The sequence below is a fragment of the Nelumbo nucifera genome, chromosome 3, assembly GCF_055504915.1.
Source record: "Nelumbo nucifera cultivar China Antique chromosome 3, China Antique-T2T, whole genome shotgun sequence".
Lineage (NCBI taxonomy): Eukaryota > Viridiplantae > Streptophyta > Magnoliopsida > Proteales > Nelumbonaceae > Nelumbo > Nelumbo nucifera.
The window spans coordinates 36193765-36322729 of record NC_142651.1 but is presented as its reverse complement, the minus strand read 5'-3'; the positions used below and the strand labels follow the sequence as shown (position 1 = coordinate 36322729).

Sequence of the window (128965 nt, the reverse complement as noted above, 5' to 3'; positions counted from 1 at the left end):
AGCCGATGTCTCCCTCAATGGTTAAGGTATCGTCTAGCTCGAGCTCAATTCGAATTAAAGATTTGAGCTTGAGCTCAAAAATTCGAGCTCGACTCGGCTTGAACTTGACTACCTTTGATTGTAGGTTCCCTAGCAACCGAGATGATGAGCTGATGTCTCCCTCGGTTGGAGACAGAGTGGCATTCTTGTAATTTATAAGGAGAGAGAGATGTCATTCTTGTAATTTGTAAGAGAGAGAGAGAGAGTTGGTAGGATAGAGTGGCATTCTTATAATTTGAAAGAAAAACAAAAGCAAAAGAGAGAGTTGGTAGAGAGTGGCATTCTTGTAATTTCTATGAAAAAAGGCAAAAAATACTGTTAGATTCCATTCCCCTCGTCCTTAGGCCTTCTTAAGTACACATTTCAGCTTAATATATTTAAATAGATATAGATAACTTATAAAATGACCCCAGGCCATCCATTAACAAAATGTCTAGGAACTTATTATTAGTGGTATTGTTTGATTGATCCGTGTTGTATTACTTACTTTATAGGGAAAATTCCCAATTATTACCCTGTGCCTAGTACCAGTTTGGTTTTCGAACTTTAAAATGTGATAATTAAGTATCTTGAACTTTCAAAACTTATTAAATCAGTATATTTGTTTACTAGTTGTTAATTAACTGTTAAGTGGCATTTGAAAAGACACAAATGCCTTTTATTAAACATCCAAACGTTGATAAAAAATGAATAGTCCTAAATCCTTTTATTTTCTATTTAAAGAAAGTTGGGGTCATGCCTCAGTGGGCATTCTGGAGATCCCAACTTTCTTGAATAGAAGAGGTAAGGATTTGGGACTATTCATTTTTTGTCAATGTTTGGATGGTTGATAAAGAAAATTAGATGACACTTGGAGGACAATTATGTTTTTTTGAATGCCACTTAATGGCTAGTTAACGGTAGGTACTAAATTGGCACTGATGAGGGGCATTTTGGTCATCCCACACAACTAGTGACATGTGGACGCTATCGGCAACACAACGCCAAGTCAGCAGACTAGCTCGACGGGTTAGCCTAGAGCATCTCGCACAGACCAACCAGGAAGACAACTGAGTTGGGATAAGCTTGGGCAGCTAGTGAAGCGAGCTCGCCTAAGCCATTTCGCACACCCCACCCTTGAAGGCGCCAATATCGCAGTGGTGAGAACAGCTCTCCGAACCGTGCGCTACAATTTAAGCAAGTGACCTGTAACCGCCGCGCGAATCTAGCAACCAACACATTAACACACCTTATATTGCGGAAACAGCTCTGTCAAAGACTCAAAGACGTTGCCCAATGCCCCTGAACCCCTGATAATTATAAAAGGACTCTGAATCCACCCAAAAAGGTATGTGCAGTATACACCCAAACTTTATCACACTCTCAAGAGATTTCTATACCATCTTTCTGACTTAAGCAGAGTGTTCTCCCTGGGTAAAACTTGCCCGGACACTCTCACCCTTCTTTCTCTGCAACTCACTTCAGCTTGGACATCCAAATATTAGCTCAGCCTTACAGCTTGGCCCTGCTATATTTGAACCTTGTTCGATCCAAGTCACAGTACACGAGGGAGCGACCAGATTGCGCATCATCAGGCACGTTTTGAAGGTTCAGGTACTGAATTGTCACATTCCTAGTGTTCGTCAACATTCCTATGTTGGCCTGAGGTGGAATGGCCAGTGCGGTACCTAGTGTGAGTATGGGTATGGTGTTGACTTGTCAAACGACAGCTGCTTTTAGTTTCAGAGAAATCCTCCTTGGTTTGTCCTTCGAGTCATTAATTTAACAATGCATAGCTAACCTCCTACCTTACGTCCTTGAGCATAAGTGGGTCGGCCGTGTTGGGGTTGGCCTCTTGCTGGTTGCTTTAGGTTGTTCAGTTGGTTAGCAAGGAGAGCTACATGCTGAATTAGTTGTTGGAACTACTCTTGCATGACATGATTTTGGAGAGAGGAAGGAGTGTTGTTTCCTGCCCTCGAGTTATCCTGATTGTCAACCATATTGATTGGGATTGAAAGTTTAGTTAATAATCGTTCGCATAGACAATGCCAATTGATGCTACTGAAGATTGAAGCGAGGTCAAAACTGGAACTTCTAAGGTAATGAGGCTGAGAGTTCCACTTGTTAAAACAAAATGATGTTAGAGGCCCTGAGGTGTGTTTCCAAGGGCGAGGACTACGAATATTAAGTTAGCCAAGGTGTTGAAGTGAGAGGAATGTGATGATGCACGATTTGGCAACTCCCTTGCTAGATGATGACTCAGAAGCTGATTTGGATGGTTCCCTTGTCTGGGCTGAGTTGTGCTAGGCCGAGCTATATAACGGAGAGCTATGTAATTTTTTGAAAGAGTTGCAGGGAAACAATATTAGTTGAGATGGATATGGCCGAGCTATATAACGGAGAGCTGTGTAATTTTCTAAGAGACCTGCAGGGAAACAATATTAGCCGAGCTGTGCTAGGCCAAGCTAGAGATGGCTGAGCTGTTTTATTTTGCAAGAGAGACAAGGTTAGAGTGACCGGGTGTCTTTACCCAGGGAGGGCACTCCGATGCTTAAGTCAGAGAGTGTTTTGAAAGTATTTTAGAAAGTGAGAGAGCTTGTAATCGCGCATACCTTCTCTCAGGAAAATGGTGCCTTTATATAGGTGTGAGGGATTAGAGACCTCCTGTAACAGGTCCCATATACTCGCGACGCCATTTTCGCATAGTTAGCTGAGTTATTACGTTAGTTACATGATATGTGCATGCATATAGCTCACTCGAATAACTCTGGCACGGGTAGGTCGGTCTAACGGTCGAGCGTTATTACTCTAGAGAACTTGATCTTGATAATGGATCTATGTAAAAGGTCGGCGAGCACGCCTTGTAGGTCGTCACTTATACCCTACTTAGCTTAGCCAATCTCCAAAGGAGGTCGCTCCTTAAGCGAAGGTCCTTTAGGTCAGCCAGGCCGAGGTACTTTAGGTTGGCCATAGGCGAGGTACTACTAGCCGACCTTCTGGGGTGATTTGCTTACTCAATGTTGAGGTGTTACTTGAATGCCATGTGTCTCTGGAGGTAGGTCTTCAGGTCTCTGAAGGTAGGTCGCTATGTTGGCGAAGGTAGGTCTCCAGTAGGTATCTAGAGGTAGGTCGCCAGGTCTCTAGTATATCTTTGGAGGTAGGTCTCCAGGTCTCCAATAGGTCTCTGGAGGTAGGTCTCTAGGTCGGCGAAGGTAGGTCTCTGGAGGTAGGTCGCCAGGTCTCTAGTAGGTCTCTAGAGGTAGGTCTCCAGGTCTCCAATAGGTATTTGGAGGTAGGTCTCCATCATTTTGGATAAGGCAAGTCATCGCCTACGTGGTGCCGGGTGTCATCCAGCTATTTTGAGATGCCACGTGACATGATGTCAGTGGAGGGCCAAATTTTTCCTCATCAAAATGCAAGAACAATTAAGTGTATTGGAATGTGTAAGAAAGTTACCTGAGGTATAAAGTTTGTACTTATAGTCGAAGTCTCTCTTAGACTGGTGCAATGAGCTTTTTGTAACAGTTCCACACATTAGGTGCCACTAAGAGCAGGGGTGGAGCCAAGTATATTGGTGGGGGGTCCTTCCCCCCCCCACCCCAAACTTTTCATGCAAATGCCGATGTACTTATACATAATTACATACACAATTATATATGGTTAGTTCGGGTCTGAATAACAAAATCCAATACCAATCCAATTATAAATAAGACACAAAATGCAAACCTAGACCTTATATAATTGAGTCAGTTATTTGGGTATGTCGGGTCAGCCCAACCCATTGAGAGACCTGGATGTCTTATATGACAATTTTGTTTTTTTAATGGTTAAAACAAAATAAGAAGGCCAAATATGTGCCTCTCTCCTTATATGTGCTTTCTAAACAAAAAAACAATGGTGAAACTATTTCTCACATCTTTTTATCCTGTCATTTTATACTTTGTATTTAAGAACATATTTGTTCTATCTTTGGGTTTAATTGGACTTCTCTTCAGGATGTGATGGGTCTCTTTGATTCAAACTTCTTGAGACAAGTAAAGAAAAGAGGAAGGTTGACGTGGAATGCAATTAACAAATTTGTCCTTCATCCAGTTATGCCCAAGGTTCAAAGTATCAGAAACATCAAGTGTATCGGAAAGACAATTTTAAGAGACGTATCGGGATACGCCTTGGATATGCATGTGTATTGGAGAAAAACTAAGATATGCATAGATACGCTTGGAAACACTATAAATACTATAATAAATCATAAAAATACATCAATAACACTAAATATAAGACCTCAATGAGGTGTATATTGTAGTTAACTATAATTTATAAATTATATTTCTTTAGTTTTAATGTTTTATAGGATGGGAAAAACCCAACTCTCCTATCCAACCATAAAACATGTTTTGGCACAACTTCTAAGTAAAAGTATAATCAATAATTATTTATTTTCAAAAAGGGTAAATCTCTTAAACTACCCCTATTGTTCACGAAATTGACAAGCTATACCTTTACTGTTTAGATATTGTCTTGTGGTATCCTTAAGTTTTATGACAATTGACTAGCTTTACCTCTACCGTTAATATCTGTTAATGTTCCATCAAAATTTATACACATGTAACATCATGTGATGTATAAATTTTTTTCAAAACCCAATTTTGCCCTTCCTCCCTCTCCCTTCTTCTTCACCAGTCCTGTTTGCTGGGCTCAAAGCTTCAAGAATAAGTAATCGTCGTACTTCAAGTAACACCCGTCGTAGAAAATTTTGCCACCTCAAGTTCCTTTTTGAAACGGAAGGCACCTGAGGACTTGGGTCTTGCACTGAGCAAAGCAGAGATTACAATCGCTCTGTGAGAGATCTTTCATGCTTTCACAGAATGCATACATCGTATTGTTTCCAGTCCCCTCAATAGTTCTCGCACATCTTTGCGAGGCAATTTGTGGGGTAACGACATCCATGGCTGCTAAGAATTCCTTTTTTAAAACTAAACAACATTTCTTGAATCTTCATTTTTAAGAACCCAAAATTCCTCCAACAGAGTCCTATGTCTTTCTATTCCTCTTGGATGCACTCCAGGTTAAGGACCTAAAACTTTCTTTTTCACAAGCCCTTTTTCCTGTTTTTCTTTGTACATCTTGGGATCTCTTTCAGGCACAAGATCCCAGAAGCCTGCGATTCTCCTCTCAAAAAAGATTGAGATATTCATCTCTTTGGTGTGAATGAAAATCTAAGATTTTTATTTATCGTTAGGAGTGGCATGAGGATATGGTACAACAGAACCGAACTTATTACCTGACCAATCTCGTTGTTGCTCCCTGAACATGTTATAGGGATGCGACTCAAAAAACGTGATAAGTTGTAGCACCCGGATTTCCGACTGGAACCCCCATATTGTCACGGGGGTAGATCTGCAGCGGAAGGAAGCCGTGCGGCGTCCAGGCCTAGGGAGGCCAGGACAAGCCTTGTGTGTGATGTGAGGCTAGGAGTTTCCCGATGAGATGGCTCCACCAAGGTCAGTAGAATTGGATCATGACCTCAAGTCGCATGGCCGGGGCTCTTTGCTAGCTCTAGCCGGTGCATGGGAGGCGCTGCTTACGTGCTAAAGGGGGAAGGCCATGATGTGAGGCGACATGGCGCTGATGTGAAGGGTCTTCTGTATGCCGAGATGATGGGCACATGTTGTGCCTTGATGATAGGTAACCGTTGGGCCGGAACACACCCGTGCACTATGGGCAACTGGATAACTCATTCATCTTAGACAAGGGGCTGGCGTGATGAAGGGTCATGCTTAGGCCAGGTCCGCATGCTAAGCCTCCCTTGAGTGTCGGTGGCGTAGTGCCGGTCCATGCACTGTTCCCATGAGCATGTGTGCGCCCATGAGGAACCCTAGTAGCCATGCTAGCCATTAATTAGGGCCGCCCCGCAAGGGATGTTGGTCTAGGAGTGCCAAGGTCAGGCACCCAAGGAGGCCGACCACCCCTCAAAGAGTACGTTAAGCTTTTGGTAGTCTGCCTGAAGATGACATCAATTCTCCCAAAAATCTTATAGGCAAAAATGATGGTGATGTCCCTTAACGTAAGCCCGCCAAGCGTAGGCAAGGCTAAGCCTGTTTCAGACCGTAACATACTCCCCCACTCAATCCATTGTCGTCCTTGACAATGGCTCCTTCTGTGAATGGGCGTCTATGTCCCACGCCATCCACTTGTGTGCCAGCTCCTGGGCTTGCCTGGCCAACCCGGGTCTCGCCTATGTTGGTGTCCATTTATGGGGACGAAACCATTTCACCATGCCAGCCATGGCATCACAGGTACTGTCCTCGACGAAAGAAGTCAACGACTTGAGGTGGTAGGAAGAGAAAGACAGGGACGACTGCCGATAAAGGATAGATATCATGTTTTGCGACGCATGATTCACATCGAGCATGCTTGGACAAGGCATAGGGTGCTATACTGAAGGCGGAAGCAAGCTTCGGTGGGATCAAAGGCTGAGACAAGGGCGTAAGATCATCTGCACTGGGCAAGCCATCTTCCCATTCAAGCACTCGTTCCCCGTCCCCACTGTCAATACCGTTTTCGTATTCGTTCGTATGAACTTCGTCTCCCATTCCTTTGGTTGATTTTTTGTAGGAATCATAAAGCAGAATTGGGACTTGGAAACAAATAAAGAAATGAAATGGACGAACTTTGGATCAACCAAAACTATAGAGATGGGAAGGAGAGAAGAAATTAGGGTTTCTAGAAACCAGCAGGATTCATGGGAGAAGGACAAACTTTACATTTTAATCTAAAAAACTTTACATGTGGTGAATGCATGAAGGATCTCTCACAGAATGACTGTAATCTCTGCTTTGCTCAGCACAAGACCCAGGTCCTTAGGTGCCTTCCGTTTTAAAAAAGGAACTCGAGGTGGCAAAATTTTCTACAACGGGTGTTACCTGAGGTTCGACGATTACGAATTCTTTCGTGAAGCTTTGAGCCCAGTAGGGACATTGCCTGTGCTGAGCAAAACAACAGTCTCTGGGCAAAACAGCAATGGCCGCCATCATTTTCGGCTACGATGACGCTGATGGTAGTTCTCCATTCACCGTCAAGAAGACGATGAACAGAGATGAAGATGGAGGAAGGAGAAGCAGAGGAAGAAGGAGAAAGATAAGAAGAAGAGAGGATAAAATTTGAGGACTAGTGGATGGCAAATTTGACATTCTGTTTCCTTCCGTTAGCATTTAATGGCAATGTCAATTGTCAGAAAACTTAAGGGTACCACAAGCCAATATCTAAACAGTAAGGGTACAGCTTGTCAATTTCGTGCAATAGGGGTAGTTTAAGAGATTTATCCTTTCAAAAATTATAAAAAATAAATAAACATTATATAATATATTCAAAAATAGTTATTAAAGAATAAGTTTCAAATGCTTTGTGGATATGATAGATCATCCATAGAATTGTAATATATTCAATCATTGTGATCAAATGATAAAATATAATTAATTATTTTTTAATTCTAAAAATATAAAAATAAAAAAATAATTATTAAAGTAGAAATTTCAATTGGTCTATGGATATGATAAATCATCCATAGAATTATAATATATTCAATTGTTGTGACCAAATGATAAAATATAATTAATTATTATTTATTTTTTAATTCTAAAAATATAAAAAATAAAAAAAATACTAAAGAAGAAATTTCAATTGCTCTATATAGATATGATAGATAAATCCATAGATTTAAAATATAATAGGCAAAGAAAAATTACATTTTCAATTTTTTTTATTAATTTATATTCTCCCCAAATATCCTCATGAAATTTCCATAAATCTATTAATAACACAAAAAAATTGTGATTTTGAATGTAAGAAATGTAGATCAACATAACTTTAAACATTCAAGAAAAAAAGAAATCACATGATATTATAAAAAATTGAAAAAACTTACCTATTTTTGCCATATCTTTTCAAAACTTGAAAAAAATTTAAAAAAGTTAACGATTTACACTTGTTTCTTGCAATTTTTTTTTGCAAATATAATACTCTAGGAATGAGGTTTGGAGTTTTAGAGTCATTTGGGGGTGAAAGAAGGCTTATTTTAGGGAAAAAAAAACTTGCTTTCCCCTTTATTTTTTTTTCAGTTTTTGGCTGTATCTTTTTCGTCGATACGCTACCGATACACCCCCGATACGCCTCGATACTACACCCCGATAGGGGTCTGATATGCATGAAAAAAAGATGAGACGCCCGATTTCCATGCGTATCCCGCATCTGTTTTTCAAAGATACGATACTGTATGCCCCAGATCGGGCGTATCGTATCGAAATTTTAAACCTTGGTTATGCCTACTTACTATCACTAAAAGAGACCATAGATTTCTAATTAAAATGTAGACCATTAAACACATGTCTAAGATTAAGAACACTCAGCAAATTATTGTTGAGATAATTGTCCTTCAATTCGAAAATTGTTCTCTAATCTTTATACAATACGGAATAATGTAGTACAAATGCAAATATGTACACTACAAATACATACAGAATAATACAGAATACAAGGTTTTGTACTCTATATTCCATCCAAACTGAGCCTTAGACTGTGTTTGATTACAGTGCAATTTTATTTGCGCTAGTACAAATGCTTAGGAGTGCACATGAAAATAATGCAAATTCTGGTTTAATTTTTTTTGGATTTTACTTTATTCTGCTTCAAGACTAACTTTCAATACAAAGTAAGTTAAATTTTAAAATAAAAATAAATCATAGTTTACTTTGAAATCATTTTCACTTCCATGGTTTTGCATCAGTGCAAATAATTTTGCATTGCAACTAAACACAGCCTTAGGTTAGGTCTGGGAAGAGTACAAATACAAATACATACAAAATAATATAAAATACAAGATTTTGCACTCTATATATTTGAATTTGTACTCTTTCCAAACTAAGCCTTAGGCTCATTTTGAAAGGAAAAGAAATATGCAAAGTGTGAAACCTTATATTTTATATTATTTTGTATGTATTTGCACTGTACATAATTGTATTTATACACTTTGCAAACTGAGGTTGAGCTTAGGCATGCTCACTCAATGAATCAGAAATTGTACATCCTCAAACTAGAATATATATTCTCAATAGCGAGAGGATGTAAAGAATTGCAGGATTCTTTAAAGGCTCACTGCTAATTGAGCTAGCTCGTGGGGAGCCCAGATTTCCTGCCCATGTTTATTGCAGCCATATATGGCGAACATCTCATCCTCTACATAGCAGAGTATTATGCAGGGGGAGATGTTCCCAATTCACGGGGGGTGATGTATCGTGAATAAGCGTGGGCAGGAGATTGGGAGTCGCTCGTGGGCAGCTGTGTTACAATTTCTACGAACAAATTAGACAATGAAACCTGAATTATTTTAGGAGGAGTTGCCTGCAGCATTCTCGCATGACAAGGAGGAGTGGACTCTCGGTCCAACATGCATATAACTACAACCTCAGCATCGCTTTCCACTTCAACTCCATGTGATCCTTAGTCCTGACTTACCGACAAAGCTTCTTTCTTCACTGAAAATTCATTTTCGACTCATTCAATTATAAATTCTGGTGGTACCATCTTCTGATCTTCAATCTCGCAACTAGCTCTTTCAAGATTCATGAATGAATGAAATCTAAGGGAGATAAAAAGAAAAAAAAAAAAGAGATTCTTGAGTGAGATCGAAAATTCAGCATACATGTAGGTGACTGTTACTACACTCTTTCTTAATTTTGGGTCACTGGCCAAGTGGCTATTTCCAAATTTTCTTGGGTAACTGAAAAGCTCAATTCCTATCCGACTTAGATACTGTCCCATTAGCCAAGTTTGCCCTCTATTTAGTTCAATTTTGGCCCAACCCTAGCTAAGAATTGGACTTAAGGCCTGAGTCTGGCCCGAGTCTGGCCCGAACCCAGGGTCAAGTTTGAAGTTTGAACTATCCAACCCAAGACCAGTCTGCACTAAAATTTAAGCTCAGGTTGGGATAAGATGAGATCGAATTTGGGTTACCTCAGGGCTATGCCCGAACCCAGGGTCAAGTTTGAAGTTTGAACTATCCAACCCAAGACCAGTCTACACTAAAATTTAAGCTCAGGTTGGGATAAGATGAGATCGAATTTGGGTTACCTCGGGGCTATGCCCGAACCCAGCCAAAAAATTAAAAATCTCACACTTTTGAGCCCATAATTTATCACAAACATGTAAACTGGCCTGGCACCATTAATTTTACCAATAGCCAAAGCCTAGTGAGTAGTGACTACTCTATCTAGTCTAGAATAATCATTCTAATCTTGTTGGATTCAATTGAAGTACTCTAAAAGGTGTGTATTAACTACCAACAATCCATTTGTTAATTTCTTAATTTTCTCAATCAGGTTGTATATAACATAACCTTGCTCTAGATTACAGGTGGGCTTTAGGTTCTAGCTAGTAACTTTGCCATACTCGTTCTCGTATCTGGTATGGTCTGATCAGGTGCATACTATTTCAGGTACTCTATACCTATATTTCAGCTAGTATGGTCTGAAGACTAATCGGAGCTAGCGCATCTTATTGTGGGTAACAAAGGTAAAACCAGAAGGAGAAGGGAAACTTTTAAGGACCGTGTGAGTTGTGACATAGCTAAGGTAATCAATTTCTCGAGTGACAAAGGCAGAAAATCTGGAGTTGCAAATTACAAGTGAATCATTTAAGAGGAATTTTTAGAATATGACGTAGGTTTGTTCAGATAAGATCACAAACAAAAACTCTAAAGGAAAAGTTCAGAGGTCATTCAAGCTCTACTGAAACCAGAAATAATGAGCAAATGCTCTACTGAAACCAATTAAGGCGATGCCACTTTTTCTATAACATAATAATTGGGTGGATAATTTATTTGAATTAAACCATATCTATATGTAGCACTAACTCCAGCACAAAAACTGCAACTTGAAGGAAAAGATTTCACTCAAATACGTCAAACTGTTCTTCTTCACTCAACACAACCTCATCAGTCGATGATGAGACTATGCAGTGCATCGTCGGGATCCTCCCCAATTCAGATACACTAAAATTAACATTGATGGCGCTTCTTCTCTTAATTAATAGGGGGTAGGAGCTAGTATGGTGGAGCAATCACATTGCCAGCCATCTCTGCTCAAGAGTCTGAAGCCTTGGCACTATATTAATTAATTATACACCCTTTCTTTTTGCTTAATCAGGAGCTCGGGCTTTCTAAGATTCATTTTGAAAGTGATCGATTCTCACTTATTAAATTTCTGTCGGTTAACTCTACACCACCTTGGCGCGTGGCCCCAATAGTTGATGATTATAGACGTTTATTACTTCAATTCCCTACTTTGCTAGTTGAACTACATATCTTGTGCATGTCTTGCCGATAGAAATGCAAATGAAGTAGCACATATCGAGAGGTTTGTTTGTTCAATTCGAAGCATCTTCACTTGGCCCTCTGAACCGGCCGGATTTCGTTCTATCTTATTGTAAATGAATAACAAAGGTTTTGATGCAATGGATGCTTAATTAATTTGATTCCAAAAGAAAAAGAAATCCAGCACAAAAACTTTACTTTATGATAGATTGATAATCCAATAATAAAACTGGAGTAAATTAGGGACTGCCACTCTGTACTTTACTTTGGGGGTAGTGAGACTTAACACCGGCCCCCAGAATTTCATTTGTGACAAAGTCCACCTTGAACCTTTAGATTCCAGCACACTGCCCACATTGTTGGCATTCTAGCAGTTAATGTAACAATTACTCTTATGTGCTTGTTTAAACATTTTTAAAATCCCAAACTACCCTTATGCCAGTTTAAGAGTTCATTTTATTAAAAAAAAAAAAAACTGACAAAATAAAAAGTAGGAAATTGTAGAAATTACAGGAAATATATTAAAACTGACGAAAAAGAGGAAAACAAAACAAAATACAAAAATTCTGAAAAACAGAAAATGTAACAATTACAAAGAGGGGAAATACAGAAACACTGAAAATTATATATATACAAAGAGTTGATCATAAAATACAAGATAAGGCAAATTACAGGCAAAAAAGATGAACGTTAAAAAAGACAGAAAAATATACAAAAGAATACAAAACTTCAAATGAATATTTTTGTAATTTTATCTTTACTTCGAACCCATTAATGGATTAATGGGGAAGGAACAAAGTGATTGAATCTCAAAGTTCATCAGGGAGCTAAGTGTCACTACCCCAAAGGCCCAAAGTACAATATAAAGCGGATACCTCGCTTGGTTATTTAACACAGACCGAAATTATATGTAAATACCATGTGTAATACACGTGATTTCTTAATTACTTGCACTAATGAATATTGGTTGCTAAAACCACCAAGAACAAGAATGCCTCCGCGAAAGTAACCAGGCTGTTGGATCAAACGCCATCACCAAAAAAGAAAACCCACCATAATCAATGTTGGTTATTCAGCACATAACCATTGATCCTTCTTTTATTTATTTAATTTTAGTGTTTGTTGTGATGTTGGGGTGGGGGTTTGAAAAAAAAAGAAGAAGCAAATCTTATCAAATTAATGCAAGTAGAAATGGTTACAGGATAAAGTAGGTTGAAGTCTTCATGTATTGGCCAATGAGACGAAATCCTTTATTCAAATGAGAGTTGTTAATGACAAGAGGACATGCGACTCTAGCTAGCTCCTCTCTCTCTCTCGTCTACTTCTTCTCACCTTCCTCCTAAATGAAAAACAAAAACTAGCATTATGAAGTTGACATTACTAAATGCACAAAGTCTTCAAGGATACCGTTTTGACCAAGGTTTCTTAATTATTATCAGTATAATATATACCCACCATGTATCTGCATATATTGCAGAAATAAACTCAGTAGATACCTTCTTTTTATCGGCCCATTTTCTCCCACAATGCTTTGTTACTAGATCCGGTGTGGTCTGTATATTGCTTCTATAATGAGGCTGGAACGTGTCATATCTCATATGTAAGCGGTTATATATAGCTTTCTACATCCACTCCCTATGTTGCTTTCTATTATATGTATTTTTAACAAGTGAAAATTATATATATAAAGAATCTGCTCAAGCACACCCATGTCCTAAGCATAAAAGTAGAAAGTAAAAACAGAATTTTCAAATCATGCATTCTGACAAGCTTTACATTTTATTATTATAAGCAAAAAAAATATATGTGTATATACGTACTCAGAGAAACGTCTCAACCTTGGTTATATATATAGCTAGCCTAGAAAGCTGTCTGGGAGGGTAGAACTTGAATGGTTCCAACCGAAGGTTCACCTGGTGAGTGGTGAAACGGCCAAAATGTCCAAATCCTGGGACCAAGTCAGCTCTTTCGTTTGCTTACCAGGTTACCCAGTTCGGTCATCAGGGTCAGCGATGGTTTCAAAATGTAAGCATGATGCATGATATGGCCAGGACCATCAAGTTTAATAGTTTATGGAGGTGAATATATATGTCAAGAAATGGTTAATTAGAAAATTCTCATAAGCAGAGTCGGATTGGCGTATCAGACTGTAGTAGTTTCAGTCTGCCACATCCAAATTAACTAGACCTCTCTCTCTCTCTCTCTCTCTTTGTGCGTGATTTTTGAAAAACAAAAAGTTGAAACATTGGCAGCTAACATATCACTTGGAGGAAATTAAACAGCAATACATTTGGAGCGGGGATTGAAACACTTAGGCTAGGTTTGGTTTGACAGAAATAAGATGAGAGAAACTGAGGGAAAGAATTTTGTGATGACACAGACTTTGTAAATCCGGAGGGTCCTTTATCTAATGGATGGTTCAGGGCATTCAAATAATCTGTTAAGAGGGTTTGTGTTTGAAAACAAAAAGCAACTGCTACGTACATGACATGAGCAGAAACAAACAACCCCGGCCATTAATGCCATAGAAATATATATACATATAGGTTAGGTTGTCTACAGAGCAACTCTAATGGCGGAATTCTTTAGGAAACCTGTTTTTGGGTGGTGGCAGCCGCAGGCAGATACAGTATACAGTGAGGGATGAGTCTTCATCTGTTCACAGCTTTAGTACTAATTAATTTGCTTTGCTCACCTATTGATGCATAAACTATCCAATAAGTTATGCATCATTGTCAGAAGTGCATATTTCAATAACCAGTGATGTACTGAAACATCTTAATGTGATTTTCAGTCCAGTACATTTTTTTAGGTCTATTAGCGATGGAATCAAGTTGGTCCCTACTAATTAATTAGTATGTATAGTTGAGACCTGAGAGTTGACTCTCTCTCTCTCTCTCTCTCTCTCTCTCTATATATATATATATAACATGCTACTACCAAAAGAGAAGGAAAAGAAAAAAAAAAAAGACTATATCAACTGGATGTTTAATTAAGATCAAACAGCAGCTTTAATTAATTTGTTAGAAAAATTGTGTTGTCTTAAGTTGGTTATCTAATATAAATATATATCAAGATATACAAAAACAATATTTAGTTGTATGAGTGTGATATTTAACATTGGATTTTATGCATAAAATGATGCACGTGCCAGAGTCCTATATATTTTCAAGATACCTTCTTGAGCCAACTTGGATCTTTAGACTAATTTAACACACACATACGTATGTATGCAATATTGTAGGAATACTCGGCATGATAGCAGTGCAAACCTAAACTTACTTATACCCTTTTACATTAACAAATCCCATAGAGTTCCCATGATCAGATGGGGTATTAATTTATTAGGTGAACCTAAAGGGTGATATAAGCATTTTACAAAAACCCCAGCCGGTATCCCCCCCGGGTTTTAATACCCCTCATTCACCACAAAACAGGAAGGAGTTTATTAGTGGAAGAGATTGGCTGAAATAAGTATCTTATCAAAATATCCTTAATAATAATTTCACTTTTGCCTCATTGATGAAAATAATGTCATTATGTAAACACTTTATGGATGAGTTTAAAAAATATATCAAAATTTTATTTTCTCCTATTTTCATCTTTTTATTCCCGCCTAGTTAACATTATTTTGTCCCTTCAAGAAATAAGAATGATGCTATTTTTATTCATAAGATATATAAACCTAATGTTGTTAGAAAGGAATAATACAATAAGAGCTTTGACCAATCAGACACCCGTATAAATTTTGACGAATAGCATTTGATTGATTGGCACTTTGATGATACTGGTTGATTGGTTATAAGGATTTCTGATATCATTAAATATAAAATAGACATTTGAAAAAGTTTTAGAGTCCAAATTGTTAGAGTTGGAGGGGATGAAATAATCACGTAAACCCCAAATTATTAGAGTCAGGATGTCCTCCCAACAACAAAAAAAAAAAAAAAAAAACACCATTCCAACATGTTCAAAATCTGCACATCTCACCATATAAGACCGTAGGGACTCGCAGACGAAGATAAAGTTGGAACGTTCTGGAATGGTTTTTTGTTGGGAGGAAATCCAACTCAAATCATCAGACAAGGTGCATTTATTTATTTTTGTTTTTGATGGTCAAACTGTGAGATAAGGGATGAAAACCCAGGGGAAGTCTTATAAGTTGACCAAAAGGCAAGGGAAGTATAAGTAACAACTTTATATAACTTACCCAAAAAAGAGTGATAAGGGTGACACGAATGAATTATTATAACAGTAAATAACGGTAAAATTCCCCCATAGGCGTTCACCACCACCAATTTAGTTGGTTGATTTGAGCCCGGGAAAATTTATTATTTCATCCTCTCTTGGTATATCGTGTCTTTGTACTTGAAAAGCAAAGGCAAAAACTCTCGTTTGACGTCCTTCTACTTCAGGATCCAGACTTGAGACTTGCTGAGATCCAGCAAGAGGAATAGACGTGTTATTGTATTCTGGAGATTCATCAATTGGAATCCAAACCTTTTCTCTCTCTCTCTCTCGCACACACAGACACAATTGGATGGTGTGGTCGTGGTTGGTGGAAGTAAAAGAGAAAAGAGCACTCCTGTGACGTACGCTATCTCCTTATTCCTCGTTCCTTGTCAATCTTCAACATGCACAACAAAGGCAATGGCATCACTCACCCAGACTGGCCCGGCCACCCCTCCGACACGGGCTTGGCTTTCGGGTTTCTCTTCCCGAACTCTTCAGTCCCTCACCAATCACATGCACTAAAAGGTGGGGGGTGGGACCGTGGGAGGGACTGAGGGAGGGGCCTAAAAGCAAAATAAAATGCAATAGAGACGTCAGACGAGACGATTGACGAGGTGGGTGAGGTTAAGAGAGAGAGAGAGAGAGAGAGAGGGGAAAGGTTCTGCACGCTCACGCTACGCATCTAGCTAGCGAATAGCCGAATAGCGATGGAATGGGATTAGGCTAGCACCGATGGGCGTGGGCCGTGGGCCCCGTTGGCTTATATATAAATACAACAAGTATACAACGCGGACAACATGCTTGCTGGGCTATTATTCCACGGATTTGAATCCTCGTCTACCACGCACGCACATAGATTATAAAGAAAACAACCGAACCAAACTAAAATTAAGATAATGATATTATCTTCTATTTGGTATTAAGATATGATGGATGTAGGTAGTAGGATATCATGCATCTCCCCATTCTCGCCAATCAGTACGCATCCACCATTAATCAGTCATCTCCATAAAGGCATGAATACTAACTGTCCCTTCGTCCCCTACCTTTGGTTGGTACGTAGATAGGGGTGTGTGTGAGAAAGAGAGAGAGAGAGAGGTCACTAGCTTGATATAAAGAAGAAAGGCAGTCGCTTCAGTAACAAACTAACCATTAATATAGACGAAATTAAAGAAATACAGCTCATATTTTCTTAACTATTTTCATTAACGGCCATTTAAGGAAGAAAACAAAGTAACCTATTGAATTGCAGCTCAGTCATGCAGCTAGCAATAAATAAGTCTGATTATTTAAGAATTAAGATATATATGTATGTATATATTTACATGATACAGAAAAAAGTGAACTGTGTATTATTACTTTATCAATCAATTTAATTTAATTTAATTAATTGTTTCCCCAAACATGAATGAATGAATAAATGGAGAGGAGGTAAGTTAAGAACGTTGGTCGTGGTCTAACTCTTACCTCTTACGAGGACAGAAAGCGACTCAACAGCCAAGCCTCAACGGTTTCTCAGGCGGCAGGGCGCGTCGTACAATTTGTATTGGGAATGCGGGAGGTAGAGACTAGAGAGTGAGAAGAGAGAGAAAAACGGAGGCTACTAGCTGACGAGTGACGAGAGCCAGAGAGCGAGAGTCGAGTCGAGGGAGACTAGACTCCCCGCTCCGCTCTGCCCGCCTTTCAAACGGGCAGGAATTATTTGGGGTTTGCCGTCCACCATATCACTCACCTACTCAGTAACAGCTTTTTACCAGCTAACCCGGTTGCTGCTTTCTTTGCTCTCTCTCTCTCTCTCACTCACTCACTTTGGCTGCCTTTTTGTTTTGGTCTTCCGGGTCCCAACCGTGCCGCCATTTCCCCGTCCTAGTAGAATTGAATTGAAAAAAGATGTTTATAGAGTTGGGAGGGGTAAAAGAAAAATTCATTGGGTTTGGGGATACGTATTTGCCAGCTGTCAATTATACTGTAGGACACGTTCCTAGGGCGTACTTGGGCCTATGGCCATCTGACGATGCCTAGGGAGGACGATCATCATCAATGTGATCAGATGATATCATCATAACAAAGCATTTCAGAATGCTGAATGCTGATCTGGTTAGAAAACAATGTCACAGATTAACCTATAAATTCCAGTTGTGACTTAAAATATAATATACATAAAACCACAAATGGCAAGGACATAGAATATTAACAATATTGATGATTGATATCATCATCATTATTATTATTATTATTATTATTATTATTATTATTATTATTATTATTATTATTATTATTATTCCAACATCCTACATGGCTACATCCAACGACTACATATATCTTACAGGGGACAGTGACAACTGTTCAGCTGGTGAGATCTGTGTTTGGTTGTGGCCGAGACTTGGGATCATGTCCCGCTGTCACCAGAGTTAAGGAGTTATAGTAGGGAGATGAGATAACTCAAGCAAATTAAAAAAAAAAAAAAGAGGTTGTACATTGGTATTTAAATTTACAAGTGGATATACAAGCCCACCTGGTCTCTTAACTCTCAAGTAATACGAAAATAAAATAAACAACTAATAAATCTATTAATTTTCTATGATTAGAGTCGTATGATTAGGATGGAGGTTGGACGTGGGAGACCTCTTGGGTGGGGAATATATATAATTGGTCTGGTGGGTCTAGCCCCCAAAATGCTGGCATACACAGCATCATCCATACGTAACCCTCGAATTATTTATAAAACACATAGGTCTGAATTTAGAACATGCCCATTGTAAATATGGTTAATTTCTACAAGCCTATAAGTGTAGTTAGGATGATCAGGACAACTTAGTTGTCTTGACATCCATTCACAGTGATTGATGAGTATGTATAGCCAATTTCAATTCCAAATTTGGAAAAGAGAAATAAAGGAAGACATGGAGATGGTGGTGGTGGTGTTAGCAGGGTAGGGTGGTATTAGCATTTTGGAGTGGTGAAGGGGAGGGTGGTTAATTATTGCCCATATATAGTCAGAGAGAGAGAGAGAGAAAGAGAGAGAAGGAAAATCCAGCACAAGAATTATGCAACAAGGTAGCCGCCAACTGGATGGTATTGTGTAATTGTTTCACTAGAGGCAGTGTGGTCCTCTATCTATATCTATATGCACATAATAACAAAATTGATTTAATTTGTTCTTGTAAATGTTATTAGGTTTGGTTAATTCTTACTGGGAGGAGCGTAGGATTAGGAAGAGGAGGAGGAGGGTCTCTCATCTGAATAAATGGAGTGGGAGCTGGGAGAGGGAGAGGTCCCCCATCAATTGATAGATAGTCATAGATAGCCTTTATCTTTAATGGACTTTGATGTGTAAACTTGTGATATTTTTGTTTATCTCGAGATTTGTTCATCTTCTTCTTTGGATGTCTGTATCATGTTTACAGATATACCAAAACTGTAGAGCAGAATGTTGATTAGGTCAAGCAGGGATAGCTAGTTAGAGGTGGGGAACTGGCCGGGGATGCCATAATCATAATCATTATAATCATCATCATCATCATCATCATCTTTTATATCTATATATATTATGCAAATGGGTGGATGGAGCATAAGGTCCAATTCATACCATAAGAGGTACAGATGTGGAGTATCAATTCATGCAGCCAATTCTAGGGATAGGATGGTCCCCCTTCCCCATCCCTTCAACCTTAGCCCTTAGATTGAGCATTTATTCAAACATGCATTACATCAGTTCAAATCAACGATCCATCCATCCATCCATCCATCCAGAATCAAACAATCCCTTGTTTGAAATTTCAAATGGGAGATCAAATTGTTAAGGGATAAGATACATCATTGTGCATGTACCTACAATTAAACTCACCCCCTCGACCCTCGTCAAGTGGCAACTCCAATTCAATATCCAGATACATAAACAACACTCAATAGAACGAAAACAGTAGAGTGAGAAGACCGCTCGCCCCCTCCGATATCGTCTGTATTGTAAATATAAAGCTCTCCGCGCCTCTCCCCTTTATTACAGTTAAGGGCAGCCTCATTATTAATTGCATTTGCCCATCCTTCACCTTCCCACTTACTATTTTATCTCTCTCCCTTTCGTCAAATTGTTTGTTTTTGCAACTTTTTGTGTGAAAGGAGGGGTGGTGACTGGGTGAGAGGGACAGCGACAGAGACGCAAGTGTGGGGCGGGATTCTGACTATACCGATTTGAGTTCGGCCCCTCCCATCCCAATTGCAAGATTAGGTAGAATCTCATATTATTTGTTAACGATTGAAGGTGGGGTGCAGGTTTGGAAGATCAAGGTGCCACGTGTTATAGTTCCTCGTATGGGTGACAAGCACGATGTTAGTTTTCATGATGGACTCTCATGATAAATACCCTCCCCTCTCATTATTGAAAGATAAGACAGGAGATGTGCATCTATAAACCATTTGTACGGCCCCCCTGGGTCCCACTCCCTCCCCCCGCCCCCCGCACCCCGCCCAACTAATATTCTCTTTTCTTTATTCCCTACACTACATAGTACATACTCCCAACCGTGGGGGCTGGCCGGTGTCATTTTATGATTCATCACATCCATCCAATTTTCATCGCGATATGAATTACGTACTGAATTGTGATCATCTAGTCTAGTCACTACCCCTCCCCTAGTGGCCTTTATTTGCAGTGGTCCTCAGTCCCCACCACCCCACCCTTGACTTGGTTTCACTCGTTCAAACAACTTGAATGCCTTTGTATTGTTCTTTATTAAAAAATAAGAAACATGGAGAAAAGGAGCAATTAGTAAATTAGTAAGGGGTTGGGGGAGCGCCAATATAATCATAATTCTTATGTAGTAAGTATGATTAAGAAGGATGCCTGAACTGAATAATTTTGTTTATTTATGTACTCCAAAATCAAATCACAAGTCATTACTGGATCGGATGGTTCAATCTTCAAGCGGCAAGTGGGCTAGCTGTCGCGGTTTTGGGATGCGCATTGCAACTTGGGTTACAAATTTTGGACACCTGGCCAAGTTCGTAGTCAAGACGTACCCCTGTATATACAATACACATAATTAATAAATAATAAAGAACGCTATAATTTAATTAATTAAAGTAATTAGCATCGACAATTTTTATTTGTTCCATAAACATGCGTCACCCTACTTTTGGTAGATGACGAATGGTTCCATCTCCATCACGCTACTACCACCACATCCCCTTATCTACTCTACCCTCCAAGCTTAAGCACCCTAAACTTGAAATTTGAAATTAAATAAAAATAAAAGAAAAAAAAGAGATGTTGCAAGTTGTTTGGTCGTATCAAATTAAATGCCATGTCTTAAGTTGCATGTTAATGGATTAATTAAAATGTGAACAAGAGACCCTTGAGACAACTGGATTGAACCAGATGATGAAATGGCCGGTTTTGTCTTGGAACCTCGGAAGCAGCCCATGAACTTTGAACCAGTTGGAAATTATTTTTCTTTTTGGCATAATAACCGAGACTAAAGGCATTATTGGCTCACAAATAGACAACCCACTTGAGTGGTCTAGTTTAGTGCAGAAAACTATACCTACAACTCCAAAAGTACATCTCTCTTTAAGAGCAGTTAAACTTGAAGAAATGGGGTCAAATTAAAAACGTGAAAATAATCTGAAAGAAAATGGTCTGCATCTTTAGTATAACTATTTATTTATTTATTTTTACTTGGGCATTGAAATAATGCAGATGACATGAAAATGGCAAGAATGTTGATATAGCAAATGTAGAATGGGAACCGTACGTGAGGTCGAATTTTGCCTTTCTAGTCCCAAAGTTAACTGTTTTTGGAATTTTACCATCTTTAGTAAGTCTTCAGAATTTGTCATTTTTGAGTCCATTTGAATCTAGGGGCTGAATTAAAACTAGGATTCTGAATCTATTGCTAATTTTTTTTTTCTCTACTTCTGACAAGCTTACTATCTCAGAAAAGTTGCAGCATGAGTAGAATTTAAGAGCATCTTGAGTGTATAAATAAGCATATATAATAACCCATATTACATCATATTAATAATTAAGAAGTTTGGTTTTTTACATTGGATTAATTCTCTTTTTTTTTTTCATATCTTGTTTATTAATTCGAGAGATCTTTTGATCGTGCTTGAGCAAGACAGTGATGATCTCTCCTCCCCAACATTAACTGAGATGAGAAAATCCAATCATAGATGTTGTTGTTGTTGTTGTTCGTTAGTACTGTAATTACTGGTATTAATTAGTTTCGTAGATGGGTCAGCCATCTGGTTCAATGGGTACAGAGCTATTGAAGAGTGGAGATGCGGCTGATTATTATTTTAACCTAGTTAGATTAATTAGAATTAGATTAGATAGATTGCATCAGGACAATCAAGCAATGGATTAATGGACGGATAGGATGATAAACACATGTTGCATGGTATTTGGAGTGCTGGTTTCCGATTCAACAAGGCTGGAGGAAAGATCAACTGGACCACATGAATCAATAGGCACATGCATCCATACAAGACCAGTACACTGCTCTTAATATTGTATTCTGTTAAATGAAAAAAAAACATAAAAAAAGAAAGAAAGGAAGGAAGAAGAATCCAATTTCAATGTACAATGTTGCACAGACCATCAGTTGTATAACAAACAAAAATGCTTAGAAACTATACAAAACCAATCTGATCACCTAACTGATGAACCAATCAATATATACCCAAGATATATGTAATTAATTAATTAATTAACTTAGAACTAATAAATAATTAATCAAGTGGCACGTTTCCTTTGCATTACAACTACATCTAAATTGAGGGTTACTAGTTGTTAATTTAATTCTTCTTCTTCTTCTTCTTCTTCATCATCACTGTCATCACTCTAAAGAATCTTAAGATTCTTTCCCCTATGAGGAGGGGATTGGGGAGGGGCCAGATGAGAGTGGGTGAGCGTGTGCGTGTGATTTTAATTTGTTCTACTTCATCCCCAGCTAGCCCAGCTCTCCTTATCTCATGCCCATGGCCAGAACAAAATCAATGCCACCAAAGTCAAAATTCTAACACCTAGCTAAATTGACATCTTATTTTTCTTTTTGTTAAATGTGAAATTAGAAATAATTCATTTACTTGAGCAAATTCACCACTAGTTCATTGTCTCAACAACTGGCCCTTTTTTTTTGTGTGTTTTTGTGTGGGAAGGGAGTTATGGCCAAGAAAATACACATACCCGAAAATGATGAAAGGGACAACCTCACATGAGCCCAACCAGATAATTCATGGGCCCCCTACGTATAAAGCCTCTCTCTCTCTCCCTCTCTCTCTCTCTCTCTCTCTCTTTCTCTGAGAACCAAGAAAGAGAAAATTGCCTAACTCTATATTGAGATATCAGATAACTCTCTGAGAAGCTTCGAGGGGGTAACCAGTTAGGAAATCCCCAAATATATATATCATCACTTCCCAGCTCCCTTTCCCCTCCTCTCTCTCTCTGTCTGTCTGTCTCGCTGTGTGAAATCAACAAAAAAAGTAGAACAATTCGCACTCGATGGAATCGCCCATGGCTTGTCTTGTTTCAAGCACGGGTCATATTGGTCAAAGAAGAGAACACCGACCGTCATTGTAGTGAAAGCTTCTCCCTTTTAGGCATTGCAGATTTGAAGTAATCTTTACACCAAGAAACAAATTGCACAGGTGAAGTGCTGTACTTTGTCATTGCTTTTCTTTCTTTTTTTTTTTTTCCGTTTTAATCTTCTCTTCTTGTATTAAGTTTTAACCCAAAAGGAAAGAAAAGAAGAACAAGATCGTCCTTTTATTGATTTTTCTTGTTATTTCCCTTCACAACTCAGATCGACTGAAAGAATTCGAGGTTGGTCATGGAGTTTGAGCAAGGAGGAGAAGGGTATTGTGAGGAAGAAGAAGGAGAAGAAGAAGGAGAAGAAGAAGAGATGACTGTAGATAGGGGTATGACTAAGATCCCTTTCTCGTCTGCATCTTCATCTTCTTCACCTTATTCTCAATACAAAGGTGTGGTCCCTCAGCCAGACAGGAGATGGGGAGGACAGATGTACGAGAGGCACCAGCAGGAAGAAGAGGCCGGAAGGTCTTACGATCGACCAGCAGCAGCTCCGCTAGAGTTCCATGGCCAGGAGGCTGTTACCAATTTCAACCGGAAGCTCGAGCTCATTGATTTGTCTACAAGAAGAAGCGATGATATCAGCCGGGGGGAATCTGATGGTGGTGGTAGTAGCAGTGGCGGTGGTGGATGCGTTGAGAGGGAACACATGTTTGATAAGGTTGTCACACCAAGCGATGTGGGCAAGCTCAACCGCCTCGTTATTCCAAAGCAACACGCTGAGAAGTACTTCCCACTTGACTCTGCAGCAAACGAGAAGGGTCTCCTGTTAAGTTTTGAAGATCGGAGCGGGAAACCATGGCGATTTCGATATTCTTACTGGAATAGCAGCCAAAGCTACGTGATGACCAAAGGGTGGAGCCGATTCGTGAAGGAGAAAAAGCTTGACGCGGGAGATATCGTGTCATTTGAGCGTGGAGTCGGGGAGTCTGGTAGGAATCGTCTGTATATCGACTGGAGGCGCCGTCCCGATGCTCCAGATCCTGCTATTTTACCGCCTCTACCATTTTCGCACCCTCTCTCTCTGCCCCGGTCCGTCCCATGGGGCCACGGCCGATTATTCTTGCCGACGACGCCGACAGTGTCCATGTCGGTTTCCATGCCATCACGGAACCATGTGAATTTCCAGCAGCCGAATTATGACGGTCATCACCACCACCACCATCATCATCATCATCCTCATCCTCACCGGACTAGTTACAACAGTAATACATATGGTTACAATGTGGTGAACTCAGGTGCTGGTTCCGTTGTTTACCTAAGATCCTCAGCCCCATTACCAGCAGGTGGAGTAGTGCAACAGGGTGTGGATGAGCCGATGGTGTTCGACTCGGTCCCGGTGGTCCATGGTAAGGCTGCCGCCAAGCGTGTTAGGCTGTTTGGAGTGAACCTAGATTGCCCCATATCAGAGGACCCCGAATTCCACGCTTTGTCCTCCTCCCCTACGATCCAACATACAACCACAACCATGGATTCTCTCTCCCCTCAGCATCCAACTCCTCCTCTTCAATTAAGGCTCTATAGTGGCGCCCCACTACCAACAGTGCCACCTGAATTGCCAAAGAATGGGAAGCAGTCTTTGACCTTCAATTTGGACATCTGAGAGGGGCAGTGAGGAGTCTGCGAGCATGTTAAGAAACAAATACCAGTCTGGTTCGGACTGTTTATTTCCTCAGATCTTCATGACATCTCTCCTTATTGCTTACAGTCACCCGTCCCCTGAGAGCCACTTAATTGCTTTGTGGTTGCGCTTAGCATGGCTAATGAATGAATAGAAAGAAAGGTTGAGTTATATTGAAGACCTGTCCTTACTTATCTTTATTTATTTATTTTTCTTACTGCACTACTTCATCTGTTGATTAAGGTCTGGGATTCGTCAAGGACTAGCTCAAGAGAGAAACTAGCTACCATATCGAGGAATTATCTTTTAATTGTGTATAATTCACTTATAGATAGATAATACCAATATAGATTCATCATGGCTATCGTTTCACATTTTCATTATGTAGAGCCTCGGTTCCTCAAATGGATCCATGCCATAATCTCTCCATTGAGTTTAGTTCAGAAGCTAGCTTTTTCTTTCTTTCCTTTGCTCTCTCTCTCTCTCTCTTTCAAATACACACACACAAACAAATGCGCATGGAGTTGGCCAATAGAATTGCACATTTTCCTTCTTTCTCCCCACTTTGCTTTTATTACCTTGATAGGTTGTTATTGATGCTGCTGCGTCTGATGCGTTGGGCACGCTGGCTCCTAGGTGGTGCACAGAAAGTTGCAGAACTTTAAAAGGTAGGATCTATATATTCTTTCCTGGTTCTTGATGGTTCGTTTTAACTTTTAAGTTTTGTTTTCTTGATTGATTCTTCTTGTCTCCCCTTACCAACCACCTTCACCATCAGCACTTAATACACAAAGAAAAAGTTGTTTTTGGAAAACATCTTTCCTAAAACAGGAAACTTTCGTATACTGAGATTGTTCATCCTTGAAGAAGTCAATTCTTTTCTTAATATCTTTTGAAAAAAAAAACGGTATGGGTTTCTTAAATCAAAGCCTTGAACAACATAGGGATGAAGATTACTTTTTCACGCATTTCGAAAGTCATACAGTGGTTTTGTTTCACATTGTTCTTGCGTACCAAATTATGCCATTTGATCTTATAACCCGGTGGTTTTAACTCTTCCCCGAACTCTAGGCCCTTTAAAGAAGCAACCACAGTAATAAAACAATCAGAAACTTAAACAGAGGAAGAAAGAAAATGCACTCAATAATATTACAGAACCTCCTTTACTTTTTTGAAAACTCTCAACACCGATATATATTCTACAGAATATGCCTCTCATTTGGTTTGTAAGATTCTTAGCAATTAATCACATAATTGGGGAAATATTTGTAGTCCTCATTTTTGTTTGGGCGATTTACAATTGTCAGGTTTCATATCCCTTCTTAGCTTATTAGATCCTAATTAATTAGCTGCCTGCCTGTCAATAAATTCGTGATCACCAAAGCTGAAAATTTAGTATATATTAACGAATAATCAAGGAACAAACTCACCACTCAGGAAAACCAGGATATTTGACGATATGGGCCGGATGATCATCTCACCTACAACTTGTTGAAGCTCTAGCTGTGATCAACCTATTTATAGCAATCATCATGAAGCTCTATTAACATACGTCCCAACGGCCTAATTTTTATTTAGCCTACTTGGTAAGTTGCTCACAAGTTCTGAAATCAAATCCCTTAATTATGAACTTTTGAGTTGTCACCTATTCTAAATAGTGTGCTTCATTGTTATGGATCCATCATGTTGCAGTAAGATGCAAATTGCAATTCACTGTACTTTTGTTGGTCTATTTTCCCAGTAAGTTAATTAGGGGTCTGTTCAATTATATTCGATCCCTTATAAAAATCAGTACTATATTTATTCTTTCTTAATGCCTTTGAAGTAATATTGTACCACGAAAGTATGTGCTTGAAAGTATCCAAACACGTTAGTGAAAAAAAAAATGAAAATGTGTTGATTTGAGCTCAATTTTACAGTTAATAAGTATAGAAGCCTTATGAATTCTAGTTTGCAGTCCTAGTTGTTTGGATGCTAATTAGGCTGCATTTGGCATTCCTTATTTCAAGGGCTTATCTCATTTTTGCAGTTAAAAACTCAGTTTTCATAGGAGCATTTTAACAGTAAAAAAAGGAGATAAGTCCTTAAAATAAGGAATGCCATTTTCGTTTACCTAATTGAAGCTTGTTATTAATAAACTGTTTTTGGCATGTATGGTTGGTCGATCAACATTGTGTTGTATTTCTTTTGTTTGCATAACAGTCTTTTTTTTTTTAAACACTAAATCAATTATTTCTGGTGAGTATTATAGAACAATTAGATATTGTTTCTTTTTGTTTGCACACTACTTGTGTTCATCATTGTCCTCTTTACTTTCCGTAATACTGGCTTATTCCTTTTTAACTTTCCTGAAAAACCATGCCTGAACTTGAATTTCATTCACTCGGCTAGAAATACCAAATTAGAGAACTTCATGTTTTTATGAATTTAGATGTGAAACTTATTTTAACTTATAAACGATGGAGTATTAGTATTACTAGGCATTTTATATTAATTAAAAAAAATCTAAATAGGAAATCGTTTGATATAGTTATTGCAATTCAAGTTAATTGACTTGGGTAGGGGAGGTATCTGGTTTTCAACAAGATAGTCTACATAGAATGATAAGTCTAAAATATGCATAGAAAAGAATGGGTGCATCGATCATGATGATCTAAAACTTTCTTTTACGCTTTCATAAAAAAATAAAACATATTTCATTTCAACAATCCTTGAGCCTGGTTAGCATTCAGCATTTATAAATTCAATATCTCATAGCATTATTCTCATTATGTTATTGAAGAGTTGAAGCTTTATATCATTTAATTAGATATAACTGAGTATTTTTCAATTTGAGGGTCCGTTTGGTTGCGATTGCAATTCAATTATTCAAGCCATTTGGTTGGGTGGAATGGGATTCTGATTTCGATTTTTGGCAGAATGGCATTCTCCGATTTGAGAGAATGGCTATTTATCTTTAAACCAACCCTCCTTAGGAGTCATGCGTATCTTATAGAATTGATTCCAATTTCCATTTAAACCAGACAACTGGTGGGGGAGTAGGCGATTTGGATTCCGATTCTAGGGGATTTCGCAAACCCAATGGACCCTGAGCTATGCCCAAACAAAATAAAAGTAGGGGTATTTTAAGCATGTATTGATTGATAAAACTTCAGAATTGTCCGTTGTTCGTCTTTCTGCAATTGAATTGTGATCAATTAAACTTCAGACCAATATATGCCAATATCCAACTGGTTCTATCCCAAGAATGTGACAAGGATCTGGGATAATCTTGGGCTTGAATTGTATCTAGTCATTAGAAATTTTTGCCTTATAATTGACGAAACAAAGTGTATGTTGTCACCAGTGACACGAAGAAAAGAATGCATTTTATAGGGTTAATTAACACACTCTTTTTCTCCCCTCCCGAGCCTATGCTTCATTTTTATTGGGTTCATGAAATTACTGGGCCGGCGCCGGAGATTCCTTACTAGTTACTACAGATCGAACAATATCATCCTGCCCCATTCTCAAAACATCATAGTTATCACAATTCCAAACTAAAAAGCTAACAAGAGAAGGAAAGGAAGCAAAACAAGGCGTAGTGATGCTCCAATATTTCCGTTCTTGTTTGAAACCTCAATGCTTAATGGGTTTTGATTGTTGTCCTATGTCATTTTCGTTTGTTGAAACGGAAAGATATTTCTTAATTTTCCGGATTTTTGTAAACTTTTCTTATGTTTTGTCTTCTGGATTTATTTGTTAGTTTTACATTTGCAATGCTCTCTCTCTCTCTCTCTCTCTCTCTCTCTCTCTCTTTCACAAAAATGAGCAAAAGCCTTGGAGTTAAACTTCATATGAATATCACTCTCTCTGGGAATTGCTGGGGCGGGTGTGTATGTTTACCACCATATATAGAGAAAAAAAGCCTTGAAGCTGATTTCTGCCCTAGTAGGATACCTGGGTTCATTCTTGTTTTAAGCTTTTGCCTACCTGGCTACCCACCATGGCCATGTTTCAATAATTTTCCTAGTCGCTCGAACCAGCCAAAAAGTATCTAGCATGGTCCCTTACCAGTTACCATTCCAACTGTAAATCATAACTTTTGCATTTTCCTGCTTTCTACTAGTGCTCACTTCCAATCCATTAAAGGAGGGACCAAAATAAAGCTATTGACTATTACTAAAGCTGTTTTCTTTCTTTACCAACAGAAGAAGGGATGGATTTATGTTAGTAAGTCGTCTATGAATCAATCAATCCAAAAACCCAAAGCTGTAACCTCCATCAACTATCGCCAAAAATCTGTAATTAACTTGTTTCAGTTACCGTGTGATGTGAACAATCCTGGATGACCTGAGGTTGCACGAAAAGCGCCATTTGTTGACGCTTCTGTACCATGTAAATTCTTGTTTGCCAATTGTACTGTAGGCTTATGAATCAGCACATGATCATAGGAAAACTGAACAAATTCTTTAAAGTCCGAGAGAGGCTGTTTGTGTTTCAGTTTCACCAACCAATCTGTGTAATGGGTTTTCATCATCATCATCATCATCATCATCCTCATCCCTGAGAATACGAATTACCAACAAAAATAACCATTGGATCGGTCCATCGTAATTTCCATCCTGCAGGTCTCCGGCGGTTTGTTGATTTTGTTTATGCCAAGGAAAGAAGGTGTCAGCGTGGGGCTACTCTTTAAAATATGGGTGGCCATAAATCGAGCAACCAACCAACTGAGTATAATTAAGAAGAAATTATATATGTTATTTATGTCCATCCGCACACGTGTCGCAAAACCCAACATAAAGATACATATTTAGTCATATGCAGATGGGACTTGGATTGTATACTTAAGGTTGAGGCGAACTGTTGTCTGTTGACGAAGGGATCGATGAGAGAATATGACCCTAAAATTAATTAAAGGTGGTTGATGGATGGAGTGAGAGGGTTGAGTTGAATGCTTTTACCCGGATAATTCAAGCTGCAAAAGCAGTCAACCAGCAGGCATATATATATATATACATCATCATCATCCATGTCATTACACTATATATTTTTTATTTGATTCTTTCTCGAGAGTTGCTAGCTTACTTGCCAACGTCGTAGTAATAAAAGCTTAAGTGATGATGGAAGGAATTGAAGGAGTGGCCGTGCGTTCATGGAGACTGGAAAGAGGGGGACAGGGCGCGCAGCAGAGTCCAATAAAAAACAGCCGTAACGAGAATGTACGCGATTTTCAATTGTTTTCATCAAGGTAGAAACATGGTCACCGGGGGGAATAGAAGCATCTCCTCTCCTGTGCATCCGCCCATCGTTCTTTGTGCCCACCCAGAAGTTTCAAATTAAACTTCAACCCCACCACCTACCACTACCATCCCTCTTTCTCTCTCAAACTAAAGAGAGTGAAGTGAGCAGCTATATCCCAGCCCTTTTGGTTGGAACCTGACAGGAAAAAGGTAAGCCGGTTCAGTTGGAAGTATGAACAGTAACGGTACTACGCCCTCTGTCCCCGGGGGGGGGGGGAGAGACTATTAGTCACCCTCACCCATATGGGCTACATGCGCATATTAGCTGCTTGACCGTGGGTTAGTAATTTGACTTCCATCATAAACCCTGAAGAGTCCATTGTGCAACTGATCTGTCCGTCCAACTCTGTCCTGCTCATGGTAATGGTAATGGAAATGGCGGAGCCTAGGCTATATATATTAGGATCACCACATCGGTACAGTGTACAAACCATGACGCTGTTAGCTTATCTGAGGGGTGTGTTTGTGTTTGTGCAGGGTGCAACACTCTTTCTAGCTACGTTATCCTATATATATACTAGAGTGAAAGAAGAAATTCAATTTGGTATCTTGGTTAGGGTTTGTATTGTCCTTTTTAATTACGGGACCGTTAGTGCTATTTATGGTTGCGGTCCATTCTCATCATCATGGGTTTGCATATCAGAGAAAGAGTAAGGACAAAGACTAACCACATTGATTGAATGAACATGGTTTGGACCATCATGTCGAATATTATTAGGGGGAGGAGAGATAGGCTTTTCCGTTCACGAGATTCAATTCTTACGAGAAGAGAAGTAGTAGTAGAAGAAGAAGAAGAAGAAGAAGAAGACGACGACGACGACCCAACTCAGTACTACGATGGTGTGTGTGTAGGTTAGGGTTCATAGGCGTAATTGATGACATTAAGCGAGCAAGCTCGACAGCGAGTTGAGATCTGAGTATAGGTGGATACTTCAAACATTTGAATACACATATAGATGTATGTGTGTGTGTGAGAGAGAGAGGAAGAGAGAGAGAGAGAGAGGAGAAAAAAAACAAAGTAGTTCTCTGTTTGGTTATTAAATGGGTCACAAATTAATTTTAAAGAATGGCAGGCGCGTGCAACTGCAATCTACTCCTGCTTTCCTAGGCAGCATGGACCACGTCGATCTTTTGTTTTTCTAATTAATAACAACTTGCTATGCATTTAATGCACCGAATTCCCGTGATATCTCTCTCTTTTCTCTCTCCCCCTCTCTCCGTTGCTTTTCCTTCCTGCCACCATATGTGAAACAACAACAGTTACACAGGCTACAAAGGAGAAAGAAGCATCCGAAGAGAGGAGGGTGGAGATGCATCAATGCATCAATGCCAATGGAGAGAAGGTTTGGCGGGCAACTTTGTTTTGGTTTTATCACCCCAATATAAAAGTTGGAAGAAAACAAGACAAAATTAAAGAAAGATCTGGGTCTACTGTTCCAAATGGATGGTTGTGATGAACTGGGATTCTCTTTCTGATTCCTAGTGTTTCAGAAGAAAAGAGAAAGAGGTAAAAAGAAAGCTGGTGTCAGTTTTATGTTTTCTGAGCTTTAACAGCGACAGTGCAACCTAGTGCAGCCGATCCCAGAAACAATGCAATAATGGAATTTGTATTTTGTAAGAATGATACAAGAGAGATATTACTGTCATAATGCGCACCCTCCGGACCCTTCTCTCTCTCTCTCTCTCTCTCTCTCTCTACCTTTAGACACCTACCTATACACCTAGAAGAGTGCCCCGACCAAATGAGGAGATGCCCGTCTGTGATGTGTGTGTATGGGCTGCAGCCCTTCTGTTTTGTTTTCTTTTTTATTGCTCTCTTGTTCCTCTTGTTTCCATTGTCCCTACCCTCTACACCCCCCCTCCCCCTCCTCTCCCAGGCTTCCACTCCCTAGAGAATCGCTTTACTCGCTTGGTATCATTCATTCATTGCATAGACATCGCGGTTAGACCCTCAATTCCTCAAGCACCCTCCTCCCCCGCCACACACACCAAAAATTACAACAAATCTAAAATTTCTTTGTTTCCTTCTGTTATCCTAGGTTCACATGTGATCAATATATCAAGCTTAATTTAGGGAATTGTCAATTTCTTGGTGTTTGATTCTGTGGTTGTTTATTTGAAAACCTGTGTCAGTTTATTGCCATGTAGGTGTTCTGTGTGTTCATTGCAAAATGCTATTGGGTAAGATTGCTTATTAAATAAATGTTTTCTTGGTTCGTGTGAGAACCAGCCATTGAGAAAACACCATTTTAAGTGCTTCCCCCAATACCCTGTCGTTTATTTATTGTTCAGCATATTGTATGGTGGCTGAGGGTGCCTATTTGTCGATCAATACCAAATAAACATTTATCAACCACTATCTTGTTTTTCAAGATAAATATAGTACAAAAAAGTTTATTAAATAAACTTCCACTGTACTAAACAACGTCTTTATAAGTCCTTGAAGAAAGAGAAAAGTGGAGATAACAACAACAACAAGAGGAGGAGGAAGAAGAAGAAGAATTATATTGCCAATCCAAGAAGTAAATTAATCTTTATGTGGATGCCTCCAATACATAAAACATCTCATTATATGGCTCCTAAAACATTTTCTTAGTAAGTTAGTACCACTGTGATTTGCTGGACAGACTAGGGCAAGTATCCTATACCAAAGAAATTAAGAGAAAGGTATAAGTACAGCTTCAAAGAATATAGCATTCCCAGTTGCTGCTCAAGAAAGGGTTTAAATTTTAGATATCTGACATTTGAACAAGAAAAATGCTTATTAGTTTATAAATAAATCATGTTTGGCATTTCTTAAGAAATTATTTTTCAGTTATACCAATAAATATGTCCAGAAAAAATGTGGCAAAAATGCAAATGCTAAGATGGATAAATGATAAATGAGAAAACTACAAAGGTTAGGATTATGAATGAAATTATCCGTAAAAACCTAGGAATAGCTCCAAGAGGTGATAAAACGACAGAGTAAATTAAAATGGTTTAGGCATGGGCGTAGAAGACCACTAACGATGTCTGTGATTTAAAATTAAGGTAAGATGGACTATAATACCATTGCAAGGATTGAATCTTCTTCTCTTCTCCCTTCTTTTTATTTTTAATACCGTTGAAAGGATTTTTGAAAATAATGACAATGTAGTACAAGTACAAATAATAGGAATCCGGATCAGCTGTAGTCTCAAAGCATAGTGGACTCTGCTGTAGACCCCAATTACTAAATGCCCCTTGTTCTTCACACAGCTGACTTTCTTCCCATGTGTGGTAAGTTAACAGAACTCACCGTTATTACTGTTTTTCGACCCTCTTGACCCAGTTCAGCATCATTTTGTATATTCAACATGTTGAGCCTGTGATTAAAAATATTAATCGGAGTGAAAGCTAGGAAGATGATGGTCATAATGAGATCAAGACTGTTGAGTCCTTCTTACCCAATATCTGAATGTTTAATTTTGGCACGACATTTGACGCAGCGTAGAAGCATTAAACCGGGCTGGCTATGCAAGCACCGGGCAAACACCTCCTTTGTAGCGAAGCTTTACGTGAATCTCTTAGAGGAGAGAGAAAAGTTGGCGAACTTGTAAATAGCAGTATTTATAATACATTTGGAAATTGCAGAGTAACTAAGAAAGAAAATTGTGATAATTCTTGAACATCTAATCTTCTAGCTAGGATCGAACTCTTCTTGGGTGTTGCCTTGATCTCCACCGTCCGATCTCCCTGGGTCTATCCATGCATGAGTTATCTTGCCTCCTAGGAATTGCCTTGGATCTTGGACTTCTTGAATTCTTGATTTATCTTGAATTTTTGAATTATCTTGCATGTGCCTCTTATCTCTTGCATGGCCGTCTATATGAGGAGATGGGACTCCATCATTCTCCCCCACTTGGAAAGAGCTCGACCCCGAGTCGTGACTAGGATATGCAAGTGTCATCTCTGGTAGGTAGTGATGAAAATCAGCAACATTAAATGTCTTAGAGATACCCATATGATCTGGTAGGTCCACGACATAAGCATTGTCGTTGATCTTCTTCACAATTTTGTATGGACCATACTTCCAGGGCTGCAGTTTGTTGTACTTTCCCACGGGAATCCTCCCCTTCCTCAAGAACACCATAACTTCATCACCGACATCAAACACTTGGTGCCGACGATGCTTGTCTGCTGCCATCTTGTACTTTGCATTGGTTTGCTCCAGTTTCTGCTTTACTACGTCCTGGACGGACTGGATTTGCTCTGCTAGCTGTTCTGCCGAGGCACTGGGTACTCTGAGTAGCTTCACTAAGTCCAGTGCATGATTAGGAACCTTCATATAGACAATGGAGAATGGAGATCTACCTGTAGAGCTGTGGACTGCATTATTGTAGGCGAAATCGGTTTGTGCTATGGCGAAATCCCACTGCTTCGGTCTCTCCCTACAGATACAACGAATCAAATTACCAAGGGTCCGATTCACCACTTCTGTCTGTCCGTCCGTCAGCGGATGGGCTGTACTGTTGAAATTTAATGATGAGTCAAAGAGCATCCATAGGGTCATCCAAAAGTGACTTAGGTACCCCATGTAAACGGACAATCTCCCTGAAAAATAACTTAGCTGTCGCTGATGCATCTGCTGTCTTCTTGCGTGGGAGGAAGTGAGCAATCTTAGAGAACCTGTCAACCACTACGAAGATGGAGTCCATATTTCTTGGGGTTTTTGGCAATCCCAGCATGAAATCCATGGACAAGTCTTCCTAAATCGCAGTAGGAACGGGTAGGGGAATGTAGAGACCAGTATTCTCGGTCTGTCCTTTAGCTGTCTGACAAGTATAGCATCTATTCACAATAGTGGATACATCCCTTCTTAATTTTGGCTAGTAGTAATGCCCCTTGACTGCTTCCATTGTCTTGTCCCTCCCAAGGTGTCCTGCTAGTCCACCCCCATGCAGATCCCTGATGATCTTTTCGCAGAGGGAGGTGCAAAGGATGCACAACTGTTCTCCTTTCATAAGGAATCCATCATGAATGTAAAAATCATCTATTGGCTGTCGATTCACACATTTTTCCCATACCTGTTGGAAGTCCTCATCCTGGGCGTATAGGTCTTTCAAGCACTCGAAATCCACAATCTCAATACTGAGGGTCTTGATGAGGGCTACACGTCTGCTAAGAGCATCGGCTACTGTATTTTGTTGTCTAGCCTTATACACAATTTTGTATGGGAATTTATCAAGGAAAGCAGACCATCTTGCATGCAGATCACTCCTTAATTGTTTTTGCTTACTGAGATACTTTAGGGCTTGGTGGTTAGTGTAAAGAACAAACTCCTTTGCAATTAAATAGTGCTCCCATGTTTTCAATGCTCTAACCACCGCATAGAATTCCTTGTCATAGGTGGACTACTTCTTCCTAGCTTCACATAATTTTTCACTAAAGAAGGCAATGGGTCTCTTCTCTTGGGACAATACAACCCCTATGCCAACTCCACTGGCATCACACTCAACTTCAAATAATTTATCAAAATTTGGTAAGGCAAGGATAGGAGCAATGCATAATTTTTCTTTGATGAGAGCAAAACTCTGCTCTTGTTCTTCTCCCCATTGAAACTTCCCCTTTTTCAAACCCTCAGTAATGGGAGCTACAATACTACTGAAGTGCTTGATAAATCGCTTGTAGAAAGTTGCTAACCCATGGAAGCGTCTCACATTTGTGACATTTGATGGGGTCGGCCACTCCCTAATGGCGTTCACTTTTTCTTCATCTACTTTAATTCCTTCCTTGCTTATAATGAATCCCAGGAACAACAAATTATCGCTCATGAAAGTGCATTTCTTTAAATTAACATATAATTTATTTTCCCTTAATGCCTTTAATACATCCCTAATATGTCCTATGTGCTCAGAGATAGATTTGCTGTAAATTAAAATATCATCAAAATATACCACAACAAATTTACTAGTAAAGGGACGCAGTACCTGATTCATCAGCCTCATGAATGTGTTGGGTGCGTTGGTTAGTCCAAAGGGCATGACTAACCATTCGAACAGGCCATCTCTAGTCTTGAAGGCTGTCTTTCATTCGTCTTCGGGACGGATTCTAATATGATGGTATCCGTTCCTGAGATCAATTTTAGAGAATACTACTGCTCCATCGAGCTGATCTAGCATGTCGTCCAGCCTGGGAATGGGAAATTTGTAACCAATAGTGATTTTATTAATAGTCCTGCTGTCGACACACATCCTCCAACTTCCATCATTCTTTGGTGTTAACAATGCTGGTACTGCGCAATGACTCATATTGACCTGAATATGCCCCTTTTTCAACAATTCTTCTACCTTTTCCCGTAAAATTTCATTTTCTTTAGGACTCATCCTGTAATGTGGGAGATTAGGTAGACTAGCACCTGGAACAAAATCAATGTGGTGCTGTATATCTCGCATTGGTGGGAGTTCATTTGGTAACTCATCTGGAACTACATCATGGAACTCATCAAGTAGTCCCTGCACTTCCACTGGAATTTTATTTATTTCTAGTGTCTCATTCTCACTTTCTCCCTTCACTACCAACAAGTGTACCTCGTAGGTATCTTTACATTCTTTCAAAAATTCAGCATGTGTAATAGTAAGGAAATTTTTCTCATCTGTTTTTGGAGCCTTTGGGAAATTCTTTTCAGCCATGGGTAATAAAGTGTTGCGTATACCCTCTTTTTCAAGTTGATAGGTATTCTTCCTACTCATGTGTCTTGCATCTGTATCAAACTGCCAAGGCCTCCCTAGCAAAATATGGTAAGCATCCATGTCTATAATATCACAATACACCTCATCATTGTACTTACCAATGGAGAATGGGACCTTGTAGCGTTCCTCCACCCGTACGCTGCTGCCCTCTTTGATCCACCCAATTGTGTATGGGTTCGGATGTTTTTCAGGGAGTAGTTGTAATCTTTGTACCACATCCCTGCAAATAATATTTTCTTGACTGCCATTATCAATAATTAAATCAAATAATTTACCCCTTACAGTACATCTAGTGCGGAACAGTCGGTGTCATTGAGAGGTATCTTTGTTTCTTTGGGACAATATTAATTTTCTCACAACACATGTATATTCTTCATGTTCGTATGGACCTTCTTCATCTTCCCCATCAGGTCCACAATATACTTCCTCTTCAACATCTTCTTCCTCCTCCCTCTCTATCATATTAACTGCCTTCCTTTTGGGACAGTCACTGGACCTATGCCTAACTTCATTGCACTTAAAGCATTTAAAAGGAGCAGATTTTGCATAAGGATTACTGGGTTTAGGAGGGTTGGAAGGGTTACCTTGAGTATTTCCTCCCGTGATGGCCTTATCAGCGTTAGTTGTAGTCGCCGGGTGAGAAGGTTGTACTCCTGGGGCTGATTTGTTTTTATCGACAGTTGCCGATCTGTTGTCGCTCCCACTGTACCGGCGGTAATTATCACCACGGGTCTTTTCTTGGAACATTAATTCAGCTTTTAAAGCTAGGTTCCTTGCTTCCTGCACACTAAGAACCATCTGGACGCCAATTTTATCTCTGATAGTCGGTCTCAAACCGCTCAGATAACGGGCTGCCTGCTGGTTATCACTTTCAGATAACTGATTTCTTTAACCCAATCTTAAAAATTCAGATGTATATTCATTGACACTTCTTGAACCCCGTGCACATCGTTGATATGATTCAAACAAATATTGTTCATAATCTGGGGGTAAAAATCTACCTCTTATAAGCTGTTTCATGCGCCTCCAGGTTCGAACATGACCTCTTCCTTCTCTGATCTGGGTCTCTCTTATTTGTTCCCACCAGACAGATGCGCCTCCCTTCGGTCGAAAGGCTACCAGTTTCAGCCTTCGTTCTTCCAGGATCTCCATGTATTCGAAGAAACGGTCGACCTCTGTGATCCAATCTAGAAGGCCCTCTATACCAAGATCCCCACTAAAAGTAGGAATGTTGACCTTGAGTTTAAATTCATCATTATTCTGATGGGGATTGAAATTACCTGGGTTGCGCCAATTTCTGTCGTTTTTGCTGTTGCCGAGAATAACTAGAGCAACACCAAACTCTAACTCGTCGTCACTTTCATCATCAAGAACTGGATGCAGTGTTGACGGGTGGTTTGTCGTGGTCGTCTCCTTCGATTGGATATGGATTCTCCCGGTTCCGTGGAATAACCTCCTGTAACAAGGTCCGTAGTAGTTCAACCATCTCTGCCAACTACTGCTCGATGTTACATGTGGTCGTGCGCTGGTCTTCGATTGCTCTCCAAACAGCTTGTAACCCCTGATCTCCGTCACGGGGTGGGTTGCGACTGCTACCGTCTTGGTTGGCCATTTGATTGGGCGAATTCCTTGCTTAGATACCACCTGACGCAGTGTGGAAGCACTAAACCGGGCTGGCTATGCAAGCACCGGGCGAACACCTGCTTCGTAGCGAAGCTATATGTGAATCTCTTAGAGGAGAGAGAAAAGTTGGCGAAAACTGATTTGTGTCTATTAACTTGTAAATAGCAGTATTTATAATACATTTGGAAATTGCTGAATAACTAGGAAAGAAAATTGTGATAATTCTTGAACATCTAATCTTCTAGCTAGGATCGAACTCTTCTTGGGTGTTGCCTTGATCTCCATCGTTCGATCTCCCTGGGTCTATCCATGCATGAGTTATCTTGCCTCTTGGGAATTGCCTTGGATCTTGGACTTCTTGAATTCTTGATTTATCTTGAATTCTTGAATTATCTTGCATGTGCCTCTTATCTCTTGCATGGCTGCCTATATGAGGAGATGGGCCTCCATCAACATTGTATGGTCAATCTCATTGGAGATACATAAGAAGACTATCGTATTTGTCAAAGCAAAGGGCTGACTTATACTTTCCTACTTTCCCAATCACATTGCATCTATGGCTGAAATCAGACCAGGGGTAAAGGAGAACAAGGAACTGCATATAAGCTCTTAAAAGTCTTGTAATAAAACTTGTAGATTAGGGTTTGGGGAAGAAAGAAAGTGAAGGAAAGTTAAGATCCATCATATGAATGGTCAAACCATGCTAGATGGATGACAAAATTCCAAAAAACATTCTTAACCTTCCGGGAATTGAATTCCCTGATTTTTGAAAAACTGCACTTTTTTAAGATCGATCTTGCACTGAAACTGGATCAGATTTGAAACCAAACAAGAGGAATGTATACCTGATATGGGTTGTACAAATGTAGCTCCCAAGGTGGTAGTTCACGCCCAAATCAGTCCCTAAAACTAGCTTTCACTGAAGATGGCGCAACTTGAAGTTGAAGCTAGTTCAACAACGTAGTTTTCAACAAAACTGCAATCTCTCTGTATTTTTCTTGCAAAAATCAGAGAAAGAACTGATCAAGATCAATCCCAGAAGTTGAGATCGAACTAAGGTTTCTTGGGCGACAAGAAGAGAAGAGAGAAAAATGAATTCGCAAAGAAACTTGAGCAGTTCGATCTCTTCTTCTCTTTATCCTTTATGGAGCACCTCTCCTAATCGAATTAGGAGTATTTATCCAAATCTTTATTTGGATATGGAATCTATCATGAGATAGGTCTTATCCTCTTAAGAGAATGAGTTTTCCATACCCATATCCAAACCCAAATTCATCCATGTCACATGACAGTTAAGCAGTCATGTGACATCTTAATTAATCATATTAATTATGGGCTTTAGGCCCATTAGCTATGTAGCTCACGACCCAAGAGTGTTGCTGGCTAATTTAGGTTTGATTTGTATGGCGTGGGACCCCACAATGACCTCATATAAGCCCACATGGGTTCGGGCCAATCTTTGTGAAAAGGCCTGGCCGAATTCACTGCCAAACACAGTGAACCCTGTAACTCATCACTATGGGGTCAAAATGGGCCCAACATTTACAGTTAAATGATCATTGAATCCAGTCATCCTATGAAGACCTAAGGATAATGGACTTAAGTAAGATATAGCCCATAAGGTAATCAACCCTTAATGGTCTCTTACACTTAACCTCTTAGCCTACAATGATCAAACACTGCCCGACAGGGAATGACCTCTCCCCTGACTGCAAGGTACAGTGTTACACTTTCTGCTCGGATGGGTATCGAGAATTAAAACCTTTTTGCAAACATTTTGCAAATCCAAACCTTAAACACAGTTGAAATCCAATACCGGCAGTTTAGGTTTCCATCGGAGAGAGTGCAATCCCGATCATTCACTTTGTCCGATAAAGGGGCCAATCCTATCACTATGGTCACCCACTTAAGTGAATTCTTAGACTGTCCCAACATACCCAAGTTTTGACCCACAAATGATCTCATTGATTTGTATATCAAAGATAACCCAATTTGATAACTAGTGCAGTATCATAATCAAGTCTAGGGGTTATGTGTAACTTTCTAGTTTTGCTCATCAATTTCCAAGGTATAGGGCATAACTGGAAAGTGGTCCGGGTTTAGTGTTTCAACCAAACACACACTACATGTGCTTCAGGTCTAACCCTAACAGCGGAGACAAGCTGCCCCAACTTCTTTGGTAGCACATTAGTGTTAGTCTTAATAGGATAAATTCTCAAAGTCTATCCAATGACTGAGAACATTTTAAAGTAACACGAGTCTCATAAGTACCCAGTTTAAGAGGTAAATTTACAGAAATATACCAATAGCAACATGAAATAATAATGTACTTTTACTCATTTACAATAAACATATTTATACATCAATCTGATTGAAGATAAGAACATACACTGTCTAACAAAAAGAGTGGACATGGCAACAACACAAGTGTAAAGAACGAGTGGTATTTAGTTATTGGGTCTACATCAGAATTCACTACTTTGAGACTACAAAAGATTCAGACTCAAATAATAGTTGTCAAAGCCATATTTAAGGACAATTGGACATGGCACATGCTAGTGTCAATAGGATTGAAAATGTATCAATTTAAACTACACATGAATATATGAGCAAGGTTCATGCACATTATTTGGTTTGTTTCCTACCTATGGTTCAATTTGAAAAGAGAACAGATATATACAATATAAATACATACAAAAAAGAAGGTTTTACACTCTCCATATTTATATTTATACTCCTTCCAAACTTTTCCAAACTGAGCCTAAACTACCTACCTGGATGATAATCATTGCTCAATGGAGTTTTGATGATGTTGGTGAAGATGGGAGGTTTCTTAGAAGAGGGGTGTTTAATTATGCGGCAGATCTGGATGGAGAGAAACAAATTAATATTTAATGGGGTTGTCTTCAACCCGGAACATATCATTCTAAAGGGCCATGCACAAACCGAGTTTGTGCTTTCTAACCTACCTTTTCATTGCAATGGCGGCACTGAATTAGAAAATCCTACTTCACCAGCTATTAGATGGAGCTTACCTTCCGACGGGGTTTCTCAAAATAAAGTCGATGCAGGTATTGGAAGAAGTAATAACTCTTTTAGGCTAGTGGCAGTGTTTTTGGTTGAACCATTACCAGTTAAGATTCTAGGTTTGGTTTGTATGAAATTTGCAATTTGGTCAAAAACCATTGATCTGGTTAAAAATCGTTCAACCTTGGAGGTTGAGTCATTGATCTGTTTAATCCGATCAGTGGGTGGGCCACGAGTTACACATTCAATGAATGTACAAACTTTTGGAGGCCATAACTTTACACTCAGATGTTTGACTGAAATGATCTTTTTTAATATTTTGAGTAATTTTTTCAAGATCTAGACATCCCAAATAGCCAAAGGTGTCTTGCCCTGCAAAATTCTATCATAACTCAGAAGCTCTAATAAAATAGAATTAATGATGCAAGAAATCAAGTATTGCAGCCCAAATGTGTACCCAAAAAGAGACATACAATGACAAGCAACCCAATTTCATTGTCTAAGAACAAAGTTGCCTGAGCAGTGTGTAGCATTCACGGTGGATCAGTGCTCTCTACCGACAGAAGTTTTACAATCAATTCAGCGTCACTTTCAATTATAACATAGGTGAACTGCATACTGGGTGCCAAAGAGATAGTTTTAAAGAAAGCAATAGCTTTAGCATACTCCAATTGACATAAAGGAATTGGTTTGGCATGAGCAAACAGAAAATTTCTGACTGTTGCTAAAATTTTTCCTAAAGTTTGGTAATTGTAATCATTTTCTTTGAAATTTGTGACACATTTGCAAGTAAATCCTCTAACAAAAAGTATAAAAATATCTAAAATATCTAAAATATCCATGCAATTACTATTAAGACTGATTTCTATAGAAAAAAAATAATACAAACTTTATAAACAACAAAAAATAGAAAATTTAAAGTTGCAATTTCCTTTTTGAGCCATTAATATGAAGAGCAAATTTGAAAAATAAAACAATTTCAGAAAAGAGATTTAATACCTATTTTTAGAGGATTCTAACAAAGGGGTCTCCTTGAACTATGTCATAAAATTCAGGGGAGGTGATTGCAATTACCAAACTTCAAGGGAGGTTTCAACAATTTATTTATTTATTTTTATTTTTATTTTGTAGGATAGAATATTTAGATAATTAGATTCCATGATTTGTTATCCACAAATATTAGATTTGAAACGACGACGACGATGACAACAACAACAACAACAACACTAATAATAATTGATACAGTCTAAAAAATTAGGGTAAAATACAAAAACCTCCCCTGAAATTTCTGACAATCATAAAAACTCCCCCTATAGTTTCACTTTAATAAAACCTCCCCTAAACATTTAAAGAATTCAACAAAAAACCTACCTTCTGTCACTAACCCAAACGGAAAACCATTAAAATTACGAAAGTGTCCTTAATTAATTGTTAGGGTATCATTAAAATATTTCAAAATACCAAAGTTGCCCTTGCTTCCCCTTCCTCTTGACGTAGAATGAGGGAAGGACAAGAAATCCTTCCCCCAATCTCCCCTCACTGGTTTTTGTCCTTGATTTCTTCTTTCTCCATCTCTCTTCAACATCCCCATTGTCCCTCCTCTCTTCCATCAAGCCGGAGCAACCAAAAGACACTGTTCATCTTCTTCACAGCAGCAGCGAACAGAGTTTCGACAACCTCCTCAAAGCTTTCTCTTTCTCTCCACTCTTCTCTTCCCTCTCCTATTTTCTTTGTTTTTTCTCTCTCATCAGCTCTACCAAGGAAGAGATTGTAGTTGGCATCTCTCCAATCAGTTTCTTGTACTCATAAATTGAAGCAAGATAAAAAAATGTAGCAACTGCTAGAATCTTTTGTAATTCCTCCTCTTAGAACGTCCAGAATTAATCCCAATCCATTGTTCTTGACAATTAACAATTTGCTCTTGGAATGTTTTGAAAGGTTCAACAGGGCTGCCATAGCATTCTCTTGTATTGATGGATCAGTTGTGGATAGAAGCTTTAATAAATTGGGGATTGTGCTGCATCTGCCAAGTAAGACCTGTTGAATATGCTCGATTTTGCAAAACTGGATCTCATAAGCAACCTTCTTCCTCTCTTCACCCGTCCCTTTTGCAAGCCATCGGCTAAAAACTTGGCAAGCATTTTCATGGCTTCTACAGCTGTCAGACTGCCGATAAAAATCGTTCTTATAATGTTACGACTCTTATCACCTGTTTCAGCCACTGGTATTCGGTTGTCAGAACAAAACGAACTACTGAATAAGCTTCTTTAAAGCTAAATTAAGAACCAGTATTTTGAAATATTTTAATGGCTTTCTGTGTAGATCAATGACAGAAGGGAGGTTTTTGTTGAATACTTGAAAAATTTAGAGGATTTACCTTAGATATTTATTGTTTGAAACTTATTTTGATACAAAATAATTGCAACTGCTTGCTTGCTACTTAACATTAAGGTTGTAATCAGATCCGATTAGTTCAGATTGGATTCAGACTCAATCCGACTCCATTCCATCGTTATTAAAATAAAGATTAGTTAGTTTTTACATATAATCTCCCAGATTTTTATCGGATTGGATGGATTCAAATCCACATCCAATTGATTATTAAATAGGTGCAAATTTTAACTAATATTTGTTTCGACTTTCTGGGATTTAATAGATAATCACTCAATCATTTGATGGGTTGGGCACAGCTTGGCGCCCATTCATTAATCAATACTTGTTTACATGGTAACTGAGGTCCGAAATAACGAATGTTTATCAAAATTCATGGGTAGATTTTGATATTTCAGTGCCATAAATATTTTCAATATTAACATTTCAATCACCTCACCACGTATACGGATTGGCTCCCCACTGACCACACCTCATAACACAACATCTCCCCGTGACAAGTTGAAGAGATGTTCCAATGGACGGTGGATCGTGATGGGGGGAACTATGTTGGGAGCCTATGTGCTCTTGCAACTTGGAAAATCATCCAAAAAGATGTCACGAATAGTTTGAGAGACCAGATCTGCTCTAACACATGGCGCTTTACATCGACTCATAGGCCCATCATATTGTATATTGAAAACATTTCCCATGTTAGTATTTAGGGAGATGTTCTCAAATGCACGGTGGGGTGCGCCTGTGAAATCGTTTTGAGACGCCCCGCATGGAGTCAAGATCTACTCCTCACAAATGGGTGTTTTACAGGTACATCCACCATGCATTGGAAACATCTCCTGTGAATAATAATTAATAAGTTTGAGAGATATTTCCAATGCATGGTAGAATGTGTGTATGAGACGCCAGATGTGAGGAGTAAATCCCACTTCTTCTTTTAAAGCTTGATTTTTTCAGATGAACAATTCCCATTTGCCACATGGCTATCGCTTGGTCGTCATAAGACCATAGGTGATTCACACTCAAGGGTGTAAATTGAAAAAAAGAAATAGTGAACAATTACTAATTTACCTAATGTGGCATTTTCCAAAAATATTCTCAACAACATAATATAGGCCGTTAACAACCAAAGTTTTTCCAGAATCTGGGCTTTTGGCACTAGTAGCTGTAAGTTGTAACCACAAGAATTTCGTATTGGAATTTGGAAATCCAAACAAGATAGAGATAGAATTGAGATGCGCCCACCACGGATTTGCAGTAAAAGATGTTGGTGCAGCGCTCACCGCCTCACCCCTGAATGAAATGCGTGAGCTTATTGAAATTTGAAACCTCTTTAATTTTTTTCATTTCATTTTCATCTTATTGTAGTTTTTGTTTTGGTTTCACTAATTAATGCAAGGTCGTTTTCGTTTTCCAACTATGGGTTCAGGTGGACCCACTCTATATCTAACCACTACTACATGTCCTACTTGTTACACATCAGCATTTATGCTTAAATAGTCATAAATTATATATGACATTTTGTTTTTATGCAAAAATTATCCTACAAGGAGGTATCTAGAGTTTTGGTTGGGAATTGAGATGGTGTTTCATGAATCATGCTCCCCATTTGGCACATTCAGAAGCGAAAATGCATAACAATTTTCAATAATAAAAGCAAATACTTCAATATATTAACATTTTTATACCAAGCACAAGGATATACCAATTGGGTGGATATGGGCCATAGTGGCACCGGTTTTTAGCACTAAAACACCTAATTCCATCAGAAAATTCCGAAGTGTGTTTGGGCCATAGCACTAAAACACCAATTGGGTGGACTTTTAATTCTGAGCAGTCCAACTTGGGTCCATTTTTTTTTTTTTCGGTAGAAAGTTTGGGTCCATTAGGGTAGGGGGGAGTTAACTTTGATTCAGCTACCCTGAAGAAGCGCTAGTGGAAGAGGCTTGTAGGGGGAGAAGTCCAAATGGCTATACACTGTTTAAATTTTGCTTTATTGCTTATGGGCTTTTGAGGTGGATCCTACCTTGCAAAGCCGAAGGCCACAACCTGAAAGGCTTCTCTCAAATGACGCGGGATCTTCTATTCACGAGAACTCTACCTATGTCTACTCACAACACATTATCCCCGTGAATTAAGAATATATATATATATCTTCATGTGTGGCTGCAAAGTTATGTGGGCAAACTTGGGCAGGAGATGCAGACTCCTCTCGAACGGGCACTTAAGCCCTCCAAATTCCAAAACGGCCCCTAATCGTAATGTCACTCATGTTGATGCACATTTACTACAACTTTTGCTCTCTTAATCTCTTATACTCGTCAACAGGGTTAATTAATTTTCCAAGCCTTGTTTTCGAATAAAAAGAACTAGGCATTGTCATTTCACTTAAAGGTTAAATTTCCCCAATGCAGCTAATCAGGTCCTCTCTAATACTTAGGCTGTATTTGGCTCAGTAAAAGAATAAAAGAGAATAAGAGAAAGTTGTTTTCTTTCTGGAACCACAATGTAAAGTCACCATGTGAGCGCTGGTGCCTGGTGTGGTTGGTTAATTGACATTCAGGAGGTGCTGGGATTGGGAATATATACTGATATGAGCCGGTGGAACTTGCTTGCATGCTATTACACACGAGAAATTAATTAACAGAGCACACACACATAAATACAAACACACGGAAGGCTTGGGTTTTGCCCACAGCATAAGCACTTGGGTTGCAAATCTCCTTTAATAATTATGCATTTGATGAAAAGCAGAGAGATATAAATATTACATGAGACAACAGGCATTGACGTTGTCATCGTTGAACAAGTTGCTGACCTTGTCATCCCCTCGATAAGACACGGGAATATTGCCATGCCTTTCGCCCACATTGTAACCATGCCTCCAATAGTTGTAGCTCTCTTTGTAGTCGTTGTTCATGTCCTTGAAGTATTCATTGGCGGATGTGAAGTACAATGGTGGATTTGGGTAGGGCCAGAACTCTGCCCTCTTCCCACTCCTCCTCACTGCCTTCAACACCTTGTTTCGATCCACATACCCAACCACCGTCACCTTCTCCATCTCCAGCTCCACCTCCACTGAGTCCACCCCTGCCACACACCCATATATAATATATGCATGCATTATTATCTTCACACCATATTCCACAATTACCAACCCAACTCTTCATATTATACTTACTATTTAGGCCCCATTTGTTTACCGGTAAATAAAAAAAAAAGTAAAATTGGTCTATGGGTATTTCTTTTCCATTTTGTATTAAATACCGGGCCCCATGGTATAGAGGGTAAAACTTATCTATATCATACATCATACGTGAATAAGTAATTTTTTCACTTCTTAACATTAGTTTTTTGTGGGTAAAAGTTATCGTTTTTGAACCGCCGTTGACTATCCGGGTTAGACCATTCGGCTCATGAATCGTCTAAGCAACCTATTCTGTTTTATTCCAAATCTGGTCTTTAGCCAAAAACCATTGAATTAGTCAATGACCTGTTGACCTGGGTAGTTAAACCATCAACCCGTTTAATGGTCTTTGACCGTTTTTTATTTTATTTTTTTGTCAAAGTGGGCTGCCTGTTCGAACCGTTGACCCGAAAACCGGTGGCTAGAATGGTTCCGTTTCCGAATCATTTTTAAAACCATGGTAAAAAGGTCATTGTGTTATTTACCTAGAAATTAAAAAAATATAAGTGAACTTATCCAACCCAAAAAACATTTATGTGAATAAAGAGCGTTTTATTTATCCGGATAAAATTATCCATCTACTAGGTGAATAAGTAAACTTTCCACTTGAAAGAAGAAATTTAAAAAATATGATGAGATAATTTATTCTTTTTAACATTAGCTTTTTGGGGATAAAAAGGTCATGTGTTACTTATTTATGTTGATAAATGGATAAATGAACTGGGGCTTAAAGGGGATATGTATATATGACCCTAGGCTCGTGGCTGCTGAGTGCTCACCTCTGAGCTTGAGTATGGCGTCTCTTACAACCCTCTCACAGCCCGTGCAGCACATCCTCACTTTGAGCTCCACCGTCTGAATCAAAGAAATTAAAATTAGAAGAAGAAAGAGAACATCCATCAAATGCAAATAGTATTCAAACTTGAAAGGTTGTCAAAAAGGATATATAAAAGGTGTTCCATCACTTTAACCCGTGGGCACAAGCAGTAGGTTTAATGGTTCTACCTATCTCTGCATAAACAAATATGTATATGTTTCTATAAGGAATAAGTAGTTTTAGGTTGTCCAACTCCAACGGAGAAATAACTATATTACCATTTTTTTTCCATTAAGTTACGTTGTCGGTTCCATGAAAGGGCTATATTAATTGGCAACTTGCAACTCTAAGCTAAGTCAACAAGTAGAGAGTTGTGTCAAGTGTGTTCTATGGACCAAATTAAAGGTAATTTAGAACAAAAATTAACATCCCCAGGTGAAGATGATCAAATAAATTAATCTACTAAATCAATAAAGAGAGGACAATATATAGAAATCACTCCCCCACCCACCCCTAAAAAAAAATAAATAAATAAAGGTAGAAGTATTTGTTTCCCACATGCCCTTGCTTAACTACTTTGAATGAATCAGTAAACCAGAAACATTGGTCCCTAGTTTCACTTTTCGTCTTCTCCCTCTGTCTATTTATCCTCCATATCAAGTTGAAAAATAGACACAGAAAAGAACTAGAGAAAACCCCTGTTGAAAAAGATGAACACACTGGGATATGAAAGCGAACCTGCAATGAAAGTGGTCGACTCTTGGGCATGTTGGCCTGCTGGTTGATGTTGTTGAGGTTTCGATAGCGAAAGTAACAGTACTCAATGGTGGAAATGATAGAACCCAATGTTCTCTCTAGTGCTGTAGGCATGGCTGTGTAGGACTCCTTATAAATATACAATTTCAAATGTGAAAGAAGAGTAGCAGATGAAGAGGAGTGCCATAAGATATCATATTATTCCTTCAAGGCATCGCTTCCGTCTTTGTAATATATTCCAATGTTCTCTATGCTCTTCCACGATACAAATTTTGCTTGTGCTTAAGCCCATTGGACTGAAGCCCCAAAATAATTAAAACCTTTATTGCTGGCTGGGTAGAGGGAATAGTATCTCAAAACCTCAGAAAAACGCTTCAAATGTGGATCGATATCAAGCTGACATGGCAGCGGCCAGTGGAAAGAGAGAATAATATTAATAAGTCTCAAGGATGATGGGCTTAAGGAAAGATGGGTATGGATGCAAAGGGAACAAATATTCCAAAAATCTCCTTTTCCCCATCTTTGACAATCACACATGCACCTTCTATATATGAGGCTAAGTAAAGCTATATTCCAATTTTGCTATGTCTTAGTCTTTATAGATATTATAAAGTTTTGTGGAAAGGAGAACATTTGTGGTCTATTTTTCTATACTTGCTTTCAAGTATAAATTAAGTTGAAAACAATGGCCACTAGGGCTTTCTAATGCTTTTATAGTACCTTCAACTGGTATGCCTTGGCCGACCACTCAACTTTAGCATCTAGCCTGCTAGCTGCCACTCTTCTGAGTCCTCACTCTCACTACAATAAAAGCCTTTTGCTTCGATTTGCATCATACTTGGTAGAATTTATCAGTCAGCATGGTGGGCATTTCCTTTGTTTTTTCTCTACCACATTAAGATAGGAATCCATGTTTTTTTGGTCTATAGAAAAGTGAACAAATTCTCTCTGCCCTCCATGTAGGGTTCTTATATTATCAAGTCTAAGGAGCACAGGGATTTTTTTTTTTTTAGTTTAATGTTTTTTCATGAACGTAATACAGCTGCCAAGGAGTACTTCTCAAGATTACCCTATAATGTTTTTTCATGTACATTTTTTTTTCTGTTCATCACTTGGAATTGGAACAACTATATTCTTCTTTATGAACAAAGAATTGTGGATTAAATAAGAAAAGCCATTGAAGGAAGAAGACTCACTTGGACTTAATAGTCAGTGGTTACAATCACGTACGCCTTCCTGTAGCTTGTGGACTGTGGAGTGGAGTCTGGGGAATCGTGGTTCGTTGTTCCTGGTAAAAATATCTTTAGTAGGTCCCACGTGCAAAAACCCATTTCCTATAATTACTGATTATTATTTACTTAATCTTATAATTATTGTAATAATAATTACTGATTATTACACTAATTTAATAAATATAATTACTGATTATTATATTAATTTAATAAATATATAATTAGTGATTATAATTAATAATTAGATATTTACTTCAATTTTACTTTAAATTAAAATTATAAATATTGTTATTAAAAAAATACTGTTAATAAATTTAGTAACCCGGTTTTAATAATTACTGATTATTATAGTAATTTAATAAATATATAATTAGCAATTATAATTAATAATTACTGTTATTATAAATATTGTTAATAAAAAAGATATTTACTTTAAATTAAAATTATGAATACTGTTATTAATAAATACTGTTAATATATTTAGTAATTGTTGTTATATTAAAAATAATTAAAAATCTTATTAAAAGTATTGTTATTGATTATTTAATAAAATATTATAATTACTGACTATTATTGATAAATACTCTTAATTTAATTTAATTTTGGCAATTATTAATTTAATAAATATTGTTAATAAATCATATTCATAAACTTAAGAATTACTGTTATATTAAAAATAACTACATAATATTATTAAAACTATCGTTAATGATTATTTAATTAAATAGTATAATTACTTACTATTATTGATAAATGTTGTTAATAATGTTCTGACAATCAACGGTTCAACCATCTGGTTCAAACGGATGGCCCGTTCTGACAACAAAAATTACAAGCAAAAAATTATGAAACCATTCTAGCCACCAGTTTTCGGGTCGACAGTTCGATCATTCGGTTAGAACGAACAATTTTTTCTAACAACAAAAATTATAGGCAAAAAATTGAGTTTGTGAGGTCCATTAAGTAGTAGTATCATATGTGTTATGTCATTCGAGCGTATGACTCATACGACCCGAAAACAAAACCGTTTTGGCAACCAGTTTTTGGATCGATGGTTTGACCGTTTGGTTCGAATGGGTGCCCCATTCTAACAAAAATATATATATATATATATAAGTAAAAATTTACGAAACCGTTCTAGCCACTGGTTTTCAGGTCGACGGTTCGATCGTTCGGTTCGAACGGACGAGCCATTCTGACAATAAAAATTACAAACAAAATATTGTGTGTGAGGTCCATTGAGCAGTATCATACATGTTATGTCATTCAAGCGTGTGACTCATGACCTGAAAATGGAACCGTTCTGGCCACTGGTTTTCGGGTCGACAATTCGACCGTCTGGTTTGAATGGACAACCCGTTCTGACAATAAAAATTAAAAAAATAACCAAAAACCATTGAATGGGTCAATGGGTTGATGGTTCGACCACTCAAGTCAATGGTCTGTTGACCGATTCAACAGTTTTTTGCGAGGGACCAGGATTGAGGTAAAATGGAACTAGTTGCGTAGACGGTTCCCAATTAAAAAAAAAAAAATGGACGACCCATTTTGACAACAAAAATTATAGGCAAAAAATTGAGTGTGTGAGGTCCATTAAGCAGTAATATACGTGTTATGTCATTTGAGCGTGTGATTCATACAACCTGAAAATGGAACCATTCTAGCCATCAGTTTTTGGGTCAACCAAAAACCATTGAACGGGTCAATGATTCGACCACCCGGATAAATGAATCGTTGACCGATTCAATGATTTTTGGCTAGAGACCAAGATTAGGATAAAACGAAACCCTTTACTTGGATGGTTCTTGATTAAAAAAATAAAAAATAAACGGTAAAAAACTATTGAACGGATTAACAGATCAATAGTTCTGCTTAGGTCAATGAATCATTGACCAATTCAACAGTTTTTTGCCAAAAACCATATAACGGATCAACAGTTCGAGGGTTCCATTCCAGCCCTTGCGAAACAGGGCCCTTCCGCTAGTGTTTGATTAAAAAACGATGGATATGGAATTATGGATGCTTAATTAATCGAGTCTGCTTCTCTAGAAAGTTTTGTGGGATTGGAGAGATATCAAAGTTCAAATTTTTGTGTTCAGTGGGTGGTTCATTCCTTTTCCAGATTCCTTATTCTCACTTAGTCACTGGACATTTGAGTTTGGCTCCTGTCTGGAATGGTTGGGACCTCAGAAACGAGCTTAAGATAATACTATATGAGTCATCTCATTCCCAAAGAAGATCGGGAGAAAGAAGACACGGCACGTCGTGGTCCACCGGTCCCTAGCTACTAAGTTACAGACAACTCTTTGATTGGTTCGTCTCTCTCAACTCCCAACTTTATTTATTCCCTATTCTTTGGGTCTTGACGTACGGTAGGGAGATGAGTTAAATACGGTGACTGGCCTCATCTCAGTTTAGGCGTTGATTTGTGATGACGTCTGAATGAAGTCGGTCTTCAACTGTGCATCTTGGATGGAGACGATGTCTGTAACAGAGCAAGTGTATATCGGGCTAGTGACTTCGATGGTAAGTTACTAAAATTAGAAAAGATTAAATCTAGATTTAGGATGTGTTAGTAAAATAAGAAAAGATTAAATCTAGATTTAGGATGTGTTAGTAAAATAAGAAAAGATTAAATCTAGACTTAGGATGTGTTATGACTGTGGTAAATGAGATAAATGAAAGGTAAAATTTCACTTATTAATTACCCTCAACTTAGGTAGTGTTATCTAAACTTTCAAAAAGTGTTAAATTAGGTCGTTGTCGTTAAATCGATTGTTAGTTATCTATTGAAAATATCAAAACCAATGTATTAAAAAATGATCGAGAATCATCTTAGCCACCGATTGTTCAGTTGGTGATTCAACCATCCAATCCGAATGGACAATTTGTTCTGTCAAAATAAATTAAAAAATTAAAAATAATTAAAATTTAAAAATAACCAAAAACCATTGAATGGGTCAAATGGCTCGATGGTTCGATCACCTGAATTAACATGCCATTGACCGATTCAACGACTTTTGGCGAGAGATCATGTTCGGGTTAAAATGGAATTGGTTGCCTGGACGATTCCCAGGCTGAACGACGGTCGAGATCATGACTAGCTCAGATCTCGAGACACCTATTGTGGCGTGTTAATACTATCTGACGAGCATGGTAGAGCTTGGGCCCGACCTACTTCAATTAACCACATGAGATCACGATGGTGTCAGGTGTATCCTATGCCAATGCCACTTGTGCCTTGCTTGGCGTGGCGTGTTTCTGATGGCGGGCTGTATTCTCGAAATTGAGATCTGCTCCTCTCAAAATGCACCTCATACCAACCTCTCAAAATGTATCCCATCCTGTATCGGAAACATCTCTTCTTCGTGAATAATAAATACAAGTGTGGAAAATATTCTCAAAATGCGGCTAAAACATGCTGTAAAATCAGTGTGATGCGTGCTGTGTGAGGAGCACATCCGGATTCGTATTCTCGTGGGTGGTGCTACGGTTATTGAATCTCGGTGAGGTGATTGTGCAAGATCGATTAAGATCTATCCGATCTAAGACGTCGAGCTTACATTGGTGGATGCCACATGTTTGGATTTGATTAGTTGTTGGTTCTGCCCATATCAATTTGTTCCCTTCGATTTAATAATGGAAATCCAAAAATCAACATCGTACTAGAAAATAACATATGGATTATTTTTTAAACGTATTTACCCTTACGTTCTTTTGTTAAGAAATGTTAGTTGAATAAGTGAGATAATTTTCTAAAACAGGAAATTGGGTTTGTTCCTCAAAGTACCACCTCAAAACCAACTTTCCAGTTCTATCACAGCTATGCATTTGGAATTTTTTCGCACGTATGACAACATGAAATAGAGGAGATATTCTCAATGCACGGTTTAAAGCACTGTGAGATTGGTGTGATGCATACTCTGTGAGAAGTAAATCAGGATTTCCGAAAAATTCTGACTTTTGTATATTGACATTTTAGTTTTATAATAATTTAATTAATTCTTTCCCTTTGGCCAAGTTCGTTTGAGTTCGTTTGAGATGTAAATGAGAATTGGGGTAAACTTTCATTCTTATCAATATTTTCATCGAAAATAGATGAAAAATTTATGTCGTTAAAATGGATGTAAACTTTCCCTTCTTTTCCATCCAACAATCTCCTCTTTGCAAGAACAAGCTTCTCTCCTCTTTGTCAGGCAACGTCTCCTTCGTCCAACACAGCCAGAAGAACAAGCTTCGTTCCTCTCTGTCTTGCAACGTCTCATCCGTCCAACATCTCCTCTCTATAAGAACAAGTTTCATTTTGATCGAATAATCTTGTAGATCTTCAAGATCTGTCTGTTTAACTAGGCGACCTGAGTTCAAGATACGACCATCTCAAAATCTACTAGATCTAAGTTTCTGGTTTTAATATCAAATCATAATAATATAAAAGAATTGGTTGTGATAATCCAAATTTGTGGTTAATTGTTCCGATTCTAGGAAAGGTACAATTAACTTTAGGCTCCATTTGGTTTGTGGGAAGATTTGAGTAGGATGGGAAAAGATGGGATGGGATGGGAGCATGTAAAAATTTACCTTTCCATTGTTTGGTTTTATATATGGGAAAATAATAGGAAAAACACTGTAACGAGCTGGTTCTTCACCGGAGTTGCTGAGAGTTGAAGAACATAGCTCCATGAGTTGCAACGGCGAGAGTTTAGAAAGGAAATCTGGTGAAGTCGAGAAGAATAGGAGTGTTGAGAAAGCAGATCGCCGCTACTGAGAGTTGCAGCAACAATCAAAGAAAGGGAGGAAGATGGAAAGAATATGAAGAAGAAGAAGAAGATGAGGGACAAGAGAGAAGAGGAAGATGGAGGGAGATCGCTATTGCCCCTCGCAGAAGAGAGAAGAGAAAGGGAGGAAGACGAGAAGAATAGGAAGAAGAAGAAGGTGAGGGAGAAGAGAGAAGAGGAAGATAGAGGGAGATCGCCGTAGTCCCTCGCACTGGTTCCTTGCCAGTATCTGGTGAAGAAGAAGGCCAGTTCAATGGTAATAGTGGTTTCTCAAGTTTTTCCACCGGGGTTGCACGGTTTTGGTGCAACCCTGATTCCACGATTTTGGGATCTGACATCCCATATTTTTCTCATCCCATCCCTCTATTTCTCTCAAAACAAAATGAGAAAAAAGAATATTTTTGAAATATTCCCTTTTTCTCATCCCCATCCCACAAACCAAACGAAGCCTTAATTCTTCCCCTATCTAACTGCTTTGTCCTATGATGATTGTCGGCAAGGTAGCAGTTATCTGTAGGTATGGACATGTCGGCAAGGGTTGTGCTACCACTGTTAAGCAAGTCGGCGCCTATATAATTGTTACTGAGATAAACCCCATTTGTGCTCTTCAGAACCTCACGGAAGACATCCCATGCTGACCCTCAAAGAGGTCGTAGCTGATGTCCAACTAGACACTCCATTAGCTAGGCCGATGACCAGCCTCAAACTATTTAGGGTACCGAACCAGGTCTCCATTCATGACCCGTATGAACCTCTTGCTCCCTTCAGGCACCACCCTCACTACCTCTTCTTCAATGTAGACCAGTTGTAGATTTCCCACTTTCTAGACCGACCACCACTGCACATCCTGCAATCCTAGCTCCTCCAGCCATGCTTCCCGAGTTCATCTACCTTCCACTGCCCATGCCGTGGTGGGTTCTGATGTTAGAGCCCATATAGATCAAGGAAAGGTTGAAGCTGATGTTAGTCTTTGCAACTGCCATCTCTCTCTGATGTCAGATTCCAAAGACTAACACCATATTATATTCTGGATCCAACTGGGTTCGGAGGGAGAGTTTCAGAGCAGAATGATCAGAAAACCTTTCACTTTTATACCGTAGCAACCAAATGATATGAGAGAAAATTTCCAAAACACCCAGGTTCCATTTTCCATCGATCACTAAATCGGGTCACATATTTCATCGATGTAAAACTAAATTTACACCTAAAACAAATGCAGTCTTCATGGAAAAGTGATTTACCCACTAGGGAAAAGAGTAATACGTAATGCCCAAATACCCAAAATACATTAAATTGGTCAATTTCCCCTAAAACTGAATTTACCCGTCAATTTCCCATTAACCAACTCCCCCTACCTTGTACATTATAAAAGAACAACGCCTTAAAACACATTAGATTTTAGACAAAATTTCCATCCATGACATTGAAACAAGGTACTGCCTTGTTTTCCATCCATGTAATATTGAAACAAAATACAGCCTTGGCAAAAATTATTCTCCTATGAAGCTGCACATTAAAAAGCCTTTGAAAGAATCTCATCACTGTCAACATATAAGTGTTAAACATGTAAAAAATGTGAATATAGATCATGTTGTTGGTGACTAGTTGGTAGCGGATCCGGACTCCCTCCAAAGGAAAATCTGATACATGGGTCGCTGATCTCACGGATCTAGATTATCCATTTGATGACCTAGATTATTGACATTCCTATGCTGTTTTAATAATTTTATGTTCTAGATTATCCATTTGAGGACCTTTTAAGGGCATTTGAGTTAAAAATTTGGTGCTTATAAGGGCATTTTAACTGTAAAAAAGAGACAATTGCTTAAAATAAGGAAGGCCAAATGCAGCCAAAATCTCAGTACAGAATGCTTTTTTATTAACTACTACACAAACAGCCCTAGTGGCAGTATTTATTTTCCCTTTCTGGTGTTTTCTGAAAAACAAAATCATTAATCACACACATACACATTTGCTAACACCCTTTTCCTCTCAACCCCCTCCCCCAACTAGGGGCAGAATTCGGGTTGATCCAAGTTAGCATTTTACACTTCTCTCGAACCGAGCCCGCCCATTCAAATTTTGACAAAATTCGAAATGAACCCATCCAAGTTGCACTCCTATCCCCCAATCCTTGATTCTTGAATTATTTAAATAAACAACTCCTACTCCTGATAAGGTCTAAATTGGATGTGTACCTAGTGGTCCCAAACTCCCAATCATTTTTGTCATTATTCAGACAAAGTGGTTGCTTTCAGACCTTAATTATCAAATCGGACACTGCATTGGAAAGCCCAGGCCCCATTCAAATTTTGACTAAAACCCCAATCGAGCCGTGCAAGTTGAACCCTAATTTCAGCCTAGTAATTCAAATAACCAAATATGATAAAAAGATCATCTCTATCTTTGCTATGCCACAGATAAGATGATACAAACTTTTGTTGGTAATGAAAGCAAGAAACGATCATTAAAAAATCAAGGGGGTACTGGTACACTGCAGTGGAAAGCCACTAATTGTAGAAGCCTCCCAACACTTCACACTCCACAAAGCTCTAAAGGGGGGAGAGGGAGACAGGGCTCCCTTTACAACTATGAGCTCTGCTCCTACACCTACATATTTATACATCACTGAGAAATGGGAGAGATATTGAACTCAAGTAAACACCCTGAGAAATGGGAAAATAGTGTTTGACCCCATACCCCATTATGAAAGGGAGATTAATTTTTAACCCAACTTATTTGTAAGAATAAGAATGAAGAAACCCATACTCACAGCCATATATCACACTGTATTGGGAACATCTATCTCCCCAGGGTGTGAATGAGGAGCAGATCCGGACTATTCCAACTTGCGCCTCCTTGTCCCATCACGAATGGTAGAAAAAGAAATCCCATTGAAAAAGTATTTACCAAAAAGAAGAGAACGGATAAGGTCGACCTCATTGAAAAAGTAATCCCATCCCTATCCATCTCTATTGAAACCAAACATAAATCCCGAATTGCGAATATTATATTTTTACCAGGACAATGAAGATAGAGGAGGGCCAGCCAGGAGTCAAGCCACCACTACTCACAACTCAGGCAGGAGGCGGTAGAGAGAACGCCGTGAACAGCGAGAGCGAGACAGGGTTTCTGATTCTGTGGGTGGGGGAAAACAGACGGAACACAAAACTTCTGAATTTGTTTTTCATTTTCATTTAAATGTACGTGAAAATCTCTCCGTCTCCACTCTCCATATTTGCACACTCTACTACTACTTGTAGATTTTAATGGTAGCGTTCTTCGTTCATGGAATCCATAATTGAGGTATCGAACCAGGAATTGCCACATCCGCATCGTCAGCCCAAATTTTGAAGACTCCTTCTTGAATGATCGACAAAATTAAGAGGAGAAAGAAGAAAAAACAAAAGAAAGAGATAAAATTCGTTTAATATTACAGAATGGTTGAGATTAAAAGCTATAAAGAAAAATGCTCATATACATACAAGATCAAAAATCGCAGAAAGAACGGAAAAAGGTAAACATGAGAAATAGGGAGAGACAGAGAGAAGGCTAAGCAGAGGCTCGGATCATACGAGGGCGAGGCGTGAGGGAAACGAAAGGAAGATTACGGAGAATGAGGAAACGCATACGCCTGGGAAAGGGGGCATCGTGAAACATTTGCTCTAATACCCTGGCCAGAAGCACAGTGTACTCCTCCAGTAGCTCCGCCACTATCGCCACCAATATCATCTTCTCTCTAACCTTTAATTTTAAAACTCTGGAGTCTGGGCTCTTCTTCACTACACTTGAGTCTTGACCCTTGTGCTTGACGCAGCAGCACCTTAAACCTTAAACCCTCAAAAACGAAAATGGATAGCGCACGGCACCACCTCACCTGTTTGTTTTTTAGATTCTAAAATGGAATTTGGGGAATCTCAAATCAAAGACTCAAAGACTGATGATGATTAAAGCTAGCATAAACCGCGGTCTTTTTATATACCCAGCAAGAGGAAGAAGACGGCAAAGACAAAGAAAGAGGGGATGGTTTTAGTTCAGATTGCAAGTGGGATTGTGGATTTGGGTGTGAGGGGAATGTTTCCTGTTTTCCCGTCTCAGCTTCCGGTGTGCTCTGACAACTGACGCCCAGCGAATTGTAACCTGGAATTTGGATAGAGACGTGGCCTTGTAGGCTTTTTTACTTTAAAATAGGGTGAGGAGAGAGATGATTGGGACTTGGGAGTGGCGAGGCCATAGATCATAGATGGAGCCCCTCCCTTCCATAATTCCATCCATCTTTGGCCTTTGGGTTCTTATCCACTGGTTAAAGGATACGATTTCGAATAGATCATCCTAACTCAGTATTCCATATGTAGGGTACAAGATTTGATGTCTAGACTCTAGCGCAGATGCAAGATAAAAGAAATATCAGATGTCATGTCGTGAATACAATAGTCAATAGATACATGCATCGAGAAAGAGACTGGGGCTTCGGGGCGGATATGTACGTACCGGATTTTTATTTGTTTATTTATTTATTTATTTGCCAGTTAAATATTGGGGGCGAAGCTCAAAAGCATTAATACAACTGGCGTAACATTCTTGGGAGTTGGGAGATAAGCAGTTTTTGGCTTCCCAGAAACCGCTTTTGGGTTGAATCGTCCGCTGTTTTCTATACCCGCAAGCGCAGGAGCAAATCCGATTTCGTTACATGGGGTCATTATTGACTATTCCTCCTGGACCATTTTCGACACAGCCTTTTGTCTTCGGGAACGGATCGTATCGGATTCGAATCCTATCCAATATTATAAAATAGTAGATCGGATCTAATACGATTTAATTTCTGGATTTTTTTTAAATATAATAGTTTTAAAGAAAAACAACAAATACAATTGGATTGGATCGCATATATCCGAATCAGATCAGATTGGATAGAGGTGATCCGAAAATCTGATAAGAATATATCCTAATAAAACAAAATAGGATTTGTATCAAATTATGATTTGATCCATTGACACTCCTAAACTTTAACCTTATTCAGGCTCAACCCTAACTAGGCCCCCAATATATATGGATGTCAATGGGTCGGAATTACTATGGATTTTTTCATCCCTAACCAACCCAACCGGCCAAGTAAAATGTAAATATGTAATCTTTGAACCTGACCCGACTTCTAGCCTTTCAATGGTACTTTTTTGTATGATACATTGAGAAAATCTAAAATCCATTAATATTAATTTAAGTTGGACCTTGGAGTTTATGTTTTTCAAGGTGTCACTTTTTATTTAGAACTCTAAAGTGGGTCAACTACAACCTCGTCACTATAGCAAACGGTCGTGCCAAGCCCAACCCATACCCTTCTTGTATCATGTTGGGCTTGGGTTTTGAGGCCCACAGGTTAGCATAGCACAGCACAAAAATGTTGGTCATGCTAGCACGGTCAGCAGCCTAGAATAGCATGGCACAAAGCTAACACGATGGGTCGTGCCAACCCACTTGCCTGTTTCCCCCCTCCCCCCAATTTGTTTTTATAGAAATACCCCCACCAATTTAACAACTAATTTGAGGGGTATTTTAGTAATCCCAACCCCCCCCCCCCCCAACAACTAATAGCTAGTTTTTAAGGGTATTTTGGTTAATTAACTTATTTCCAACACTTATAAATATCCTCACTCTCCCTCATTCTCATTACACCAATTCTCAGGCTCTCTCATTGCTTTGTGCTTGACCAATACAACAAAAGCTTTAAGACCAATGGACCAAGCACTTTAACCATTTAGGACCGAAACATATCACTATGCTTCCATAGCTGACATCTCAGTGGCTTCACTCTAGGCAGCACTATTTAGAAAACCAGACCGAACTAGCTGGTCAAACCAGTTGAACCATGACCTAGGACTCTAATAGGTTCAATAGCACCCCAATAACAGGACTTGCTCAAAAATTGGTGAAAATCGATCGACTAGCTGGTTTAACCAAAAAGCCGATGAACTGGTCCCAGTTTCATAAAACCGCTCGGATCCATATATAAGTGAAATTTTAAAACTTAATTAACAAGACTTGAACCCAAGAAAATGTTACAATAACACATCTTTACTTATGTTATTTAATGACTCGTACATATTACATTATTATGCACATATTTCAAAGAAAATGTAAATTACAAGGTTTGAACCCTAGTCATTTTTTTAAAAATTAAGAAGCTTACCATCCACCCACCATATTTAATCAGAGTAAACTGCAGTTCATTTCAGAATTCTGAAATTACATCCCCCCATAGTCTACTAGTAGCCCACCCCCCTATAAACCGCATCCTGCCCGTGGATTTGGCATCAATCCACAGTTAGGATTCATCTCCCCTATACGGTGGGGCAAAGAATTATGAGCTGGGCAGCCAGGGCTAAACAGTCATTCTCCTCCATATTTAACTATATTAAAAGTTGTAAAATATTTTATATAGTATTTATATGACCCATAGTATTTTATATATTATGTCATCTTGGTTTTACCTTTGGTTTGACCTAGGTTGAACCTCTAACCCGTGATACTCTCCCTTCTTCGGTTCTATGCCCAGCCCGATTCTCTAAACATTGCTAGGCAACTCTCACTCTAGCAATAGGTAGCCCTCTTCATGATGGCTCTCACTCTAGCTATAGGTAGCCATTTTCATGATAGCTTAGACTCTGCATTAGGTAGACCATTCCCTTTGGAAACTTTCACTCTCCTTCAAGTATCCCTTTTCGTGACAACTTTCACTTTACTCTAGGTAGCCCTTTCCATGGCAGGTTTCACTCTACTCTAGGTAGCCCTTTTTGTGATTTAAACATAAGACGTGATGGTAGGCTCTGATACCAAATATTGTGTGCTTGACCAATATGTCAAAAGCCTTAAGACTGATGGAACGCATCACGCCAAACACTTTAACCATTTAGAACTATAACACTCATACTCTTACATACTCTCTTATACACTTTCATACTTTATTTTAAACTTTATTCGTGTTTCTACAAGCAGAAGGCTTGTTCAATTTTCTTAAGTTGACAATTTTAGAGGTTTAAAAGCTTTATAAGTTGAAATCAAGCTCGCATTTCACACCAATAGGCCAAGTAAATGGTAATTATTTTTTATTTTTAAGGTTTTAATGTTTCAAATTTTTTAAATTAGCTAGTTATTCTCAAAATCCTTTTCTCTAAAACTTCAACTTCAATGATGCCCAATCACAATATGATCAACTTTAATTATGTTAGTGGTACGTACAATTACTGTTACCGTTCAAGGCACCTTTACTACTACTCGTGCTAGGGTGGTATTGGCCATTTGGTAAAAAACATGGGTAGGCATTTAATAACAAATAATAATAATAATAATAATAAAACACAAATTAATCATGGGCTTTTTGGTAATTTTGGATATGCTGAACAATTGTTTCAAGAAATACTATTAGAATATATGCTTTAATTTTTTTAACATATAAACAAAATTTAATTTCTACTTTATTGATTCTTAATTCTAAAATTTTACTTATCTAATATTTGGAGTTCAAAATATGATATTAATTGTATTTGTGTCACAATGCATTTTATTGGTGAATCATGGCTTTTACAAAAATGAATTTTAAGTTTTACATGACTTGAGTTGTTGTAAGTATTTTAAATACTTTACTTACTAATGGTATTGAAAATAAAATTCTTTGTATTAGTTTCGATAATGCTAGTCATAATGATTTAGCTATAAATATTTTAAAATTTAAATTAAAACCACACTTAAATGGAAAAATCATTTAATATTATATGCGCATGTCATGTTTTAAATTTATGTATACAAGAAGATTTAAATATTATTTCACCTCATGTTTCTAAAATTAGAAATTGTATTATCTATATTAGAACTTAGGCTATGTTTGGTTTGAAGGTAAAGGTAGGGAAAGGAAGGGAAAGGTAGAGAAACCTTTACAAAGCTTGTATAGGTTTCCTTACCTTTCCCTACTTTTTCCTTCAAACCAAACACAACCTTATAGAACAAAAAAACAAGAATTTAAATATTTATATAAAAAATATGGGATAAAATATAAAAAATTGTATTAGATGTTAAACATAGGTAGAATTCCACTTATTTTATTTTAAATAATTGTATTTCATATAAAGATATTCTTACTAATTTTTATAATGAGATAATGCCCCATGATTTTATAATTGAAGATGATTGGGAAGTTGTAACTTGTATAAAAGCTTTTTTAGAACTTTTTTATACTAATGTTTTTTAGAGAACTCATGTAGCCTTCACTATTGGAACCACTAGTTCTATTAGTGACCTAGATAAAGCTTGGTCATCAACAAATAAAAGGCAACAGTCAATTGTCACTTCTTAAACAAATTCATTTATTAAACTTCATTTTTATTTACAAGTTAATTTAACAAAATTCCTCACATCTAAATAATTACATAATTTTGATATTTCAGTATGGTGAAAAGATATAGAAAAAAGTAACTAGTGCTTTCTACTATGACATGTGATCTACTTATCTCTCTGGTTTCCACAATTCCACTAGTCTTATTTTAGTGCACATATTAAGGTATTAGATAATAAGAGAAGCTGGATGAATGACGAAAGCTTGGAGATATGCATATGTTTGAAGGACTGGTTTGATGCAAAAGATAGATTAGAAGATCAAGGAGGACATGACACTTCAGCTGATGGTTCACTAGACGTAGATGATGGAATCTGAGAAGGATGTTGGTTATTCGAATCTGATCTCATCCGAAAGGAAAAGAAAATATAACAGAAAAAATAAAAAAAAATATTTTCACCATATATATACATTTTTATTAAAGATTACAAAAATGCAATATATAAACATATTTATAAATAAATAAATAACATAGACATATGAGTTATATATTTATATAAATAATATATATACTTAGAAAATTTTTTGACACCTATCCCTTAAAATACCCTCAACCTACCGTTGAAAAGATTAAAAACAACTTTTAACAGTTGTTAGAATATTTACTAAATGCTCATTGAGCCTACTAGATTCAGTCCCACTATGAGAACCAATTTTGTGAGGAAGAAATTTGTACTCCAAGGCTGGATGGTTTTCATCAGATTGGTATCCATACTTACGTTATGTTTTTTTTTTTTTTTTATACTCAAATGGGAGATTTAAATTTGTCATTTACTAGTATAAGAGCAGGTATTGTACACGTGCAAGTAAAAGTAAGATGAAAGAGTAAAAGACCTCTATGAACAAAAATAGGATCAAGGCAAATATCAGTTTTATATAATATAGATGTTGATACAAGAATGTGCACGCTCACTGTAAGAAAAGCAAAAACCAAAACCTGATGGGCCCAATAACTTCCTTTCACCAAAAGAAAGAAGAAAAACAGATGAGCCAAACGTTGTTTTGTGAAACCCTTAAAACTAGAGCTGTCAATGGATGGGTTCTAGTCTATCCAAAGAACTGAACTGATCAAAGCGATTATGACAGTTTTGGTTATATGTTTTGTGTTCCTATCAGTAATTGAGTCAGGATTGGTTCTCACTGTTCCAAACCGATTAAAACCCACACTGATTATTTCTTTGTTTTCTTGTAATTTTTGTTGTATTGTATGCCTAGAAAGGTATATTTCATATACAGTATATGAGATATTTTTATTCAAAACACTTGTTTTATCAATTATTAAGGCTATATTTATTGAAAATGAAGCTCCAATGTTATTATCATAATATTAATGTCAAGTATAATCGGGCCTAATTCATCCTGTCCTGAACCAGATTCGACCCATTGATAGCTATACCTAAGGTCCCCTCTCAACATGTCAAACAAAAGAAATGTAATGTTATGGGTGGATGCAAATTACAAGGTTGTCAAATTTGTACATACTAAATTGACAAAGGCACAATCTAGATAGAACTTGTGTCATCATTTTTACTTTATAAGTCTGAATTTTTAAGGGACATTTATATGCTCTTGGCTGAGGCCTAACTGCCTGAGGGTAGTTGAAAGTGGTGTATAGGTTCCATATGACTAAAGCCATTTCAGCCACTAGGTTACAGGTCAAATGGTATCACCGTTCAATTCAATAGTTGGATGAATTCTAACTATTATTTAAAAGAAAAAAACAATTATCTTACACCAAAATAAGCTTAAAGTTAAAACACCAATTAATGAATCAACATTTCTAAAAATTGTTATCATTGCCAGCCCTGATTCTCCAAAATATCGAGCTCAAGACTGACCAATACATTTTTTTTTTTTGGATCTGATACAGGCCCATACCCATGCCGAAGCCAGGCCTGAACAAGAAACGTAGGTCCAAGCCCAAAAATATGCAAGCTGAAAGCTAGCTGAACCAACTTGGGGTAAGAATGATCACTCCTATATGTTATTGTTGGAGGAATGCTAGCCAATAGTCCATGTGAAGACAACATTATACGGGTATTCCATCAAACATCTAAAGGGAATTACCAAACACCCATTGCCGAATGTACTATTCCTATTAGACAGTGATGAAATTTCCCGTGTTATGACATGCACTATTAAGGCATGGCTAGCATTATTGATTGTGGTTGGAATATCAAGGGGACTACATGGTTCAGAGGTTAGACAGATGCTGGTCTGTTTAAGGAGAGTGATTTGGGTGCACCCACTTTTGTTAAAAGGGAATCTTTAATCATTCAATATTTTGAATTTGAAGGATGGTTTTCACTTAATCACTTATCTCCCTTTCTGTAAAATGCTTTTAATTGCATCTGATGAATGGAATGCTTTAAAATACAGACTTGTTCTAAAGCTCAATTTGGACACAAAAAATAAAATAAAATAAAAAAGACAGAAATGACATTCTTCAATCAAGGTTTAAAAAAACAGGATATGGTATCACATTGAATTTTAATGAGACATTCAACCTATGGGCTTATGGCATATCACATTTTTGATAAACCATCATTGTGTGTTTCTGTAATGGTTACCAAAAGAATCAAACAAAGAGGCCCCCAGCAAATCCTGAGATACAAGATTAACAACCCAATCAGGGCAATTGAATAAAAAGAAACTAGAATTGTATCTGGATTTAATCCTCACAACACTTCCAATCATGCATTGGGAACATCTTCACATAAATTTTATCAGGGGTTCAGATCTGCTGCCCACAAATTATTCCCACATCACTTCCCACGAAATATTACAGTTGTGCATTGGGAATATTTCCCTTATCATTCATGGGAAATGTTCCCAATACACGACTATAGTGTTCTGTGGATAAGGTTGAAAAAACAGTTTGTGGGTAGATGATCTCCTACCTACAAAAACTCTGCCCATGCATACCCACAATATCCTAGCCTTCGTAAATTGGGAACATCTCCCCTTACATAATACTATGCAAGAGATGAGATATTCTCCATGTATGACTAAGATAAACGTGAACAGAATTCTTGTGGAGAGGAAATCCGAACTCAGGTGGGTAAGGGATCCAGAGTGTCCTATTAGACAGTGATGAAACTTCCCATGTTATGACATGCACTAGTAAGTAGTAAGGCATGACCAGTATTATTGATTCTATATTTATAATTGATCGAACCCTTTCTGTGGACCATGATCGATTTTTTTTTCCCTTTTGCAGCTAATATTTATAGGTGGATGAATATTTTCAGTTATTATTATTATTATTATTATTATTATTATTATTATTGCAAATAGATTGTATGCCGATTTTTTCAGTCGTATTAAGGGTTTAAATTTTACTAAGATATGTTATATGTTTTCCAGCTACCCTAGTCAATGTTATGCTCCATGCTACTTTTCCATTTCCCAATATAATTCAATGTTATTGTGCCGTATGGTATGAAATGTATCTAATTATCTGAATTACATACAAAAATATAAGAGCTAGAATCTTGGTTCTGGCATTACTCTGGACATGGTTTACTAACCATTCATCCCCTCAAATATTTCCTGTATGCTGGAGTAGACAGTTGTATCGTAAGTAGTAACTACTATGCTGCTTATAGCATAAGTCTCTACCCATCTCCAGCATGGATTAATTTCCCATACAACTTTATTGCCCTTCTCTTCACATATAGCTAGCATTCAAAATCTGTTTCTCTGTTATAAAACCAAACTGCATCCTTAGTCCCTCCATTGCTGCCCCTTGAAACCCAGATAACCCAGCAGATTTTTAGATTTCAGTTGCTAGCCCTACTGAAATCTAAAATTCTCTAAGCCTTATCAGCTACATCAGGAATCAATCCTGTTCCAACATTCAGCTATGCTCAGTGCCATGTCAGCCAAGACCTCCACTGATAACTAAAATAGCTATTCATCTAATGAGCTTATACTTGGCAGTTTTCGCTCATTCTATTTGTCATCTTACATTCATGGAAAAACACTTAGTTCCAAACACTTACTCCCCACCTTAAATGTACAACCATTTGTTACATCTTTAGAAGGTTAAAGGAAAAAAAATGGTGTCACATCATAGTTTGTCTGCATTTTGCTATCCATGCAAGTATAATGCCAAAAATAAATGTCTGGAGTCATGGACTGTACATCGAATTAAATTTCATGAAATATGATATTCAATAAGGTTTTTAAAATTAAACCGGACAATGAACCGTTTAAGGGTCCGGTTCCCGAGTCAAATGGTTCAACCGTTCGAACTGAACGGATGGCCCATTCTGACAAAAAAATTAAAAAAAATAGCTAAAAACTGTTGCATGGTTCAAACGGTTCGACTGTCTAAGTCAGCAGTTTGCTGACTAAATCAACGGTTTTTTGGCCAAATGACGGTTCTGGGGTAAAACAGAACCTGTCCAGTGACCAATTCCTGATTTTTCCGATCTGACCATCCGGTCCGGTCTGATCTTGAAAACCATGATATTCAATCTTAATTTATGTGTTCTGTTGAGATTAGAAATTGATCAAGGGCAACAAATCTGAGTAACCAAATTAGAAATTGATCATGACAAAATTAGTAATTTTATTAATAAATGATAAAGGAAATAATGTAAATAAAAACCTTTGACATGCACAATAGCTCAAAAGATGGGATAGTGAGACGATATGAATCCACAATTTTCATCTCCGCAGTGTGATTGGGTGGAAAACAAGAAGAAATTAAAAAAGAGCAGGGAGAGAGTAAGGGTATTTGGTTCAGATGGTCAGAGGATGAGATTGACTCTTTAGATAGTAGCTGCCACAATACTGTAAGCATTAAGTGGTAGCAATGTAGGTGATGAGATTGGAGGGTAAGAACCCTGGTTGCTGAGAAGTGAGTTGAAGGTAGTGTTTTAAAATTAAGGTGTACCTAGGCACATAGTCAGGGCAACATTTTAGGCATGGGTAACATCACTTTTAAAATGTGCACTCCTTTTGTAAGTTTCATTTTTTAGTTACTTTTTTATAATATTTTAATGTGTTCTACACATAAGTAATGGATGGCAAATAAAGTTCTAATAACCCTAAAAGATAACAAGTTGTGACTAAAATCACCGTAAAGGTCTCAACCTCTTAGAAATACAAGACATCTAACATCACATCAACTACTTGAAGTGATGCAACTAGGAGATGGACAACAAACATGTTGAGAATTCCAGTCTTGAAGTGTTCGATGCTTTAAAAACTTTGGTACATTCCACATCTGTAACAACTATATAAAATTTTCTTTATTTCTTTGTTGAACTCTCTCTCTCTCTCTCTCTCTCTCTTCTTATTCTTTTTCTTGGCTCCACTCCTACTTCCCATCCGTCTATATGATTATGATTTTCTTATTCCATGGTTATTATGAAACTTTAAATTGATTTTGACCTTCTTAATGCTTACATGGAATTGGAATTAAAGCTTGAAGACCCATGATGGCAGTAATTAAGCAAAAAGCAGCATTTTGACTCCTGCTCTCATGCAGAACACCTGATAGAATAAAACTTGAATCCTATTTGGGTTAAATTTCATAGTCGGATGAGATACCGTGCATAGCTGGTTACTTGGTTAGCTGTGATCTTTGAAACTTTGGAGGTTCTTGGATTTCTTACTGCTACCAACTCCTGAAATTCAACTGGCTCTTTTAATACTGTGTCTTTGTTGCTGCAACTATTATATTCTTTTCTCTGTGCCTTAGCAAAGAGGATGGTTCTTCAATAAAATCTGTAAATTCTTTGTTTAGTTATGGTAAGCAAGATGTTTGCACTTATGCTTTGTTCAGTAAACATTTCTTCAAAGAGGATGGTTTTTTTTTTGGATTAGTGCAATTTGTCTTACTTGTTTAAGGTTCTTTCATTCTTCTACTCATGATAGAATTTCTTTTTAGTTTTTAGGCTTTCCAAGTAAACATATTGATCTAAACTGGGACTCTTTTCTGGACAAAAAGTGGAGAAATTTAAACCATGTTATAAAATTAATTTGCAAAACAGGTATAAGCCTTCCAGAAAACATTGTTTTAAGATCAGAGCTTGCTGGAACTGGGTCTCCTGATGCTGTCTACTCATTAACAGGTTTGATTGAACCCTTTGCCGATATTCTTTTTTAATTCATTCTTTCATTTGCTCTTTAATATTTCTAAATTTTTTTGATAAGCAAGTATAATTGTATTTCATTCACTCTTTAATATTTCTAATTGTTGTCTATGTTTTCCATTGGCAGAATTTCGAGTGAGATCAAAAGTTGGAGGAATTGCCCAGAACATAGCGTCTTTGAGTTCTTTGCTTTGCCAGACCATCAGCCAAACTGTTTGCAAACCTCCTAATCCATCTTATTTGGATCATCATATCTTTACATATCTGCTTGAATCTCCTGAATTCATTCCTTAACTTTTGGATCACCTTAAATAATCAGCTTAGTAATCCCCATTTCTTTAGCTTTCTCTACTCCATAGACTGCTGCCAATAATTCTGATCTCACCTTAAATAATCAGCTTAGTAATCTCCTTTTTATATTTATGCTGGTGGGTCATCCTATTGTGCTCCTATTCGATCAATACCAAACAAAAGTACATCTTACTGCCAAGATTTGGGCAACTTTGACAGTTTTCCTTTCTTTAGGGTTGAGTTTGAGGGATTGGAGAATTTGCAAAAGCCTGGTACCCCTGCTGTATATGTTTTCAATCACCAGAGATTTCTAGATATTTTATTACCCTTCTGATTCTTGGGAGAAGCTTCACGTTTATCAGCAAGACTGGGATGTTTGCCTTCCTGTTGTTGGTGGATAATGTTCCTTATGGGTACTATTCCTTTGAAGCAAATGGATAGAAGAAGTCAATTGGTATATATTCTTTTCATTTTCATCTTTCTTTATGTTGATTTGGTGAGAATGATTGTATTGTCTATGGAAATATAAGGGGAAGAGGTATTGGCATTTTATTGGCTTCTTAAGTATAGGACTGTGTAAAGTGTTGCATTGATCTGGTAAGAAAAGGGGCATCTGTCCTTCCCTGAGGGAACTCAGAGTAAAGATGGGAAGATGGGTGAATTTAAGGTTAGCCATATATTACAAAGCTTCTATTTCAATTTCATCCTGTTCATATGTTTTGCATCTGTCTATTTCATGTCTAGAAATTATTCTATAGCTCTGACAATCCACAGGTCAGTCTGTTTAGGCATTGCTTCTTGTGCTTGTTGCAATTGGTGAATCCCTCTTCCCTTTAGCTTGTTCCTTGAATCTCAATTGTAGTTACCATTTTTAATTTGCTTCTTTTATTCCCCCATCAGACTTTGTGTGAGATTTACTGTTGTTACAATTTATGACTTGTCAGCAACCTCAAGTTCAAGTAGAATACTAACTGTAATTCCACCCAACTTGCTAGAGTAATGATATCACTATATATCTTGTTCAAGAAACTTTTTTCCTGCATTAAAAGAAGATGGCTGAAGTTAGATGTTAAAGTTTATATCCTAATTAGCCATTGATCATGGACTGCTTTCACTGGAAGTCCATATTAACTATTACAGGGGTCAATGAACTTCAACCTTTGAAAGTAATAGGCGTGTTTGTTGTAATTTGGAAATTACATACTTCAGAAGTGTGCAATCTCATGATAATGCTGCCTAAAAGTTTAGGGGCACAGACAAGATTGGACACATCTATCTGATTAGTGATTACCATATCTAATCCTGAATACTTGAACTGCTGAGTGCTGACAACTGAACCTTAAAAGGGGAAATCAAGGTCCCCATCCAGACCAAACGGAAATCAGTTCAGTTTTTAAGATTGATCCAATTCATGTATAGATCCCAGGATGAAACATTAAGGCTGTGTTTAGTTTGAAGGAAAAAGTAAGGAAAGGAAGGGAAAGATAGGGAAACCTTTGCAAACCTTGTATAGGTTTTCCTACCTTTCCCTTCCTTTCCCTACTTTTTCCTTCAAACCAAACATAATTGTAAGCTATACATATCCAGCATACTTTTATGTTATGCAAGTCCAAGACAGTATCGAAACATGCTCAACAATTAATTTGTTTGAAAACCTAGTGCATAATTACATTTTCCCTCTCTTTCTTGATAGTATATTATAAGTAGCAGTTTATCTCATCCAATATTTTTATTTACATGTCAACCTGTGCTTGTAAAATCTTAAAATGCCCCTCATAATTTTTAGTAATTACCCAGCTAATCTGAATTATCACATGAAAAGGAAATTCTGTTCAATGAAAAATTGAAATTACTTTTCACTATCTATTGATCTTATGAAAATTTTCAAATTTCTCAAATTACCCCTCCCATTAACTTCTGGAATTTTAATAATGGTCTTGGATGTTGGCTCTGTCCAAAGTATGGCAGCTTTTCCATCAGCTTTTATATCTTCTCTGGTTCTTCCTTCTTGTTGTCTTTCATGGTTAAAAGTTTGGAAGAGTCGTCTCATATTCTTCATCTACTATTCTTTTTTTTTCATTCTTTTGGAATTTTTAGGTTTCTATAGCTTTGTAATTTTCAAATAACAAAGATCTGGTATTTCAAAAAGGTGACCAATGTTGTGACTGCTATTGTTTTTTAAAACCAAAATTATCCTGCCAGAAAAAAAATAAACAATACATTTTTGCTAATGTGGCAGTTGTTTTTGTTTTTTTTTTTTTTAAAAAAAAAAAACAAAACCATTCACATTGGCGAATACCCCCTAAAACGTTACAGTCAAAGCAGTTATCAAATGTGAGCTATTTATCTGACAACCCAGAGCCAATTGATGGCTGGCCCCTGGTAGTTTTTGGTCGACCATCTAGATTGTGCTCATACTTAAGTTGGTCATGCTTTACTTGTAAACTCCAAGCTCTGGGTTAAGAAACATTAAACACTGCATTGGTCTCTTAATAAGGTTGTCAAATATTATGAAGCAAAAGAGTGTACTTTTTCTACAGCTCCAATCCACAAAAATTTCTCCAAAGGTTTGGAGATACTGGAATGGAGTTGTGGAAAGGTGTCAAGTGTTTCTTTTTGAAATTGAGCATTGGCAATAATCAAGACCCTTCTGATACCCAAATAGTTTAGTGGCTCTTCCAAGCTTCTATACAGGTGCAATGTTTCTGTAAGGATATATAAGATTATGTCTCTTTTTCAATCAGCTTTTGTTTTGAGAAGACAAAATGACTGATAATGTTGTTTTTTTATGTCCCACACGCACAAACACACACTATCAAGCTGGAAAAGAGGGGATTTTGGTAGCTTTATGGCTTGGGGTGTGGACAATGAAAGCATATACACTGAGTGGAAATTCTTTAATTGAAAGACTCTCATTCTTTTTTTTTTTTCATTTGTGCTCAGTTGAGCACTTTTAGGGGTCACTCTGCAAGTTGAAGGTGTTTAAATGCACGGAGATATATTAGTCATATTTTGAATATTAGAATATGCCAGACTAAATGAGGAAAAATTATCGAGATATGTGCTCTGCACATACTCCATCTCTTATTTGTGCATAATGTGTTTCTCTTTTAATTTGACAATAGCAACAATTGAAGAAGTTAAATACCTGTAAACTATCGTATCCTCATCTTTGATAGAGGATTCCTTCTTGGCAGGAATATAAGAAGAGGGGTGGAGTGGAGGCCTGGGATATCCAATTCTTCATTGTGGGGAACACCCTCTATTAGTTTCATATTACTTTTCTTTGCTTGAAGATTTATACATTAATTTTCTACTCTTAGTTAGTTATCCAACCAAGGTGAAATAAATGGGTAGAATGTGAGGATGTGAAGAGGTAAGAGATGGGAAAGAAAACCTTATAAACAATTCTATTCAATGTTCTATTTATATACTTTGATGTCATCCGGCAATTACATGTGCAAGGAATACCCCACCTTAATGAGAGTACACGTAGAAAGTCTGTTTCTGGCAGACCTCCCCATTTTTATATTAATAAACAAGAATAGTAATCACTAATTAAAGGGCAAAAAGTATTAAGGAGAATAATCAATTATGTAACTGACTTAGATGGCCTAATCTTTCCCTTGGAAATCAGGACAGCAACTAATTACTTGATGCTGGGTTTTTATAGTTGCCTAAGTTATAAGCAAAAACTTCCCTGTTAAAGTTGGAATTTCAGAAAGAGAGTTTCTGAAAGTAAAACGGAAGAGATAGAGATCACTTGTTTAGAAATAAATGCTTGTAATTTGCTTCAATTAATATAACACATGCAGGATCTTTCTGTGATTTTTGGTTTTAGCATTATTCGAGTAGTATGGAGTGCAAATATTCCCATTAGCAAATCATTTGATCGACCCTCCTCCAAGTTGAAATGTTGTGGTGGTTGAGGCAACAGACAGAGACACCCACCAACTCCAAAAAGAAGAAATTTTTTGCTTTAACAACTGTTTCTGAACTTTCTTCAGTGATAAGTCGGGCCACTTTAGGATGTCTTTTCATCTTTGGCAAAGAAAAGTTGGATCTTTGTAAGAACCGCCCCTAGGCCATGAAGTATGCAAATACCATATCTGACATGGAATATATTGATCGATGCTGATACTCCTACTTAAATTCTCATTTGCTAGATTTCGTTCTGAGATGGAGACAAATTTTTTATTTCTTCAATTATTTCATTTTTGAAAAAAAGTGAGCATCATACATGTACATCTCATTCATATATGCCTCATATAATGAAAAGTGGATACAAAATTTTGTTTAATGCAGTGTTATTCATCCACAGATTTCTTCATATTATGTCCCGTAGATATCACTTGTTTTTAATATTCATCCCACTGCAGATTTGCCATGACGGATGACTCATGGCCCATGACCCTTGTGTTGTCCTAAATTTATAGACAAATCAAATCAGACTAGGAATTAAAACATTGATACGATAGTACATATCAATATAATTGATATTATTTGTTTTCTTTTTTCAATTTTTTAAGCATTAGAGGGATGGAAATTTTCTTAAAGGTTTAAAAATTTTAAATTATTTACTTATCGGTGTCTCTATGGCTCAATAGTTGTTTATTGCAGGAATTTAGTTCCTTTCTTTATTATTTGTGATGAGGGTAATTTGGTCCTCCCAATTACATCATGACACGTAGCTTCCAAGTGATACCTCGGAGTTGAGTAAGCAGATCACAACGGCAGGTCAATTAGGAGCACCTCGTCCAATGCCAACCTAAGGTACCTCGGCCTGGCCGACCTGAAAGTCCTTCAAACAAGGAGTGACCTCCCTTAAGGACCGGCCGAGCCAAGACGGGTATGATCGACGACCTACAAAGCGTGCTCGCTAACTTGTTACATAGATCCGTTATCACACAGAGTCTTTCGGAGTATTAATGCTCGACCGTTAAGACGACCTACTTGTATCACGCGCATTAGGATCAATCGGACGGACCTCAGCCCTCTACGCAGATTAAATAACCAACGTATGTGCTCTCTCCCAACTTAGCAGAAATGGTTCTTCGGGAATTTAGGACCCATTACAGAAAGTCTCTAATCCCTCACACCTATATAAAAGCATCATTCCCCTTAAAGAAGGTATGCGCGATTAAGCTCTCGCACTCTCTAATCTTTTTAGATTCTAAATAACTCTTTGCTGACTTAAGCATCGAAGTGCCCACCCTAGGTAAAAACAACTCAAGCACTCTAACACCTTTCTCTTACAGGATTACGTAGCTTGGTCAGACCTAACTCAGTCAAACTTGGCTTGGCCACCGACAAAGGAAAACTTTCAACTCAGCATCCGAGTCACCTGCCAAATCGTGCACCATCAATTTGCACATCCAATCATACAGAAAGAAATACCAATTAGGTAATACATAACATAACAAGGTTTGCTTGTTCAATATAAAGCATCATGTGGTTGTCTAACCTGATTTTATTCATAATTGTAAAACCCACAATGCCTCTACCACACATGGGAAACATCTCATGCTCTTACATGTTATTATGCATGAGGAGAAGTTCCAAACACAGGGAGGTAGTGTTTTGTGGGTAGGTGTGGGTATGAGATCTAGAGTCATGGCAAATTGCCAAATCTTTCACTTATGTTAGTGAGTCCAGATCTCTTTCACCAATAAAAAAAAAAAGAGTCTGGATCTCCTATCCATGAGAATTCTGCCTATGTTTACCCACAACACACTATCCTCGTGAATTAGGAACATCTCCCCCCGCATAATACTATGTAGGAGGATGAGATGTTCTCCATGAGTGGCTACGATGTTATGTGGGTAGACGTGAATAGAGTTTGTGTGAGCAGGAAATCCAGACTCTATATTAGTTGTTTTATTAAAAAGATAAAGAAAAATCATGCGCATGGGGTTCTTTAGGGTAAAATACAAAAGCCTCCCATGAAATTTCTCACAATCATAAAAGCCTCTCTTTTAGATTCACTTTAACAAAAAGCTTCCTTAGATTTTTAAAAAATTGACAAAAACTTCCCTTTCGTCACTGACCGGATAGAAAGCATTTACATTTACGAAATTATCCGTAGAAAATCATTTAAAAAGATCGTAAAATACCATAGAGGAAGTTTCAATCTCCACTGCCGTTTATACTCACATGGAATATGTGGGGATTGGTTAAAATGGATAGAAATCAAACCCTGTGTCTTCCGATCTCTAGGATTTCAGAATTTTACAGGTGATGGGCGCTTTGCTTGTTTGGTTGCTACCTTCATTCTCTAAAAAAATTCTCTTTATTTTCTCCTTTGTTTCTGTTGAAATGGTGCTCAGACTGAGGAGTTTGATTGCAATCAATCAATATTTCTTACTCGATTCTCCATATTTGAGCTCGGAATTTCTTGGAACTGTGTTTCTGGCATCTTGGCTCTGATTTGGATTTGTTTCTGACAGTTTCTTTGGGAAAGTTATTTTTCTTTTCATCTTCTCCCTACTGAAATGGTGGTTTTGGGAGTGAATTTCGTCACGGTTTATGAGTTCTTATGCGAATAACAGAAATTCTCGCACAAGGGTGTCGATCGCGATAGGATGCTGACTCGTTTGAAGAAAAAAAAAAAAAAAGGCAAAGATGATATTTTTCCTTTAATAGAAATGTGGGTTTTCCATCTGGGTTTGGATTAAGAGCTCTTTTATGGCGCTTGTTCACTTTTTGATGATGTTATGGTTGTTCAATGGATCTAATTTCAGATGACATGACTCCTTTACTTGGTTTGGTCGTTTTTTCATGTCAGTTCTGATTCTGAGAAAAGTGTGAGTGTATCTCAACGCTAAAAACAGAGCATGGAAAGGAATTTAATTTTCTGGGGAGTTGGTTTAGTAGCCCTAGCATGGATGGATGGGTCCGCTGCTACTCTTTCTCCGTCTGGTGTAAACTACGAAGGTCTATAGATGTTGGCCTATTTTTAGTTTTATTTTTTTTTTTACTTTTTAATTCCTCTTAGCAAATTGCTCTTCCCTGCTATTGAAGTGAATAGCTATTAAGAATAATAATGAATTAAAGAAATGGAGTAACAGGAGCCAACTGGATGAGTCAATAGAGTTTGAATGATGGGAGATTGAAAGAGGAAAAAAACGGCAAAGAAAGAGTATGAAGAAAACGACAAATGGATAAAATGGGTATTTGGAAAATTTTGATGCATCAGTCTAACGTCTTTTATCCAGGCCAGTGATGGAAGGGAGGTATTTGTTGATTTTTCAAAAGTTATGGGAGGTTTTTGTTAAGGTTGTGTTTAATTGCGATGCAAATACAAATATCTACTCTGCATAATTATCTTTTTTGCAATTCATGAATGCTAATATTGTTCATATTTTTAAACCGCTTTTGTATTCATCTTATTTGTTTGAAATCAGTGCAAAGCATAAGCCCTATCATTAAATGATTCAACTACCTTATAATCCAATGCCTTAATTTTGATAAAAAAATAAAATTATCAAAAAAATACAAAATTATATCCAAAAAATAGATGCAATAAAATATATTTTTAATTTCTTAATTATTACATTTTTACATATCAAACAAATACTTACAAATACAAACTATGATACATAAATACCCTGATTCAATGTTTGTATAACAAACAAACCGAGCTTAAAGAAAAGCTAAAAGGAAGATTTTTATCGTTGTCAGAAACTTGGTAGGAGGTTTTTATATTTAATCCTATTTTTTAAATAGCAAAATGAGGTTAAAGAGAATCATGCAAAAAGAGTAATTGGGCGATCCAGATTCCAGAACCAGAGTGAGAATGGGACTTTAGAATGCCACATTGTTGGTGGTGGTCCCCGTAAACTCCTTTTTATCAGTTATGGTCCAAGTTGAGTTTGGACGCCTCGTAAAATGAAATGAGGTTAAAGTTCCCAACTCCCACACTCTGAGATCGGATTCAATCCGAGCAAAATCCATCCGAACAGTCATCATAGTCTTGCATAGACCGAAGGAAATCAACCGCCACGTTTTGGGATAAATTGCTTTAATCTTCTCATAATTTTTGAAATTTTCCTTAAAATTAAATAATTGCATTCACTTCCCCTAAATTTTTTAAAATAGTTAACCCTCCAGTTAGAGTCCTCTAGAAAGAGACATAAAATGTCTAATATACCCTTTCAATCACTTTTGACCAAAATGTTTATATTAGACCTGTTCATGGGCTGGGTGGCCCGATGGGTCGCCCAGGCCCCGGACGGGTTTGAACATGTTTATAGGCCCATAGGCTTAAACTTGGGCCAAAAAGCTCGGCCCATAATAAATTCGAGCTGGGTTCGGGTTTTGTCAAAATAGCCCGGCCCGACCCGACCTAAAATTAGACTTAAAATGGGTTATGTGATTATGTCCATTTGAATAAACTTTTTGATTTAAGAATGTAAAACTGTGTTTTAAAACGTAAAAGAAAGGGAAAAAAAACCATCTTGTAGGCCCATTGTTCATTTAAATAGGAAAAAAAACATCTGAATTTTTAATTCTAATTTGAATAGGGAAAATTGTAACTTTTTTTATTAGGTCGGGCTTCGGGCTCGGACTCGGGCCTAGCGTATTTCCATTAATGATGGGTAAAAGTCTGGCCTGAGCCCGGCCCAGCCCAGCCCAGCCCATGAACAGGTCTAGTTTATATAAATTATTATTCCAAACCCTTCCGATCTCTTCTTTGAAATTGTTGTATTTCTCAAATTTATCATTTATGTCATTTGCTTAAAGGTAAAGCTATAACTCTATATTTTGTTTATTTTTTGTTGTTATTTATAAATTTGTATTATTTTTTATTTTCTTTATTTTTTTTTGTTGTTGTTCATAAATTTGTATTGTTTTTTAGTAACCAGACTTAATAATAATTGTATAGGTATTTTGGATATAAAATTCTAAATTTCTAATACTTGCACCTGTATTAAAAAGTTGAAAGGAGGTGATTGTAATTATCAAATTTAAAAAGAGTTTTCAGGAAAAAAAATTCAGAGAGAGTTGAGGCTCTTTATCGAAACGGGTGATTGAGTGGTGATTTTGCATTGAAAGTTAAAAACACAGCCTTCCCTTTTCTGAATTTCGATAAAGCCGGTTCCAGTTGTCTTCAACTTAAATTCAAAGCTGCTTTGCATTTTGTCAAGTGTAACATCCACATCCAATTGAACCCAACGTCACGGCGTCCTTTGGACATTGGATTTGTGAGATTGGGGTAGGGGTGCGTTTATCAAAGAGATTGCACCACTCTGCTCTGAAATCTGAATTCAATATCACTCCACTCTAATAAATAAATTCTTTTAAGTTGAGTTAGGTGGTAGCTCCCAATCAATCACACTCTGTGTTGTGTGTGTTGTGCCATGCATGTCTGATGTGTTGTAGTTGGATGAGCTTATGTTGTGTTTATGTAGCGTGGGTTGTTGTTTCATGTTTGACTTTAATTAATATATACAGACACAGGTTAGCAGACTTAATTAGCATGCATGTTTATGTCGTAAAAACTGATCAAAGCGTGGCCATGGGATGTGTCATGTGTGTGGGAGTGGAGTCGGACTTGGGGAGCTCAATTTTGAAACTCATGGTTTCACATCCTTCTACAGTTGTAGTCATGGCTAGGGCTGCAGCAATTTGGGCATTTGAATGGATCTGGCCCAAAGTCCTGAATCTGAAATAATGTAAAATACCAATTTAGATCAACCCAATTTGCACCCTTACTTGTTGCTTCAAATTCAAAGTTATTTAGTGACGAAATACCTGTTTATAAGGACTTCAGCATTGATTGAACACTTCAAAAAAAAAACTATCAAAAATAGATTTCTCAGCTAAAAAAAGCGTATATTTTCTTTTTTAGGTTTTTCACCAAACATAACTTCACCAGTGTGTGAAAACCCTTCCAAACAGGCACCAATTAAGTCCCCAAAATCCCCATTGTCCATGGCTTTTGGCCTTTCATTAAACTCCTACTATGGACTAGGAAAGTAGGACGGAGTACATACACAACATTACATTCTCTTATTATATATTAAACAAATTCCCATGCATTTCCATTCTCTTATGCCCTCTTATTATGTTATATGTAAAATTTGTAGATTATATATAAATGTACACACACAGACATTAATTACATTCTCATCATGTGATACAACAGGCGTTTGGATTCTCATCACTGAAGAGTTGGGGGGGTGGGACCCGCTCGATGACGTATAGTTGAGGATAATAGTACATCATTCTCTTCATTATTTCCTCGTTGTTATTGTTCTCCTCTCCTCCTCCTCCCTCCTTTCCCTCTTCCTTGTTTTCACCGCCACCCCCACCCTCCTCCTTTCCTTCCTTGCCGTTGTTCTCATTTTTCTCCCCGTTGCCGCTCTCTGCCTTTTCCTCATCGGCCTTTGCCGCTACTTCTTCTACCGGCTTTTCCCCCTCTTCTTTCTTTTCGCTGACAGGTGGTTCCGGTTGTGGTACGATTCGAGCCTGCTTTTTGGTCCTTTTGTATACATAGTCGACGAGGCGATCAGCATCCATGGTTCCGGTTACTGTCACCTTTCCTGTGCTCAGCTCTGTCTCCGCTGTTTGCACCCCTGTGCCACATAAATATATGATATGATCAAGATAAGCTTGCATAAGTAGAACCAACCCAGCAAAACAAAAAATACATCATCTTCTTTTATCTATTGCTTGCAATGTGATATGATGAGTATGCATGAACCCACCTCTCATTTTGAGTATCTTTCTCTTCAGCTGCTCAGCACAGGCCTCGCAATGCATGTTCACATTCAGTTCTACCGTCGTCAATCCACTAACCTGATGAATGATGAAACAAACAAATTACGATACCTGCAGGGGGCTGGGATTGTTTTTCATCTTCATTCTTCAACACTTCAAAGTAAAGAAAAACAAAGGTACCTGGGATTGAGAAGTAACGACTTCTGGCACAGGTTCTCCCTCAGCTGCAGGTAACGGGGACAGGATCTTGGCTCTTCTCTTAGTCTTTTTCTGTATTCTGGTGCACACAGCTTGGGGCTCTACTATCCCCTTTATTGTTACTTGGTTCTGTGCCATATCCATGACAACCTCTTCAACTCCTGTGCAGTGTCCAACACTCAATCAAAATGTGTTAACTAGAGACAGAATTTATGTAATTAATATTGGACTATCTGGGAGGGAAGACGTAGAAAGAAGATATATATTTTATATATATACCTCTGAATTTCATTATGGACCTTTCTACCTTCTTTGCACATCCTACACAATGCAAATCTACAAACAAAATTACTGGTGATGGTGGCTTAGTCTCCTCTTTCTTTTCTTCCACATTCTCACTTTTCTTCTCTTCACTCTTTTCTTCTTCTTTCTTCTCCTCTGTCTTCTCCTCTGCCTTGCCTTCTTCCTGCCCAATGTCAAGAGCAAGAGAAAATCAGAATCAATTAGCCCCAAGACTGCAAAAACATTGATGAAATAAAGGCCCACGTAATGTACACATGCGAGGCAAATTAAACAAGGAATTAGCCGCATTACCTTTTTTGTCTCTTCGCCCATTTCCTATGTGAATCACAGATCAGAAACTAAGACACAGCACCCAATTATCTCAACAAACCGTGGAAATGAGAAGAAAGTGAGGGAGAGATCTAAGGAGGAAAAGAGTGAATATGTTTTTATATAATGTGACCTCTGGAGGGAATTGATTATAGATACTTGTAAAGTAGCATTTTGATTCCAAAGCACATGTAGCACCACTACCCAACCTCTATTCTTCTAGTTTTACTCACTCTTGCTCTCTTGTACTTAGAATCTTTCTTTTTGTTTTGTATTTCTATCTCCAACTTAAAGGGGCTGAGAAACAGAGAAAAAGGGGAGTGTGGATGGAAGAGGGTGGGCAGATTTATAGAAAACGGAGAGGTAGTAGGGTTGATGAAGACAAGAAGAAGAGCAAAAGAGGGATGGATTTATCGTTTTCTTTATCATCACCTAACCCATTTGGGTGTCAAGGATTTCGAGGTTAAAATCAAAAAGGTCGGCATCACGTGGACTGTTGCTATAAGGTAGAAAGCCATTATTTTTATGGTTTTATTTTTCTTTTTCTTTTTCTTTTTGGGGATCAAAATTGCAAACCCTAAAGCTTAAACAACTTTCTCTGTCACACAGGGCCCAATGTTCCATCATCCTAATCCTCATTGAGTCACTCCCCCAACTCTGGTGGGGCTCTCTCAGGACATTTCCGGATCTTTCTGACACCTACATGAAACCGCTCGATATCTCGGCTCTTGACGTGAAAGCTGGATATTGATATCCGGTGAGATCTGTTAAATTCAGTAAGTTTAACCTCTCTGTTTTATCGATAGATACTCTGGAATCTCCTCCATTTTCGTAGCTCGACCAGTCCTTTTCCCACTCCCGATGAAAAGTTGAAAAACAAACACCCACTTTGGGTGGGGAATTCTGGCTTTCCCACGTAGCACGTAGGGTCGTTATGGAAATCTAGGGAGAAGTAGATTATTTGAGGACGGATGCCATCAAAGAGCTTGCCTTTTGTTTCTTGGTTTTCAGAAAAAAAGAAACTTTTGCGTAGAAAAAAAAATGGATAATCACCGAAACCAGAAAGAAAGGGGCCAATTTTGAGTTGGTGGATTCGTGGAAATGACTCAGCATGGGACCTTTTTCACTGCAGCAAGACAAGAGAAACACCAACTGGGAGTGGGCTCAGTAACCATCCAACCACCAAAAACTTACCTGAAAAGAGGAGAGATGAAAGTGACCCAGTTTCAATTCGCACCAAACTTCAATCTTCCTTCACATCCAAACTACACGCCCAACCAAAAAACAGGAAAGAAGAATTTCTGCTTTATAAGTTTTCTAGACTTGCCAACTTTTCTTAATAATAATAATAATAATAATAATAATAATAATAATAAAGGAAAATCTCTTAAACTATTCCTGTTGTTCATGAAATTGACAAACAGTATTCTTAATATTTAGATATTATCTTGCGCTATCCTTAAATTTGCTGACAATTGTCTAACACTTTACTTGTCATTAACATTTGACATCAAGTGAGTATTATTTATTTTAAATTTCCTAAAATACCCTTATTATTTACTGTTGTTATTGGAACACCATCACCCAGTAACAATTGCAATAACTACGGCCATCTCCCGGATGACGGAACACCATGATCACCTTGATGTCTCTAATTCTTCGCTAATCACCCAAATCACTTCTCTGGATCTACCTCTAACCTCTTTCTAGAAACCAAGGAACACCATGACCACCTCCTGGATGACGGAGCCCCTGTTTTTGTGCAAGTTGTACATAAAGAAGAAGAAGAAGAAGAATGGAGCTCCGCCCCTGATTTAACATTAAAAATAAAAGAGAAAGGGGCGGAGTCCCTATTTTAGTGAGAAAAACCGAAAGAGCAATGCTGAGCCGCCGGCGTCAGGTGAGCTTTGACCGCCCGCCAGGATGAAGACCATGTAGATGCTCGTAAAGGGTCCCGTTGGGTATGTATTCGTAGACCATGAGGGGCTGTTCTAGCTCAACACAACATCCAAGCAGTCGAACGAGACTACGATGGTTCTCCTGTGCTCTCACTTTGTATCGCCCGAGAGATCTATATTGGCCACTTTGAGGAGGAAAAGTGGTAGTGGCTACAAAGTATCTGCTTCCTGGTGGCAAATCTTGTTCTTCACTCTTCAGTATTACTAATGACTCCCCCTCATCTCTGTCACACTCTCGATCAATCGATCAAAGGGTTTATTATTAGTTTATAGGAAAAATGTTAAACTAGAGCTTTTCTGGTTTATCCTTTTCTATCAATTATTCATTGAGAATTCAAATATATATACATGAATACAACCACCGAACTCCTAAGCTTATGGCAACTAGAACTCCCAAGTTTACAGGGACTCAATCTTTCCTATCCTATCTGAACTATTCATGATAAGGAAAGAAGATATATACAAAGAGGATATATACGTGAGCGGACTCCTAATCCTAACACCCCCCCTCAAGTTGGAGCATGTAGATTGTGAATGCCCAACTTGCGGAGAAAGTATTCAAATTCTCTGCAACCTAGTGACTTTGTAAAAATGTCAGCCAGCTGAACGGTAGTCGACACATAAGCAGAACAAATGTAAGCATTTTAAATCTCATCACGTACAAAATGGCAATCAACTTCAATATGTTTTGTACGCTCATGAAACACCGGGTTTCTGCAATATGCAAGGCTGCCTGACTATCACAATATTATCGCATTGGGTTTGAATGCGTAACTTCAAGAGCCAATAACAATCCCTTCAGCCATTTTAATTCACACGTGGTCGTGGCCATAGAACGATACTCTGCTTCCGCTGAAGAATGAGTCACAGTGTGTTGTTTCTTAGTTTTCCTGGAAATCGGCGATTTCCCAAGCAAAATAAATCATCCAGACAGAGAACGTCGGGACAAAGGATAGCTTGCCCAGTCTGAATCACACCATGCATATAACTACAAGTCACAATCTGAACGCAAGAGAATTCCTTGACCAGGATTTCCTTTCAAGTAGTGCACCACTCGCAATGCAACCTCCCAATGTCTTTCTTGCGGTTGTTGCATAAATTGGGACAGAACATGCACCCAATAAGACAACTCTGGACGAGTTGCTAAGAGATAAATAAGCCTGTCCACCAAGCGCCTGTATCACTTAGGATCAGATAAGAGAGGCCCATCTCTCAAGGCGAGATTGTGATTCTGCTCCAGAGGAAAAGGAGCAGGTTTTGCACCAAGTAATCCAACTTCAGAGATAATATCCAAAGCATACTTTCGTTGAGACTAAAAAATTCCTGTTGAGTCTCGGGCAACTTCAATGCCCAAAAAATATTTCAATGGTCCCAAGTCTTTCATATGGAAGTAGTCACTTAAATATTTCTTAAAGACTTGAATTGCCATATGATCATTACCTGACATGATAATGTTGTCCACATACACGAGAACAAGCACATGCACCATGTCTCGACGAAAGGTGAATAGGGAGTAATTTGAACATGATTGCCGAAACCCATATGTCTTCAAGGTTGTGGTTAATTTAGCAAACCAACATCTCGGTGTTTGTTTCAATCCATACAGAGATTTTCGCAACCGATACACCATACCTGGTTTATCTGACTGAAAACCAGGAGGCATTCGCATGCAGACTTCCTCATGAATGTCACCATGCAAGAATGCATAATGTATGTCCATTTGATGAAGCTCCCAATTTCTAGCTGCTGCGACTGCAAGAAAGGTACGGACAGTAACCATTTTTGCAATTGGGGCAAAAGTTTCATTATAATCAAATCCATCAACCTGCTTGTTCCCAAAAATCACGAGACGGGCTTTGTATCTTTCCACTATCCTATCAGCGTTATACTTGATTCGATACACCCATTTGTATCCTATGGCTCGTTTTCCGGATGGCAAAGAAGTAGGTTCAACTCCTATAGTAATAGCTGCCAAAAAAGCATGATGTCGACAAGAAAAATTGTTACAGTTCACATAGTTATCTATGGGATAAGAACTACCTGCAGAATGTGATTGGCCGAGTGAGCTTGCAAAGGGATGCGGAGAGGGAATCAATCGCTGTGTGGTGTGAAACACATAATCTCTCAACCTTGTGGACTGCTATTTCTGTCGATGCCCACACCCCAAATGAAATCTAGAGTGTTGTTGTTGCTCAACATCGCCACCCCCCCCCCCTTACGTCAGGACTGTCTCCGCTTACATTTTCTGTGGTGGCATCACAAGAATGCATGGGTTCACCAACATTTGCATTCGGGTCGATGCGGGTTCCTTCTTCTACAGGACTCCTTCTTCAGCAAGTTCGCTTTGCTGGTCAATCTCCATCTCGCCATTTGCTTGTCCTGGTAAATAAGTGGACGGCACCAACACCTCATCTGTCTCACCTATTCCACAATGAAATTGGCCTTGTGCTTTGTTTGGCTGTTCATCTTCCTTGCATGCATAAGGGAAAATTCATCATCTAAAAAAGTAACATCTCTTGATGCAAAGAACGTGTCGGACTCTAAGTCATACAAGCTCCATCCTTTCTTTCCAAAAGGATACCCAACAAAAACACACTGTCTGCTTCGACTGACAAATTTATCCCCTCCAAGTCCATGATTGTGCGTATATGCCAAGCAACCAAAAACTCGCACATTATCATAAGAAGGAGGTCGCCCAAATAAAACTTCATAGGGAGTCTTTCCCTTCAACAGAATGGACGGTGTCCGATTGATCAAATAACATGCGGTCAATACACATTCCCCCAAAAAATCAATAGGCATGCTAGCTTGAAAACGCAATGCTCGGGCAACATTGAGTATGTGGCGGTGTTTGCGTTCAACCCTCCCGTTTTGTTGAGAGGTCCCGACACAAGTGGTTTGATGAATAATAACATGCTGAGCAAAATAACTAGCCAAGCAGACAAACTCAGTCCCATTGTCGGTACGAATCACTTTAACAGGTTTGTTAAATTGCCTTTGAACCATAGCAAAAAAATTTTGAAGAACTTGTCCCACTTCCGTCTTATCAATCAGAAGATAAATCCAAACACCTCTAGAAAAATCATCTACTACTGTCAAGAAATAATGAGCACCACAAGAAGCTGCAGTTCTATAAGGACCCCATAAATCACAATGAATTAACTCAAAAATATCGGATGCTTTATTATTACTAGAAACAAACTCTTCTCGACATTGTTTAGCTCGGAAGCATACATCATAACCCTTAATACTGTCATCCTTATTATTTTTAGTACTAACAAAAGGCAACAACTTAACAATTTTATGAGAATGATGCCCTAACCTTTGATGCCAAATATCACACGTCTTGCTCTCTGTAGTCTTCATTGCTCTTGCTGATGCAATGCTCCGGAAATAATAGAGTCCCTCTCGCTGCTCACCCGCTCCAATCAGCATTCTCGTAGTTCGGTCCTGTATCACACATAATTTATTAGTGAACTGAACAACACAATTCGACTCCTCAATCAATTGCAACACAGAAATTAAATTGCAATTCAAACTAGGCACATATAAAACATTAGTCAGTTTCAGATGATCGTCCAGCGCAACTGTGCCTTTTTTCTCTACTATTGTCGTTTTCCCATCTGGTTGTCCGATAGAGCATGGAATGACATTTTTTATGTCTCTCATCGATTTGAGGCTTCCTGTCATATGATGAGAAGCCCCTATGTCTATTATCCACTCTAACAATTTTCGCTTACTACTTAGTTGTTGACTCCCCTCTTTCTGTGTGTTCAAAAGGTTGAGTAACATGTTCCACTGCTCACTACTTAGTCCATTTAACCCAGTCTTGACTCCATCGATTGATTCTCCTTGAGACGCATTGCCTTGCGCAGAGACTTTAGTTGTATTGGCCCTGACTTGGCCGCCACGACCTTTTCCTCCTGCCCCTGCTCTGTGATTCCCCCCCGCCCACATCCACTCCACCTTTCCGTCTGAACGGATTCGTTATATCCGAGACCGCGTTGCTGTTCCCGTCGGGCACTACTCCAACGTCCAACGACGACGAAGAGACGCTCTAGCTAATTGTTGGAGTGGTGTAGCCGTAAGAAGGCTTGGATCGGCAGAAACCCATATCGAAGCAGCGATCGGAGGTGTTCATCAGTGGTGGCGGAGGGGGTTTCGTATGCACAGGAACTACACTATCAGCATTGGCGCTGTTCTGGTGGTGATACCTCGTCTCTATGGACGACCCGTAGTCGAGATCGAGATAAAGATCCACGTCGGAGAAGAAATAGTCACCTGACTTCAGATCGGGTGTTTCCATGAGTAACCAAGAAGCAGCTTCGGCCTCCTCGCGGCAGGTGTCATTGTCTTCCTCTTTGTCGTTACAATTGTCATCCTCGTCCGAGGACTTGAGAAGACCATCAGGAACAAGGAGGTTGGCTACATTAGATTTCATGGCGGAGGTAGCCGATTCGTAGAACGGAACGACAAGAATTCGCTCGTGCCGCCGGGCGAGTGGGTTTGCCGAGTGGATGTCTCAATCGCAAGTGACGCAGAGGGCAGCAGCGTCAGTCTTACAGGTGACACTGGCTGGGGCTTGCTCATAGACCTCGCACATCTAGACCCGCTCGTGCCGGGAGGCGAGCTTGTTCATGCCATGAACCTTGGCGTCGCAGTTGAAGCAGAGGAATGCTGAGTCTGCCCGGCAGAACAGTAGGGCCGACGCCGATTTGCACGAATCATAGGGCTTTGCCGACAAGCTCCAACTCGCCGGGTATCCCTTGCTGCTTTCATCGTTGATGGCCATCTCTCTCTTCTTCTTCTTCTTCCTCTCTCTCTCTCTCTCTCTTTCCTCGGTAACGGAGATACCCAACGTCCTGAGCAGAATTAACCAGCCCATCCATGAAATTCACGTAGGATGTCACACGGTTGCTGCAGTGGGGGTAGCATTGCTCGAAAGCCATCAGATTCAGAAATATCGACTTGGTCGAGTCGTGAACACCAATGGCGGAATGTAAAGAATGCCTTTCCTGAATTCAATATCCATGAATTTCGTCGAGTCGTTCTTCCTGAACTTCACTCCCGCGTCCCTCAGCATTGTGACGCAGTGGGTCATTACTTGGGGGTGCTATCTGCGAGTTCAAATCTACTCGTATAAAGCGCGCCCAAAAACGTCCCACAATACATCTTAGGTGTTGGGATTTGGGAACATCTCCCAATCACAATTATGGGAGATGTTTTTAATGCATGATAAGATGTGCATGTGGGGCATTTTTGGAGTGCATTTTATGGGGGAAGATGTGAATTTGAGTTAAAATTTTACATTACTCTAGGTTTAGGCTTTGAGTCAGATCCATTCAAATTTTGATAAAAGTTTAACACAAGTTGCATCCCTAGTCCCTACCGATGTGTCAAATACATGCTTTTCTGGCCTTTTTATTCATTTCATTTCACAAGGCCTATTTTTGGAAAAAAAAAAAAAAAGAAAACTTACAAGTAAAGGGATATTCCCAATACAAGGTGGCAAGAGCTGTGAGTACGGTATAAGCACGGTCATGTGAGGATTGAATCTGATCTTGTTAAATTCCACATACCCCCTCCTCCGGGGTGGGGTATCAGTAGTTATCACGAATAATATAGAATTTTTCTCAGTTGGGGAAAGAGATGGCAAGCCGCAAGTTGCATCTTGATTCCACCAAGTATTAACCATGATATTAAAAAGACCAATATTGAGGAGCCTCAGCTATACCCAATTAAGGGTGTCAGCGGTATTCGAAAATCCAATTTTGAATTCAAGATTCAACATAATTGAATAGAATTTGGATAATTCAAATATCTAATTGATCGAATTCAAATATGTTATTCATATCAAATAGTAAATCGGATTCGAATTCAAATATGACCTAATTCGATTCGATAAATATCCGAATTCAACAGATTATTTAATTCTTATATAATATATAAAATATTTAAATGTTTTATATAATTTATATAATAATTAAATTATATAAATAATTTATATATTTACATACTTTAAATAAATAAAATATTTGTGTTATATATTTATTAATTAGCTAAAATAATTAATTGATTGAATTTGAATCAAATTGAATATTCAAATATTTAATCGAATTTAAATTTAAATATTAATTTTCAATATCTATCAGATAGGTCTGTTTACACCCTATACCCAGTTTGGCACTAATACATTATAAGCTTCGGCAGTACGAGGGGATTCGCATTCTGATCGTTCACTTTAGCCTAATGTGGCACCATTGGATTTGTAGACCATGATGTCATTTGTTGGGGAAGGGGACATGTATGCCCATGCCCGCAAATGAGTCACGAGACTCCGACATGTTAGGTCCATTCTATCTACGCTTTAGTCTGAAATGCTTTCTTTTTGTGTCTAATTACCAAATCACCTTCTTCCATTAAAAAAAGACCAACTCCACTCCATTAACAGTACAGACGTGTAAACCCAAGGGGACCAAGGGGTGTGAGGAGGATTAACATTTCTCGAACCACCAAAGAAAAAAAGAAAGAAAGAAGGCCATAGTCTGCTACCTGTTTTGTTTCATTTATCTCATTTGAATGGTTTGTTAATAATAGGCGCCAAGTTCTGATCTTGTCGACTGACCCCCTACCGTCTCCTTCAACTCTTCAACCACTATCATTAAAGATTCTAAGGTTTAAAACATTGATATGCTTATTGGTAGGTGTATGGGGTAGTATTGGTTGTTTTTTTTAATGTTTTTTATATTTAGTTTAGAAAGATCGGTTTAAATTCCGTCCACCCCTGAACCAGTCAAAACCCCGATACATCCTCTGTAGGGGCGTATCAGGAAGCTCCCTATACGTGTCTTTTTGAACCTTTCCGTTAGGATCCGATGCTGCTCTGATATGTCCAGCAGGGAACTACCTCTTACACAATTGACATGGTCCCAACTCCCAATTGCCACACCCATCAGCTAACTACACTATGATCTCTTCTATAGGATTTTGCCTTTTGTCAAGTCTATATATTCAATCTCTTCCCCCCTTTGAACCGTCCTGAAGACGCATATATAAGACTATCAATATCACCAACTTTTTGCCTCATCCTAATTATTTTTAACACATTTACTAATTGTGGGAAGATAAAATAACAACAAATTCGTCAAAATAGAAGTGCATAATAATACCATATATCTACCTTCTTTTTTGGCTTTGATCCCATTTGCTGGTACCCTATGTTCTGTGAACCACAATACAAACAAAAGGCAGGGAAGCAGTACCACCTGTTTGGAAATGAAATCCCATTTTCCTAAATATTATCAGGACATCAACATCCTTCCATATTCTTAATTTAGTGCAAATATTATCTTATTTTGGCTCTTTAAAGGATGACATTTTACCAAGAGCATACAATTTCTTTTTCAAACTTTTCCCTGTAAATATTATCTTGGTTGGTCCCATTTGCATGTACAGTGAGCTTAAAATCCTTCCCCACTTAAGAACTTTTCAACTGTGAATTGATACATCAAAAAGGAGGATCTCATTTGTACTATTTTCTACAGATCCATCTTTATTAATCAATCTGTAATGCCACTTCCATCGATGGAATTTTGATGCTCATTCAGGTATATTTCTGCTAGTGCAGTGTGCATAGCTGCCCCAATTGGAAGAACATCCTCATCAAGAAAAAAGTAAGGAGAGTGTGGAGGGTGAACCGAACCCACTTTCTCGTTTCTAATTCCAATTCCAAACATCACACCAGGAATCACTTCTTGATAGAAGGCAAAGTCCTCACCTGCCATCACCTTCTCGCCCATCATAACATTCTTGGAACCTAGCAATAGCCTGCCTACCCTTTCAACATGCTGATGCAGGTTCTCATCATTAAAAACAGCAGGGTAAGCTGGGTACCCTTCCTCATCTTTTTTGTTAACAAAGGCCTTGCATCTATGTACATCTGCCTGTCGTTCAATAACCTGCAACCATCACCATACATACGAGTCAATACATAGCAACTAAGATGATCTTGTTTCTTTTTTCCATTTATACAAGTTCTAATCTCTGGATAGACTGTTTGAAATTCTTTTCAGGATCAAATTCATATGGTGTATGTGGGAAGCTTATTTGTGGACCACATATAGATGAATAGTCACTTCAAAATAAGGCCATCTATGACCATTGTTGCAAAACAACACCACATCCAGGTTTAAAATTTCAAATCTCTTTTTTTTTTTATCAATATCCAGGGTTCAAATCTTGGAAACAGCCTCTCTGTATGTGCAGGGGTAAGACAGCATAAATCTCTCTCATGCACAGGGCTTGCCCTTTTTTGGTGGAACTGATAGGAAACATTAAGAACAAAACATGGAGAACGAAGTATAAATTTGCCATAGTTCACAATCCATACCTCCTTCACCCTCCACCAGAGTCTGTGCAGCCCTTCAGTGGTAAGACTCCTCAAAGTGCCCTCAAAATTCACATGTGAGGGAATGGCATTGATTGCTGTCCCTCCTTTGACATAAGTAACAGAAAGAACCTTTAACAGAAAGATGGGCATCAGGAAGAAGTCACATTTAATTCCATCAATTGATTGCTACCAACAGAAGAGAACAAGCAATGACATAAACAGAAGAACTATACTCTGAAATCATGCCATCATGCTATTCAATCACCTACAAACAAAAATATTCCAATTTATCTACCAAAATCTTTCACAAAACCCAGATGCCCAAGTCCTTAACTGACTTAATCCATCAATCTTTCTGAATCCTTGTTGAGCCTTCATCCTATGCCAAACCACTCATTCTTACTAGTATCATCATCAGCATGGTTTTGCATATCCAAGCCATTACAAATGATTTTTCCTATTTTACTGCTTACTGTGTAATGGTTCAGAAATTATTTGGTCTATTATATGGATCAAAGTAATAAATAATGCATTACCCCAAGATGGCTTGTGTTAATGTGTTTTTTTTTTTTGAAAGGTAAGGTATTGTATTGTACTAGTATCAAAAAAGCCAGGTACATCTAGTGATTAGCATAGCTATACAGCTCCATAGGATATACAGATTGTTAGCAAGGTATGAACAGTTAAATAGCATGTCCTAGTCAAAATTATGTGATTGTCCAGCCCACTGAATTCCCTATGAAAATATAGCCATGAGCAGAGCATCCCTTTGATGTTGGACAGTATAGTTTGATCATCTGAGCTCACATTATTGAAGATCCGAGCATTCCTTTATCCTTTCCCTCCAAATACACCAAAAAAAAAAACAGCCATAGGAACCATATCCCATAGGGTTTGACCTCTCTTACTCAAACATTTCAAAATCCAGATTTTGAGGAAGGAGAGAATGGATGAGGGGAAGCAGCCAAACCAATCAAAAGTTCCCAGAACTACATTCCACACCCTATGTGCATGCTGACAATGAAGAAAGATGTGATTAGCTGTTTCCAACTCAGCAAGGCAAAAAATACAGCCAGCCTGATCCAGTTTCATTCCTCTGCTTAGAAACTTATCCTGACTTGAACACTTCCCTAGAGCAGAAGACCAGATGAAGGATTTGGCCTTTGAAGGGGCATTGTTCTTCTGGATTCTAGAGGCAGGGAAAGAATTGGGGACTGCACCAGCAAGGAGCTTATAGAAAGAGTTCACAGAGAATGAGCCACCTTTCTCACCCACCCACATTCTAGTGTGTTGTGAGTCTGGCTTGGGAGAATGAAGGTGCAGCACATGGAGCATTTCCATCCATTGATCAAACTCCCAGTCATTCAAATTCCTTCTGAAAGATGGAAACTAGTTGACAATACTATTGGAGATAGAGAAACAGTTCCTAACCAGCACCCTACTATCCTGAGCTGCCAAGAATAAAGCTGGGCAATGGGTATAACTCCATCAGAGGTTTCTGCCCGAACCACTTGTCCAACCAGAATTTGATTCTGCTTCCATCTCTGGTTTTTACTCTAACCCCTTGAGAAAAAACTGGGTAGAGATTTTCAATGCATTTCCAGACCTATGAGCCAGATGAATGAATGTTTTTGCCTACTTCCCAATCAAAGTTCATAGAACTAAGTTAATGTAGAGGCTGATGTAGAGGCTGATGTAGAGGCTGAATTTAATCATGAAGAAGTATGTGACAAATCTAAAAAGAACAAAAAAGTGAAGCAGTTAAGTGCCTGAATTTAGCTATTTTCTTGTTTTAATTCTGTTTTGATGATTTATTGGGTTGTTTCTCAATCAGTTAATGCTTTCTAGTTTCCTATACTATCAGAAAGAGTCTTATAGGTTTATAGTTATTAGATAAGGTTCATCTTATTATTTTGGGGGACAAGGGTATTTTTGTAATTTTAGGGTTTTATTGGTTGCCACCCTAAACAAAACCCCTATATAAGAATATTATTATCTAATCCAAAAAAAAAAACAGAAAAAAAGATATTCAGTTACTTCAAGTTTAAGAAAGCCGGCGGTTCTTTCTTCACTCTGCATCTCTGTTTGGGTGATTTTTGCTGTAAAAATCACTAGAATAAATCTGGTAGACATGTTCTCCTGCATTAAGTCGCATCAGAGCTTGAGTTTCCTCTCAGACATGGCCCACAATAATGCTTCCAATGATGGATCTGAGATTCTCTTAGCCATCAAAGAGTTATAACAACAAGATTCATTCTTTCAAGGTTTAGAAGCTACTATTAGGCAGTTGGCTGAAGTAATCACTAGGACCAATCTTCAGCCGCCTAGTACAGCTCCAATGCAAGAAGAAACTAGGGATTTTCCTGCTATACTAGAAAGGGGAGATGATCATGGGAATCAGTTTCAACAAGGAGTGGTGGTCCATCCCCAAGAACAACCACATTTCCTAGCCCTAGCAAACAGTGTTTGATTATAGTGATGAAGAGGAAGATTTTGAAGATGAAAATCAGGCTATAGGAAGGCCAATTAATGCTAGATATCCACCTAGAAGAAGAAATAATGGTGATAGGGATTGCAAAATGAAGATTTAGATTCCAACTATCAATGGATAGTTGCATACTGAGGATTTCTTGATCAGATTCGCGAGGTGGAGAAATTCTCTGACTTTGCGGAGACAATAGAAAATAAGAAGGTGAAATTGGTCTCTTATAAGTTGAAAGGGGGAGCTGCTACTTGGTGGTATCAATTTCAGATGAAGAGAATTTGAGATGGAAATTGACCTATTTGGACATGACTGAGAATGAAGCAACTACTTCGGGCTCAATTCTTTCCACAGTTCCATGTGATTATGATCAATATTTGTTCCAACAATAACAACATTGTGTGCAAGGTATACGTGGAGTTAGGGAGTATGTATCTGAATTCCCACAGTTCCATCCAACTCTGTAATGAGTTGGATGAAACTCCATCACAAAAGTTGCACAATTTATTTAGAATCTCAAACCAATCACAGGAAAGAGTTGCAGCCCAAGATGTATGGGATGTGAATGAGGTTATTCATTCAGCTATCAAGGCTGAAAGGAATCTTGAACAATACCTGATTAGAAACCAAACATTGGGAAGGCATTACATCGTTGAGACACCTAGGGTTGAGACTACCCTTGCAAAGGGAAAAAAAAGTTGATAGGGAATACCAGCACTCTCCCTTGAATGCTTTGAAGGCTGGAATGTTCACTGCTCCATTCCATAATGCTTTTCAATGAAAGAAGCAACCTAGAGAATAACCAATTCAGCCTCATGCACAACAAAGTCAAACTGTCCAGAACAGCAATCAGCCTAGAAATAGCAACCCTTATGCATATCCTATTGGGAATAAATGCTATTTGTGTGGGGGGAAGTGGTCATACTTCTAGCTCTTGCCCACAACCACGTACTAGAGGAGTAAATATGAGTGAACAAGTTGAAGAAAGACCTGATTATCAACCCCAGAATGAGGAGCCTACTGTTGATAAAGAAGAATAGGTTTTAGGAGATGATATTCATTGGGTTTTCTAGAAGAATAGAGATCTTTCAATGTGGTCAAGTGTATTCTAAGGAGATTAGATATATCTATACTATTGTTACCAAGAAGGTCCCTCACCTTCCGATGTACTCAATGCCATGAAACCATTATTTAAAGAATACACTTGTGTTCTCCATTATAGTGGATGAACTAATTTTCTACACTATAAAATGAGTCCTAAGAAGCATGAGTTACTCCAAGGGCAAGTGGATGAACTTATAAGAAAAGTAATGGTGCAAATCAATACCAGCCCATGTGCTGTTCCAGCCTTGCTTGCACCAAAGAAGGATAGGAGTTGGAGGACTTTAGGGTGACGGTTTGGCTTTGAGCCACAATTTAGCAACACTTGTCATCCTTAAACCGATGGGAAGACATAAGTGTTAATAAAACTTTTGGTAATATGATATGCAATCTACCAATGGAAAACCTAAACAATGGGATTTAGCTCTTGCACAAGCAGAGATTGCCTATAAAAACACAGTGAACAGATCTACTGGCAAATCTCTATTTGAGATTGTGTTTGGGCACACACCTAGACATACTTTATACTTGGTTCCACTTTCAAAATTGCTGAGATATAGTATTGCAGTGGAGCACTTTGTTGACAATATCATATCTACTCATGAAGAAGTAAAGAAACACCTAGAAGAGACAAATGACAAGTATAAGCAATCAGATAACCAGCATAGGCAACCTAAAATTTTCCAAGAAGGGGATGAAATAATGATGTTTCTAAGGATGGACAGGTTCCCTATAGGGAAATACAACAAGTTGCAGCCGAAGAAGATTGGACCCTACAAGATCGTGAAGCAGATTAATGACAATGCCTATGTCATAGACCTTCCTACTTCCATGAATATATCTAGAACTTTCAATGTTGCTGATCTATTTGAGTACCATCTACCCATCTCCACACAAGACTCGAGGGCAAGTCTTCTTCAAAGTGGAGTGGACTGATGTAGAGGTTGTTGTACTTAATTATGGAGAAACATATGACAAATCTAAAAAGAACAATAAAGTGAAGCAATCATGTGCTTGAAGTTAGCTATTTTTCTTGTTTTAATTCTGTGATGATAATTATTGGGGTTGTTTCTCAGTTAGCTAATGAGTTCTAGTTGATTATTATTGTTAGGAAGAGTCTTACAAGGTTTATATTTATTAGATAGGGTTAGTTGTTGGGATTATCTTTTTATTTTGGTGGATGAGGGTGTTTTTGTAATTCATAGGTTTCATTGGCTGCCACCCTAAATAGAACCCCTATATAAGAACATTATTAGCTGCTATCAGAAAAAATGAAAAGGAGGATACTTTGTTACTCCAAGCTTAAGAAAGCTGATGCTTCTTTCTTTACCCTATTTTTCTTTCTTTCTTCTAAATTTCTCAATTAGTTTGAGTGATACTTTCTGTAAAAATCACTAGAACAGATCTTCTAGACCTATTATCGTACATTAAGCACCATTTCCCAAGCCACCTTCCTTTAAGGCTATGTTTGGCTTGAAGAAAAATGTAGGGAAAGGAAGGGAAAGGTAGGGAAACCTTTACAAACCTTGTATTGGTTTCCCTGTCTTTCCCTTCCTTTCCCTACCTTTTCCTTCAAACCAAACATAGCCTAAAGGTCTACAAACCTTGTTCTAGTCTACCAAATGGATTTTGGATTCCCAGCCTTTCCAGAGGAAACCACTCATCTTCTTTTCTAATTGTTGAGCAACACCAGAGGGAATAGGGAAGAGAGAAAGACAATAAGTGGGAAGGGAAGCTAGAACAATAAAAGAATAAAGTTCAAGTTAAGGTCATATTAAGAAAAGAATTCATTCATGCTAGGATCTAGTATAATGGTTTAGCAACAGTTTAATTAGCAGTTCCCATTCCGCCATATGTTGGTGATCAAATAAGACATTTGGAGAAGTAACACAAAAACATTTAAGAAGCTGCATGGTTTGCAACAAGGATACCCAATTGTTGCATATGCAGAAAATACCTGTAAGCTTTACATTATTAAGAACATACTTGGCTATGGAGAGGATCCACTTCTCTTGAAATGAGTTGTTGCAATGCCAAAATGGTAAATGAAGCTGCAAGTATTGGATCCACAGTCAAGTGGGGTGCTGCAGAATTCCCACCTTTCCCTTCTATCCTTGCTTCAAAAAAACATACTGCAGCTAGAGCAGGTCCTGCAATGGACTGTATGCTTCCTGTGGGCCTTTGGAAGTCAACATGCATTCCAAAGATTGCTTCAGCATCACCAAGAGCACCTTCCTTTATCATGTGAGCTGCACCTGCACCACCTTCCTCTGCAGGCTGGAAAAGGAGCCTCACAGTCCCCTTCAGCATTAAGTAGCAGAATATTTAATTCCAATTAATCCAACAAATATGTAATTAAACAATAGAACGAGGAAACAAAAAAAAGAACACAGCATACAAATATTTAATTCCTTTATATGTGCAGTGTATGTCAAAAATAAAAAAGTAATTAAAAAAAAAGATCAACACAGGCCCACTCTGTGGTGATGCACAAAGAACACAGCATACAAATCTACATAGGTCATCTTGGTTCCTGTATAACTTAACACGGTTGATATGGGAGGCATGAAAAATAATATGCAAAGGTGACGTGAGAAGCAAGAAAGGAACTCAAGAACAATGACAGTTATTAAACTAATTACCAAATGCTCATTTAGCAAGCCAGAAGTTTGGTCTAACATCTAAGTTTAAGACATGTTTAACATAATTTAGCAAGAAGTTCTGTTTTCTAGCTATTCAGGATTTCAAGCATGATAAGTGAAGAATATCCAAGTTCTAGTTAAAATCAACAAGGGTCATTACCCAAAGTTGGTTCCAGCTATCCAGGTTTTGGGAGGGGACGACCGGAGGACTGGATACGGGCACAACCTTTGGCATTTCCACACAAAAATGGTTTTCTCAAAACTTGAACTTGTATTTTCACTCTTGCCAGCCCGAGATTTTACCATTTGTAAGAATCAAAATGCTTGCTAAGAAAACAAATGATCATTTTTGTATTTAGAATAATTTCTATCAAATGCAAATGCAAATTTATGATTCTATTTAATATGGGAAACAAGACAAAATGCACCAACGAAAAGAGCTTAATCAAATGCCATGCTCATGAGAAAGTTAGTGGTATCTTCCTGGCAGAAAACAAAAATGAGAACGTTATGGTAAAAGATAGGGGACCTGTAGATGAGTTTTTAAAATATTATGGTATAATAATACTTGCTTCTGTACAATGGAAGTTACCATTAACTTTCTCACGAACATGGCATTTGATCTAAGCCCTCTTCATTGTGCCTTTTGTCTTGAATTGTCATGTTGGAATGAAATATAATATTTTGTAGTCTAGCTCTGGTGTACACGGCATGCAAGGAAATCCGGTAAAGGTGGCTCAAAAATTTCCATAAAACGCATATCCTAGGGAAGCATTTTAGCATATGAAATATATCCATTTCAGAATATAGGCATGTCTAGAAAACACTATGAAGATATTATATGGATCAAATAAACCAGCAGGATTTTATTAAAGTTATTAGATCTCATTGATGCGGGTTTCCTTTGGAAGTGTCATAAGAGACATCATATAAATTACATCTTTTAGGTACTTTGGAGGATGGAGAAAAAGATGTGAATGTTGTAGGGAGATTTGCCCACTTTTAGTGAGCTTACTAAAAAATACTTTTTAGTTAAGTTTGTTTGTTGTTATTCATTTGCAGGTTGTAAGGAGATTTGCCCACTTTTAGTGAGCTTACTAACAAATACTTTTTAGTTAGGTTTGTTTGTTGTTATTCATTTGCAGGTTGTGAGGAGATTTACCCACTCACCATGGTAATGGCTAGTAGGCAAGAATCACAGTTAACATTGATACTGTTGACTTCAAGATTCCAGAAAGGCATCCTTACGAAAAGAGACTCAAGTACAGTTTTGTATGTATTAAACAGAGGTGAGACCGTGAGAAATTTGATCAACGGCAGAACAGGAGCTCCAGTATTTTGATTGATACAATGAGAACTCGATTGAGGAATTGAATCGAACACCCACCTTGAGATCATCTTTCCGTTGGCGTTGACTAAGCATTTTAGCCGCTCCAAGAAGCATGGTGACATGGGCATCGTGCCCACAACCGTGCATTTTACCATCAATTTTGCTCTTATATTCCCATTCCACAAGCTCCTAAATAAAAAAATAAAATAAAATAAAAAACAACAAAATCAAAGGTATAAGGTATATATATCCAAGTAAGGAAAAACAAGAGTAGAATTAAGGAAGACAGAGAGAAAGAAAGACTTGAAACGAAAGAGATGGGTGTTCTACGGTACATAGTATAGGTATACACCTGCAAGGGGAGGGCATCCATGTCAGCTCGTAGAGCTACAATTGGGCGAGATCCAGACCCAATTTGTGCGACGATACCGGTCTTGGCAAAGGGGAATGAATAAGAGATATTGAGTCTATCGAGCTCTCTTCGGATAAGAGCACTTGTCTTGTGTTCTTGAAATCTAAGTTCTGGATTTTCGTGTATCCTTCTTCTAACAGAGATCAACCATTCCCTATCTTTCTGGGCTAAGCTCATTAGCTCTGTTGCGTAGCTGTTGTGGTAGTTGCCATCAAATGCAGAAAAAACAGAAGCAAACAGAGGCAAAGAGACCAGAAAATGCAACAGAAGGCCACCCATCTCAACCAGAAAGAGGAAATTAGAAATGGAACGAAAAACTTAATTAGTAGCGACGACTTACGACGAGACAGGTTAGGTTGGCATGTTGACTGTTGTTAATGTGTTTTACTTGGTGTTGGTGGTTGAATAACGAAGAGCGATGGTGGCGCGGCGAGAGTTCGGAAGGACTATAGATACAAATACATATAAAATAACACAATACAAATACATATATGTATATATGTACGGTGCAAATCTATTCTAATAAAAGAGTAAATAGCCCCATTTTCTCAATTTTTCATTAGACATTTTTATTCCTCGTCTAAGCATCATACAACCGGCATAAAAATGGTATATATGTCTTTTACTCTTACTCCAAAAACTGTCCACTTATGAAGGTTAAAAAACTGTCAACTTATAATTGTTCAAAAATTATCCACTTGTAACAATTAAAAACTGCCCACTTATAACTGTTCAAAAACTGTTCATGAATTATAAATATTTTTGACTTGTAGATACCGTCACGTGCAAATGCATGTACATATTTACTAGTATATATAAAATAACACCAAATACAAGTTTTGCAGAATCCGTATCTCCTACTCACAAAACTATGTCCACATCTACCCATAGTTACACATAGGAACATCTCATTCTCTTATATAGCATTATGCATAGGGAGATGTTTCCAATGCACCAAGTCAGTGTGTTGTGGATAGTAGGTAGAGTTCTAGAAATTTAGAGTCAGTTTTGCACCCCACATATTTTTACTTGTACTCTTTCCAAACTGAGCATATGGAATATTGGTTGTACTTTACATCATCGATATTTCCGGCAACACCCAAAGAAACCCCACCAGCCACATAATTGGCTTATAAGGGTAAGGACGAATAGAGTAGGGAGACCGTATCAACCCCCCACAATGTCCCACAATGTCCCACAACATATCCCCACCGTGTATTGGGAACATCTCCTGATGATGACATCATCATTCAGGATATTATCATCGGGAGATATTCCCAATACACGACATAGATGTGCTATGGGACTTTGTGGGGGTAGTCTTGTGGAGATGTGCTGTGGGACGTTGTGGGGAATTGATTTAAACTGCAGAGTAGGATGCACGCGATGCCCATATGTCATTAATTATGACCTATTGAAGGACTGGGCTGGGCTTCGCTTCTATATTAACAGAATATATTTATCCCAAACCCAAGTCCACCCTATCATTGTCACTAGATCTTTAGTTTTAGACCAGCCCTCATAAAAAGCCTGAAGCCCGAGCTAAAATCCAAAGCCCGATCAAGAAAATTGGGTAAAAGAGTATTTTCTTTACTCAATAATGCCCTAACACCAACAATATAAATGATTAGTGAGAGATTGAGTGGTTGCTTGCCATATGGATTTATGTCTGGTGTGTAGGGGTGTCAATTGGACCAGATTTGGTCCAATCCTATCTGGTCCAATATGAATCCATTACAAATGGACCAGATCTAACCAATCTGAGAAATACTTTGGACCATTTTGAACTGGTTCAATCTATTTAAATTGGTTTTAATTTAGATTTGTTTCAATCCAAATCTGGTCCATTAATTCCTATATTCTTATCTTCTACTAATGGATAAGATATTGGTTCAATCTAATCCAATCCAATATAAATCCATTACAGATGGATCAAGTCCAATCTAATCCAATAAATATTTTGAACCATTAAGTCTGAATTGATCCTATTCCGATAAATCCATCCAAATTGATTTTAATGTGGGATGTTAAGTTATACTATATTATATCATATCATATTATATTATAATATCATGGTCGGTAAAATGGCTTCTTGCCCAAATAATTTAATCTTTAGATTTAATAATTGAATCAAGACATTCAAAGGAATACATACTTAAATGTCTTATCAACTTTTTGCAAGGATAGTATTTTAAATATTTAAAAGTATACAATAAAACAGTACAAAATCTAAACAACTAAGAGATTTGAAGATTTTTTCACCTTCTTACCATTTTATTAATTTAAACGCATGTGCTTAACATCTAAATACATGCATTTAAATATAAGGTTCTCAAAATACGAAATCTATAGGCATTTAATCATATGCCCGAAGCTGGGCTTTTACATAAAGATATAAAAAAAGGTATTATTGAAGCCTTTTTTTGAAAGATTTTCTAGAAGATCTAACAATAAAAAATGTAGTGGATTTTTACATAAAGATTTTGGTAATTCACATACCGTATAAATATAAGACGAAAAAAATCGAAAAGTTCTATTTGGAATTTCTCGAAAATAGCTCGAAACGGGTTTCTTGTGTCTTTTCAGGACAGAATCTTTTAGCAATTAGGCAACTGTTTGGCATCATTGTCGTTTCCTGGAGCAACGGCGCCAAATCAATGCCACATCAGAAAAAAACGGTGTTCTAGGAAACAGGCATTTGTTTGGAACCGTTTTTCCATAAAAAACAATGCTCTAAGCCATGCCTTGAAAATTGGGAAGCCATGGCTTGGAGCAATGCCAAATTTGGCGTTTCCTGGAGCTACAAATCATTGCTGCCAATAGGGCAGTGATGTGGCACTAGATAATGAGTATCAGTGCTGAAAACGTTTCCTGGAGCAATGGTACCAAACAGAAAAAGTTGTTATTGCTCCAGGAAACGTCCTACCTAACAACAATGAATCCAAACAAAAATAAAGGCACCATTTTTTCAGAAAACGGTGCTTCCAAATCACACATCAGTTGTTGTTACATCTACAGCATCAATGCCAAATATATACTAGATCTTTCCCCAACCAAATGAGAAAAAACGAAAACACTGACTGTTGAGCTTATAAATAATTGACAGCCCACACGGAAACATATGCCAAATAAGCCATTAACAACCCACACAAAAAGACAAAAGCGTAAGCTTAGTATTAGATGCTAAGCCCAGCCCATGATCACCATGGGTGACCAACCATTTCAACTAATGGACCATTGACTATATATACATATATATGCACGCACCAATGAATTTTTCTATATCATATCATATATATTTTTACTATATAATAAAGATACATACTTCGGCTTAACATCCAAATCATAAGAGTTAAATCAAAATATTTTAATAATGTTATATAATCTCAATATCGCAAATCCAAGTATGTTAAAATAAAATTGGGAAATTTAGAGTGCACTTACCTCAGGGGTTTTTATTAGGTTTGTGGGTTTTATTTACCAATACCCTCCCCCCAACTTGAATTTTTATTCATTCCCCCACTGCTACTGCTCCAATTATACTAAGGTTTATGGATGGATTGAACAATAGAATCCTCCATCATATGGTTTAGTTAATTGACTAACTCAATCCTTATTATTTACATATTGTCTTATACTACTCTCAAATTTTCTGACAATTGATTAAATCCTTTTTATTACTAACATCTGTTGACGGAAAAATTAAAAATACTAATCTATCCATCATTATTCTTCAAATTTTAACCCATGATTTACTGGAATCAGACATCTCTCAATTCATAATAGAGATGTATGGGTGCAATTGATAATAGGGAGTGGGTAGAAAAAGTGAATAGGAAATCCCGAATGCGTTTACTGTGCTTCAAATACATGCCTGCTCAAAAGAAACACTACAGCATCAACTTGAGAGGTTTTCCTTTCTCCGCTCTCCCTGCTTCTATAATCGGGTGCAAATGGGGAAGATTTTTGCTTATAAAGGGTCGTGTAACTGGTTTTTTATTTTGATTTACTTGCGTTCTCTGAAGCGGAATCTGATGGAAAAGTTTTAAGGAAAATTTTGGGGCTTTGTTCAGTGTAAGACAGTAAACTAGATTTCCTTGTTTGTGTTTCTCTTGTTCCGAACTCAAAAATGCTGCAAGGAATCACCAGCTGAAGCAGTAGATTGGTGATTTGGAGTTGGATTTAAATATGGGTTTTTTTATTTCAAGTTCTCTCTCAACCTTATACGAGTTGGGTTGCAGGCGTTGTCAAAATTCCTGTCGGCATTGTCAATGAAGAGAGGAAGCTTAGAAAACAAGGATAGACTTATCAAACCACACCGGTACACTGATGATACTGATGATGCAGAGACGACCATGAGAATGAGAGCGTAAGGGCTGCAAGGAGCGCGGGACAGAAAGATGCACCCGCACAATCGACTATCGAGCAGCAGCTACCACAACACACCATCACCTTCACCACCACAGTCGCCTCTCCGATCGTTGAGGTATAGGAGGGGGAAGAGCGGGAGGTTTACAGTAGGCCAGCAAACTCAGGTTGGAGACCCTAGCAATGGGGAAGATTTGTGCTTGTAAAGGGTCATGTAACTGGTTTTTTATTTTGATTGGAGACCCTAGCAAAGGGCCAACAACCTCGGACGGTAGAAGACGGTGAGGTTTCGAGATGAATGGCGATCTCCCAACTCGTAGGAGCAGCAGCTGCAACTCTGTTACGGATGGTAGAAGACGACGAGATTTTGAGCGGAACGGCGTTGAAGATGTAGATACCCCACTAATAGATGTTAGTGACTAGGTTTTGTAGAGAATAATGTTGGAGTCAAAGCTAGGGTTTGCCTCGAATAACAACGCTCTGGGTTGCGTGGTCTAATTTTCCGGCCTTTTATCGAAGTTAGACTCCGGCGATTTGCGCCCGACATAGAAAAGATCAATTAAGAGTTTTAAGGGTATTTTCGAATTTTTTGAAAAAAACCAGTCACGTGATGTCACATGTGACATCAATTAGCTAAATAATTGAAAAAAACCAGTCGAGCTCTTCACAAGTTACTTCAGCTTGGCTCGTGAAAAGCTCGGCTAGGCTCGGCTCGGTTTCAACTAAGCTTCAAGCTGAGCTCGAGCCCAATAAAGCTCGGTTCATGAGGCTCACGAGTTGAGCTTGAATATATATATATGTAATAAAAATATTATAATTTTTAATTTTTTAAATATCAAATAAAAAATATTTTTTATATATAATTTTTTTTTATTTTTATAAAATATTTTTTCTCAAATCGAGCTTGAGTCAAGCCAAGCTCGATCTTACGAGTTCTTGACTCAAGCCGAGCTCGGGCTCAAGGTTCTAGCTCAAACTGAGCTCGAGCCTTGTACTACTTTGGCAAGCCGAGCTCGAGCCTCATACTATTCGGCTAATATCGAGTGATCTTGATAATTGAAATATCCAACAATTAAGCTAAAGCCCACTCACTAGCCGTCCATTTATCTGGTACTCCCAATCCAAGGTTTACATGGGTGGCATTTAAATTATGATAAGCTTTTTTTCTTCTACCCCATCTTCTCTTTTTCTCTGTCCATGGTAGAGTTTGGTGTGTAGCCGTATAGGGATTGATAGAGATGAGAGGTACAACGTCATCAATTCCACCACCCACCGGCCACCACCACTAATTGTATATTTATTATGTAAATAAATTATTCTTTACCAAATATTGAAATGTTGAGTTCCAAATATTGAAATACACCCATCTATTCTTTACCAAAAAATAATAAATAATGAGAGAAAATGAAACAAAAATTAGAAGCCAAGGACCAAAACTTCACCTTTTTCAAACAGAAAAAATGACGAGCTGAGGAAGAACAGAACTACAGTCTACAGAAGGTCTGAAGTAAATTTCAAGTGTCGTTGTGCCATCGTGCCGGTCTGAAATGTCGAAGTCCGATTAGAAGCTAAAGTGGCGGTGACTGAGAAACTAAACTAAGGAGACGATGACTGAGAATCGGTGAGACGCAAAGACAGTGATGAAAAACTTTCTCAGAGAATGATAAAGTGATGAGTAGAACTTTAGAAGCTAAAGCCTCAAGCGGCGAAAGCAAAACAAAAGAGTAAAGACCAAAAGGGTTTGAGCTTAAGGGTTTTAGGTGTTAAAGGTAAAATTACTATTTTAGGCATACCTATAACTCTAAAACATATATATAATTGGTTCAGATCTAATCGGTTTAGGATAATCAAAACAGTCCCGAATCGATATTAATCGGGACACATAAAATAAAACCATAACCAATCCATCGGAATGAATCATAGAACTAGAACCGATAAATTCGGTTCAGACAGTTCAGGTCTATCGGGTAGACCCGACCCATTGACAGCCCTACCGTCACCGGAGATGATTCTGCAAGTCCCTCTCTCTTCTCTTCTCCTCCCTCCCCACCGACACACATCATGACGTGAACAATTAAGACGACTCTACCACCCAATCTCGCCGCTGTAACCCTCTCTGGTGCTGTATTTCAGCCACTTCTGTAACCCTCCCTCTCCGCTGCAACCCTCGCTGGTGCTGTATTCTGACCAACTCTGTAGCCCTCACCCCCGCAACTCTCGTATTGCGGTGAATTGCAGAAGTTCTTCCACAAGGCAACATTTATCTGAAAGAGTTTTTTTTTTTTTTTTCATTAAGAGTTTGTTTTATAAGTAAATCTTTGTTCGCTGACTTGCTTTAGTCATGATCTACTAAGCTATGGTTGTTCTAATGAATTTCTGGTTCTTGATCATCGTACATGTATGTTCTTTGTTCCAAATTCTTATATTCCTTTTTTTTGCATGTTGTATCATTACTGATGTATCCACATGGCAGAGTCCTTGCTCTGTTTAGAACACAGGAAAGGCATTTCTAACATGAAAAACGGTTCTTAATATTTAGGATAAATAGAGCTGAAAGAAGGTTGGAGATTTGCATAATCTTGATTGACCATCTAAACTGTCTATCAGATAGGGAACTCAAATGACTGGCCACATGTTCAATCACATGATGTACATCTCAACCTTGTGCCCCACTTTTGTGTTCTATTCAAGCCTTCAATGTTTGAATTTTCAATGTAATATAAATGGGAACATGGTAAGGCATTTTAACCTGAACTTTTTGCACTAAAATCCACCACCTGTTTCTGTATGGTTCTTTACAAGTTTGGATTAGGTTTTTTGATGAATTACAAGTTTGGATTAGTTCACCAAATAACTTGGCTAACAAATCAATTGTGATATATGATTGATGAAAAAGTACCCAAATACCAAATCACCTCCAAACATAAAATCATAATAACAAAAAAAAAAATAATAATAAGTCTACAACAGATTCATAGATGGCTCATGAAGTACTCATTTTGTCGAATTTCCTCTTAAAGCCATTATGGAGTCGTTAGCAAAGCAAGCAATTGACACTGAGGATGTCCTTAGGCTTTTGTTTGAAACATTCCACCATCAGGGTGAGGGAGAGGTTATGAATAGAAAGGTATACAAAAATGTGACTATCATTGTATTGGAATGTTAAATCTTCAGATTGGCAGCAAACGTCTACTGCACCAACTGTTAATGAACATGTCATGTCAGCATAATTTAAAAAAGGGTTTCTAGCAACTTTTTGTCGTGAATATCAATAAAAAATAATATTTTTATAAAATAGTTAAAATAAGATAATTCTTTTGAAAAAATATGGTGGCACTGTTCATCGTCTTCCTCTGCCTTCCTTTGTATTAATGCCAGCCATTTCAACGGATCAACGGGTCCCCACATTCCATACCGCGTGCTAGAGGCTCCAGAAGTTATCTCTCTGGGTTTGCAAACCCAGCACCTAGGCATTACCTGCAACCCTCCAGAAGTTCTCTCTCTGGGTTGGCAAGGTTGCTTAAAATAAAAGGTTTTTGAACTTTGAAGTTCGAAGAAGAAAACGGCCATTGACTAACGTAACGATCGTTTCTGCACAGTGTTATAGGTCAGCTGCAGACCCATTTTTTACTATTTAGTATTAATTTATTTTTATTTAGTGGTGCTTTTATAGTTCTGATTTGAGTACAGAACCCTACGTCTGTCAAGGAGAGAGGAGAGATAAAACGAAAGAAAACAACAGAGAAAGATCCACGGATCTGAAATCATCTCTCTCTGCCTCTCTCTCCCACTGTTTTCTTACGGTTACGGGGAGTAATTTATTTGGGTATCTGAAATCAACTCTCTCTGCAAACCCAAGAGATAACTTCTGGAGGGTTGCAGGGAATGCCTAGGTGCTGGGTTTGTAAACCCAGAGAGATAACTTCTGGAGCCTCCCCGGGGTGGTCTGTCGGGATTCGTTGACCCGTTGAAATAGCCGGCATGAATACAAAGGAAGGCAGAGGAAGATGATGAACAGTGCCACTGCCCTTTTTGATATTTTTCCAAAAAATGTTATTTTATATTAGTTATTTTATAAAAACATTGCTTTTTATTGATATTTGGGGCAAAAAGTTGCCCTTATCTACTAGAAACCCTTTAAAGAAAGCCTGCTGTGAGTGAATCTTAACACTAGTAATGTTAGATTTATGTCGAAATACAGAATGCAAGGGAAAGCGTTGCAGCGGTGAGGGAGGGCTACAGAAGTGGCCGAAATACAGAACCAAAGAGGGTTGCAACAGAAAGGTTGGGTTGCAGAGTCATCTCGACTGCAGGTACGGATCGCGTCACGATGCGTGTCAGTTGGGAAGGAGAAGAAGAAAAGAGAGATGGACTTGCAGCATCATCTTCAATGACAGTGAATGATATTCACGTCCAAGGGTGAAGGGGCAGTGGGTGGAGAGAGGGAGGGGAAGAGAATACTCAGCGTGAACTATGAAATGAAAGGAGATGTACGCTTGGGTTAAACAAATTTGATAAAAATTCGCATCCACACTACCGTTAGCATCTCAAGTCCATTAAGGCTGCTTTCTTTGCAATGCAAATGCAGATATGTACCCTACATATTTACCCATTTTTCTCATCCCGTTTGTTTGAAATCTGCTATTCCAACTATCTTATGCTCCAATGACTCAACTTTGGTCAAAAAGTTAATTATCAAATGTATACAAATTTGTATCCCAAAAATAGGTACAGTAATGCTCTCTTTTTAGAGTACAAAATGTTAGAAAATGCAATTTTACTTTGATAATCATTACTTTTTTACGTTTCAAACAAACGCTTGTAAACACGAACCAGGGTGCATTAATACCCCGGTTCAGTGTTTGTATTGCAAACAAACGCAGCCTTAGGCTCAGTTTGGAAGAGTACAAATGCAAATATGTAGAGGGTAAACCCTTATATTTTGTACACATTTGCACTGTACATATTTTGTATTTGCACTCTTTCCAAACTGAACCTAAACCTTATAATTTGTACAAATACAAATATGTAGAATGCAAAACCTTATATTTTGTATTATTTTGTCTGTATTTATACAATACATATTTGTATTTATTCTCCTTCCAAACTAAGCCTTAATTTCAATTTTCAAAATGAGAGGGAGAGTGTGATGTGTTCCAATATAATTGGACGGGACAGAATTTTCTATCCCTAGGGCTTAGGGGACAGACGATGTGAACTCCACCCCTACGGCTTACTTCGGGTCCATTGCCGTTGGTGGCTATGATCCTAGAAGGGAATTAGACCACTAATTAGTGATATATCTTCTCTTCTAAATTTGTTGTTCTACTTACAGTTCTCAATTCACAAAAGCCTTAAATGGTTCTATGGTGGAACTAAGTTTGTGTGTGGGGCTCTGGATTCAGATGCCGGTAAGTAGGAAGGCCAGAAATGAAGACCGGAGATAGCATATCCTGCTTGTTACAAGGGATAACTGCTCAAGTATTTTGCCGTTCCCAATCCTGTCCAGAATAAGATTTGATGTTTTGTGATTGTCCGAAAGATTAAAATAGGAGGGATTAATTTATTTGTTTTGCAAGATGAGGTTAGGCCCTGAATAAACACAGCTATTTATACAATTCAATAGTGGTTGAAACTTGAGTGTTAAATCACTGCCAATTTCCAATCGAATAGTGGTTGGAGATAAGTCTTTAAAATAAGAAATGCCAAATGCAGCCTAGTTTCATATGTCTGGCGTTAGTCTCAATTAGTCCAATTTCGGGAATGCAAGCTTTATATGCAATTTTATAACTCATTTGCAAAGAATTCTGATCCGTTCAATTGATGCAAATTTGCAAATTGCTGCGTGGCCTGGGGTTAAAATTATTTGACTTGGAAACAATTCACAGAATAACACTCAACAATTGTAGCATAATCTAACCTTGAGACGCTCAGACCAAGTGATGGTCACGATGAAAAGGGCTTTGACACCTTAGGAATCAGGGTCTTAGTTTATGTTGGGCGCTCTAGTACCAAGTTGTGGATCTCGAAAGTGAAAAATGTCTGTCCAAGCTACTGAACCTCAGTGATCAAACGACGCTTCAGCTGCTATGCAGAACTCTCTGATTCTCTGTAATGATTGGCGCTTACCCCTCTCATCTCGGGTTTTTTTTATCTCAGTAATGTTAAAATCAAGGTTCAAAATATGACACGTACCAGCTGATAAGTATCATTCCGAGACCCCTCTGATAAACCCTTACAGTGCGTGTATTGGAAGTCTGACCGCTTCAGGAGATAGAAGAGACCTAAACTAGCCCCCTGAACCGGTTGCAAAAAAAAAAAAACAAAAACACAATAAAAAAGTGTATCAATATGCCCCTACCAGCATATCAGGTGTATCGATAATTTTGAACCTTGGTTAAAATTACATGCATGGTTTGTGGGGTTGGAACATTCTGGCTCGACTGGACTGGGACTAGGATTAGAAACCCCAATTGAAGTAGATTGGGCTGGGACTGGGGTTGGAACATTCTGGCTCAAAAGACCGAAAATTGGTCTTTTTCCGTTTGGTAACCAAAAACTGGAAAGATAAAAAACGTGTGCACAATTAAGAGCCGAAAAGATTGAAAATGCCAAATTTCAGAAGTCTTTCTACATGATAAATAGCCTCTAAAACGCATTTTTAAAAGCCCAATAGAACGAGCCACTTACCAGTCTTTATCTTTAAAGACAAGATCCCAAAAGCTTAATGTCTAATGGATCTGGGCTGTTGGAAGATTTTTTTATAGACTTGCCAAACGACGGGAGAAAGCATGCAAGAGAAATTGAAAAAGTTAAGTTTGCCCACTATAAAAATTTCAGAATGTGTTAAGAGCCTCGCCATTTAATTCAGCACAAGAGAGAGATGAAAAGGATCACAGTCCAATGTTTTGTCAACATGTGAATTATCAGGTTTAGTTTGTAAACAAAGATTTAAAAGGGCTTTTATCCAATGTTGTTCGTTGGATACAAACCTAACCTTGGTATTTTCTTGAACAAAGTGGCCATGTTCTCATGTTTGTTCAGCGGGCATTTTTACCATCGGACTACGCAATGGTTCCTTCCTTTTATACATAGGGTGATAAATGAAGCAATATATACATAAAAACAAATAAAAAGGGGGAAATTGTGTTGCTTCTTGTTGTAACTTTGTATATAAATTTACTTACACAGCGGGGTAGCTGAGGTGATTATTTGATTCCACCCTCAGGACCGCTCTCCGTAAGCTCCACTCATGACAACATTCGAGTGCAAGACGAAGTGCAGTTCCAAGTCCTAGGACAACAAGCACACCTGCACAGGTTCATCCCTCCAAATCAGGACAAGAGGCAAGTTAGTGAGAGGTGTTAGGTTGGTGCACTAGGATTCAATTGTGCAAGCATGTAATAGGCCAGTGGGATTTGCCATTGAGGACAGATTTCAAGTCCAAGTCTGTGGCATCAAGTTGGATAGTTGTCAAACTAAGCAAACTAAGCCTCTAAATAATATGTGAAGGATGGAGAGATTACCTATAATAATGTTCACAGGAAGTGCAGAGACACCAAGTGAAATGGATATCAGCACATCCAATAAAAGCCCACCAATTAGGATTGAGAATGCCACCCAAAGCGGACTGAACCACTATAAAGTATACCCAAAAGAAACAGGCAAATATTGATTAGGAAACTGTAAGGAAATTGGCAATAAACAAGAAATAGTGAATATTTTGATGATGTGTACGACAGTCATGATAAAATACAGTAACTTCACCGCAAAACTGCATACCCTTTCACGTTCTTGTGCAATATTAGATCCTCCAAAGGCTGGGTCAACCCTCCAAATCCAATAATTTGTCTGTTTCAAGAAAAATAATGTATACATTGAAGCACGTCAGATGTTAATAACTACTAAATTTTAAAATTTAAATTTAAATTTAAGTTTCTTGGATGGATTGATTCATGTTAATAATTGCAGGTGTTGGTTAGGAATGGATCTCTTTGTTAGGAAAATTTGTAGGGAAAAGCCATGGTGATCCCAAAGATCCCCTATCAATACACATGACACATTTTATGCCAAGTTATCAGAGGTCCACCACTAGATCAATAAATATTTGGAGCTCTGGAAGAAACACCATCTTCAATCTTTTACTCTAAAAGTAATCTGACAATTAAATGCACCTACACTTGACTGGGGCTCTGGGCGTGGCACATTTGCTGCTACTTGCCTGCATAAAAAAGTTCAAGAACCTATTATTACGTTGTTCAAGATTGGGTAAGATTGAAATACATGCCAGTACAGTGGACAACTTACTGGCATATCTCACATTTATTTGAACCTCTAGTGCGAAACCAAGTATCAATACATGATCGATGTGCATTTGCTAGCCCACCTCGACACTGGCATCCAAGATCTATAAGAGGTTCTTCTGTTTGCTGCTGACAAACTCTGTTAATTAACATAAACAAGAAGCATTATACTTCTTGATGGCAGAATAGCAGAGAAGGAAGAGAAAATTACATATGACATTTCTAAGACACTACCATAACAATACAATGGAAACATTTATAAGTATTTCGAACTGTCATTAACAAAGGGTGCAATATGACAAATGTCAATTAATTGACTGAAATTATTTCAAGGAACAATTGAGAACAAATCCCTGCAGACTGCACATTATGACTTGCAAACCACCTAGTCAAACAGATTTATTTCAACTTTGTCAAGCCAAACTATGTGAACAAAACAAACTTTGCAAGTAGATGGGATGAAAAAAATAAAAAATATAATCATCTATTCAGTTTAATATCTTCTCGCATGTTAACGGATTTCTAATTTTGTCCTATGAATGATTCATCAAAACACACAAAGGGGCTGTTTGATAATGACTTTAGTTACTGACCTGAGCAGACTTATTGCTTTACCTTTTAGTGGATAAAATCATTAAATAATCAAATATTCAAAGGTACATTAATCTACCCAAGTTCAGCTTAAGCCATTGAAGAGCCCACAACCTCCTTAAAACTTTATTCACTAAAAGACAAAGCAATGAACTTTTCAGTTTAGCCACTTGAGCTATTATCAAACAGCCACTAAGCAGCTACTTGAAAAGAAACACACCATAATGGCATAATGGTATAATATACTTTGTTATCTATAACTGCCACAGTGCCACCACAGCTAGTGAAGTCTTTAGTCTCAAGTATATAACACAAACAAATGAAAAACTAAAGTGAAGCAAAGTCCTCAAACATCAACCAAGTAAATGGATTACTGACTTTCAAAATCACATGACTTAAATCTACCGAGTTTGAGGCATAGTATGTGCTAAATATGATATTATAAGAACAACGGAATACCTGCATTGCTCGTGCGAACTTTCGTTTCTTGACAAGCAACCTTTCTTAGGAGTAACCATATCAGTAATTTCATCCCTGTTGGTGCCCCTGGTCACTGTAACACTCCCCTTAAGCTCTGAAGTCACTGACACTTGAGACTGTGACTCCCCCTTCGAGATCACAAGGGCGAGCACCGTCCCAGTGCCTTCTTGGGCAGATTGCCGTAACGAACACTGGGTTCCATTTTCCTCCTCCCGAGGCTCACTCTCCATGTTCCCTTGTTTCTCGAGGTCATATTGATCAACACTATGACCGCCCACTGCGATGCCATCTCTATCGGATCCATCATTCTGCATTTGGTTATATACCGTATTGCCACTATCTCTTTAGTTAGTTCTCCAAGTCACCAAGACCGTGACTGTAAATTGAAAAAATAAAATAAAATTTCCAGATTCAGGAATTCCCAAACCCTAGAAACAGAACTTTTCTACATTCATAAAAAACAGCAATAAATAAGACCGAATTATGGTTCAATCAAATCGAACTAACACTTATTCTTGATTTGAAACAGACAATCTACAAAGAAATTGTAGAAAAAACCAGCAACTAGTAGCCAATCAAGTACGCAAAGGATTTCAGTAACTATCAAAGCATGAACTAGAAAAACCACAACATCTACTGAAACGAAATCCAAGTCCACAATCCGTGCCCCTCCAAAATAATCAAGACATAGGGCAGAACAATAGTGGAAAGTAGTAAAATTTATATCCAATTGCTACCGACCTGAAATACTAGAAAGCAGAGAAAGACAAGGGTCATAGAAAACAAGAATTAAAGCACCAGAAAATAAAAGAAAAAGTTGGAAAAATCTTAAGAACAGAGTGAAGGTCGCACCTGGAAACGATGGGCTCTCAGGATAAGAAATCGTGGCGGGAGAAACTCGATCGGTAAAAAGAACAGTCTAGGACCTGTAGTCTCTTGTTTTGCCGGGAATAGAAGAAATAAGTCCGGGAATTGTAAGTGTAACGCGCACCGTCTAGAATTGTAAATGTTTAGAGCAATGCTAGCGTCACTGATTCCGTGGCCACACAACCAATTAAATCACAAACCCCAAACCACAAAATACTAATAAATTAAATACAATACCCCTCAGACGTGACACGTGCCCCTCGAAACACCAGATAGAGGGTGTAGGTTACACCGGATATGTGTCTCGTTTGGTTTGTGGGTAGTTTTTTTTTTTTCACGCCTTGTGGGTAGGGTTGTTGTGGGTAAGAGAGATCCCAATAGCAGTGGTTGGTAGTCCAGTGAGCCCAGATTTTTTACCCACATAACATCACAGTCACACATAAGGAACATCTCCCTTTTACATGCCGCGTTTGTGGGTAGGAACATCTTCTTTTATATGTAGTGTCTTAAGGGTAGGCATAGATAGTTGTGGGTAAGAGATCCGACAGATGTTATAGTTAGGGGTGTAAATGGATTAAATTCGAATTGAATTAGGTAATATCTAAATTTAAATCCGATTAGAAAATTCGATATCTGAATTTGATTCAATATCCAATGGATATTGAAAATTAATATTCAAAATTGAATCTGATTAAGTATTCGAATATTTGATTTGATTTGAATTCGACCAGTTAACTATTTTAGATAATTAATAAATATATAAAATAAATACTTTATTTATATAAAACATTTAAATATTATATATAATTATATATAAGAATTAAAATAATCAGCCGAAGATGTTATTGCTTCACAAGTGTATATTAAGAACACCTCCCACACATAATGTTATCATTTATGGGAAGATATTCCTAATGCATGGCTGGGATGCACTGTGAGGATGGTGTGAGGAACAGATCTGAACTAGTTGTGACTACTTACTGCTGTTGGCGTTTTAGATTTAAGCATTGTCCAGCATTTTCATTGGCTATGTTTGGAGCCATGCCGTTTTTCTGGATCATGCTTGATGTTTGATTAAACATTTTTTGGAAAAGCAATTTTTCATACCACACCTTAAAAAAAAATAAAAAACTCAGGAAACCGCATTGGTTTCAAACATAAGTTGCGTTTGTTCATTTAATAGAAGGGGAGAAAAAGGTAATTTGCCACTTTGCATTGTTGGGCTATAAATGGGCCGAGCTAGAGGTATAACTAGTCAGATAGCTTTTTTTTTGTTAATGTCAGATATTCTGAGAAGTGAGAAGGGAGCGGGGCTGAACCACTAAGCTAGTTCCAAGTTTCTACAAGGTAGAAATGTCATGTATGGCTGTTGGGTTCCTGGCCTGGCATAGTCCGCACTCCAGGCCTGATATTTCCGGGCTAAGTTCTGGGTTGGGCACCTAGGACTAGGAGTAGGTATGCACCCTGCGCCCATATAAATCAATAAAATTACATTTAAAAAATAGAAAAATTTATGATGTGGAAAAGATATAGTATAGAGAGAGTTTTGACCAATCAAAATTCACCCATGAATTTTGATAAATAACACTTAATTGGCTACTTTATGAATTTTTAAATGGGTGATGAAGGAAATTCTTCGTTATAGTTAAAAAATAGAAAAAAATAATAATAATTCTGTAACTAATTCCCAAATGAAATCAGAAGATTAAAAAGAATATCTGATTAATCTGATTTATGATAAAAGGAGAAACCATTGTTTCAAAATTTAATTTATCACAAGTACGACAAATAGTGGTTTAAGCCTTGTCAGCCTTGAGCGGCAGGCCATTCAACCTGCAATATTACTAGTTAACTACTGAAAACGATAACTAAACTAATTTGACATCCGCATCTCTCATTCTCGCGCCAGCAAAACAGCTAAGTCCATCGGTATTATTACAATTTGATACCGACTCAGCACATTATTGGATGCTTCCTACCTTGATATGGATTGGAATTTCCTATACTCCGACTCCCTGGATTTATTTAACCCATTTCAGGCATGCAAATATGCAATGCAACGACGAACGTTGCACCCTCTCAAGTCTCAAGTCTTAGTCTGAACTGAAAGTTGTTCCAAGTGAGAATGGCTGAATTCTCTATACAGGAATCAAAATCAGAATGGAACTGTTTGGTTAGAGTCGTTAGACAGAATCAGAATCTCACTCTCATTCTTACTGGAATGGTATTCTTCCATTTGAATGAAATCCCATTCCAGTTTATTCCAATTTCGACTCCGATTTTTGTCTGAATCAAATGATAATAAACCATTCCGATTTCAATTCTGATTCATTTGCAATGTCAAGACTCTTTGTTGACCACTGGCTTTTACCTCGGCCCTCCTCCCCAGCGTACATATTTTTATATATTCTTCTACAGTTTCAAACTGAAACTACCCTACTGTGCAATCTTGTTTGGCCGTGGCACGTAATTCGCTTCTTAACACCAGACAAAAGTAGAAGATTTCTCAACCTTTACATATTTTTCTTTTTTCCTTCATGCTCTTTGTTAACGTCTTTACAAAGGAAGAAATAAAAAAAGAAGGGTCACCGTCATTCACCCAGCGGAAAATTAGCAGATTGGGTGAAAGCAAGGCATCCTTGTTGGTGAGAAAACCACGGTGAGCCGTGCATGATCCGACAAGGAGTAGTTCTCGGGCCACATTCCTTTCTCTACTTCAGGAGGGAAAAGAACCGCATTCTTCACATTGAAACCAAAGGTTTGCTCTCCTGTTCCCTTCAAAACATTCTCTCTTGCCTCGTACAGATTTTCCTGTGTCTGCTCCGACCAACATGGATCCCAAATTCGCTGCTGCAATGCAATTCCATTATCAATTCATATATCAACACTTTTGAAATAATATTTGTACAAAAAGACTTCCTATTCAGTGACTGTTATGATCAACAGCTTGCAATGCACCATGTTATATGGCTTTCCAGTTTCCACATGCAAGTTCAGGGTCTACCAATACACATAATATGAACCAATGATAGAACACAGCCAACCCAGAAAATGCTTTGCCAACATTAAAAAAAAACCAGACTTCAGGACTACTGGTGATGGAACATGCTAGAACATTTGACACTTGCTACCAGCCATATCAGGCCAAGAACTTGGTACTGAGATTTCCATTTTGAGTAGGATTGGACTGAAAACCATTTTGTTACCAGCCAATCTTGAGACTCGAGTGACCAGCCACTCTTGGGACCTGGCATGGCACTCTTATAATGCTCTGATCTTAGGTCAACAAAAGATTGTTGGCATTTAGGCTTTAGCACTCCCAGATAATGTGCCCTAAGCAAAAGGACAATATGGTCCCAACAATTTTACTTTTGAGGTCTTCTTTATTTACCATATTTTAATATATCTAATTTTTCTTGATATTTATTTACAGCTGTGTTTCTATGCCTTTGATCATGCCAGACATCTGTTGCCATCCGAATACTTGGCAGATCACCAAGGTAACACTGTAGAAAAGGCATCTTTCAATTTTAAACTTCAACAAAGTCTTGGAACAAAAAAAAAAAAAATTACCTGAAATTCTTCATAATCAACAACACCATTTCCATCTATATCTGCCTGGATCCACAGGTCCTTTGTTTCTTGCACACTCAGTCCATGGGAATAGCCAGTTAAACCTAGCTGTTACAACTACGCATTAGTTAGTAAGTCTATATCTTCTTGGTAAAATTTGAGTCTGTTAATCTGGCTTCAATGGATATACCATACCTGTTGTAGTGTGTCATAAAAGCCTGGGTACGTAATATAATCACCCTTATTATCAGCCTTTAAAAAGGCAAATGCATCATTCTCTGTAAGAGAAGCTTTACAAAGTTGATACTGAAACCACAATATAGGAGGAATAAAAAAAAGAAAATCAATACAACGTTCATGAAAGCATGGTAGTAACGCCGGAATGCTTCAAATACTGTTGGTAAAACCAATAAAGGGATGGGCTTAAAGTAATGGAGGATATAAAACAGTATATATGCAAGAAATTTAAATGGAGAATATAAAACAGTATATATGTAAGTATGTACAAAGGTAAGATTATAGCTCTCTGCCTCTATATACTTGTATTTAATTGTTTGAAAAAGCAACCACCTCTGAACATTTATTCATTTTTTTATTTTGGTTGATTGGGGGATTATACCTTTTAAAGAGTTGTTTTTTTATGAGATCCATGAACCTCTAAATTCATAGGGTATCAATACTGAGCAATAACATGCGTTTTAAAAAGTGGGAAACATGACCAAAAGCAAAAAGGGACTTCTAGAGCTTGGGGCACAAAGTCCAAGGTGAGGCTACACCTAAACAAAGTGAGGCACCACTTTTGAAAAATAAAAAATAAACAAAATACAAAAAGAGGGGTACACAAGAGGGTGAACAAGGAGAAAAAGAAAGAAAAACAGGGATCAGACCCCTGAGAATTACACGGGGAATCTTATCACAGTACATTCTAAAATAAATGAAATATTTCAAAAATCATTCTAGAGAAGGATGGGCAAAATGGAGTGTATCCGAAGTCTTATGTGATAGGCGAGAATAGATCTTTGGATAAAAAAGAAAATTCTATAAAACAATTGTAAGGCCATCTATATTGTATGGAGCATAGTGTTGAGCAGTTAAGAAACTACATGCCCAAAAAACGAGTGTGGAAAAAATGCAAATGCTTAGATGGATGAGTAGTAAAACCAGAAAGGATGGGGTTAGGAATGAAGTCATACAAGAACCTGGGAGTAGCTCTTGTAGGTGATAAAATGAGAAAGTAGATTGAGATGGTTTGGTCAGGTACATAGAAGACCATCTAGAGCACCTGTAATAAAAAAGTGATCTGCTACAAGTTGAAGTTGCTAGAGGAGCTAGGGGCAGACTGTAAAGGACTTGGATGGAAGTAATAAGAAATTATTTAAGCGCCCATAATTTAACAATGGATGTGACAGTGAACAGAATGGAATGGCGAAACAGAATTTATGCAGACAACCCCGTATACTTGGGACAAGGCTTAGATTAGGATGGTGATGATTATAGCCTTGTAGGTTGAAATCCTACATAGACTAAATTTTTTAAACTCTAAACATCACAACTCCAACCTATGATACATTATATTACCTATTCAAGCATCGATTTTAAGACTAGTTTATTTTTTTTATCAATAATTTTAAGACTAGTTTATCAAAACACAATAGCAAGCAAGGTGAGATACTCCTAGGTTCAGGTGAGGCATCCCACAAAATGAGACTTGCCTTTGAACTAGTTACTAGGCAGACCTAAAAGGCTAAAAGACTAGCAACGACCTTGCTCAATATGGTGCTCATAGGGAATTCATCTGTATATTGACTACTGTGTGGATTATTGAAATAGTTTGTATGCTCAATATCACTTGAATCGTCTCTATGCACTTATGCTTTTTCCATAAAATTTCTCTGGTTTGGCAATGCTTGGTGTATATCGACAGATAAGGAAGACAATCATCACTTGAACACAGTAATAAGCTTGACAACAAAATGCATAAACTGCATTTTATGTACCTTATTCTCTTCCCCCCCCCCCTAGAGTTGCAAATCCTTGATTTTTGGATCCTCAGATTTTACAACAAAGATAGACATGTGGAAAAAGGTATGGTAGCTAATAAAAAAACAATTGTTAGGGGGTCACATAAGACATGTGGAAGGGGCAGAAGAGGAAGGAGAGGAAGAGGTTAAATGTTTTTTGTAGTTTTTCTTAGTTTTGGCCTTTCTATCCTAGCTCAGGTGTAGACCTGTTCACGGGCCAGGCCTTGGCCCAACTTTACACTGTCTCAGGCTCGGGCTTCGAGCCGGGCCCATTAGAATTTTGACAAAAGCCAAGCCCGAGCCCGGCCCATGAACAGGTCTACTCAGATGGGGTGGTTTGTTGTTTTGTAGTGCTTTGCCTTGAGGTTTTGGTCCCGTTGGGTTGGTTTTGGCCTTTTTAGGCTTGGGCATTTTGTTGGTCTTCCCATCTTCTATGCAAGGCCTGTATCGATTTTGGCCTCTTTCCTTTTGTATACTTCTTGTATGCTGCTTTTCTTCTAAATTCTAATAAATTATACCTTACCTATTTCAAAAATAAATAAAAACCAATTGTTTGCATTTTGATATGTTTCTATGTGTCTATTAATGCACTCATATGCACATGGAACTATGGGCTCATGAACCTGGTCTTCTTATCAAGTCCCACAAACATAACCAAAAACAAAAATCAATCTTTTTCATAAAAATATGTTTCAAGAAACAGCAATTTTCAGGTTTTTTTCTTGATATAGAAAAGTTCAGTATTAGTCATCAAATATATTACATGCCAGTTTTAAATGGTTACAATATTAATAAGCATTCAAGAAACACGGAGATAGTGAATACATGATAAGAATATGCATATAACCAAAATAAATTGCTTACCTTGATGATGCCAAGCACTGCTTCACTCCAACTTGTCTTTAATGGTTTTCGATGTGTATTAGGATTAAGAAGCCATATAAAATCTACACCACAGATGTTCCCTCGATGATTGCGGTGGCTAACCCACTGCAGCAAAAAATAGAGACATGAGCATGCATAATTAATATCCAGTGGCACAATATGTCTGTAAAGTTCTGCAGTAACATCTTCAATGCAAAGCCAAAAATAATGACCTTATGCGCATCTGCATCACTGTCTGTATACTGATGAGCAGTATCATATGATGATACAAAGCCCTGGGACCTAAGGAACTTGTAGACATGCCCTCGCTTGCTTCCATTCCAGTCACTGCAAAAATTAATAAGCAAAAACAGGAGAGAATAAGAAAACCAGTGTTGCAAGATATGCCTTAGAGATGTCAAGTGGGAGGTAGTTGAACACTCACCCACACAATATGATGGGCATGGAGATAAGGTTGTTTTCTTTCTGATATGATTCCACATATTGCAGAATTTTGTAGACCTATTCCAAGAGCATGCAGCATACTGATCTAAGAAACAGTTGATGGTATAGAGAGTACGAAAGAGAATTGAGCACCAAGAAAATTATGTAAATGTGAAATACCTGATTCAGTCGTGCAATAGACAGGCTAGAATCATGAGGAAATAGCAAATGGGTATTCACAATTAGAATTTCTTGCTGAATATCGCTGTTCCAACTTTGTGAAAAGGGAATAACAGATTTAACATGTAACAACTGAGCAACACGATCTCCAAAGTCATTAAAGAGCAATTCTCGATAGTTTAGAACCCTAAAGTAGTCCATATGTACAGCAGTTAGTAGACCTACATAAAACAGATAAAGAACAATTAATAATACTCACAAGAGGTTGACTAAGTACTAAAGCCAACTTTATATATCCATAGAATGGACAAATTCTTTTCCAACTGAAATATTTTAGCTAACGTTTCTACCCCTGTTACAGAAAAAAAACTTTGTTTCCACTCTTACTTAGTTTTGATAAATTTGTCAAGGAAAACATAATTTTCATTGTAAAGGGGCAAAAATATAACTCAGATAGCCTAGAAAAAAAATTCCATCCATTTTACATTGAAGCAAGTGGAGCCTAAATGGTAATAGAATCCTCTTCAGTTAATTTTTCAAATTAAATCAACATATTACCAGCCTACAAGTCATGGTAGACCTCCTAAAACTATAGTAAATCTCTAATCTCTCTATGAGTTTAATTGGTACATACACGTGCAATGCCGCCACCACTGCTTTCTTTCCTGAAAGAAAAGACCAAGTGACTTGAGCCTGAAATAAGCTCACAAACCATTGAAAATTTCTGTCATGGAAAACAGTTGAATGTTTCTTCCCTCGTCATCAATGGAATACAGATAACCAATTGAGCAAGAAACTACCAACTAGGAACATGGGAAGACTACTTCAATTGGGATTGCACTTCTAATAGATTTCTCAAGGATAGTGAAATTGGTCTGAAACAATTGAAATACATACCCCCCCAACACACACACACCCACGGCAAAGCGCAAGACCTTTCCAAATTTCAGTGCAATAAGTAAAACAAGTTTTAATTGACTAAAAGGAAAAGGTGCTATATCTAAAACAAATCCTCAAAATTCTATTCTGGAAAAAAATCAAATTCAAAAATGGAATGGAAAGATGAACAGAAATAGAACTGATGGAAAAGGCATAAAAATTAAAAAGATGATCCAAGTATCTATAAAAAGAGAAGGAAATAGAAAGCGCAAGGGGTAATGGCATACCATCTCCGCGATTGTTTGTCCGAGCAAGCTTAAAATTGATATAACCAGCATCACCAAGACTCTTCTCATACATATTGACGAGTTCTTCGTTTCCAACCCAGAACTCCTACGGTGCAGACCAAATCCCAGAACCAAAAGTTGAGCATATTTCACGAAAAAGAGTTGAAATAACAGGAAAAAAAATAAAAAACTAAAAGGACACGCGAACCCAGTTGCTAACCTGAAGACAGATAATGGAAGATCTCTCGTACAACAACCAATCCAATATACTCTGGTTTCTGCTAAGCCAGTATGCCCGGTACTCGCTTTCACGACTGCTCTGATTCTGTGGGTTTTTTTTTTCAAAAAATAATATTAAAATCGAGTCAAAAGTCACAAATTGTGAAGAAATTATAGACTTCTATCTGTTCCTATTCTACAGCTTTCCTTTAAATAAGATATAGAAATTTTAGTGTACCTCCTTGTCGAGTCTTTTGTAGATAGGAGCCAGGATATTGAAAGTGGTGCAGGAGATGCAGGGTTCAGTCATGGACGCATAGCTACCGGTTCTTGAAATCCTTCCATTAAGTTTACTGTCGTGTCCAGTCGAACTCTTCACAAAATTTGAACCAAGTACCTGATTTTTTTAACCACAAAAAAAAGGGTAAGAAGAGCGAACGAACGTCAGAAAGAGGGAGAAGGAAAAATCCTCCATTGTTCTGAAATCCAAAAAAATGAAGTAAAGAGATAAGTACGAAGATGAAGAAAAAAAAAATCAGAGGGGTTGCAAATAGGAATTGGAAAAAATAAGTAACGAACAAAGAAGTAAACATCACGATTCGGGGTACAGATGAGAAAACGAACGAGGAAGGGCAAGAAGCTCTGGAGATGAAGTCATTAATAAATGAAGAGAACAATGGGCATTCATGAAAACCTGAGGAAATGAGTAAAATGTTGTAGATTCTGGTAGACAAGACGAAGCAGAAGAAGAGGAATAAAGGTGAAGAATGATGGTAATGAGCGAGAAGGAAGGGGAATCATTTACCATCTCAGTGCTTTTGTTATTGCCGTTGTTGCGGTTGCCGTTGTAGTTATTGATGGGAACGCAAGAGAAGGAAGAAAGGATTCAGATTTCAGAGGGGAGAAATTGCAAATTGATGGGCTCTGGAAGTTTGAGATTTTTCGGATATATATACGCAATAAGAAAGGGGGATTAAAATTTAAAAGCGAGTTATTATTGATGAAAAGAGGGACGGGCATTTAACTAAACAGCCAATGGTTTAGTTTTTGCTGCTGTTGTTTCTGAGACTGTATCTGTTCAAGAGATTTTGATATTTGAGAAGGAAAGAGAGAGAGAGAGAGAGAGGCGTTTGCGCTGTTTGTTTATTGGTGCTTTGTTAATTTATTGAAACGACGGTGACGACGGCGACGATAAATGAGGGGGAATGGAAAGTGTGGGGTAGCGTGTGCTACGTCAAGGTTTACGCCGTCTCTTGCCTGTTTCCCAAGGAGTTCTCTTTTGCTACGGCATGGCCTTAGCGTAGGGCTAAAACCAAAAATCATGGCCTTCGATTGTTATTTTCGATGTATTGCTGTGGCTCCACTACAACGTCACCGGGCCCCTAGCAACTATATTTATTTTTGGGTAAATTTTATATTAGTATATTGTATTTTGGGTTAATTTCAATTTAGTATTTGAATTTTTAAAAATTATTAATTTATTACCTATGGTTAAGGGTTGCAACGAGTTGAGTTTTTTAAGAGTTGTTCCAGTTCAGTTCGGTTCGGTTTCAATTGAGATCGAGTTTGAGTTTAAGCCTAATTCACTGGCTTGATTATGAAATAAGCCGAGCTCGAGCCTATTAAAGCTCGGTTCATGAGGCTCGCGAGTCAGATATATATATATATATATATATATATATATATATATATATATATTATAGAAAATAATATATATAATAAAAATATTATAATTATTAATTATTATATCAAATATTTATATATATAATTTTTTATTTTTATAAAATATTTTCATTCAAAATCGAACTCGAGCTTATGAATTTTTTACTTGAGCCTTGTAGAATAGTCTCAAGCCGAGCTCAAGCTCGAGCCTTGTAGAATAGTCTCGAGCCGAGCTCGAGCCTCATACTATTCGGCTCGGCTCGAATCCACCCCCACCTATAGTGTTGATTAAAATTGGGCACATGGATGAAGATGAAAAGTTGTTGGAATAGAGTGTTGCCTCGGCTCGAGACCACTTCTGTTAAGAGAGATCTTGGCTCGAAGTGTCACTTCGACTTGGCACCATAGCTGCTAAGAGAGGTATGTAACCAAAGAAAGACGTTAAAGGCCCCAAGTGATATTCCAAGGGAAGAGAAGGTGAGCCAAGGAACTTAGTGAGATGAGGTGAGAGCTCTTATGGAGAGCTGGAGAAGGTGTCTAGCATGTCTTGTACATAGTAGCATAATGCAATATTGCATGTCCCAAATGAATGGGGGCTCACCTATTTATATGAAAGAGGGGCTTCATCTAAAAGACAATATATCTCACACGTGGTCAAAGCTCGATCCACTTGCCGTGCCCTTGATTGACATGTTGTGTACATGTTGTATGCACGTGGTAGGCAATAAACCTGCATGACATTAATGTTCTAATCAACTCGACCACATGTTGCTTAACAATTTTACCCCAGCATGACTATTGGTTGGTTTTGGCCATATCAATATCCATGGTCATTAATTGGTCAGAATGTCATATGTAACTTAAATATTTCAAAAATATCAAAATTATCCTTTTAATATTTTTTAAACCATTTTATCTTGATGGCAAGAGTTATTCATTTTTTTTTTCCAACGATAAATAGCGGTCTAAAGTCTAAACCTCTTTTTGTTAATGATTGTGTAACTAAAAAGAGGATTAGGATAGTAGTCTAAATCCCTCATTTTTATTAGCTTCTTTTGATGATGTTTTTTTAGGACATAAAGTGAACATTGGTGCCCACACATATTTGAACGTGACTATTTTGGGCATTTAAAAATATGGTTTTCGAACTTCGATTAACTTGGACAGTCAGACTGTTCAGCCCAGGAATCGTTCAAGCAACCGGTTCTATTTTACCCCAAACCTAGTTATTGGAAAAAAAAAATTATTGAATTAGTCAATAATCCATTGATATGGGCGGTTAAACCATCAATCCGTCGACCCGTTCAATAATTTTTAGCCATTTTTTATTTTTTATTATATTTTATATTTTTTAAATTTTATTAAAACCGAATGATCGAACTGTCAACCCAGAAACCGGTGTCCAATTGCGAGTCGTTTTTTAAAACCATTCTTCAAAATGATGGTTCTCTTCCCTATTCAAAACTGAAAGGATATTTGTTTCCTTTAAAAAATCAGATATTATAATGAGATATTTTAAAATTTGGGTATTAAAATGAAACTGGCTTAAAATATATAATACTAATGTACAATTTCAAATACATAGTACTATATATGTTGTTTTTTTTAACAGATGGCGCGGACACGCTCGTTCAGGGGATCCTCTGCAATGTCAACTGTAAAGAAGTTTGTGGCGGTGATGGACAGTGGGACTATTTTCTTTGTATAGATGCATTAACAAACTATCATATGAGGTGAGACTTGAGAGGACGACGACATTTCTATCATGTCAGCCAGACAGACAAATGTTCCACGCATTAATATATATATATATATCTACTGGTTTTATCTATGAATTATAAATAATAAGGTTGACGCCTTGACGGTAGTCGTTAAGTTTTTGTGGTTAATAAGATGATTTAGAAACTCGAAAAAAGAACAAAATTTTACAAATATGTATGATATAAATACATATAAAATACAAAATTTTACACTTTCCTTTCAAATATAAATAAGCCTTATGAACAATTAATTATTATGGTGATGATGGGAATGATGCATGGCAATTGCATACAGCATAATGCTCTTTAATATACTGCTTTTATTTTATTATAACGAATAAATTGTGGGTCCACTTAAACCTTCATCCCTTAAAAGAACCAATTCTCTTTCTAATTTAGAGAGGCACCAGTTAAATATAAATTAGGGTATTAGGCACTACGATTTGGCGGATTACCTAAATCTAAATTTATAATGAAATGTCTGGGGTCAATGTATAACCAATAGCTGGAAAAGTGTCCTGTGCATGATATAATATTCATGTTATTGACCTGTATCGCATCTAAAGCCAATAAAAATAAAATTTAATTGTTGTAGTAGTAGTAGTAATAGTTATTATTATTATTAAAAAGTAAAAGGAAATAAATATTACAAATAGTTCTTTTACAATCTTGTGGTCTTATGATGATAAGTTTTGTTTTTTTTTTTTTTTTCTTTTTGAATTGGTATATTGGAATATTTTTCTACGTGAAAAAAAAATATAAGGTAAATTTAAGTATAAAAAATAAATTAATGTATTAATTATATCCAAGTGCATTCGTGTGATTAGATGACACTGTCATACAATGGGATTCGGTTAATTTGACGAGGGGCAATCCCAGTTTTCATCCAAACTCCAGAGTATACATATAGAGAGAGAGAGAAGGTTTGGAAGATCGCTGACTTGTGTTTTTTTCTTTATTTATTATTTGAAATAAACAAAGCTAAACATTGTTTTGGTTTGGGTTTGTTGATTGTTGGTTGTAGGTAGTAAAAATAGGTAATGAAGAAGAAGAAAGAAAGGAATTGAAACGTGTATGGGTAAGGCTGATGGACACGGGAGGTTGGTTGGGCGTGTCGGTGTGTGGTTTCTGTTTGTCTTTCCGTGTCTTGGTAGTTTGCTAAAAAGCATGATGCCATAAAACCAAATAAGTATTAAGGGAGGGAGCTGGAGCCTGGCCCCGGAGTAGACGCCGACGCCACCCCTAAACGCAGGCTGACGCTCTGCTAGCTGTTAAACGGTTGCATTGGAAATATATGCAATTTTGAACAGAAATCTTTATCCAGATGCCCTTCATGTTGATTTGATCATACCGATTACAAAACATCTTGGACCCCGGGACAGTAACTTATGAATATAACTAACGTCATCATGGTTTTATTGGTGTAAAAAGCTTTTGTATTTTTGTCTTTTGTTTTTTTTTCCTCTTATTCCAATCGTTTGAAGCATGCATGTTAAATTATCTTTTCTCACATTGTTTGAAAAAAGAAGTGAAATTCAACTTATAAGTTAATTGCTATCCTTATTGATAGAGATCCATTAGAGGAAGATACACTATACCTTATGCTTCCAAGCCTGTGGGGGGTTAGGGGTGTTTCACTCGTGTATGCATCGAATTGAATTAGACTAGGGGTGTCGATTAGACTGGATTTGATCCAATCCGATTCAGTCCAATATATTACAAATGGATCAGGTCCAATCCAATCCAATGAATAATTTGGGCCATTTTGGATCGGTCCAATTCAATGTTCGGACCATCCAAATTGTTCAAATTCATTTTGATTTAGATTGGTTTCAACCCAAACTCGGTTCATTGACACCTATATTCTTATCTTATATCAATGGACCAGATATTGGCTTAATCCAACCAAATTCAATATCAACTTATTACGGACGGACCAGGTCAAGTCCAATCTAATAAATATTTTGGACCGAATTGATCCAATCCACTATGTTTTTTTGGTCCATCCAATCCGTCCAAATTGATTTTGGATTGGACAGGGTCCAGTCCAAAACCGGTCCATTGACACCCTTAAATTAGATTAGGTTGTGGTGTTTTAATCGTTTATAATTTAACGGAAAAATCTATAATGGAGGAAAGATAGGTATGGAAAGAGTTTTAACCAATCAAAACCCACCCATGAATTTTGATAAATAACACTTTGTTACCACATTTATGATTCCGGTTTATTGATCAATTGTTTTTTCGGATATCATCTTTTTTCTATATCATAGTCGAATCCTAATTTAACATAACAAATTAGTTCTTAAGCATTGCATTGTTTTACAACTTTCTATGAATTTGAAAAACACAAAAATGATAAATACCAGTCTCCCTTTATTATTAATCCAAAATCAATATGTAAGGCCTATGATGTGAGGTGGTCTTACCTCAAGGTCCGAAGGAATTGGCTAAATCGAAAAGGGGAAAAAGGGGGATGGGGGGAGAAACAAGTGGTTGGACCCTCGAAGGGACTGCCTACATACCCTCCGACGAGGGATCAGACCAATGTAGTTCACTGAAATTGTAAGTTCTAGTGAGAAGTGGAACAAAATTGCAGATGTTGTGTGGGAAGATGAGAAATGATTGGTATGTAAGAAGGAGATAAAGATGGAACGGATTGAAATCAAGGTGATGGGGTAAGAGTGGTTTCAAAGCCTCTTAAAATGGACAAAAATCATCTATTTATAGGTTTTGGCAATGTTTTTCGACCGTCGTTGATTTGGATGGTCAGACCGTTTGGCCCGAAAACTATCCAAGCAACAAGGTCCATTTCACCCCTAACCCGTTCTTGGGTCAAAAACTGCTGACTCCATCAGGAAACCAATGACCCGGGTGGTCGAACCATCAATTCGTTTGACTCGGACACCGGTTCACAGTTTAAAAATGTTGCAAGAGGAGAGAAACACAAACCTCAGATCTGAGATCCAGTTTAAGACACAAACTCATATCTAAGATCTAGGACAAAGAGAGAGAAGAAGAAGAAGAAGACTATAGTACAGACGTTGTAGAGTGAAATGTCGCCGCCTTGCTATTGTCATCGCCATTATTGTCACCGGTGAGCATTCAATCATCCTCCCCCTCTTCCTTCTTCTTCCCTCCTTCCCTCCTCCTTTTTCTACCCTCCTTCCCTCCTTCTTTTCCTTTCTCTTCTTATTATTTTTTTTTCT

The 128965-nt window shown here is 37.9% G+C and overlaps 7 protein-coding genes, 1 long non-coding RNA gene and 1 pseudogene across 10 annotated transcripts; 2 read left to right on the top strand and 7 right to left on the bottom strand.

The window, feature by feature from the left end:
- Positions 1 to 22926: 22926 nt before the first annotated feature.
- On the top strand, positions 22927 to 25197 carry LOC104593229 (B3 domain-containing transcription factor NGA1-like). Its single transcript, XM_010252998.3, has 2 exons — positions 22927 to 23266; positions 23422 to 25197. Exon 2 carries the CDS (start codon positions 23449 to 23451, stop codon positions 24808 to 24810), a length of 1362 nt encoding a protein of 453 aa, XP_010251300.1. The 5' UTR covers positions 22927 to 23266; positions 23422 to 23448; the 3' UTR covers positions 24811 to 25197.
- A 21241-nt stretch (positions 25198 to 46438) lies between these two features.
- LOC104593220 (heavy metal-associated isoprenylated plant protein 30-like) lies at positions 46439 to 48886 on the bottom strand. Its single transcript, XM_010252987.3, has 3 exons — positions 48604 to 48886; positions 47828 to 47903; positions 46439 to 46951 (listed from the first exon to the last, which is right to left on the bottom strand). Exons 1-3 carry the CDS (start codon positions 48733 to 48735, stop codon positions 46629 to 46631), a joined length of 531 nt encoding a protein of 176 aa, XP_010251289.1. The 5' UTR covers positions 48736 to 48886; the 3' UTR covers positions 46439 to 46628.
- A 9155-nt stretch (positions 48887 to 58041) lies between these two features.
- Positions 58042 to 58778, bottom strand: LOC104593210 (uncharacterized). The gene has a single exon (XM_010252976.3). It carries the CDS (start codon positions 58358 to 58360, stop codon positions 58181 to 58183), a length of 180 nt encoding a protein of 59 aa, XP_010251278.1. The 5' UTR covers positions 58361 to 58778; the 3' UTR covers positions 58042 to 58180.
- A 9509-nt stretch (positions 58779 to 68287) lies between these two features.
- Positions 68288 to 73966, top strand: LOC104593201 (uncharacterized). Its single transcript, XR_734546.3, has 3 exons — positions 68288 to 68777; positions 69020 to 69100; positions 69249 to 73966. It is a non-coding gene; the product is annotated as an uncharacterized LOC104593201 (long non-coding RNA).
- A 5358-nt stretch (positions 73967 to 79324) lies between these two features.
- LOC104593194 (heavy metal-associated isoprenylated plant protein 9-like) lies at positions 79325 to 81327 on the bottom strand. Its single transcript, XM_010252951.3, has 5 exons — positions 80927 to 81327; positions 80612 to 80798; positions 80315 to 80493; positions 80122 to 80212; positions 79325 to 79989 (listed from the first exon to the last, which is right to left on the bottom strand). The coding sequence occupies exons 1-5, from the start codon at positions 80945 to 80947 to the stop codon at positions 79544 to 79546; spliced, it is 924 nt and encodes a 307-aa protein (XP_010251253.1). The 5' UTR covers positions 80948 to 81327; the 3' UTR covers positions 79325 to 79543.
- A 5165-nt stretch (positions 81328 to 86492) lies between these two features.
- Positions 86493 to 87733, bottom strand: LOC148801116 (zinc finger protein CONSTANS-LIKE 5 pseudogene; annotated as a pseudogene).
- Positions 87734 to 90203: 2470 nt separating this feature from the next.
- On the bottom strand, positions 90204 to 99686 carry ILL3 (IAA-leucine-resistant (ILR1)-like 3). The gene is made up of 5 exons (XM_010252931.3): positions 99199 to 99686; positions 98904 to 99035; positions 96861 to 97175; positions 91292 to 91420; positions 90204 to 90860 (listed from the first exon to the last, which is right to left on the bottom strand). Exons 1-5 carry the CDS (start codon positions 99535 to 99537, stop codon positions 90462 to 90464), a joined length of 1314 nt encoding a protein of 437 aa, XP_010251233.1. The 5' UTR covers positions 99538 to 99686; the 3' UTR covers positions 90204 to 90461.
- Positions 99687 to 110521: 10835 nt separating this feature from the next.
- LOC104593165 (RING/U-box superfamily protein) lies at positions 110522 to 114029 on the bottom strand. Of its 2 annotated transcripts, none has more exons than XM_010252918.3 (7): positions 113853 to 114029; positions 112980 to 113376; positions 111934 to 112068; positions 111805 to 111847; positions 111409 to 111477; positions 111153 to 111264; positions 110522 to 110953 (listed from the first exon to the last, which is right to left on the bottom strand). In XM_010252918.3, exons 2-7 carry the CDS (start codon positions 113312 to 113314, stop codon positions 110877 to 110879), a joined length of 771 nt encoding a protein of 256 aa, XP_010251220.1. In that variant the 5' UTR covers positions 113315 to 113376; positions 113853 to 114029; the 3' UTR covers positions 110522 to 110876. The 2 variants fall into 2 exon arrangements, with proteins under 2 accessions (XP_010251220.1, XP_010251201.1); XM_010252899.3 differs by having other exon boundaries at positions 110522 to 110937.
- Positions 114030 to 116369: 2340 nt separating this feature from the next.
- LOC104593149 (putative calcium-binding protein At1g02270) lies at positions 116370 to 123471 on the bottom strand. 2 transcript variants are annotated; one of them, XM_010252870.3, is made up of 11 exons: positions 123140 to 123471; positions 122573 to 122731; positions 122336 to 122440; positions 122116 to 122221; positions 120950 to 121170; positions 120771 to 120847; positions 120559 to 120673; positions 120326 to 120451; positions 117636 to 117746; positions 117441 to 117548; positions 116370 to 116717 (listed from the first exon to the last, which is right to left on the bottom strand). In XM_010252870.3, exons 1-11 carry the CDS (start codon positions 123140 to 123142, stop codon positions 116478 to 116480), a joined length of 1371 nt encoding a protein of 456 aa, XP_010251172.1. In that variant the 5' UTR covers positions 123143 to 123471; the 3' UTR covers positions 116370 to 116477. The 2 variants fall into 2 exon arrangements, with proteins under 2 accessions (XP_010251172.1, XP_010251179.1); XM_010252877.3 differs by having other exon boundaries at positions 116370 to 116714; positions 123140 to 123404.
- Positions 123472 to 128965: the final 5494 nt, after the last annotated feature.

Coding starts and splice junctions, on each gene's coding strand:
- LOC104593220 (XM_010252987.3), bottom strand. CDS start 48,735: ATGCCTACAGCACTAGAGAGAACATTGGGTTCTATCATTTCCACCATT. Junction 47,904..48,603: donor GTCGACCACTTTCATTGCAG/GTTCGCTTTCAT, acceptor TCTTTGATTCAG/ACGGTGGAGCTCAAAGTGAG. Junction 46,952..47,827: donor CGCCATACTCAAGCTCAGAG/GTGAGCACTCAG, acceptor GGTGTGTGGCAG/GGGTGGACTCAGTGGAGGTG.
- LOC104593149 (XM_010252870.3), bottom strand. Junction 122,441..122,572: donor ACAAAAGACTCGACAAGGAG/GTACACTAAAAT, acceptor AAAAACCCACAG/AATCAGAGCAGTCGTGAAAG. Junction 117,549..117,635: donor TTTATGACACACTACAACAG/GTATGGTATATC, acceptor TAGTTGTAACAG/CTAGGTTTAACTGGCTATTC.
- LOC104593210 (XM_010252976.3), bottom strand. CDS start 58,360: ATGATATTGGTGGCGATAGTGGCGGAGCTACTGGAGGAGTACACTGTG.
- LOC104593194 (XM_010252951.3), bottom strand. CDS start 80,947: ATGGGCGAAGAGACAAAAAAG. Junction 80,494..80,611: donor GTCCATAATGAAATTCAGAG/GTATATATATAA, acceptor GACACTGCACAG/GAGTTGAAGAGGTTGTCATG. Junction 79,990..80,121: donor AAAGATACTCAAAATGAGAG/GTGGGTTCATGC, acceptor TATGTGGCACAG/GGGTGCAAACAGCGGAGACA.
- ILL3 (XM_010252931.3), bottom strand. CDS start 99,537: ATGGGTGGCCTTCTGTTGCATTTTCTGGTCTCTTTGCCTCTGTTTGCT. Junction 97,176..98,903: donor AACGGAAAGATGATCTCAAG/GTGGGTGTTCGA, acceptor TTAATGCTGAAG/GGGACTGTGAGGCTCCTTTT. Junction 91,421..96,860: donor TGGATCCTCTCCATAGCCAA/GTATGTTCTTAA, acceptor TTTCTGTTAAAG/GTTCTTTCTGTTACTTATGT.
- LOC104593229 (XM_010252998.3), top strand. CDS start 23,449: ATGGAGTTTGAGCAAGGAGGAGAAGGGTATTGTGAGGAAGAAGAAGGA.
- LOC104593165 (XM_010252899.3), bottom strand. CDS start 113,314: ATGCAGAATGATGGATCCGATAGAGATGGCATCGCAGTGGGCGGTCAT. Junction 111,478..111,804: donor GCCCAGAGCCCCAGTCAAGT/GTAGGTGCATTT, acceptor TTCTTGAAACAG/ACAAATTATTGGATTTGGAG. Junction 111,265..111,408: donor TTGCACAAGAACGTGAAAGG/GTATGCAGTTTT, acceptor TATACTTTATAG/TGGTTCAGTCCGCTTTGGGT.